At 44.5% G+C, this 120137-nt stretch overlaps 1 protein-coding gene across 1 annotated transcript; it reads right to left on the bottom strand.

Moving 5' to 3' along the window:
• Window positions 1-5342: 5342 nt before the first annotated feature.
• On the bottom strand, window positions 5343-115280 carry LOC110507114 (FRAS1-related extracellular matrix protein 2). The gene is made up of 26 exons (XM_036964988.1): window positions 111038-115280; window positions 110584-110833; window positions 109740-110439; window positions 105653-105742; window positions 64332-64478; window positions 59799-60029; window positions 53755-53880; window positions 53335-53586; window positions 31286-31435; window positions 27752-27961; window positions 27004-27201; window positions 26603-26767; window positions 26165-26347; window positions 25860-25990; window positions 25500-25655; window positions 24913-25116; window positions 22116-22347; window positions 21605-21936; window positions 12824-13016; window positions 12436-12540; window positions 12075-12202; window positions 10091-10225; window positions 9497-9623; window positions 6738-6925; window positions 6425-6571; window positions 5343-5956 (listed from the first exon to the last, which is right to left on the bottom strand). Exons 1-26 carry the CDS (start codon window positions 115117-115119, stop codon window positions 5357-5359), a joined length of 9462 nt encoding a protein of 3153 aa, XP_036820883.1. The 5' UTR covers window positions 115120-115280; the 3' UTR covers window positions 5343-5356.
• Window positions 115281-120137: the final 4857 nt, after the last annotated feature.

Below are 120137 nucleotides of genomic sequence, written 5' to 3'. Positions count from 1 at the left end.
GGACAAACCTACTCATTCAATAGTTTTTCTTTAGTTTTACTATTTTCTACATTGTAGAATAATAGTGAAGACATCAACACTATGAAATAACACATATGGAATCATGTAGTAACCAAAAAAGTGTTAAACAAATCAAAATATATTTTATATTTGAGATTCTTCAAAGTAGCCACCCTTTGCCTTGATGACAGCTTTGCACACTCTTGGCATTCTCTCAACCAGCTTCACCTGGAATGCTTTTCCAACAGTTTTGAAGGAGTTCCCACATATTCTGAGCACTGCTTTTCCTTCACTTTGCGGTCCAACTCATCCCAAACCATCTCAAATGGGTTGAGGTCGGGTGATTGTGGAGGCCAGGTGCTCTGATACAGCACTCCATCACTCTCCTTCTTGGTCAAATAGACAGACCTACAGCCTGTAGGTGTGTTGGGTCATTGTCCTGTTGAAAAACAAATGATAGTCCCACTAAGCCTGATTTATGCAGTCTCCTCTGAACAGTTGGATGTTGAGATGTGTCTGTTACTTGAACTCTGTGAGGCATTTATTTGGGCTGCAATCTCTGAGGGGTAACTCTAATGAACTTATCCTCTGCAGCAGAGGTAACTCCGGGTCTTCCATTCCTGTGGCGGTCCTCATGAGAGCCAGTTTCATCATAGCGCTTGATGGTTTTTGCGACTGAACTTGGAGAAACTTTCAAAGTTGTTGAAATTTTCCATATTTGTTGAACACTTTTTTGGTTACTACATGATTCCATATGTGTTATTTCATAGTCCTGATGTCTTCACTATTATTCTACAATGTAGAAAATAGTAAAAATAAAGAAAAACACAGGAATGAGTAGTTGTCTCCAAACTTTTTACTGGTACAGTACATGTTTCTGTGTATATAGATATGTGTGTGTGTGTGTGTATGTGTGTGTATACACTCACACAGGCATTAAATGCATTCAACAAAATCCTGAAATCATAATGGTGATGGTAGTAACATGATTTAAAATCAAGATATAAAATCAGCAAAACATAAGCATATTAAAATATAAAGAAATATTGGTATTCAATACTACTTTAGCAGTATGATATTGTAAGTTGCATAGCATTTATGTTTTAAAAAATAAAACAGCAAACAATATACACATCTGAAGTTTATAAAGCAGTGGGTATATGTATTCAGCATCTATCGATACAGTATGGAGGTCATTGTATGTTATCTTTGTATTATGACTGGGGCATCCATTGACAAGGGGATGGTCTATACCTTCCCTTTATGCATCATTTCAGTGTAAACGTGGCAACCATGTCTGTAACATATTTTATGGGGTTTGTGGCTAAATAGAACATTATCTATAGAGGGAAACAAATATTAGATCTTCATTATTGGCAATCCCTATGGAATATGTGATCAAATAAATACATATTTCTGTAATGTTGTAACGATAATATCTCTAAAATCCGTGACTTAGATCGTAGTAGCTCATAGTTGGTTTCCCTTTAACTGCATTGTGATAAAACATATTCTGCAGTCCCAAATTCTGCCCAATTCTCAATATCGCACAATACATTTGACGAGGGCCCCGCTGGTCAAGAGTAGTGCACTATAAAAGTAGTGAACAATAAAGGGAACAGGGTGCCATTTGGGACACACTCATCTTCATGGATCATTAAGAATGTTTTTCTCATACGATACAAAATATGATGTAAAACCTTTGGAGGACATTTAGTACAGATCAGTCACCTTGTAGCCCTGTAGAGAAATAGAGTGTGCCCAGAATGGCATGGTGCCTTTTGGGACGCAGACATAGACATAGCTATGAGTTCTTACCACTAAGAATCACCGACCAAAGAAATCCCTGACCATGCTGAACAGATACAGACACAGAACATAGAAGTACAGTACATAGAACAGACTATCTATGCTGTTTGTGCCTAGTGGATCCATCCAGAGCTGCTATAAACTGTACATTGCAGACCAGCTGTCTTTAAAATCAATTCACTAGGGGAGAGTGTGGTAAGTTGAGCCACCCTTGTTTCTAGGAAACCACACACCAAATTAATCATTTGACCAAATATTTGGGAAGAGATCATCATTTCATGAAGTCTGTGAAGGAAGAAACTACATGGAAAAAGTGGTACGCAAGTTAGATCCAAAAAAACAGATTTTCACCAAGTCATATTAATTTATTGTGTTAAGAGTTAAGAGGTTTCATGATAGTTGTAACTAAACCAAAGTCGATCATTTAAAGAATTTTCTATACATCAGTTGGGGTGTCTATAAGCTTCAATATGAGGTCCTAAACCTAGCGTGAAAGTGCATCCTTGTACATAGCTGTGTGGGCTAATAAAGTCTAAATGTTTTCCATGGGGTAAGTTGAGCAAATGGTTGAGCCAATGGCAAGTTGAGCAAATGGTTGAGCCAATGGCAAGTTGAGCAAATGGTTGAGCCAATGGCAAGTTGAGCAAATGGTTGAGCCAATGGCAAGTTGAGCAAATGGTTGAGCCAATGGCAAGTTGAGCAAATGGTTGAGCCAATGGTAAGTTGAGCAAATGGTTGAGCCAATGGTAAGTTGAGCAAATGGTTGAGCCAATGGCAAGTTGAGCAAATGGTTGAGCCAATGGCAAGTTGAGCAAATGGTTGAGCCAATGGCAAGTTGAGCAAATTGAAATGTTTTCTTCCCAGGCCTAATGCAAGGCATTGTCTCTGCGATTTGGGAAATAAAGATAGGCGTGGTTTTAAAAAGGTAGTGGTAATATTTATTTCAGTGCAGAAATTTGTAGGGGTAAGTTGTGCCAAGATACCACGTTTTGTGGACAAGCTATGTTTTTCAAAACTGTAATGTTTACATGAATTCTGATTATTTCCAGGGATACACAACATCCTGAAATATATGTATACTGAACAAAAATATAAACGCAACATGTAAATTGTTGGTCCCGTGAGCTGAAATAAAAGATCATAGAAATGTTCCATACGCACAAAAAGATTATTTCTCTCAAATTTTGTGCACAAATTTGTTTACATCTCTGTTAATGAGCATTTCTCCTTTGCCAAGATAATCCATCCACCTGACAAGTGTGGCATATCAAGAAGCTGATTAAACAGCATGATTATTACACAGGTGCACCTTGTGCTGGGGACAATAAAAGGCCACTCTAAAATGTGCCGTTTGTCTCTGTGGCAGTTTTGATGGAGCGCGCAATTGGCATGCTGACTGCAGGAATGTCCACCAGAGCTGTTGCTAGAGAATTTAATGTTAATTTCTCTACCATAAGCCACCTCCAATGTCGTTTTAGAGAATTTGGCAGGATGTCCAACCAACCTCACAACAGCAGACCATGTGTTACCACGCCAGCCTAGGACCTCCACATCTGGCTTCTTCACCTGCGGGATTGTCTGAGACCAGACACCCGGACAGGTAATGAAAATTAGGAGTATTTTTGTCTGTAATAAAGCCCTTTTGTGGAGAAAAACTCATTCTGATTGGCAGAGCCTGGCTCCCCAGTGGGTGGGCCTGGCTCCCAAATTGGTGGAATTATGCCCTCCCAGGCCCACCCATGGCTGCGCTGCCCTGCCCAGTGTTGAAAATCCATAGATTAGGGCCTAATGAATTCATTTCAATTGATTGATTTCCTTATATGAACTGTAACTCGTTAAAATCGTTGAAATTGTTGCATGTTGTGTTTATATTTTTGTTCAGTATAGATATCTTTGTTAGAAAGAATACTATATTTCCCTTGACGGAGTGATGCTGAATGTAAAAAAATGGGTAAACTTACCCCACTCTTCCCTACAAGGTATACAGTACCTTTTCTCATTAGATCATTAAATTCAGTGCTGTACTGTAGTACTAAGTAGTGCACTAAATAGGGAATAGGATGCCATTTGGGATGGCTCCATAGAAAGTCATTACAACCATGATTTTGAGACTATTGAGAGAACAATTATCCGAAAAACAATGTGTGATAAACTTGGAACTCTGGATAGAAAAAGTCTGAATTACCTACAGTAGATTTGACACATTTTCCCCCACAATTTCACCCAAACCTGCTTTACATAGTATTATACGAGTTTATACAATTATAAAATCAAAGGCAGGCACAAATGATAGATAACCATTAATACATACAAAACAAATAGAAAGTGTTTCTTTAGCACCTACTGTAGGGGTCCTATATATATCACATTGTTTCCATCACATGGTTATTCTACCTAAGCACTTGTCCCAAATTACACCCTATTCCCTAAATAGTGCACTACTAAAATAGGGAATAGGGTACCATTTGGGATGCATATTACAGTATAACATCCAGTGGATTCTTAGGCACCTGTTGAACTTCAACATGAATCAGTCTCCATACTTCAGTACAGAGAGCAGACCTGGGTTCAAATACTATTTGAAATCATGTAAAATACTTAAGCTGTGATCAATTGAGTTTGCCTGTTGTAATGGAACCAATATAAAAGTCCCACTGGGCACTCCAGGCAGGCTAAAGCAAATATATTTGAACGATTTCAAATAGTGTTTGAACCCAGGTCTGACAGAGAGCTACAATAGGACATTACAGTAGGACATAATTCCCAGTGTTAGCAGACTATTGGCAGTGGCTTGACACGGGATAAGAAAACACACGTTAACAACTATGACAGTTCTATGCCAATTTTGCGTTCATACTGAATACTGAATACCAGGAATACCGGTATTCGACTCTGGGCCTGGAAGGTAGAAACACTTCTGGCTTTCATTCTTTCCTTCTAATCAGGAACTGATTACATTGTGGGCCTCTCTAGCCAATCAGTAACGTTAATCAATCAATCAGTTAATCAATGACCTACAAGGTAGAAAAGACAACCATCAGTGTTGCTGCCCTACAGGCATGGAGCTGAATAGCCCTGCTTACATGGTCTTTTACCAACTCACTGGACCACCATCCATCTTACAGAACAGAGGCATCTGCTGCTTTAGCACCTTTGGACAAATCATAAACGTTTTTGGGATCAAGTGTGACATCATAAAACAAAGCAATAATAAACGTGGGCAAGTGCCTTAAACAGAACAGGTTACAGGTACTTCCCTAGTTGGGGCTGTCTCCCCATATAGATAGATTGTTTTACCTCTATGGTCTCCCCTACAGCAGAGCAGAAGAGCTGCAAGATTTCAAGTAGGTTTTTGTACAGAACTAAACTCTCATGGTTGATTGTGTTGTTTCAGTTGTCCCATCCCTCTCTTTTTGTCCCAATGTAAAAAAAAAAAACAAATAGGCACATAAAAAATATATCTGTCAGCGTTTATTTTTATGTGGTGAATGGCTGTCTGTCAGTCAGTCTGTCTGTCTCAGTGGTCGTGTCGAAGGAAGTCTGTCTATCAGACCTCTGAGCTGTCCAAGCCACCGCTAGTGAACCCTGATGTTATCATGGGCTCAGTGGAGCATGACGTTGCCGTGGGAACCTCCATCTTCTTCTTTTCCTGTCTGGACCGTACGGTTAGCACTATGACGATGATGATGAGGATGGTGAGGAGGAGGCCCACCAGGATCCCTATGATCAAGACCAGGCCGTCCTCGCTCTCCACAGGATGGTTCAGCTCCCTGGGCACCACACCCCGAGTGAGGACCTCCCGGTCAGGGCTGGTGCGGCGCTGGAGGCTAAGGTCCAGGGAGATATGGAGAATATTGGTGCCACGGTTGTTGTCCAGGCCGATGTCCTCTGTTAGGTCTGGCACCCCGTTTGCTGACCGCCTGGAGCGAGACTGGGACTGGGACGGTCCTCCTGCAGACATAGTTTGACGCTGGGTTTCTCTGTCCATGCTGCTGTGTTGGGTCAGGGAGTGGCCTCCTGCAGACATACTGCTGTGCTGGCTGAGTGTGTGGTACTCCAGACTTCTCTTCCCGATGCCCCTGTTGGCATTCTCTCTGGAGCGGACAGTGTAGATGGTGTGGATGAACCACTCTCTCCCTGCTGACACCTGGACACCAGAGGAACAGGGTTAGTCATAAGGGCTGGGTAGTTTACTTGACAATGAAAGGAACCATTTCTGGTCCTACTGCTGATCATTAAAACTAGAGTCTTTCATTGAAACAATAACAAAGCGACACCCTGCCTCTGTTTTGGGCCTGGAGAAATGTAATGACTCTAAAATTCATCAACAGTTGAACTAAGCTCATGAGGCATTTACAAGTATAAGTTATATTCGTCAAGAATCAATGGGTGTATATCATTCATTTACAAGTTATATCCGTGGAAGAGAGTGTTAGAAATAGGAATTAGACAGGGATGTTTCTTCTCCACTATTCTTTTCACGCTTGCTATAGAACCACTGGCAGAAAGAATACGTCAAGATTCAAAGATAACAGGAACTGTCATCGATAAATAGTGTGGTGTAAATAAGCAGGATGTGTGTTGTGTTCTGCTGCGTAGGGTCCAGGAGACCTACCTGGAACAGTGCTGTAGAGTCCATGCTGAAGCCGTCAGATCCAGGCTGTCTGACCAGGGCCAGGGCCTGAGGGTCGTCTACAGCCAGCAGAGCCCTGAACCCCACGTTACCAAACGACCTGGCCTGGGTCTCTGGCTGGGCCTTATCCTGGAGGAGGAGAGGGAAACACTAGTAAACACTGTACCAACATTGGACCATGTCAAGGTCTATAGGGTATTTATGTGAATTTACCCTGTACTACTTCCTTGTCTGCATCTCAAATGATCCCCACATAATGCACTACGGGCCCTGTACTGTACAGTACTGTACTTACGATGATCTTGAATCTATAGAGCAGCGAGGGAGCATCAGCCAGACAGCCATACTCATTGTTGTTGGGGTTGTACTTGGGCACGTATCCATCCGCGCCAGTGCACAGGAACACCTTCTCTATGTTACAGATAAAGGAATCTCCCAGGTTCTGGACTGGATCCACCATCACTCTGCCATAGATCATATCCCCTGGGAGGAGATCAGCTGTGAGTTAATACAGTAATGAATGAATCAAACAGATAGCCCCATTGACTATCTCCATCCCAAATAGCACCCTATTCCCTATGTAGTGCACTACTTCTAATCAGGACCCATGAGAAGGTGGTGTGTGAGAAGGCTGTGTTGGTTTGTAGCGTTACAGTACCTTGTGAGAAGGTTGTGTTTGTTTGTAGCGTTGCAGTACCCTGTGAGAAGGCGGTGTTGGTTTGTAGCGTTACAGTACCCTGTGAGAAGGCGGTGTTGGCTTGTAGCATTACAGTACCTTGTGAGAAGGCGGTGTTGGCTTGTAGCGTTACAGTACCCTGTGAGAAGGCGGTGTTGGTTTGTAGCGTTACAGTACCCTGTGAGAAGGCTGTGTTGGTTTGTAACTTTACAGTACCTTGTGAGAAGGCGTTTTGGTTTGTAGCGTTACAGTACCTTGTGAGAAGGTTGTGTTGGTTTGTAGCGTTACAGTACCTTGTGAGAAGGCGTTTTGGTTTGTAACTTTACAGTACCTTGTGAGAAGGCGTTTTGGTTTGTAACTTTACAGTACCTTGTGAGAAGGCGTTTTGGTTTGTAACTTTACAGTACCTTGTGAGAAGGCGTTTTGGTTTGTAACTTTACAGTACCTTGTGAGAAGGTTGTGTTGGTTTGTAGCGTTACAGTACCTTGTGAGAAGGTGGTGTTGGTTTGTAGCATTACAGTACCCTGTGAGAAGGCTGTGTTGGTTTGTAACTTTACAGTACCTTGTGAGAAGGCGTTTTGGTTTGTAGCGTTACAGTACCCTGTGAGAAGGCTGTGTTGGTTTGTAACTTTACAGTACCTTGTGAGAAGGCGTTTTGGTTTGTAGCGTTACAGTACCCTGTGAGAAGGCTGTGTTGGTTTGTAACTTTACAGTACCCTGTGAGAAGGCGTTTTGGTTTGTAGCGTTACAGTACCCTGTGAGAAGGCTGTGTTGGTTTGTAACTTTACAGTACCTTGTGAGAAGGCGTTTTGGTTTGTAGCGTTACAGTACCCTGTGAGAAGGCTGTGTTGGTTTGTAACTTTACAGTACCTTGTGAGAAGGCGTTTTGGTTTGTAGCGTTACAGTACCCTGTGAGAAGGCTGTGTTGGTTTGTAACTTTACAGTACCTTGTGAGAAGGCGTTTTGGTTTGTAACTTTACAGTACCTTGTGAGAAGGCGTTTTGGTTTGTAACTTTACAGTACCTTGTGAGAAGGCGTTTTGGTTTGTAACTTTACAGTACCTTGTGAGAAGGCGTTTTGGTTTGTAACTTTACAGTACCTTGTGAGAAGGTTGTGTTGGTTTGTAGCGTTACAGTACCTTGTGAGAAGGTGGTGTTGGCTTGTAGCGTTACAGTACCTTGTGAGAAGGCTGTGTTGGTTTGTAACTTTACAGTACCTTGTGAGAAGGCGTTTTGGTTTGTAGCGTTACAGTACCTTGTGAGAAGGTGGTGTTGGCTTGTAGCGTTACAGTACCTTGTGAGAAGGCTGTGTTGGTTTGTAACTTTACAGTACCTTGTGAGAAGGCGGTGTTGGTTTGTAGCATTACAGTACCTTGTGAGAAGGCGGTGTTGGTTTGTAGCGTTACAGTACCTTGTGAGAAGGCGGTGTTGGCTTGTAGCGTTACAGTACCTTGTGAGAAGGCGGTGTTGGCTTGTAGCGTTACAGTACCTTGTGAGAAGGCTGTGTTGGTTTGTAACTTTACAGTACCTTGTGAGAAGGCGTTTTGGTTTGTAACGTTACAGTACCTTGTGAGAAGGTGTGTTGTTTGTAGCGTTACAGTACCTTGTGAGAAGGCGGTGTTGGTTTGTAGCGTTACAGTACCTTGTGAGAAGGCGGTGTTGGTTTGTAACGTTACAGTACCTTGTGAGAAGGTGGTGTTGGCTTGTAGCGTTACAGTACCTTGTGAGAAGGCTGTGTTGGTTTGTAACTTTACAGTACCTTGTGAGAAGGCGTTTTGGTTTGTAGCGTTACAGTACCTTGTGAGAAGGTGGTGTTGGCTTGTAGCGTTACAGTACCTTGTGAGAAGGCTGTGTTGGTTTGTAACTTTACAGTACCTTGTGAGAAGGCGGTGTTGGTTTGTAGCATTACAGTACCTTGTGAGAAGGCGGTGTTGGTTTGTAGCGTTACAGTACCTTGTGAGAAGGCGGTGTTGGCTTGTAGCGTTACAGTACCTTGTGAGAAGGCGGTGTTGGCTTGTAGCGTTACAGTACCTTGTGAGAAGGCTGTGTTGGTTTGTAACTTTACAGTACCTTGTGAGAAGGCGTTTTGGTTTGTAACGTTACAGTACCTTGTGAGAAGGTGTGTTGTTTGTAGCGTTACAGTACCTTGTGAGAAGGCGGTGTTGGTTTGTAGCGTTACAGTACCTTGTGAGAAGGCGGTGTTGGTTTGTAACGTTACAGTACCTTGTGAGAAGGCTGTGTTTGTTTGTAGTGTTACAGTACTCTGTGAGTAGGCGGTGTTGGTTTGTAGCGTTACAGTACCTTGTGAGGAGGCGGTGTTGGTTTGTAGTGTTACAGTACCTTGTGAGAAGGCGGTGTTGGTTTGTAGTGTTACAGTACCTTGTGAGAAGGCGGTGTCGCTCTCCTGTCCGAAGCCCATGGATCCATCAGACAGCCACAGAGATCTTTTAGACAGCAGCAACATCTGAGTGTTCAGACTGAACTCAGCCGCAACCGGGTCACTCACCTGGGATAGGACACACACAATACAAAGTTTTACCATCTTAGGATAGGGCAACACATACCATTCAGTTACCATCAGAGAACAGACCAATCACAGTGTTACCATCAGTCTACACCTCCTAAGCTGTTTCCCACTAAAGTACATCTCTGTGTTAACTCAAAGATTGTCATCTCACAGACACCTTTAATGGCATGACATTGATGTACACTCTTAGAAAAAAGGGTTCCAAAAGGGTTCTTCGGATGTCCCCATAGGAGAACCCTTTTTGGTTTCAGGTAGAACCATTTTTGGTTCCAGGTAGAACCCTTTTGATTTCCATGTAGAACACATTCTATAGAGGGTTCTACATGGAACCCAAAATGGTTCTACCTGCATCCAAAAAGGGTTCTCCTATGGGGACAGCCGAAGAACCCTTTAAGGTTCTAGAAGATAGCACGATTGTAGTAACGTTAATCCTAGAGTGATCTGACCTGCTGGAAGCGTATGTCCAGGTCGAAGGTGACAGGTTCTCTGGGGTTACAGACAGGAGGCAGGGAGTACTCCAGACTGGGGGGAGAGGTACAGGGCAGCAGCTTCACTGTGTAAGTACCTGAGTAGTCACGCACCTGGGAGAGAGAGGGGACATAAGACACAGTTATTTACTTCGGGTCGAAGCTTTATTTAATCAGGTCATTTAGAACCAATATTATCTTTTTACTTTTAGTTATTTTACACTAGTGCCGATAACACACTACGACTTAAGAAAGAAATTCTGTAAATGGCATATGCTAGTCCCAAGTCTATACACTAAAGACACAGAGAAACCAGATTTTAAAATACACTGCTCAAAAAAATAAAGGGAACACTAAAATACCACATCCTAGATCTGAATGAATGAAATATTCTTATTGAATACTTTTTTCTTTACATAGTTGAATGTGCTGACAACAAAATCACACAAAAATGATCAATGGAAATCAAATGTATCAACCCATAGAGGTCTGGATTTGGAGTCACACAAAATTATTGTGGAAAACCACACTACAGGCTGATCCAACGTTGATGTAATGTCCTTAAAACAAGTCAAAATGAGGCTCAGTAGTGTGTGTGGCCTCCACGTGCCTGTATGACCTCCCTACAACGCCTGGGCATGCTCCTGATGAGGTGGCGGATGGTCTCCTGAGGGATCTCCTCCCAGACCTGGACTAAAGCATCTGCCAACTCCTGGACAGTCTGTGGTGCAACGTGGCGTTGGTGGATGGAGCGAGACATGATGTCCCAGATGTGCTCAATTGGATTCAGGTCTGGGGAACGGGCGGGCCAGTCCATAGCATCAATGCCTTCCTCTTGCAGGAACTGCTGACACACTCCAGCCACATGAGGTCTAGCATTGTCTTGCATTAGGAGGAACCCAGGGCCAACCGCACCAGCATATGGTCTCACAAGGGGTCTGAGGATCTCATCTCGGTACCTAATGGCAGTCAGGCTACCTCTGGCGAGCACATGGAGGGCTGTGCGGCCCCCCAAAGAAATGCCACCCCACACCATGACTGACCCACCGCCAAACCATGCTGGAGGATGTTGCAGGCAGCAGAACGTTCTCCACGGCGTCTCCAGACTCTGTCACGTCTGTCACATGTGCTCAGTGTGAACCTGCTTTCATCTGTGAAGAGCACAGGGCGCCAGTGGCGAATTTGCCAATCTTGGTGATCTCTGGCAAATGCCAAACGTCCTGCACGGTGTTGGGCTGTAAGCACAACCCCCACCTGTGAACGTCGGGCCCTCATACCCCCCTCATGGAGTCTGTTTCTGACCGTTTGAGCAGACACATGCACATTTGTGGCCTGCTGGAGGTCATTTTGCAGGGCTCTGGCAATGCTCCTCCTGCTCCTCTTTGCACAAAGGCGGAGGTAGCGGTCCTGCTGCTGGGTTGTTGCCCTCCTACGGCCTCCTCCACGTCTCCTGATGTACTGGCCTGTCTCCTGGTAGCGCCTCCATGCTCTGGACACTACGCTGACAGACACAGCAAACCTTCTTGCCACAGCTCGCATTGATGTGCCATCCTGGATGAGCTGCACTACCTGAGCCACTTGTGTGGGTTGTAGACTCCGTCTCATGCTACCACTAGAGTGAAAGCACCGCCAGCATTCAAAAGTGACCAAAGCATCAGCCAGGAAGCATAGGAACTGAGAAGTGGTCTGTGGTCACCACCTGCAGAACCACTCCTTTATTGGGGGTGTCTTGCTAATTGCCTATCATTTCCACCTGTGGTCTATTCCATTTGCACAACAGCATGTGAAATGTATTGTCAATCAGTGTTGCTTCCTAAGTGGACAGTTTGATTTCACAGAAGTGTGATTGACTTGGAGTTACATTGTGTTGTTTAAGTGTTCCCTTTATTTCTTTGAGCAGTGTATATACTCTATATTGATAACCCAGTATTAAAGATAAAAGAAAATAAGATGTTGTCCTCACAGCGAAGTCTGATGTAAAGGTCCACTGCTGCATGGGCTGGTTGTAGGTGGGCTCGCTCCTCACCAGGCTGAGGTTAAAGGTCACCCCAGGGTGGTCCGCACACATCACCATGGACGACAGAGAGGACGCTGGGTACAGACACAGGTAAGGCTAATAGAGAACTGAAGGGGAATATGTACAGATTCAAGCGTGTCAGAGTAGGAGTGCTGACTTAGGATCAGTTTTACATCACAATGTTTAAGATTACATGGACCTGATCCTAGATCAGCACTCCTACTCTGAGACACTTGATACATACGGTGGGTTACTAGTTTAAGCCCATGGATGTACTGTATGAAAAGAGTAGATAATGTGAACATACCAGAGTGTGATATGACAAACAGTCCTCTGAATCGAGCCTCTGTTCTGAAGTTGACCACCAGACGACCCTGTTCGTTGATACGCATACTGGTGGGGTACAGGGCTCCTACAGAATACAGCCGGTCAGTCTCCCTGTCACACCGACCTAACACATCCCTACTAGTATAGCCCACCCATTGAGAAAGGTGCAGTAAAGGCCACCTGCAGATTGCACCCCGTCGGTCTCACTGTCACACCAAACTAACACATCCTCATTCATTGCTGTAACATAAAAATATCATCTGTGCTCGAAGCACACCAGAAAGTGTTGTATTTGTTTGTTTGTTTTTGCCTCATTCTGTAAAGAGTGAAATTACTTTTGAATATATTTAATTTGATGTGAGACTTGCCTTGTAGCTCAGCCTCAGGAGGGCTGCCGATGCCGTCCCGCCACAAGATGGCAGTGTCGTATACGAAGGTGAGTCGTAGCTCAGACTGCAGGTCAAAATGCTGCCAGCCCCCTGCCCCCACCGGGGAGTGGAACACATAGGAGACATGGAGGGGCACCCGGAGGGTCACATAGGACTGGACCAGGTTCAACACCTAGAGATAGACATACATCAAATCAAGCTGTATTTGACATGCATTTAAACATCAATATACTTTACAGTAACACAGAATACTAGCAATAGTAGGTAGGTTCAAACTACAGAGAGACAGGAAAAAGAGGGAGAAATAAAGAGAGAAAAATAGAGAGAGGAAAACAAAATAGTGAGAGAAAGAGAGAAAAATAGAGAGAGCGAGAGAAAGAAAGAGAGAGAGAAAGAAAGAGAGAGAGCACACAAAAAACTATACATACTTCGGCCTAAACATCAGTACCACAGCTAACTTCCACAAAGCTGTGAATGATCTGAGGCAAGTAGGGCATTCTATGCCATCAAAAGGAACATCAAATTCAACATACCAATTAAGACCTGGCTCAAAATACTTGAATCCGTTATAGAACCCATTGCCCTTTATGATTGTGAGGTCTGGGGTCCGCTAACCAACCAAGAATTCACAAAATGGGACAAACACCAAATTGAGACTTTGCATGCAGAATTCTGCAAAAATATCCCCAGTGTACAACGTAGAACACCAAATAATGAATGCAGAGCAGAATTAGGCCGATACCCCCTTATTATCAAAATCCAGAAATGAGCCGTTAAATTTTACAACCACTTAAAAGGAAGCGATTCCCAAACCTTCCATAACAAAGCCTTCACCTACAGAGAGATGAGCCTGGAAAAGAGTCCCCTAAGCAAGCTAGTCCTGGGGCTCTGTTCAAAAACACAAACACACCCACAGAGCCCCAGGACAGCAACACAATTAGACCAAACCAAATCATGAGAAAACAAAAGATAATTACTTGACACATTGGAAAGAATTTACTAAAAAACAGCTGCACTTACTAACCTCCCGCCAAACATATTTCCCTCAGATTACACAGACCCACAAAGAATTCGAAAAGAAATCCAATTTTGATAAACTCCCATATCTATTGGGTGAAAGACAGTACCACAGTGTGCCATCACAGCAGCAAGATTTTTGACCTGTTGCCACAAGAAAAGGGCAATTAGTGAAGAACACCATTGTAAATAGAACCTATATTTATGTTTATTTTTTATTTACTTTAACTATTTGCACATCATTACAACACTGTATATAGACATAATATGGCATTTGTGTCACACCCTGACCGTAGAGATCTTTTTATTCTCTATGTTTGGTTATTCTCTATGTTCTGTGTTTCTATGTTTTGGCCGGGTATGGTTCTCAATCAGGGACAGCTGTCTATCGTTGTCTCTGATTGGGAATCATACTTAGGCAGCCTTTTTTCCTTTTCTATTTGTTAATGGCCTGTATAGCCCTAGTAAGCTTCACGGTTGTTTTTTTTGTTTTGTTAGCGACATTTATAATAAAGAAATGTACGCTGACCACCCTGCACCTTGGTCCAGTCATTTTCACGACGACAGCGATCGTGACAATTTGAAATGTTTTTTTTTTGGGGGGGGGACTTTGTGAGTAATGTTTACTGTTCATTTTTTATTGTTTATTTCACTTTTGTCTATTATCTATTTCACTTGCTTTGTCAATATAAACATATGTTTCCCATGCCAATAAAGTCCGTACATTGAATTGAATGGAAAGAGGGGCAGAAAGAGAGAGAGAGAGAGAGAAATAGAGACTGCTAGAAGTACATACATTACATCAAACTTTGCTAAATGCATTTAAGCATCCACACACTTAAACATCCAACAAGCAGGTTGTTTACAAAAGGTCCCTAGTACTAGTTAATATATAGGCCTATACTAAACATTCACAAGCTGCCTATCTGTATGGAGCTCGCAAATAACTCATGGGAACAGTATTCAGACCCACTCATAACTTAACAAATACCTCATTGTAACAGTATTCAGACCCACTCATAACTTAACAAATACCTCATTGTAACAGTATTCAGACCCACTCATAACTTAACAAATACCTCATGAGAACAGTATGCAGACACACTCATAACTTGATGTATGATTATGGCTTGGTCTTTATCTATATTCTATAGATTCATGTGATTATGTATGTAATACATATAGAGGGTGTTACGGTGGCTGACGTAGTGCTGAAGTATAGCGTGATCAATAAGTGTTCCTATCAGCAGACAGCATCATACCACTTAATATACACTGAGTGTACAAAACATTAAAAACACCTGCTCTTTCCTTGACACAGACTGACCAGGTGATCAGGTGAAAGCTATGATCCCTTATTGATGTCACCTGTTAAATCCTCTTCAATCAGTGTAGATTAAGGGGAGGAGACAGGTTAAAGAAGGATGTTTAAGCCTTGAGACATGGATGGTGTATGTGTGTAAATGGGCAAGACAAAATCTTTAAGTGCATTTGAACAGGGTATGGTAGTGGGTGCCAGGCACACCGGTTTGTGTAAAAAACTGCAACGCTGCTGGGCTTTCAAGCTCAACAGTTTCCCGTGTGTTTCAAAAATGGTTCACCACCCAAAGGACATCCAGCCAACTTGACACAACTGTGGGAGGCATTGGAGTCAACATGGGCCAGCATCCCTTTCAACACCTTGTAGTCCATGCCCTGACGAATTGGGGCTGTTCTGAGGGCAAAAGGGGGTGCAACACAATATTAGGAATGTGTTCCTAATGTTTTGTACACTCAGTGTATATACACAGTGCTGTACTGTATGGGCTGTACTAGTACTACTGGAGCTCTTATGGATTCAAGAGGGTTTACATTGACTCTGAAATTTACACTGGCCACATTTCAGAGAGATGGTATCTTTCCAAAATAGTTGAATCTAGATATATAGCAACAATAGCAAACCATTACATTTACAACTGGTGAATGTTTGGTTGTGTTATTCAATTATTGATTTGTCAACAATGAGGATAAAACCATCCCATTCTGAAGTTAATCATCCTATCAAGACATAACAGCAAGACAAAGAACCAGAGAGAAAGAGAGAGAGAGCGAAAGAGATAGAAATGGAGGGATAAAGAGAGAGAGAGAGAGCGAGAGAGACAGAAAGAGATAGAAAGGGAGGGAGAAAGAGAGAGAGAGAGACAGAAAGATAGAAAGGGAGGGAGAAAGAGAGAGACAGAAAGAGATAGAAAGGGAGGGAGAAAGAGAGATAGAGAGCGAGAGAGACAGAAAGAGATAGAAAGGCAGGGAGAAAGAGAGAGAGAGACAGAAAGAGATAGAAAGGGAGGGAGAAAGAGAGAGAGAGACAGAAAGAGATAGAAAGGGAGGGAGAAAGAAAGAGAGAGAGCGAGAGAGAGAAAGAGATAGAAAGGGAGGGAGGAAGAAAGAGAGAGAGCGAGAGAGAGAAAGAGATAGAAAGGGAGGGAGAAAGAAAGAGAGAGCGAGAGAGAGAAAGAGATAGAAAGGGAGGGAGAGAGAGAGAGAAAGGGAGGGAGAAAGAGAGAGAGAGAGAGAGAGAGAGAGAGAGAGAGAGAGAGAAAGGGAGGGAGAAAGAGAGAGAGAAAGAGATAGAAAGGGAGGGAGAAAGAGAGAGAGAGAGAGAGAGAGAGAGAGAGAAAGGGAGGGAGAAAGAGAGAGAGAGAAAGAGATAGAAAGGGAGGGAGAGAGAAAGAGAGAGAGCGAGAGAGAGAGAAAGGGAGGGAGAAAGAGAGAGAGAGTGAGAGAGAGAGAAAGAGATAGAAATGGAGGGAGAAAGAGAGCGAGAGCGAGAGAGAAAGGAGAGAGAGCGAAAGAGATAGAAAGGGAGAGAGAAAGAGCGAGAGAGCGAGAGAGAGAGATAGAAATGGAGGGAGAAAGATAGAGAGAGAGAGAGCGAGAGAGAAAGGAGAGAGAGAAGGAAGGAGGAGAGAGAGAGTAAAGGGATTTGAATCTGGTGACCTACGAGAGGGGTACCTGTCTGCACTAGCTCTCCCTTCATGCTGGGACCTGCCTATGCCCTGGGCGAGAGAGAAGGGGGGGGGGAGAGAAAGAAGAGGAGAAAAGCGAGCGAGAGAGAGAAAGGAGAGAGAGAAGGAAAGAGGAGAGAGAGATCGATCTCAGAGAACTGGTAGAACCCAGAGAGAGTTGAGGCAGATGATTTGCTGTATGACCCTGGCACTGCCTGCTGAGACCTAATGGATTCCTGTGGTCTGATAAGCTGGGGACAAAGCCTCTCACCATGACACACAGACTCAGTGACAGAGTCAGTCCCAGTGAGAGGCCAGTCTGGGGCCCCAAGCTTAGTCGGACTCAGTCTCTCTGTACTCCTCAACCTCTCCACTCAGCCCCCCAGTCAGTCGATCAGACCCTTAAGGGCCTCTCAGGTCAGAGACAACACAGGGGCACAAATAATGTTCCTCTAGACAAGAGCTATTGAGTCTTTCTGTTTGTTCTTACTGGCCAAACTGATTGAAGCTTACAGTACAACTCATATGGATGTGACACAGGCAGACCCTGCAGTAGGGTCTCTGGGTGAATAGAGACATGTCTGTAGTACCTGGCGGGGTCTCATTCTCTCTCTTAGTTATGGATCTTACGTAAAACAACACAGTGATGCTTAATGCACCTTAGTCTCTGGCTATTTATCAAATGGCAACTTATTCCCTATGGGCCCTGGTCAAAAGTAATGCATTACAAAACAAAGGGAATAGTGTGCCATTTGGGCCAGTGATACTTAAAGCACCTCAGTCTGTTGTCACATGCCTGCCAGGGACTAGCAACAGCACGTCAAATCTGTAGATAGGAGGGACATTGACCAAGTTAAACCAGTGTTGGTACACAGTACTAAGGCAGACCCTGACATTCAGGATTATCAAAGTGCTGATCAACTCCGACCTCTCCCACAAAGCTCTGTCTGGTCAGAATATGAACTTATTTCAGTTTCAGGGTAAACAAATGGGCTAACGCTGGATTACAACCTGTCAGACGGAAAGTCATAAAGTGTGGAGGAAGTTTACTTTAGAAGAGAATGATGATCACCGCCTCCATAAAATATTATCTTATACTTCCTATGTATCTTAACTCATCCATGTTTGCATGCAATATCCATTTACAGTATCATTTATCTTGCAAAATGGAATTTCACTTTATATAGAATGTAATGATATTCCATGGAGTTGGTGACTTTTCAACCATACAATATGCTTAACCTTAAATTGTGTTAGTAGTTAGCCTCTCATAAATTCTACATGCACTGTTGATTTCTTTCCTTTACACACGCACACACCTACACACACACACACACACTGCTAGGGAGCGTCTAGTTGATGATCTACAGCAGGGAGGATCTGTAGCGTGAGGAGACCTTTACCACAACATGTCCTTAGCTCCTGTGTGTGTGTGTGTGTGTGTCTGTGTGTGTGTGTCTAGCGTGAGGAGACCTTAACCATACCAAGACCTTTGCTCTCTCTCTCTCTGCAGGCAGCTCTTCTCTCTGCAGGCATCTCTCCTCTCTGTAGGCATCTCTTTATGACCGCAGCCTGCTTAATTAAGTGCTAGTGAACTAATAGACTGACTGGGGTTTAACTACACTGAAGTGACTGGAGGTTTCCAAGGGAAATCTACATGACAGGAGCACTGAACTATGTGACCAGGGTTTGAGATCTCCACTCAGGGAGGGAGGGAGAGAGGGGGAGAGAGGGAGAGAGAGAGGGGGAGAGAGAGAGAGAGAGAGAAAAGTAGGGAGGGAGTTTAAGACCTGTAAGAGCGGACCCTCCCTCAACACAGCAGCAGCTGTTTAAAGAGCACAGCACATGTGAATGTTGGAGAAGCCATTTTGACAAGATAAATAGCAGGCCTCGTGATGAGTTGTGGGAATCCATAAAGCCCTGTGTTTGGTTAGTTATTAGTGGTGAGGTTAAGATGGGCTTTAGAAGAACAACGTCTGAGAGGGGTAGCTACAGTGGGGCAAAAAAGTATTTAGTCAGCCACCAATTGTGCAAGTTCTTCCACTTAAAAAGATGAGAGAGGCCTGTAATTTTCATCATAGGTACGCTTCAACTATGACAGACAAAATGAGAAAAAAAATCCAGAAAATCACATTGTAGGATTTTTAATTAATTTATTTGCAAATTATGGTGGAAAATAAGTATTTGGTCAATAACAAAAGTTTATCTCAATACTTTGTTATTTACCCTTTGTTGGCAATGACAGAAGTCTTCACAAGGTTTTCACACACTGTTGCTGGTATTTTGGCCCATTCCTCCATGCAGATCTCCTCTAGAGCAGTGATTTTTTGGGGCTGTTGCTGGGCAACACGGACTTTCAACTCCCTCCAAAGATTTTCTATGGGGTTGAGATCTGGAGACTGGCTAGGCCACTCCAGGACCTTGAAATGCTTCTTACGAAGCCACTCCTTCGTTGCCCGGGCGGTGTGTTTGGGATCATTGTCACGCTGAAAGACCCAGCCACGTTTCATCTTCAATGCCCTTGCTGATGGAAGGAGGTTTTCACTCAAAATCTCACGATACATGGTCCCATTCATTCTTTCCTTTACACGGATCAGTCGTCCTGGTCCCTTTGCAGAAGAACAGGCCCAAAGTATGATGTTTCCAACCCCATGCTTCACAGTAGGTATGGTGTACTTTGGATGCAACTCAGCATTCTTTGTCCTCCAAACACGGCGAGTTGTGTTTTTACCAAAAAGTTATATTTTGGTTTCATCTGACCATATGACTTTCTCCCAATCTTCTTCTGGATCATCCAAATGCTCTCTAGCAAACCTCAGACAGGCCTGGACATGTACTGACTTAAGCAGGGGGACACGTCTGGCACTGCAGGATTTGAGTCCCTGGCGGCGTAGTGTGTTACTGATGGTAGGCTTTGTTACTTTGGTCCCAGCTCTCTGCAGGTCATTCACTAGGTCCCCCCGTGTGGTTCTGGGATTTTTGCTCACCGTTCTTGTGATCATTTTGACCCCACGGGGTGAGATCTTGCGTGGAGCCCCAGATCGAGGGAGATTATCAGAGGTCTTGTATGTCTTTCATTTCCTAATAATTGCTCCCACAATTGATTTCTTCAAACCAAGCTGCTTACCTATTGCAGATTCCTAGCCTGGTGCAGGTCTACAATTTTGTTTCTGGTGTCCTTTGACAGCTCTTTGGTCTTGGCCATAGTGGAGTTTGCAGTGTGACGGTTTGAGGTTGTGGACAGGTGTCTTTTATACTGCTAACAAGTTCAAACAGGTGCCATTAATACAGGTAATGAGTGGAGGACAGAGGAGCCTCTTAAAGAAGAAGTTACAGGTCTGTGAGAGCCAGACATCTTGCTTGTTTGTAGGTGACCAAATACTTATTTTCCACCATAATTTGCAAATAAATTCATAAAAAATCCTACAATGTGATTTTCTGGATTTTTTTTCTCATTTTGTCTGTCATAGTTGAAGTGTACATATGATGAAAATTACAGGCCTCTCTCATCTTTTTAAGTGGGAGAACTTGCACAATTTGTGGCTGACTAAATAATTTTTTGCCCCACTGTAACAGAGATGTGGCTGTAAAGGATTCTGTTGGTGAATAGGAAAATTACAAGAACTGTTACAGGAAAGAACTGGAGGTCAAATACTGAGCAAGTAAATCCTGACATCTCTTCCCAAGAAATAATCACAACATCTGTTCCCAAGAAATCATCACAACATCTCTTCCCAAGAAATCATCACAACATCTCTTCCCAAGAAATCATCACAACATCTCTTCCCAAGAAATCATCACATCTCTTCCCAAGAAATCATCACAACATCTCTTCGCAAGAAATCATCACAACATCTCTTCCCAAGAAATCATCACAACATCTCTTCCCAAGAAATCATCACAACATCTCTTCCCAAGAAATCTTCACAACATCTCTTCCCAAGAAATCATCACAACATCTCTTCCCAAGAAATCATCACAACATCTCTTCCCAAGAAATCATCACAACATCTCTTCCCAAGAAATCATCACAACATCTCTTCCCAAGAAATCATCACAACATCTCTTCCCAAGAAATCATCACAACATCTCTTTCCAAGAAATCATCACAACATCTCTTCCCAAGAAATCATCACAACATCTCTTCCCAAGAAATCTTCACAACATCTCTTCCCAAGAAATCATCACAACATCTCTTCCCAAGAAATCATCACAACATCTCTTCCCAAGAAATCATCACAACATCTCTTCCCAAGAAATCTTCACAACATCTCTTCCAAAGAATTCATCATGACACCACTTCCCAAGAAATCCTCATGACACCACTTTCCAAGAAATCATCATAACATCTCTTCCAAAGAATTCATCATGACACCACTTCCAAATGAATCACCATGACACCACTTCCCAAGAAATCATCATGACACCACTTCCCAAGAAATCATCATGACACCACTTCCAAAGAAATCATCATGACACCACTTCCCAAGAAATCATAATGACACCACTTCCCAAGAAATCATCATGACACCACTTCCCAAGAAATCATCATGACACCACTTTCCAAGAAATCATCATGACACCTCTCCCCCTACTTATTTGCAATTGGTCAGGGGTCTGGTGGGATGGGGCAGCTCACCTGTCTGTCTGTTCTGATAGTGCCCCCACAGGCGCTCACACACACACACACACACACACACACACACACACACACACACACACACACACACACACACACACACACACACAGCTCTCTCACCTGTCCGTCTGTACCGATGGTCCCTCCACAGTCTGACAGTAGCTCAGACATGTCATAGTAACTAGTGAACTCCCATAGACAAGCCTCTAGGTTGAGGTTCCTGTAGAAGCGCAGTATGCTGGATCCCCTTAGGGGGGCGCTGTACTGGTAGGGAGAGGTCTCCCCGATCACCTCAGGGTTCTTGGTGGCGTCTGTAATGAAGCCGTGGCGGGTCTTGACCTCGGTGAAGTCCAGCAGGTTAGAACAGCGGTGGTTCCCCACACGAGTACCATCAGGACTCAACGTCAGCTCAAAGTTAGACAGAGGACGGGTGGAGACCACAGGGAGCATGCCTGGGAGAGGAGAGGAGAGAGGAGAGGAGAGACAAGGGGTTAGGAGAGAGAAAGGCAGGGGCGGGAGATAGAGTGAAATAGAGAGTGAGAAAGAATGACAGAGAGAGAGAAAGAGTGTCAGAAATAGAGCAAGAGAGAAAGAGAAATAGAGAGAAACGAGAAGTCTCTGTATTCCTCACCATCTATGTGTGGCATGGTGACAGTGATCTTGATGAGGTTGGGGTGGTCTGGGTCCTCTGCTCCGGTGTAGCGTAGCTTGGCAGAGAAGGGCTCAGCGCCCACTGTACCCACCACACGAGGCTGGCACATACCGTTCTCTATACTGATGGAGACTATGGAGCTGCTGAGTTCCAGGCCCTCGTCTCCGTTAGAGTTCACAGCCCGGCCTGCACACTGCACCCTAGAGCCAGCCTGGAGGGAGAGACACACATAGCTCACATCAATACAGTCAACTGGATCATTCACTTAGTAGTGGTGGGCATCTCACATCAATTCAGTCATCTCAATCACATCAATACAGCCTTCTCAATCACATCAATACAGTCATCTCAATCACATCAATACAGTCATCTCAATCACATCAATACAGCCTTCTCAATCACATCAATACAGTCATCTCAATCACATCAATACAGTCATCTCAATCACATCAATACAGCCTTCTCAATCACATCAATACAGCCTTCTCAATCACATCAATACAGTCATCTCAATCACATCAATACAGTCATCTCAATCACATCAACACAGTCATCTCAATCACATCAACACAGTCAACTGGATCATTCACTTAGTAGTGGTGGGCATCTCACATCAATACAGTCATCTCAATCACATCAATACAGCCTTCTCAATCACATCAATACAGTCATCTCAATCACAACAATACAGTCATCTCAATCACATCAATACAGTCATCTCAATCACATCAATACAGTCATCTCAATCACAACAATACAGTCATCTCAATCACATCAATACAGTCATCTCAATCACATCAATACAGTCATCTCAATCACATCAATACAGTCATCTCAATCACATCAATACAGTCATCTCAATCACATCAATACAGTCATCTCAATCACATCAATACAGTCATCTCAATCACAACAATACAGTCATCTCAATCACATCAATACAGTCATCTCAATCACATCAATACAGTCATCTCAATCACATCAATACAGTCATCTCAATCACATCAATACAGCTGTCTCAATCACATCAATACAGTCATCTCAATCACATCAATACAGTCATCTCAATCACATCAATACAGTCATCTCAATCACAACAATACAGTCATCTCAATCACATCAATACAGTCATCTCAATCACATCAATACAGTCATCTCAATCACATCAATACAGTCATCTCAATCACATCAATACAGTCATCTCAATCACATCAATACAGTCATCTCAATCACATCAATACAGTCATCTCAATCACATCAATACAGTCATCTCAATCACAACAATACAGTCATCTCAATCACATCAATACAGTCATCTCAATCACATCAATACAGTCATCTCAATCACATCAATACAGTCATCTCAATCACATCAATACAGTCATCTCAATCACAACAATACAGTCAACTCAATCACATCAATACAGTCATCTCAATCACATCAATACAGTCATCTCAATCACATCAATACAGTCATCTCAATCACATCAATACAGTCATCTCAATCACAACAATACAGTCATCTCAATCACATCAATACAGTCATCTCAATCACATCAATACAGTCATCTCAATCACATCAATACAGTCATCTCAATCACATCAATACAGTCATCTCAATCACATCAATACAGTCATCTCAATCACATCAATACAGCTGTCTCAATCACATCAATACAGTCATCTCAATCACATCAATACAGTCAACTCAATCACATCAATACAGTCATCTCAATCACATCAATACAGTCAACTCAATCACATCAATACAGTCATCTCAATCACATCAATACAGTCATCTCAATCACATCAATACAGTCATCTCAATCACATCAATACAGCTGTCTCAATCACATCAATACAGTCATCTCAATCACAACAATACAGCTGTCTCAATCACATCAATACAGTCATCTCAATCACATCAATACAGTCATCTCAATCACATCAATACAGTCAACTCAATCACATCAATACAGTCATCTCAATCACATCAATACAGTCAACTCAATCACATCAATACAGTCAACTCAATCACATCAATACAGTCATCTCAATCACATCAATACAGTCAACCCAATCACATCAATACAGTCATCTCAATCACATCAATACAGTCATCTCAATCACATCAATACAGTCAACTCAATCACATCAATACAGTCATCTCAATCACATCAATACAGTCAACTCAATCACATCAATACAGTCATCTCAATCACATCAATACAGTCATCTCAATCACATCAATACAGTCATCTCAATCACATCAATACAGTCATCTCAATCACATCAATACAGTCATCTCAATCACATCAATACAGTCATCTCAATCACATCAATACAGTCATCTCAATCACATCAATACAGCTGTCTCAATCACATCAATACAGCCTTCTCAATCACATCAATACAGTCATCTCAATCACATCAATACAGTCATCTCAATCACATCAATACAGCTGTCTCAATCACATCAATACAGCCTTCTCAATCACATCAATACAGTCATCTCAATCACATCAATACAGTCATCTCAATCACATCAATACAGCTGTCTCAATCACATCAATACAGCCTTCTCAATCACATCAATACAGTCATCTCAATCACATCAATACAGTCATCTCAATCACATCAATACAGTCATCTCAATCACATCAATACAGTCAACTCAATCACATCAATACAGTCATCTCAATCATTCACTTTAGGTCTTTTCTTTGACTGAGCCAGTCCAAATTCACACTCAGTTCACTGATAATGTGTTCTCTACCTGGAAATAGACAGAGTCCAAGGTGATGATCTTGGAGGAGGAGAAGAAGGTATCAAAGTCCACCTCTCTCATGGAGCTGGTGACCCCGTCCAGGCTGGTTGGAGCGCTGACCAACCATCGATAGCGGGTCAGCGTGTCATTGATGTGCTCGCTGGTGCAGATGGAGCCAGTTTTGTCATAGTCAGGGTACTTAGGGTTACAAGCCTGAGGGAGAGAGAGAGGGAGGAGGGAGTGAGGAGGGAATGAGGAGGGAGTGAGAGAGGGAGGGAGGAGAGAGGAGACAGTGTTTGGGAATGAGGCAAAATATACTGTAATATAGTCCAAGGGAAAATGTGCATTGTCCATCAACATCACTCACCTGTGCTTCAATATCCTAATTGAATCCTAATTGACATATTCCTAAACCAAAGAAACAACTTGGCCTTCATGCCTTGGCCTTCATCCTAAAAGGTATCCTATTCCCTATATAGTGCACTTCCCCATGGGACTCTGGCCAAATGTAGTGCACTAAACTGAGAATAGGGTGCCATTTGGGACGAACCTCTGGACTGGGAGGTTAAAAGTCCCTGACAAACCATTCTCCGTACCGTGACACAGACGACGGGGTAGCCTGCCACCAAGGGGGTATTTCTGGCCCTGGAGGTGTCGTCATACTGCAGTAAGGAGAACACCTGGGGGACGGAGGGGAAGGTGACGTCCGCCATGCTGTTGGTCTCCTCTATGTAGATAATGGCCTTATTCATCTGAGGACAGACAGAACAAAAACAGATCAAACATAGAAGTGTTGTTAAAGGTAGTGATGTATCAGGGGCGACTAACGCAACAACTAAACTTCTCTCTTGTTCTTGTCCCTCAGCTATCACGTTGAAGGTAAGTGAAGCGCATCCTGCTACTTGTGTCAACGTCATATTGCTGAGTCTATGTGATGTTATTGTTCCAGTCCTCACCTGCGTCTCAGCCACCATGTTCTCATCAGGTTTCAGGTGGACAGTGAATGCTTCTCTCATCTCTCTGACTCCATCATACAAGATCTCCACCTCGATGTAGTGCTCTGTGTCACCCTCCTTGAACTCAATGTCTGGGGTAAACAACAACAACACGGCTCTAAGTTAGAGATGAAACATCTAAACACTGCAGATACCGAGTTACCTTATCAAGAGGATTATTTCCATAGGGTCAGGATCCCAATCAGATCACCCTGTCTGGAAAAACTCATGGCCGTATTGATGTGAGAGGTTGTGACATTTCTCACCTTCAGATACAGGATGGTAGTCCTCTCCGGAGGTGGCTGATCCATCCTTGGTGTGGACGCGGACCACAGACACCTTGGAGGTGTCTCCTACCCTCAGCACTGGGATCTTCACCATGGACACCTGACCTGCCCCGCTAGGCTCACTCACGCTGAACTTAGTCTCCCCAAACTTGATGATGGCCTCTGGGGATAACATGGATGGGAGTCACAGAGTCAGACATGGAGCAGTGTGAACTCAGCAATGTTACAAACAGACACACAGAGTAGAATGAGTTGAAGACACACACCCCAAAACAAATGAACAAGATGCAGACTAGCAGATTATGAACTTGAGAAAATAAGGGAAGTAATGCAATAAGTATCTGGGACTATTATAGAGTGAGCAACTTTTATTTTCTACAGATGAAATGATTACATCTATGAGTCAGTCAGTCTTACTGTCTGCCTCGTCCTTGATCTTGACCAGAGTCTCATTCTGTTTCCCGATGGATGCTCCGAACGGAGACTCACTGCGGGGCGACCCCAACACCAGCCTCAGCTCCTCCTCCTCCTCATGCTCCGTGTCATCAACCAAGGACAGAACACACGGCTTCTCCACCTCCCCTGGAAAGAGAGGGAAGGGATAGAGAGATGGAGATGGGAGGAAAAAGAGAGAGAGAGAGAGAGAGAGAGAGAGAGAGAGATTGAGAGAGATTAGCAAAAAGGGGTAACCAGTTGTTGAAAAAAACGATACGTTCCTTGTGTCAGTGTGTTACCAGTTTTTTTCCAGTGTTTTACAGAATAGTTTTCAGTGTTACCTGTTTTTTTCCAGTGTTTTACAGAATAGTTTTTAGTTTTACCTGGTAGGAAGGTGATGATGGAAGCGTCTGTGTTGGGTCGTTCGTTGAAGTCCATCATGACCTGAGCGGTGCCCTGTCTGGTGTAACAGCGGACCGTTGACCTGTAACTGATGTCACCACTACGATACACCACGACTGAGATCTGACCGGAGTTCTCATGCCCCATGTACATGGCATCATGGAACTGCACCTTGGGCACTGTTAGAGGACAATCACATCAACAAATCATCTACATTAGATCAAGTGCATAGAGAAACAGTGTTGATCATAACCATGACATAATGCTCATAACTGTCTACTGTCTTATAATGCACTATAAGCCTTTATAAAGGCTTTATAAATGCATTTATATGGACACTTACAGTAATGTAATACCAACGTTTTAATTGGCAGCATTGTTCAATCGTCTTTACTGGTGTTGGTATGTTTCGGAGATGCCCTGTTTTGTCAGAGCAAGGTATGATATGTTTCTCAACTTCTGAATGAAATGCCAGTGCCCGTTTTAATCTATATTTATAGTTCATTGATAATTAGATGCATTCTGACAAATCAGATGCGTGGTGACTAAATCAGCTAGGTTCACTCACAGTCAGATATGTTGTGACTCGAACTGTGTCCCGAATGGCACCCTTTTCCCCATATAGTGCACTCATTTTGACCAGATGCTATGGGCCCTGGTTAAAAGTAGTGCACTGCATAGGGAATAAGGTGGCATTTGGGACACAGTATATCAGCACGATTCACTCACGGTCAGAGACGGAGTCGTTGATGAGGATGGTGGCCTTCCCCGGTTCTCCCAGGATGCCGTTCATGGGCATGCGGAGGATCAGCTCGAATGTCTCGGTCCCCTCCAGCACCGGCTGACCCAGGTCATCCAGGATGGTAACCCTGAATGTCTGCTGGCTGACCCCCGGGGCGAAGTCCAGGTTCCTGCTGATACCGACGTAGTCCACACCGGCTAGAGGAGAGGAGAAACAGTCAATATCCACTAGAGGAGAGAGAGGGACTGAGCACTCCTACTCTGAGACACTTGATACATATGGGCCTAGATCTCCTATGACTCTATAATTCACAGGAGTATCATCAGTAGAGGTGAGTTAGATGAAAGGAAATACCACAACATGTTGATCAAATGTTGCTTCCTCTCAACAGTACATACGGTGAGGGAAAAAAGTATTTGATCCCCTGCTGATTTTGTACGTTTGAAGTTGTCCTATCCCCTTAGCAGAAAAACACCCCCAAAGCATGTTTCCACCTTCACGTTTGACGGTGGGGATGGTATTCTTGGGGTCATAGGCAGCATTCCTCCTCCTCCAAACACGGGGAGTTGAGTTGATGCCAAAGAGCTCCATTTTGGTCTCATCTCAACACTTTCACCTAGTTGTCCTCTGAATCATTCAGATGTTCATTGGCAAACTTCAGACGGGCATATATAAGTGCTTTCTTGAGCAGGGGGACATTGCGGGCACTGCAGGATTTCAGTCCTTCACGGCGTAGCGTGTTACCAATTGTTTTCTTGGTGACTATGGTCCCAGCTGCCTTGAGATCATTGACAAGATCCTCCCGTGTAGTTCTGGGCTGATTCCTCACCGTTCTCATGATCATTGCAACTCCACGAGGTGAGATCTTGCATGGAGCCCCAGGTCGAGGGAGATTGACAGTTCTTTTGTGTTTCTTCCATTTGCGAATACTCGCACCAACTGTTGTCACCTTCTCACCAAGCTGCTTGGCGATGGTCTTGTAGCCCATTCCAGCCTTGTGTAGGTCAACAATATTGTCCCTGACATCCTTGGAGAGCTCCTTGGTCTTGGCCATGGTGGAGAGTTTGGAATCTGATTGATTGATTGCCTCTGTGGACAGGTGTCTTTTATACAGGTAACAAGCTGAGATTAGGAGATATCTCCCTAGGTCACCAGGAGGGTGTAGACATGTTCTTCATCCACTCAGAGCTATGAAGAGGCAGGGTGTTAATGGCATGGCCTTTACCCCCGACTGCTTCCAACCCTACAGTAGCTATGGACGTCTGACCCACAGACCCAACTATGTGTTTCTGAACCAGCTTTGTGTGTCCCTCTGCTTGGAACTGCTTTATAAAGCTACAGTATGTGTGTCTACTTGGGATGGCAGTTTAGATGGAGAAGAGATAATTAAGAAGTGAGAGGGAAAGAGAGACAGTGGGGAGGGAGAGAGAAAGGGAGGAGTGAGGGAGGAGGGGAGGAGAGAGAGAGGAGTGAGGGGTTAGGAGGAGTGAGATAGAGAGAGTGCGAGGAAGATGAGTGTCACGGCAGATTTCCTCCTGTTCCTCTGAAAAGGTGAAACAAGGATCGGACCAATACGCAGCGTGGTAAGTGTCCATGGTTTTTTAATTAGAAAAACTCAACCTGACCACAAATACACTAAACGTGACCTAACCGAAACAGTCCTGTGTGGCACAAACACTGACACAGGAAACAATCACCCACAACATATCCAAAGAATATGGCTGCCTAAATATGGTTCCCAATTAGAGACAACGATAGACAGCTGCCTCTAATTGAGAACCAATCTAGGCAACCAAAGACATACAATTTACCTAGACAGGAAACAGCCCCATAAACATACAAACCCCTAGACTAGTCAAAACACATAAAACCCCCATGTCACACCCTGACCTAACCAAAATAATAAAGAAAACAAAGATAATTAAGGCCAGGGCGTGACAATGAGGAGTGCTCGGGGCAGGAGATAAGAGGAAGGCTGCAGGCAGGGGGAAGGTTTTAGTTTCAGGAGATATATAGATACTCTCTTTATCCAGACTTATACACCAGTGTGTGAGGGATTCAGTCTACATTCCTCTGTCTTTACTCAATCCAGATTTATTCCCAACACTGTCCCTCCCAACCTTGTCCCTCCCAACCTTGTCCCTCCCAACCTTGTCCCTCCCAACTCTGTCCCTCCCAACATTGTCCCTCCCAACTCTGTGCCTCCCAACCTTGTCCCTCCCAACCCTGTCCCTCCCAACCTTGTCCCTCCCAACCTTGTCCCTCCCAACTCTGTCCCTCCCAACCTTGTCCCTCCCCACCTTGTCCCTCCCAACTCTGTCCCTCCCAACCTTGTCCCTCCAAACCTTGTCCCTCCCAACCTTGTCCCTCCCAACTCTGTCCATCCCAACCTTGTCCCTTCCAACCTTGTCCCTCCCAACACTGTCCCTCCCAACCTTGTCCCTCCCAACCTTGTCCCTCCCAACTCTGTCCCTCCCAACTCTGTCCCTCCCAACCTTGTCCCTCCCAACCTTGTCCCTCCCAACTCTGTCCCTCCCAACCTTGTCCCTCCCAACCTTGTCCCTCCCAACTCTGTCCCTCCCAACTCTGTCCCTCCCAACCTTGTCCCTCCCAACTCTGTCCCTCCCAACCTTGTCCCTCCAAACTCTGTCCCTCCCAACCTTGTCCCTCCCAACCTTGTCCCTCCCAACTCTGTCCATCCCAACTCTGTCCCTCCCAACCTTGTCCCTCCCAACCTTGTCCCTCCCAACCTTGTCCCTCCCAAACTCTGTCCCTCCCAACCTTGTCCCTCCCAACTCTGTCCCTCCCAACTCTGTCCCTCCCAACCGTGTCCCTCCCAACCTTGTCCCTCCCAAACTCTGTCCCTCCCAACCTTGTCCCTCCCAACCTTGTCCCTCCCAACCCTGTCCCTTCCTAACCCTGTCTCTCCCAACTTTGTCCCTCCCAACCCTGTCCCTCCCAATCTTGTCCCACCCAACCTTGTCCCACCCAACCCTGTCCCTCCCATCCCTGAAGGCCTACCCTCCTCTGCACCTTCCAACAGCTACCAGACTGGGGTTAAATACCAAATGGCACCCTATCTGCTATGGGTCCTGGTCAATAGCTGGGGCTGAGCAGAGCACTGTTTACATTCCAGAGGTCATATAACATCCCAACACATCCAGCCTGCGTTGCTCTGGGCGTTCTCTCTGCTTCCACACCACCAGAGTGACAGACAGACAAACCCTGAGGAGGACTCTGGGCGTTCTCTCTGCTTCCACACCACCAGAGTGACAGACAGACAAACCCTGAGGATGACTAAAGCATATTGTTCCACCTGGTTAACCTTCCCTAAGCTCAAAATGGCTCTTTATAAATACAGTGTTAAAGCCAGTGTGCTGTAACACAAAGACAGTGTATTGTAGTACAGTCCCCTGTGTGAGAGCAGTGCGTTGTATTGTAGGGACAGGAACACTGACCTTCAGTAGACAGTGTGCTGTCATAGACATACAGTGTGTTGTGTTGTGTTGTATTGTATCTACCTTCAGCAGATACAGGGTCTGTTTTCCTGGAGCGTACAGTGACTGTGGCTGTTTTAGAGAGGTCAGTGCCTGTCCTATACACCTTGACCTCCACATAACCATCACTCTCATCCACACGGTAGTCTGTGCCTCCGAAGTAGAATACTGGAGCTGTGGAGGAGAGGAAACACAGGAAGATGTTAAACATCAGGATCATGTTTCAGTCAGTTTCGCAGCTCAGTCTGATGTAATTATTGAGTTGAATTTGTAATAACCCACTTTCAACTACAATTGCTTCTGAGGACAGAACTAAATGACAACACAACACTAGTAATTTATAGCCCTTAAAGCACCTGAATTACAGCATAGTACATTTGAGTGGATGTTACTCTGTAAGATGTACAGAATGTAAATGCAAAGACTCGAAGCCTGAAGGCATCACTCTATTTCTGTGTCTGGTTGAAAGCTCTATTTCTGTGTCTGGTTGAAAGCTATTTCTGTGTCTGATTGAAAGCTCTAATTCTGTGTCTGGTTGAAAGCTCTATTTCTGTGTCTGATTGAAAGCTCTATTTCTGTGTCTGGTTGAAAGCTCTATTTCTGTGTCTGGTTGAAAGCTCTATTTCTGTGTCTGGTTGAAAGCTCTATTTCTGTGTCTGGTTGAAAGCTCTATTTCTGTGTCTGATTGAAAGCTCTATTTCTGTGTCTGGTTGAAAGCTCTATTTCTGTGTCTGTTTGAAAGCTCTATTTCTGTGTCTGGTTGAAAGCTATTTCTGTGTCTGATTGAAAGCTCTATTTCTGTGTCTGGTTGAAAGCTCTATTTCTGTGTCTGGTTGAAAGCTCTATTTCTATGTCTGGTTGAAAGCTATTTCTGTGTCTGATTGAAAGCTCTAATTCTGTGTCTGGTTGAAAGCTCTATTTCTGTGTCTGGTTGAAAGCTCTATTTCTGTGTCTGGTTGAAAGCTCTATTTCTGTGTCTGGTTGAAAGCTATTTCTGTGTCTGATTGAAAGCGCTAATTCTGTGTCTGGTTGAAAGCTCTATTTCTGTGTCTGGTTGAAAGCTCTATTTCTGTGTCTGGTTGAAAGCTCTAATTCTGTGTCTGATTGAAAGCTCTATTTCTGTGTCTGGTTGAAAGCTCTAATTCTGTGTCTGATTGAAAGCTCTATTTCTGTGTCTGGTTGAAAGCTCTAATTCTGTGTCTGATTGAAAGCTCTATTTCTGTGTCTGATTGAAAGCTCTATTTCTGTGTCTGGTTGAAAGCTCTATTTCTGTGTCTGATTGAAAGCTTTATTTCTGTGTCTGGTTGAAAGCTCTATTTCTGTGTCTGGTTGAAAGCTCTATTTCTGTGTCTGATTGAAAGCTCTATTTCTGTGTCTGGTTGAAAGCTCTATTTCTGTGTCTGATTGAAAGGAGCCGGTGCAGTGTAGTGGACTCTGGTAGAGGAGTGTGTTTGTGTTTGTGTGTGTGAATGTAGAGGAGTTGGAGGAGTTCAGGCCTGCCTGTCTGCAATTAGTATTTTCCTGAGCCCAGATTCCTCTAGAGTCAATCTCCCCCACACTGTTCTGTTCCTCTCACACGCTCTCACTTTCTCTCGCTTTCTCTCTCTCTCTTTATCCCTCTCTCTATCTCTCTTTATCCCTCTCTCTCTCTCTTTATCCCCCTCTCCCTCTCGGTACCTTGCGTGCTGTGAATAGGGCTGGTTCTTGGGAAGTTGCTGTCAACTAACATCACAGCTGACTCAAACAACCAGAAACACAGGAAGGGTGTTGATTGAGCGTAACGGCCCTCACAGTAAGAGCAGGACCCTGGGCTCATTTACTGTACATTCTGGGAAAATAAACAGCTTTGAGGTAAACTGGAGTGGCAGTTGTTGGCTCTGAATTATATGAATTATATGAGCGCTTTACTCATTTTTTTTGTGTGTGAAAATGGACCAAATCAACCCATCTCTCCAGACTACTGAACAGTAGAAGCCTGGTCCTTCACAGAGGAACTAGATATAGGCTCGGTCCCAAATGGAACCATATTCCCTATACAGAACACTACGCAGGGAATAGGATGTCATTTCAGACACAGCCATGGTGAATACATTAATGAATTTAATGGTGGTGATATCGCCACAGGCATAAACCCTGTTTCCATGACGATGATGATCACACCTCTAGGCTGGTCTGGTGTTTCTCATCTCAAAGTGACACAGATAAATGGGAAGATAGGAGAGGAGGAAAGCAGAGAGAAGGAGGAGAAGAGGCTAATACTGGATGAAAAATACCTCTGCATAGAACTAATGTGTCCATCTGATAAAACAGTACTGTAGTAACTCAGCCAAATACTCATTTGATCTGATGCATTCATTTAATCTAAATAAACACTGTAAAAGGAAATTATACATGAACAGCTTTTCAAAGCATGCTAAATAAGAGGTAAATCTGTTACTGTATACTGTGTTCAAGCAAAACACCTGATATCTATGTTTATCAGACAGGCTGATATCTATGTTTAATAGACAGGCTAATATCTATGTTTATCAGACAGGTGTAAAATTATATCCCTTCTAACACCTTACTAAATCACACATAATCCTTGACTCAAAGAATACCATAACACTTTTCAACTATTTAAACAGGGTTGGATATCATCATCTCACAGTATTAGCCAGTCAGACAAGCTGGGAAAACTGTTGCTTTAGACAAAGCCTGAGGATTTGTGGTTGAAGGCATTGTTGTCAGGTACAGTATGAACGTGCCTTGAATTGGTAATAGGCTGACAGGGTGCACAAACAGGACAAATACACCTGTCCTCCTGTATCTAGGTCGAGAACAAACCGAGAGTGTTTGTGGAGAACAAACCAAGAAATGGCACCCTATCCCTTATATAGTGCACTACTTTTAAACAGAGCCCTGTCCAGGAGTGCACTATGTAGGGAATAGGGTCCCATTTGGGATGTAGACAAAGTGTGCGACAAGATCAAACCTAGACAAAGAGTGTGGGGATTCGGGGTTTATGCAGCTGCCATTGTCTTTCCCTACAGACAAATCAAACAGGGCAGGCTTTAGACTGGCTCAGCTCCATCTCTGCGCTAGTGGGGTAATCAGATCTGTGTGTGGAGTCCCAGACCTGCAGTTGTAGTAATCAGATAAGGTTGGTTTGTACAGCAGACAAACACCATCTTCAAAGAGGCACGGCCCATTAGGTGTAAGATAAAACCTGGCTCCAGGCCTGAGGGAGGACCCACCTAGACACAGCACCACCACACCCCAGGGCTTACCTTTCTCCTACCCAGACCCAGGCACACCTCTCTCTGGGTAGAGTTACCTGAGGTCAAGGCAGGTGGAGGTTTAAATAAGTAGCATCCTAAATGGGACACAAACAAGGCTCAAGCTGTAGCCAAAGACAGACTCCAGTGGTAGAAGATTGTTGCAGCCTTATTTCTCACCCAGGACAAAGAGGACTAAGTAAGTCATCTAAAATTACACAGATTTGGAAGAATAGGGTGTCATTTCTGAAGAACTAAATCTGTTCCCACCAGACAGTGAGGTGCCATTTATAATCTTTGGAAAACAAACCATTGTTTAATAGGAAGTATAATAATATCCTTGAATTTTACAGAGTGAACTTTGTAGTGTAAAGTAACCTCTGAACATGAGATCAGAATACAAACGACATGTTACAGTAAAGCAGTGGTGTTAATGACTGTATGTGTGTGATGACAAGTGACACACACACACACACACACACACACACACACACACACACACACAATAGCTGCGACAATAAACCAAAAATTGTCAACATGGACCACACCGATCACTTATTGTAGGCATTTTGCTGATATCGTTCATTATGATAAGTAGCCTATACCAGAGAAATGTGAAGTTTGAAATGAAATAAGTTTGCTAATATGGGTGACTGTTAATGGGACAATTGATGCCTACAACCATCAAACTAAAGGATCATTTTAAAATACTGTGGTGCATATTTTTGTTGTTAATGTTTATCGTTATCGCATCATTTCAGGCAATTTATCGCGTGTATTTTTGTCCATATAGCCCAGCTTTAACAAACACGTGCACACACACACACACGCACACACACACACACACACACACACACACATTCCTCCATCGTCACCTCCTTAAAGGGACTCTTGTACTCCTCCAACTACACAAGCTGCTTGATCAGTGTTGAACTTTGGATGGCAGTCCCACAGCGCTGAATGCCTTATCTAACAGAGGCAGCATGGTTACTGCTACTCTGCCTTCTGTAGAACACTAATCCCAGTTCTCTAATAGCAGCAGCTGCATATCAAACATAAAGTCATCTAAAGTTATACTGGATAATTCAATGACCTACTATAACGACACTGAGCAAAAATATAAACACAACATGCAACAATTTCAAAGATTTTACAGAGTTACAGTTCATATAAGGAAATCAGTCCATTTAAATAAAATATAGGTCCTAATCTATATATTTCACATGACTGGGAATACAGATATACATCTGTTGGTCACAGATACCTGAAAAAAAAGGTAGGGGCGTAGATCAGACAACCTGTCACTATCTGGTGTGACCACCATTTGCCTCATGGAGTGGGACACATCTCCTTTGCATAGAGTTGATCAGGCTGTTGATTGTGGCCCTACTACTTCCGGCGCCGACAGAGATGGCCGCCTCGCTTCGCGTTCCTAGGAAACTATGCAGTTTTTTGTTTTTTTACGTGTTATTTCTTACATTAGTACCCCAGGTCATCTTAGGTTTCATTACATACAGTCGAGAAGAACTACTGAATATAAGATCAGCATCAACTCACCATCAGTACGACCAAGAATATGTTTTTCGCGACGCGGATCCTGTGTTCTGCCTTACAAACAGGACAACGGAGTGGATCCTATGCAGCGACCCAAAAAAAACGACTCCGAAAGAGAGGGAAACGAGGCGGTCTTCTGGTCAGACTCCGGAGACGGGCACAGCGCGCACCACTCCCTAGCATTCTTCTTGCCAATGTCCAGTCTCTTGACAACAAGGTTGATGAAATCCGAGCAAGGGTAGCATTCCAGAGGGACATCAGAGACTGTAACGTTCTTTGCTTCACGGAAACGTGGCTTACTGGAGAGACGCTATCCGAAGCGGTGCAGCCAACAGGTTTCTCCACGCATCGCGCAGACAGGAAAAAACATCTTTCTGGTAAAAAGAGGGGCGGGGGCGTATGCCTTATGACTAACGTGACATGGTGCGATGAAAGAAACATACAGGAACTCAAATCCTTCTGTTCACCTGATTTAGAATTCCTCACAATCAAATGTAGACCGCATTATCTACCAAGAGAATTCTCTTCGATTATAATCACAGCCGTATATATCCCCCCCCAAGCAGACACATCGATGGCTCTGAACGAACTTTATTTAACTCTCTGCAAACTGGAAACAATTTATCCGGAGGCTGCATTCATTGTAGCTGGGGATTTTAACAAGGCTAATCTGAAAACAAGACTCCCCAAATTTTATCAGCATATCGATTGCGCAACCAGGGGAGGAAAGACCTTGGACCATTGTTACTCTAACTTCCGCGACGCATATAAGGCCCTGCCCCGCCCCCCTTTCGGAAAAGCTGACCACGACTCCATTTTGTTGATCCCTGCCTACAGACAGAAACTAAAACAAGAGGCTCCCACGCTGAGGTCTGTCCAACGCTGGTCCGACCAAGCTGACTCCACACTCCAAGACTGCTTCCATCACGTGGACTGGGAGATGTTTCGTATTGCGTCAGATAACAACATTGACGAATACGCTGATTCGGTGTGCGAGTTCATTAGAACGTGCGTTGAAGATGTCGTTCCCATAGCAACGATTAAAACATTCCCTAACCAGAAACCGTGGATTGATGGCAGCATTCGTGTGAAACTGAAAGCGCGAACCACTGCTTTTAATCAGGGCAAGGTGTCTGGTAACATGACCGAATACAAACAGTGCAGCTATTCCCTCCGCAAGGCTATCAAACAAGCTAAGCGCCAGTACAGAGACAAAGTAGAATCTCAATTCAACGGCTCAGACACAAGAGGCATGTGGCAGGGTCTACAGTCAATCACGGACTACAGGAAGAAACCCAGCCCAGTCACGGACCAGGATGTCTTGCTCCCAGGCAGACTAAATAACTTTTTTGCCCGCTTTGAGGACAATACAGTGCCACTGACACGGCCTGCAACGAAAACATGCGGTCTCTCCTTCACTGCAGCCGAGGTGAGTAAGACATTTAAACGTGTTAACCCTCGCAAGGCTGCAGGCCCAGATGGCATCCCCAGCCGCGCCCTCAGAGCATGCGCAGACCAGCTGGCCGGTGTGTTTACGGACATATTCAATCAATCCCTATACCAGTCTGCTGTTCCCACATGCTTCAAGAGGGCCACCATTGTTCCTGTTCCCAAGAAAGCTAAGGTAACTGAGCTAAATGACTACCGCCCCGTAGCACTCACATCCGTCATCATGAAGTGCTTTGAGAGACTAGTCAAGGACCATATCACCTCCACCCTACCTGACACCCTAGACCCACTCCAATTTGCTTACCGCCCAAATAGGTCCACAGACGATGCAATCTCAACCACACTGCACACTGCCCTAACCCATCTGGACAAGAGGAATACCTATGTGAGAATGCTGTTCATCGACTACAGCTCGGCATTCAACACCATAGTACCCTCCAAGCTCGTCATCAAGCTCGAGACCCTGGGTCTCGACCCCGCCCTGTGCAACTGGGTACTGGACTTCCTGACGGGTCGCCCCCAGGTGGTGAGGGTAGGCAACAACATCTCCTCCCCGCTGATCCTCAACACTGGGGCCCCACAAGGTTGCGTTCTGAGCCCTCTCCTGTACTCCCTGTTCACCCACGACTGCGTGGCCACGCACGCCTCCAACTCAATCATCAAGTTTGCGGACGACACAACAGTGGTAGGCTTGATTACCAACAACGATGAGACGGCCTACAGGGAGGAGGTGAGGGCCCTCGGAGTGTGGTGTCAGGAAAACAACCTCACACTCAACGTCAACAAAACTAAGGAGATGATTGTGGACTTCAGGAAACAGCAGAGGGAACACCCCCCTATCCACATCGATGGAACAGTAGTGGAGAGGGTAGCAAGTTTTAAGTTCCTCGGCATACACATCACAGACAAACTGAATTGGTCCACTCACACAGACAGCATCGTGAAGAAGGCGCAGCAGCGCCTCTTCAACCTCAGGAGGCTGAAGAAATTCGGCTTGTCACCAAAAGCACTCACAAACTTCTACAGATGCACAATCGAGAGCATCCTGGCGGGCTGTATCACCGCCTGGTATGGCAACTGCACCGCCCTCAACCGTAAGGTTCTCCAGAGGGTAGTGAGGTCTGCACAACGCATCACCGGGGGCAAACTACCTGCCCTCCAGGACACCTACACCACCCGATGTCACAGGAAGGCCATAAAGATCATCAAGGACATCAACCACCCGAGCCACTGCCTGTTCACCCCGCTATCATCCAGAAGGCGAGGTCAGTACAGGTGCATCAAAGCTGGGACCGAGAGACTGAAAAACAGCTTCTATCTCAAGGCCATCAGACTGTTAAACAGCCACCACTAACACTGAGTGGCTGCTGCCAACACACTGACACTGACTCAACTCCAGCCACTTTAATAATGGGAATTGATGGGAAATTATGTAAATATATCACTAGCCACTTTAAACAATGCTACCTTATATAAATGTTACTTACCCTACATTATTCATCTCATATGCATACGTATATACTGTACTCTATATCATCGACGGTATCCTTATGTAATACATGTATCACTAGCCACTTTATACTATACTATGCCACTTTGTTTACATACTCATCTCATTTGTACATACTGTACCCGATACCATCTACTGTATCTTGCCTATACTGCTCTGTACCATCACTCATTCATATATCCTTATGTACATATTCTTTATCCCCTTACACTGTGTACAAGACAGTAGTTTTGGAATTGTTAGTTAGATTACTTGTTATTACTGCATTGTCGGAACTAGAAGCACAAGCATTTCGCTACACTCGCATTAACATCTGCTAACCATGTGTATGTGACAAATAAAATTTGATTTGATTTGATTTGATTTGGAATGTTGTCCCACTCCTCTTCAATGGCTGTGTGAAGTTGCTGGATATTGGTCGGAACTGGAACCCGCTGTCGTATACGTTGGTCCAGAGCACCCCAAACATGCTCAATGGGTGACATGTCTGCTGAGTATGCAGGCCATGGAAGAAGTGGGACATTTTCAGCTTCCAGGAATTGTGTACAGATCCATGCGACACGGGGACGTGTATTATCATGCTGAAACATGAGGTGATGGTGGCGGATGAATGGCACAACAATGGGCCTCAGAATCTCGTCACATTCAAATTGCCATCGACAAAATGCAATTGTGTTCATTGTCCGTAGCTTATGCCTGCTCATACCAATGTTGACATCAGCAAACCGCTCGCCCACACAATGTCATATGTTTACCAACGTCTACCATCTGCCTGGTACAGTTGAAATCAAGGTTCATCCGTGAAGGGCACACTTCTCCAGCGTGCCAGTGGCCATCGAAGGTGAGCATTTGCCCACTGAAGTCTGGTACGACGCCGAACTGCAGTCAGGTGTCCGGGTGGATGGATTATCTTGGCAAAGGAGAAATGCTCACTTACAGGGATGTAAACTATTTGTGCACAACATTTGAGAGAAATAAGCTTTTTATGAGGTTGGAACATTTCTGGGAGCTTGTATTTCACTTTACATGTTGAGTTTATATTTTTATTCAGTATATATAGCTATATTATACTTGAATGTAGTCAGATTTGTAGGCCCACTCTGTGAGTGCATCCCAAATGGCACCCTATTCCCTATATAGTGCACTACTTTTGACCAGAGACTAATGGGGTGTATATGGAATAGGGTGCCATTTGAGACATACTCTTTCTGCCACGTTGGCAGACCTGCAGGCAGCGCTGGTCTCGTGGAGATAGTAGTGGATGTTCTTAGTACAGACACACACACAGACATGAATGTACAGACACACACACAGACACGAATGTACAGACACACACACAGACATGAACCTACAGACATACACACAGACATGAATGTACAGACACACATACACAGACGTGAATGTACAGATACACACACACAGACATGAATGTACAGACACACACAAAGACGTGAATGTACAGACACACACACAGACTTGAATGCAGGTTTAGAAGCACGGTGCCAAGGAGTTTTTCCTAGCCACCGTGATTCTACACCTGCATTGCTTTCTGTTTGGGGTTTTAGGCTGGGTTTCTGTACAGCACTTTGAGATATCAGCTGATGTAAGAAGGGCTATATAAATACATTTGATTTGATTTGATGAATGTACGGACACATACAGACATGAATGTACAGACACACACACAGACATGAACGTACAGACACACACAGACATGAATGTACAGACACACACATAGACATGAATGTACAGACACACACACAGACATGAACGTACAGACACACACAGACATGAATGTACAGACACACACACAGACATGAATGTACAGACACACACACAGCTCTTCTACATGCACAGACAGCTATCCCCATAACATCCAGGGAAGTACCACGTCCACATGCATGTATTTACAGTATGCAGTACGCCTGCCTGCCTGCCTGCCTGCCTGCCTGCCTGCCTGCCTGCCTGCCTGCCTGCCTGCCTGCCGTAAGTATGACAGGACTTGTCCTTTCACGCACAGGTAATTGCTGTTTGATAGAGACTCAATCGCCCGTGCATGCCACGCATCCAGACGCACCGGAGGGAAGGAGAGGTGTGGTATGGAGCCACCGGGGCGGGGAGTGGGACAGTAAAACATGAGAATGCTTGTAGAGCAGAATTACAGTCTTGTATTTATGCAGTGATGTCACTGGTCTGTAAATCTCAGGAACACTCTAAGGTCTGTAAGGTATGATTATGGTTCTGGTGAGAGTGGGGCATGGGGCGGGTCTGGGTCCTGGACGAGGATGAGAAGTTGGCTGACCCTAAACCCTGTTATTACCTCCCTACCGCCCCATCTGGATTCACCAGGATTCCAGGTCACACAACAGATGTGCTGCAGAATTTTAGGGAGAGATAGTGTAGTGTTAACTGTAGTGTTAACTGTAGTGTTAACTGTAGTGTTAACAGTAGTGTTAACTGTAGTGTTAACTGTGGTGTTAACAGTAGTGTTAACTGTAGTGTTAACTGTAGTGTTAACAGTAGTGTTAACTGTAGTGTTAACTGTAGTGTTAACTGTAGTGTTAAATGTAGTGTTACAATTACACCTACAGGGCTAGGCTGCATGTTCAGCAAGCTCTACCGTAGGTCAGTATCATTTCTGTATTCCAATAAAACCTGTCGCCCGTCTGTTAAACACATGATCCTAGTAAATCATGATTATAATCAGGCAGGCAAAGGCAGCTCCTGTCCTCGTGGGCCTGATTATCTGCAGGACATTTTTGTTCTATTTCAGAGCAGCATTTTAAACCTGGGGCAACTCCATGAGCGATCATATTTCTGGCGATAAAAAGTGAAAAGCAGCAGACTCCAAGTACCAGAGTTGCCCTTCACTGATTGAGATCATAAACAGTCTACAATCGGTACCTATAATACAGTTTTAGTTGGGTTGTGTCTCTGGTTGTGTTTGGATAGAAGGGACACTGGCTACATCTCCTTAATGTCCAGCTCTAATGTACATCCTTTTCTCTCTGGAAGTGGATGGGCTGGGGGGGAAACAGTCACCTCCTAAGACTGTTTAATGGGACTGGGTCAGTCCAGACGGGACAGAGTGTGCGTGCGCGTGTGTGTGTTTGGCGGGACAAGGTCAGTCCATTCGGGACCGGGTGCAGCTGCCAGCTGCTGAAACCTCAGCCCACCCAGAGAGGCACGGCAGGACCATCACAGGGCCATCACATCCATGCACGTACCATCCCAAAAGACCACCACTTCAACAGTACAACACACAGAGGAGAAATACTGATTCCATGCTCTGCCTGTATTGCCTGAGTATCTGTGTCACGTGTGGAGGAAAGGAAGCAGGATTACATGCTTATAATCCCTTGTACTGTACAGTACACTACTTTTGACCAGGGTCCATAGGGAATAGGGTATCATTTGGAATGTACCCATGGTCTGGGAGAACAGTAATATATATTGATTTATTACTTAACTATGATATGACATCTATTCTTTTCATTGTGAATTAACTGTGCATTAATGTTTAGATAGCAGGTCAAGGATGTTTGAGAGGCCGGTACGACGGTAACCAGGGAAGACAGATTCCCTATAAACACCCTGAGATGAGATTAGCTAACTGGGTTTTCTGCCGACGTGAAGTGTTCTCAGAGGAACTGAGTTGAAGGGTCAACAGTTGAAGATGGTTACAGGCACAAGGCATTTCCTACCTGTCACTGTGTACCCACTGAATAGTCTAAATTGTATCTAGCATCATAGAAGGTGTCACGGCACTGATATGCAGCTGTGAACTCCCACTACTAGCCTTGTTCCACATCTACATGTGGTTTAGCTAACTGTACTGACAATCATCACCATGCTATACATACTACATCGCCCTTTGGTCACAGTTTGAGAGAGTGGGCTGTAATCTGTGACTGACAGGCAGTGTCCTGGCCATGCTGGTACAACAACCACTGTGTCAGTTTTATACAATCACACTACAGACTGGAACAGAAACTTGTTCTAGAAAGTAAAAAATATAAAATAGATAATTCCAAATGTCTGTAACTGAAGTTCCTCTTGGCGTGAACTTAAGTTGTGGCATGTTTTGTGTCTTGGTATAGAACACTGTCAATGTTCTAGTTAATTAACAACCTAAACAACAAGAGACAAGCCTTAATACGTCCAATGTCCTGAGATTAGTTTACCTCAGACAAAGAGGCTCCCCATGCTAACAACAGTCACAGTCTCTACTCTAGATTTTCCTTCAGTACTTATCTATTCGACATCATCGTGTTCTCAGAGCCGTGGCCCGGGGCCTCAACAAGGCATCTGACTGACAACCAGGATCCTTTCCCTCCTGCATATCAGTTGGTCGGATGGAGTGGTTAATACGGGTTCATGTATAGAATGACACACACACACACACACACACACACACACACACACACACACACACACCATAGAAGGGGTAGGTAGGGCAGGGGGAAATACATACTTTGTGGAAACTTGCTTTGTGTACAAACGCATTGTTATCTTAGAATGGGATCCTGATTCTGTCTGCATGGCGTCAGAGAAGAAACCATAGCCTGAAGCTACTGTCTGACAAGCGGCCTAACCCCCCCACTAGTGACGTCAGGAGCTGTAACCTGATCAACACAAAGAGGGCATGAGGTAAAACAGTGAGAAACCTCCCAAGAGCATCCTGGATCAGGTGTTGAGGGGGTTTAAGGTGCCAGGATATGATGAGATGGAAGGATGGAGAGACAGAGGGATGGAAAGATAGTCCTGGAGAGACAGGGCTGATGTCAGCCTATAGATAAACTTGTCAAGAAGGAGGTGATAATAGAATGGACTGTGCTCTGTTACATAAACTAAGGAGGAGAGGGAGGAGAGGTAGAAAGGCCTGTCTGTTGAAGGAAAAGAGCAGTACTGTAGATTGATTACCTGTCAGATCGTACCTACAGTAGGGAATAAGGTGTGATTTGGGATGCACCCCAGATCATTGCTAAGGCATGTGTTAGAGTGTATGTTAGAGTGTGAGTGAGAGAGTCTTATGTTCATACTGACCGTGACAATTCTGTGTGTTGTCTAGAAACCAGCTCCCCACTACTACAACACTTCCTACTGAAAGGAACCCTGTTTCATTGGGAGAAACACTGTGAAACTGTGACATTCTGAACATGATTAGAGGTGAGTTACATTCTATGGCTGTTATAAAGGGTACAGACTATTATAGGGTTGTTATATACGGGTACAGACTATTATAGGGTTGCTATATAAGGGTACAGACTTTTATAGGGTTGTTATACAGGGGTACAGACTATTATAGGGTTGTTATACAGGGGTACAGACTATTATAGGGTTGTTATACAGGGTTACAGACTATTATAGGGTTGTTATATACGGGTACAGACTATTATAGGGTTGTTATATACGGGTACAGATTTTTATAGGGTTGTTATACAGGGGTACAGACTATTATAGGGGTGTTAATTCAGAATCGGTGGGTCTCCCACGGGACGGTTGAGCTAAAGCAGGCTAATGCGATTAGCATGAGGATGCAGTAACAAGAACATTTCTCAGGACATAGACATATCTGATATTGGCAGAATTAGAATAGCTATTACAGTGAACGAATGCCATGCTATTGTTTGAGGAGAGTGCACAGTTATGGACTTGAAAAGTTATTAATAAACCAATTAGGTACATTTGGGCAGTCTTGATACAGAATTTTGAACAGAAATGCAATGGTTCATTGGATCTGTCTAAAACGTTGCTGCTGTCATCTAGTGGCCAAAATCTAAATTGCGCTTGGGCTGGAATAATACATTAAGGCCTTTGTATTTTCTTTTACCAGATCTAATGTGTTATATTCTTCCACATTCATTTCACATTTACACAAACTTCAAAGTGTTTCCCTTCAAATGGTATCAAGAATATGCATATCCTTGCTTCAATTCCTGAGCTACAGGCAGTTAGATTTGGGTATGTCATTTTAGGATAAAACATTTTTTTTAAAGGGGCGTATCCATAAGAGAACAGGGGTCCAAACTATTATTGGGTTATTATACAGGGCTGTTATACAGGGGTACAGAATATTATAGGGTTGTTATACAGGGGTATAGACTATTATAGGGTTGTTATACAGGGGTACAGACAATTATAGGGTTATTATACAGGGCTGCTATACAGGGGTACAGACTATTATAGGGTTGTTATACAGGGGTACAGACAATTATAGGGTTATTATACAGGGCTGCTATACAGGGGTACAGACTATTATAGGGTTGTTATACAGGGGTACAGACAATTATAGGGTTATTATACAGGGGTACAGACAAGTATATGGGTGTTATATAGGAGTTGTTATACAGGGGTACAGACTATTACAGGGGTTTTATATAGGAGTTGTTATTCAGGAGTACAGACTATTATATGATTGTTATACAGGAGTACAGACTATGATATGATTGTTATACAGGGGTACAGACTATTACAGGAGTTTTATATAGGAGTTGTTATACAGGGGTACAGACTATTATATGGCTGTTATATAGGAGTTGTTATACAGGGGTACAGACTATTATATGGGTGTTATATAGGAGTTGTTATACAGGGGTACAGACTATTATATGGGTGTTATATAGGAGTTGTTATACAGGGGTACAGACTATTATATGGCTGTTATATAGGAGTTGTTATACAGGGGTACAGACTATTATATGGCTGTTATATAGGAGTTGTTATACAGGGGTACATGCTATTATAGGGTTATTATTCAGGGGTGTTATTTTTTTAATAAATGTTTTATTTAACCTTTATTTAACTAGGCAAGTCGGTTAAGAACAAATTCCTATTTACAATGATGGCCTACTGGGGAACAGTGGGTTAACTGCCTTGTTTAGGGGCAGAACGACAGATTTATACACTGTCAGCTCGGGGATTTGTTACTGGCCCAATGCTCTAAACACTACGCTACCTGCCGCCCCATACAGGGGTATAGTCTATTCAAACCATTGACCCTTTAGTTCAGCGTCCCAACAGCTGCTCTGACACTGAGGGGAATACCAAGGAATAGTAGGGGTTAAAGATCTTATGCACACACTGGTAGAGGTCCCTGTACACCATCTTAGGTTACAGAGGAAGGAGCTACTGTACAGTAGAGAGCCATCTCAAGCGTGCCTCCTGTGGCAGTCAGGTCTCACACATGCACACACACACACGCACACACACACACACACACACACACACACACACACACACACACACACACACACACACACACACACACACACACACACACACACACACACACACAGCCTTTAAGTATTGCGTCTGCCTCTGTTCCCAAGGAGGCTATAAGAGTACCTGTAACCCGGTCTGAGTAATGCAGTGGGACCACTTATCATTCACTAAGCTCTCTTTCCCACAGTTTCAAATAAGTAACATCATTTCCTGCCAGTGTCATTCAGCACAGAGGCACATGATGCTGAATGACAACGTACCCTGGGAATATGTGACTAAGAACATCACTACGGTCTGAGATTCAATGGCTAAGAAACTATTTAGACATTAAACAACGAATGCTAGAATAAATACATGCCCCAAAGTATTCGGGATACTTGAGATCTAAGACTGAAAATAAATCAATTTGTTTCTATTCTACAAAATCAGGTTGTTTAAAATAAGAGGTAACACAAAATCACACTCTCAAACAATGATTAAGTGGAATATCTATCCAATGGGATAATATGTTATTGAATATGTCATACAGTCTATCCTTTAAATAGCGCATTTGATTTTTGACTAGGGAGTGAAGCTCAAATATAATTTACTATCCTGTCGATGGCAGGTTGATGAGCGGGATTGACTGTTAGAGAGACATGTTTGGTAAGGGACATATTTCCTGTCCAGGTGGTCTACCCTGTGAGAGAACATCTGGTGAATCTTCACTCAGTCTGTTGGTAGATCAGACCAGTGCTACGTCTCAAATGGCACGCTATTCCCTACTTAGTGCACTACTTTTGATGAGGGCCCATTGGGCTCTGAGCATATTAAGTGTACTATATAGGGAATAGGGAGCTATTTTGCTATTTGGGACATGGGCAAAAGTAGTGCACAATTTAGGGAATGGGGTGCCATTTGAGATTCCCCCCTGGTGTAGATATAACCATGTTTACTGTATCTTAATGATCTGCATTCAAAAATGTTTTCTTTCCACCTACAGGCCTCCTGCATTAATTTTAGGACTCAATTAAACTCCTGCAGTGAGGTTTTGAAATGCTGAGAGGAGAGTTGCATCACCCCAATTAGTTCTGTTTCAGATGGACTTTTTGATGGTGTGTTTGTGTGCAGCCAGAGAGTTTTGATGAACGTTTGAAAAGGAAGATTCAGTGATTATACCAAGGGATTTTAACATCCACTGTTCCCTGCCTGCCACCCCTTCACAGCGGTGCTTCCGCTTAGATGTCCAGGGTACATACCCACACACACACACACACACACACACACACACACACACACACACACACACACACACTCACACACCCACACACACACACACACACACACACACACACACACACTCCCACACACATACACACACACACACACACACACACACACACACACACACACACTCACACACCCACATACCCACACACACACATACACACACACACACACACACACACACACACACACACCCACATACCCACACACACACACCCACATACCCACACACACACACACACACACACACACACACACACACACACACACACACACACACACACACACACACACACACACACACACACACACACACACACACACACACACACACACACACAGAGCCAGGGTTTATAGGGAGAAGGGAGAGAGGGAACTAGCCAGGCAGATATGGAAAAAAGGAATGCCCAAGAGGTGCTGTTGAACAAAGGCTGTTTGGAAGATATGAGATACAGGAGACTATCAGATGTGGATATGAGCCTTGCGATAAGGCCTTCCCTCTATCAAGAGGACACTCACAGGGGCTGTGTCCCAAATTGCACCCTACTCCTTACATTGTGCGCTACTTTGGACCAAAGCACTATGGGACCTGGTCACTCACATGCACATGCACATACACACACTTACACACAAGCCACTATTCCTCTATTGCAGGTATTCCCAAACTGGTGTATGCGCAATGCCCCCAAAATGTTTTTCTTCGCATTTTCAAACATTTTCAGTTTTTTTCTCGCCTGAGTAGCCTCGTTTCACTGCCAAAAATAAAATGAAAGCATCTAGTGTTCAGCGAAACAACAACACTATGTCAAATACAGGTAGTCACATAATTAATATCCAATCACATTAACCGTTACTCTCTCGCGGGAATTCCACTAACAGTCCGTATGTGGCAACACTCCTTCCGTGCATGCTCTTCAACCGATTTCTGCCCGCACCCTCCCACCCGACTAGCATCACTACCCTAGACAGTTCTGACCTAGAATATGTGGAAAACTACAAATACCTAGGTATCTGTTTAGACTGTAAACTCTCCTTCCAGACTCACATTAAGCCTCTCCAATCCAAAGCCTCCTTCACTCATGCTGCCAAACATACCCTCGTAAAACGGACTATCCTACCAATCCTTGACTTCGGTGATGTCATTTACAAAATAGCCCCCAACAATACTCAGCAGACTGGATGCAGTCTATCACAGTGCCATCCGTTTTATCACCAAAGCCCCATATACTACCCACCACTGCGACCTCTATGCTCCAGTTGGCTGGCCCTCACTACATATCCGTCGCCAAACCCACTGGCTCCAGGTCATTTATAAGTCTTTGTATATTGCACTGGTCACCCCCAAAGCCAATACTTCCTTTGGCCGCCTCTCCTTCCAGTTCTGTGCTGCCAATGACTGGAACGAATTGCAAGCTGGAGCTGGAGTCATATCTCCCTCTCTAGGTTTAAGCATCAGCTGTCAGAGCAGCTTACCGATCACTGTACCTGTATACAGCCCATATGTAAATAGCACACCCAACTACCTCATCCCCATATTATTACTTACCCTCGTGCTCCTTTGCACCCCAGTATCTCTACTTGCACATCATCATCTGCACATCTATCACTCCAGTATTAATGCTAAATTGTAATTATTTCACCTCTATAGCCTATTTATTGCCTTACCTCCCTACTCTTCCACATTTTGCACACACTGTACATAGATCTTTCTATTTCAATTGTATTTACTGTACGTTTGTTTATGTGTAACTCTGTGTTGTTGTTTTTGTCGCACTGCTATGCTTTATCTTGGCCAGGTCGCAGTTGTAAATGAGAACTTGTTCTCAACTGGCCTACTTGGTTGAATCAAGGTAAAAAATAACAAGTATGTAGCCAAACGTAGCTGCTGCTCATTCCGTTTGCTAGAAAATTGATTAATGGTTCAAAAAAGTAGGGCCCGCGTCCATAGAGACAGATACCAGCTCTACTACCAGCGGTACTACACCTGCACATGTCGACGACACAAGTTGTTCTGCTTCCATGAGCACATCCAATGCTAGCATCAGTAATTCTACATTTGTTGTTAGCCCAGCTAGCATGGACACTGACAGTTGTGAATCTGATGCAGCCGAAGAGCTACTGCCCCATTACCCGGAAAACCACCGAACAACAGACAGAGACGTTGGACCATCGAAGAGATGCAAATATGATGAGAACTACATTGATTTGGGGTTTACTTATAATGGGAGTAGTGCCTTTCCTCAGCCGCAGTATGTTATATGTGCGAAAGTACTATCTCACAACTCAATGAAACCATCACTCTTGCGCTTACATTTAGAAAAATAAAACATGCCAATTTGAAAAATAAGCCATGGGAGTTTTTTGAGTGAGAATTATGATGACTTTCGAGTAGTAAGACGTATAAAAGCAACAGATACCATTAATAAGAAGCGTCTTATATGGTGAACTACCGAGTGGCTAGGACAGGCAAGCCCCATACTATTGTGAAGGACTTCATTCTTCCTGCTGCCACAGATATGGCTGGGACAATGCTGGGGGAAAATACCCCCAAAAACTATACAGACAATATCTCCATCAAACAACACTGTTTCACGACGCATCAGTGACATGGCAGGAGATGTTTTGAAACAATTACTGCATCACATACAAGCCAGTGAATTATATGCGTTACAGCTGGATGAGTAAACAGACGTAGCGGGCCTGGCACAGCTCCTGGTATATGTCCGTTACGTTTATGGGAGGTCAATTAAGGAAGACATCCTCTTCTGCAAACCACTGGAAACCAGGACAACAGGAGAGGATATTTTTAACTGGACAGCTTTGTGACATCAAATGGACTTTGGTGGTCAAGATGTGTATCTGTACTAATGGTGCAAAGCCATGACAGGTAGACATAGTGGAGTGGTAACGTGCGTGCAAGCAGTTACTTCCAACGTCACTTGGGGACACTGCAGCATTTACCGAGAGGCTCTTGCTGCCAAGGGAATGCCTGACAGCTTGAAAGACGTTTTGGACACTACAGTGAAAATGGTTAACTTTGTTAAAGCAAGGCCCCTGAACTCTCGTGTATTTTCTGCACTATGCAGCGACCATGTAACGCTTTTACAACATACAGAAGTGTGCTGACTATCAAGGGGCAAAATATTGTCAATATTTTAAAAATTGAGAGACGACCTTAAAGATTTCTTTACTGACCATAATGTTCACTTGTTTGACCGCTTGCATGATGACGAGTTTATCACACGACTTGCCTATCTGGGTGAATGATCTGAATCTAGGATTACAGGGCCTCTCTTCAACTATATTCAATGTGCAGGACAAAATTGAGGCTATGATTAAGAAGTTGGAGCTCTTCTCTGTCTGCATTAACAAGAACAACACACAGGTCTTTCTATCATTGTATGATTTTTTGTGTGCAAATGAACTCAAGCTTACATACAATGTTAAATGTGATATAGCGAAGGACGTGAGTGAGTTGGGTGCGCAATTACGCAGGTACTTTCCCGAAACGGATGACACAAACAACTGGATTCGTTATCCCTTTCATGCCCTGCCTCCAGTCCACTTACCGATAAAGCCTCATCTAAATTACAACAACCGGTTCTGTGAAAATTGAATTTAAATCAGAAGCCACTGCCAGATTTTGCTCAGAGTATCCTGCCTTGGCAAATCGCGTTGTTAAGACACTGATGCCCTTTGCAACCAGGTACCTATGTGAGAGTGGATTCTCGGCCCTCACTAGCATGAAAACTAAATACAGTCACAGACCGTGTGTGGAAAATGATTTAAAACAGATTCTCTCCAATACAACCTAACATTGCAGAGTTATGTGCATCCTTTCAAGCACACCCTTCTCATTAACCTGTGGGGAGTTATTCACAATTTTTTGATGAATAAATAAATACGTTTTATATGTAAGATGGCTAAATGAAGAGCAAAATTATTGATTATTATTATTTGTGCCCTGGTCCTATAAGAGCTCTTTGTCACTTCCCACAAGCCGGGTTGTGACAAAAACTCACACTCATTCTTATGTTTAATAAATGTATGGTATAGTGTGTGTGTGGCAGGCTTACAATGATGGCAAAAAACAACACGTGAGAGTGTGCTGACCCTGGTGCTAGAGGGGGTTGTTGGGGAATAATCAGAATTGGTTGGTAACATAGGTAAGATGTTTTATATTCATCATATGTTTGTAAGTTACTTCTCATCAGAATGTGTTTGTATAATACTGTGGCGGGGTTGCAGTATCTGTTCTATGTCAAGACTAAGTTGCTTGGGCCGGAGAGAGGGGAGAGGTCAAGCGTGTATCTCTTGGCTCCACAATGTCTGTGTGCCAGTCAGTGTGTCTCTGTGATCTTGTCAAGATAGGATGGATTTGATATATGCCTGTTGATATGGAGGATTGGTTTATGGTTCTGAGTTTGAGAAAATAACATAGTTTAGGAGACAAAGCTGAACGATGAATTATGCCGATGCTGTCTTATCCTGTGTGTGTCTTTGCTATAAAGGAACTAAGTTGAAATGTGGAAGGGACTCTCAGAGAATTAATTGATAGACACTGAATTGATCTGAGAGTCACAGGGTTGTGATAGAGCTCATATAATTAAAGATGGACTTTGATAACTAACTCTGACGTGTGTGTGGTTTGCTCTCATGATTTGGTAAATAGAGGAAATTTCCACGACAGGGTACGCAGCTGGAGGTTGAATGTTTGAAGGGGAACGGGACTATAAAAAGTTTGGGAATCACGGCCCTCTTGGTTTCATTCAGCTGGTACTACATAATTTCTGTACTTCAAGTTTACCTGTATCCGTCAGCATAGTACCACATAAATCATTAATTATACCAATGATTTTTTATTTCATACGTTTTTTTAAAGTTTAGAGTTTTCTGTTCATCTAAAGGATACAATGAACCAATACATCAATACAAAACCACATCCAACCGATGGGAGCCTGCTTCTATTGGTCAAGTCATGAATTCCCTTTGCCTGAGGTGTATAGGTGTGTGTGTGTGTGTGAACCTTTCGAAGGTCCCCTGATCTATCTGTTCTAGATGTTTCATGAATTCCCTTTGCCTGAGGTGTATAGGTGTGTGTGTGAACCTTTCGAAGGTCCCCTGATCTATCTGTTCTAGATGTTTCATGAATTCCCTTTGCCTGAGGTGTATAGGTGTGTGTGTGTGTGTGTGTGTGTGTGTGTGTGTGTGTGTGTGTGTGTGTGTGAACCTTTCGAAGGTCCCCTGATATATCTGTTCTAGATATTTCATGAATTCCCTTTGCCTGAGGTGTATAGGTGTGTGTGTGTGAACCTTTCGAAGGTCCCCTGATCTATCTGTTCTAGATGTTTCATGAATTCCCTTTGCCTGAGGTGTGTAGGTGTGTGTGTGTGAACCTTTCGAAGGTCCCCTGATCTGTTCTAGATGTTTCATGAATGCTATTAAAGTGTAAATGTACCTTTTTACACAACATCTCAACTGTCTCCTTTGCGAACAAGCAAAATGAAATAACAACACGTCTGCTAACATTGTTGTCTTAACATAATCTGCCAGAGGTGACAGGACAGGAGCAATCTTTTTTTTCTTACTCTCACGTTGTGAAAAATAAATTACCCAGATGGCATCCTATTTCCTATAAAGTGAACTACTCTGGTCGAAAGTAGTGCCCTACATAGGGAATAGGGTGCCATTTGAGATGCAAGCCTAGTCTATTCAAGAGCGATATTAACACTTTCCTCAGCTGGTAACTATTATCCTGTCCTCCAGGCGAGAGGTTTGAAAGGTCAAAGGTGAAAAGTGAAGGGCCATCTTACCGTCGTCCAGGTCAGGTATGATGGTGACCCTGGCAGTGTGGTACTCCTGTCTCAGACGGCCTCCCATGGGCATACTGAGGGTAACGTTGAAGCTCTCCTCCTCTTCATACAGAGAGTCATCTATGATCACCACACGACAGGAACTCTCTGTCTCGCCCTTATCGAAGCGCAGGACACTGTTGTGTTCCTCAGGTCTGGATATGTAGTCAGAGTAGGACAGGACTGTAGAGGGGATGGTCCCTGTAGCTGTGGCTGTAGGAGAGAGGAAAGGAGAGAGGAATGAGAAGAGAGGGAGGTGTGTGTGTGTGTGTGTGTGTGTGTGTGTGTGTGTGTGTGTGTGTGTGTGTGTGTGTGTGTGTGTGTGTGTGTGTGTGTGTGTGTGCGTGCGTGCGTGCGTGCGTGTGTGTGTGTGGACTGTACCTTGCTGTGTGTAGCAGATGACCATGAGTTCCTGTGTGACGTCACCACTCCTGCGCACTGGGATCAGCAGCTCCCCGATGTCCTCCTCTATAGAGTAGACTGCAGACTGGATAAACACTGTCGACTCTGGGGAGGGGAGAGAGAGAGAGAGAGAGGGGGACAGAGAGAGAGAGAGAGTGAGAGAGAGAGAGAGTGAGCGAGAGAGAGAGAGAGAGAGAGAGAGAGAGGGGGACAGAGAGAGAGAGAGAGTGAGCGAGAGAGAGAGAGAGAGCGAGAGAGAGAGAGAGAGAGAGAGAGAGAGAGAGGGGTGGGGACAGAGCGAGAGAGAGAGAGAGAGAGAGAGAGAAAGAGGGGTGGGGACAGAGCGAGAGAGAGAGAGAGAGAGAGGGGGGGACAGAGAGAGAGAGAGAGATAAACCATCACATCCTTCTCACTGTGTACATACTTATTTCATTAATACAGAAGTTATGCGGATGAGAAGAGGGTACAACAACGTGTTGAATATTTCTGTCCATTACAATATGTTGCTGCTGGTGCTCTGGTCCAGGCTCCTCCCTGAGGACAGAGGTGAACTGAGGCAGAAGACATAGTCTGCGTCGCAAATGGCACCCTATTTCCTATATACAGTAGTCCATCCATCCTTTTGACCAGAGCCCTATGTAGGGCACTATATTGGGAATAGGGCATCATTTGGGATCCATCCAGAGGATATGATGACTAACATCAGTGGTTGACACAGACAACTACCCAGAAGCCTCTCTGATTTGACAGCTGACGCACAGGGACCAATATACATTTAGTGAATTGTTCATAGGAAAATTCCAGCTTCCGTACTGTAGACTTTGAATGTGAAGAAGAACCATTTTGATTTATTTAACTAGGCAAGTCAGTTAAGAACAAATTCTTATTTTCAATGACGGCCTAGGAACAGTGGGTTCAGGGGCAGAACAACAGATTTGTTCCTTGTCAGCTCGGGGATTTGAACTTGCACTAGTAGTCCAACACTCTAACCACTAGGCTACCCTGCCGCCCAGTTAAAGTGGGCCGAGATAATAAACCTGACGTGTCTTGATTCTGTTAGCAAGCAGAGACCTGCTCAAACCATTGGTCTTTTTTAAAAGTTTGTGTTAGTCACTCCCCCTGTCCTGTCCTGTCCTTTCCTCTCCTTATCTCCTCTCCTCCTTTACTCTGCATAGCGAGACTGTGTCTAAGTTACTAGACCTGAGTTACATCCCAGAGACCTACACTAAGAAGTACCTACCCCACATAGACAAGTTTCCAATATTCTCTCTATCACTGTTATGCTTCTTCTTAAAACCTATTCTTTACTCTAATTGTGAATCTGGTCATCTGTGCTAATAAGGTGACAGTGTGCCAGCAGGGCCTGAACTCCCACAACCCCCAACAGTCCCACCTGACCAATTACTGTCTGACCAGGACACTGGACCAATGGCTCCCTGCCCTTCCCAGCCTGGTCTTGACTAAATAAGTAGATGTTCTACCTCCTACTCAGGCTAGCATACAAGCTTATAGCCCTTAATAGCAGCTCCTACCAAGGCTCATACCAAGGCTGACAGGCCTTCATGTGGAGAGCTTCTCCTCTCTCTCTCTCTCTCTCTCTCTCTCTCTCTGACTTAATTTGAACTCTTCTGATAGTTGAAGAGATTCACATTTAAAGGAGCTGCTAGAACCTGGGTCAGTTGTAATGTTGTGGTAATGTAAGTCCCAAAATGGCACCCTATTCCATATGTAGAGCACTCATTTTTACCTGGGCCCGTAGGGCTCTCGTCAAAGTAGTGCACTAAAAAGGGAATAGGGTGCCATTTGAGACACAGATGTATTCTGAGAAGCTGGGAAATCATGGAAATCTAAAATAGCATGTTGATATGTTAATGTGTAAATATACATGTTTGTGGTCATGAAGCAAAACTATATGTTAATGTGTAACGGCCAAATCATAATATTGATATTACAGCTGCACCATCGAGAGCATCCTGACTGGTTGCATCACTGCCTGGTATGGCAACTACTCAGCTTCCGACCGCAAGGCTCTACAGAGTGTAGTGCGTACGGCCCAGTACATCACTGGGACCAAGCTTCCTGCCATCCAGGACCTCTATACCAGGCGGTGTCAGAGGAAGGCCCTAAAAATTGTCAAAGACTCCAGCCACCTTAGTCATATACAGTAGTTCTCTCTGCTACCGCACGGCAAGCGGTACCGGAGCGCCAAGTCTAGGTCCAAGAGGCTTCCAAATAGCTTCTACCCCCAAGTAATACGATTCCTGAACATCTAATCAAATGGCTACCCAGACAATTTGCATTGTCCCCCCACCTCCACTTTTACTCTGCTGCTACTCTCTGTTTATTATCTATGCATAGTCACTTTAATAACTATACCTACATGCACATATTACCTCAATTACCTCGACTAACCTGTGCCCCCGCACATTGACTCTGTACCGGTACCCCTTGTATATTGCCTCGCTGTTATTATTTTACTGCTGCTCTTTAATGATTTGTTACTTTAATTTCTTATTGTCACGACTTTCGCCGAAATTGGTTCCTCTCCTGGTTCGGGCGGCATTTTGGAGGTCAGCGTCGCCGGTCTTCTAGCCATCATTGATTTTTCATTTTCCATTTGTTTTGTCTTGTCTTCCCACACACCTGGTTTCAATTCCATCATTACATGTTGTGTATTTAACCCTCTGCTCCCCCCATGTCCTTGTCTGGAATTGTTTATTGTAAGTGCTTGAGCACGTTATGTCTGGTGTGCGACGGGTTTTGTACCCCTTGTATTGATTGTTCTGTTTACGGTGATTTTAATTATTAAACTGACTGTAACAGAGTTTTTGTTCTCCTGAGCCTGACTTCTCTGCCGCCAGTACGCACTCATTACACTTATATATATAAAAAACATTTTTTACTTTTCTATATTAGTGTATCATTTATTTTATTTGTTATTTTTTCTCCATCTAAAAATAAGTTTTCTTTAAAAAGTATATATATATATATATTTTTTTTTGTTTAGGTATTTTTTTCCTAAAACTGCATTGTTGGTTAAGGGCTTGTAAGTAAGGATTTCACTGCCACGTGTTGTATTTGGCACATGTGACTAATACAATTTGACTTGACTTGATAGCGGCATGTTATCTTAATTTCCCTCAAGGGACTAGTGTTTTGTGAGACAAACAATACCATCCTCCATACATTTTAACCAATGTAAGTTGTTGACAGAATATTCCTCCTCTCACACAGGGGGACCCCAGAGGGGGAAGTAGAGGAGAGGCATCATTTATATGTACATTATGCAAGAGCTCCCTTCCTCAGACTTCCAACTACAGTATCACAGGGGAACGAACGGCTTAGCTGCTGTTTTTAAAAACCTTGTTTGTCTGAACTGTATTTAGATACTTTGACTACTGTACGTCCCTAATATCACCCTATTCCCTATGTTGTGGGAATATGGTGCCATTTGGGACACAACCGATGTGTAAACAACATGAGAAGCCTGGGAAGTCTCCAGTCTAGTGTTCTCCATCCATACCCTGGGTCTGACCCTAACCTTGGGATTCTCCATACCCAATTAACTATATTTATTTATTTAACCATGTTAATTTACCTTTCTGGAGGAAACAACTTCCCATATGGACTATTGTTACAGTGTTACTGATCACTAAATCTAACCTGGGGTTACAGAACTCCGGTAACTGTTCCAAAATTCCCAGGCTCTGGAGCCAGGCCAGGGATTGATAAGGGGCAGAGAGCAGCTTCACTAACAGAGAGCAGCTTCACTAACAGAGAGCAGCTTCACTAACAGAGAGCAGCTTCACTAACAGAGAGCAGCTTAACTAACAGAGAGCAGCTTCACTAACAAAGAGCAGCTTCACTAACAAAGAGCAGCTTCACTAACAGAGAGCAGCTTAACTAACAAAGTGTAGCTTCACTAACAAAGAGCAGCTTCACTAACAAGGAGCAGCTTAACTAACAGAGAGCAGCTTCACTAACAAAGAGCAGCTTCACTAACAGAGAGCAGCTTCACTAACAAGGAGCAGCTTAACTAACAAAGTGTAGCTTAACTAACAAAGAGCAGCTTCACTAACAAGGAGCAGCTTAACTAACAGAGAGCAGCTTCACTAACAAAGAGCAGCTTCACTAACAAGGAGCAGCTTAACTAACAGAGAGCTGCTTCACTAACAGAGAGCAGCTTCACTAACAGAGAGCAGCTTCACTAACAAAGAGCAGCTTAACTAACAGAGAGAAGCTTCACTAACAAAGAGCAGCTTCACTAACAAAGAGCAGCTTCACTAACAAGGAGCAGCTTAACTAACAAAGTGTAGCTTTACTAACAAAGAGCAGCTTCACTAACAGAGAGCAGCTTCACTTACAGAGAGCAGCTTCACATACAGAGAGCAGCTTCACTAACAGAGAGCAGCTTAACTAACAGAGAGCAGCTTCACTAACAGAGAGCAGCTTCGCGTACAGAGAGCAGCTTCATGTACAGAGAGTAGCTTCACGTACAGAGAGCAGCTTCACGTACAGAGAGCAGCTTCACTAACAGAGTGCAGCTTCACTAACAAAGAGCAGCTTCACTAACAGAGAGCAGCTTCACATACAGATAGCAGCTTCACTAACAGAGAGCAGCTTCACTAACAAAGAGCAGCTTAACTAACAGAGAGCAGCTTCACGTACAGAGAGCAGCTTCACTAACAGAGAGCAGCTTCACTAACAAAGAGCAGCTTCACTAACAGAGAGCAGCTTCACTAACAGAGAGCAGCTTCACTAACAGAGAGCAGCTTCACATACAGAGAGCAGCTTCACTAACAGAGAGCAGCTTCACGTACAGAGAGCAGCTTCACTAACAGAGAGCAGCTTCACTAACAAAGAGCAGCTTCACTAACAGAGAGCAGCTTCACTAACATAGAGCAGTTTCACTAACAGAGTGCAGCTTCACTAACAGAGAGCAGCTTCACTAACAGAGAGCAGCTTCACTAACAGAGAGCAGCTTCACTAACAAAGAGCAGCTTCACTAACAGAGAGCAGCTTCACTAACATAGAGCAGTTTCACTAACAGAGTGCAGCTTCACTAACAGAGAGCAGCTTCACTAACAGAGAGCAGCTTCACTAACAGAGAGCAGCTTCACTAACAGAGAGCACCTTCACTAACAGAGAGCAGCTTCACTAACAGAGAGCACCTTCACTAACAGAGTGCAGCTTCACTAACAGAGAGCAGCTTCACTAACAGAGAGCAGCTTCACTAATGAGGCTGACGAAGGTATTAGGTATTTTATTAGGATCCCCATTAGCTGTTGCAAAAGCAGCAGCTACTCTTCCTGGGATCCACACAAAACATGAAACATTACATAATACAGAACATTTATAGACAAGAACAGCTCAAGGACAGAACTACATAAATTTGTTTTTGTAAAGGAACAATACAGTACATTCGCACAAAATATCTAGGTCAAATAGGGGAGAGGCGTTGTGCCATGAGGTGTTGCTTTATCTGTTTTTTGAAACCAGGTTTGCTGTTTATTTGAGCAATATGAGATGGGATGGAGTTCCATGCAATAATGGCTTTATATAATACTGTACACTTTCTTGAATTTGTTCTGGATTTGGGGACTGTGAAAAGACCTCTGGTGGCATGTCTGGTGGGGTAAGTGTGTGTGTCAGAGCTTTGTGTATGTTGACTAGGTAAACAATTTGGGATTTTCAACACATTAATGTTCCTTATAAAAAGAAGAAGTGATGCAGTCAGTCTCTCCTCAACTCCTAGCCGAGAGAGACTGGCATGCATAGTATTTATATCAGTCCTCTGATTACAATGAAGGTCCATGTTTTGTTATACACTGACCTGGATGTTCTCACCCACCTACTATACAACCCTGCCTCTCCCATAGAGATAACCTCAGACCAATCATCTCTGCTAAGACTGATGAATAACCTACCTGTAGTAATGACTTATCAACCATTAGTCATTTGAAAACAACACTGTTAAGACTGTTAAAACAAGCTACTCTGGGTCATGGACCTGTAGTACATACCATCAGCTGGGTCGAGGATCTCCACAGTGGCTGTGTCAGGGAACTCCAGGGCAGCCATGACAGGTTCTGACAGAACAATCTGGAAGGTCTCAGACTGCTCGTACACTCCATCCTGCAGGATCCTCACCCTCCATGTGGCCGTGGTCTGACCTGGGTTAAACTGGACCTGCTTCTGGGCTTTACCACGGAAGTCCTTATCCTTCTCCGCCGTACCATCTCTGGTGCTGATGCCTGGGCAAGGAGGGAGGAGAGGAGAGAGGGGGCATAGAGGAAGAGGAAATGATTACATGTACTGTACACAAAACATTTGTTCTTACAATGTGGCATTCAACAAGATAAGATCAGAAGGCAGCATCCAGATATAAGAACCGGTCAATAACAGAGCCCAGTCAGAGATGGGTCAGAGAAGCAGTCAGTGTTAGATGAAGTTGTGATGTGTCAGCTAGCAGATGGCCCTGACGTGGACCAGGAGGAGGGGGTGGTAATCAAGACGTCACTCTCGATCTGGCCCCTAGTGGTCTGACTGAACACAGAGGACACTGTAATACACATTCCTAGGCCAGCAGCATACCACCCTGCATACCAGTGCTGGGTTGCTTCTGAAGCTAAGCAGCGTTGGTCCTGGTCAGTTCCTGGATGGGAGACCAGATGCTGCTGGAAGTGGTGTTGGAGGGCCAGTAGGAGGCACTCTTTCCACTGGTCTAAAAAATATCCCAATGCCCAGGGCAGTGATTGGGGTGCCCTGTGTAGGGTGCTGTCTTTCGGATGGGATGTTAAACGGGTGTCCTGACTCTCTGAGGTCATTAAAGATCCCGTGGCACTTATCGTAAGAGTAGGGGTGTTAACCCCGGTGTCCTGGCAAAAAATTCCCAATCTGGCCCTCAAACCATCACGGTCACCTAATACTCCCCAGTTTACAATTGGCTCATTCATCCCCTGTAACTATTCCCCAGGTTGTTGCTGTAAATAAGGGTAAAGTGGGTAAAGCAGAATCAACTTAAAACAAGGTTGTCTATGCAGGTAGTGTAGAAGTATTGGTAGATTGACATTGTTGGTCTACTGAGTCTAGCCTGCCCAGCTTGCTGGTGGTAGTTTGTGCCAGTGCTGTTTGATCAGACCTGCTGTCACTGAGGGCTGGTGATGATGGCAGGACTCCTTCTGTTCAGCTAGCTACAGAACCAGCTAGCTACACAACCAGCTAGCTACACAACCAGCTAGCTACACAACCAGCTAGCTACACAACCAGCTAGCTTCACTGGCTGGCTCACTCTGAGATAGACCAACACAAATATGAATTATTTAATTCATTAATAATAATAATAACAACAAACAAACACATAAAGTAAGAAGCTAGATAAAGATAAAAGAGCAAGAGAGAGAGAGAGAAAGAGAGAAGATAACACTAAAGAGCTTCAACGGTGCACAGATGGAGGAGGAAATGTATGAGTTGGGGAATTGGACCAAAATTACCATTTCATTCTTTGAAGTGAGCTTTGATATGCCTACACCAAGAAGGGAAATGAGCCCTGTACGTGTTCATGGGGCTGCTACAGTTCTTGCTGACATGTGTTCATAGATAACATGGATGAGCTCAACAGAGCCGGAATATATATCACCTGTCTTCAAAGAGCAGGCAGAGAAGCAGCTCCCTAACTCTGTCTACATCCCAAATGAGACCCTATCCCCTACATAATGCACTACTTTTTACCAGAGCCCTATTTGGGTTCTGGTTAAAAGTAGTGCACTATATAGGGAATAGGATGCTATCTGGGACGCACACTCTGTCTCTCTCACAGCAGAAGGAGGACTACAGCTCCCTGATCCCAGAAGCAGCTCTGAGGCCTAGCAGCAGGCCTGGGTTTAAATACTATGACATTTTTGCTTTAGCCTATATAGCAGCAGGCTAGCTCTACATAGCTGCTATACTAGCACCTCCCCTGATGCACACAACTTTACCAAATGCCTCACAACGTCCAATAAAGAACCAGGCATCCAGTTGAAAGTAGTGCGCTATATAGGGAATAGGGTGCCATTTCAGATGTATCCTAGGTCTTGTGATCAGGGCTGGCTCTGGCAGGCCAGCAAGCAGGGCTGGGATGGAGCAGATATCCTCTGTCTCCTCACTGTGTGAAGCACTGGCCTGAGATCAGTCAGCATGTCATCTCAGTACCAAGGCAGATGGGTAGTGGGTCTGTCAGACTGATCTGATGCCTGTGAGTCTGGTTCATCTGAAGGCTTGGCTTTCTCTTTCCATCTCCCTTCATCCTTTGAGGTTTGTGATCCATTAAACACATTGAGGAGCAGAAAGGACTGCCAGTGTGCGGTGTGTGCTTCTAGAGGTTTTCTGTGTCCCTAATGACACCATATTCCTTCTATAGTGGCCTACCATAGGTCTCTGGTTAAAAGTAGTGCATTACCTAGGGAAGAGGTGTGCCATTTGGGATGTAGACCCACATTTCTCCTGTTCTGTCCTGTTCTTACCTCCTATAAGCACACAGCTGGAGAGCCAGAACATTTCACTGATGCAATGATGTTCGTTTGAGAAATATATCCATGTACTCTCAAATATTAATATCTTCAATATTTTTTAAAAACAGCTTCAGAAGTTTCCACAGTATGGAATTGAGTTATTTATCGTCGTAATCAGAAATGCTAATCAGTCAACCCATTAGAAGCGGGATAGAACCCTCTTCGTTGTGTTCTTCAAGAACAGTTCCTTAACTTGAATTATCTCTTGAAGAGGGCAGACCATTGAGATAGTCTAATGGTCATATTATCTGCATATTATCTGCATATTATCTGCATACTCCCCTGAGAGAGAGCGAGATAATTAGCTAGCAGAGACACAGGGCTGCTTCCCAATTGATACCCTATTCCCTATGTAGTGCTGTACTTTAGTCCAGAGCCCTGTGGCCAACAATGGGCCCTGGTCAAAAGTAGTGCACTATATAGAGAATATTTCAGGCCATTTGGGATGCACACAGGAACAACGCACAACAGCCTCAACACTAGCAAATACACAGTGAGACACAGCTAGGGACAACTCAATACACCCGACCCATCTGATCTGACCTCAGACTTCAGCTATTCAAACTAGCACAGCTTTATTGACATCCCGAACGTATTAGGATTCTGGACAAAAACAATGAAAACAATACCAGTGGTGCCAGTAGTAGTCAGCCATAAAACCTTTGTTATAAACCCTGTGTATAAAATGAGTGTTATAAAACTAAGGTTTAATGTTGTTATAAACCCTGTGTATAAACTTTGTGTTATAAAACTAAGGTTTACTGTTGTTACAAACCCTGTGTATAAACTTTGTGTTATAAACTAAGGTTTACTGTTGTTTTAAAGTTTACTGTTGTTACAAACCCTGTGTATAAACTTTGTGTTATAAAACTAAGGTTTACTGTTGTTACAAACCCTGTGTATAAACTTTGTGTTATAAACTAAGGTTTACTGTTGTTTTAAAGTTTACTGTTGTTACAAACCCTGTGTATAAACTTTGTGTTATAAACTAAGGTTTACTGTTGTTTTAAAGTTTACTGTTGTTACAAACCCTGTGTATAAACTTTGTGTTATAAAATGAAAGTTTACTGTTGTTTTAAACCCTGTGTATAAACGTTGTGTTATAAAACTAAGGTTTACTGTTGTTTTAAATCCTGTGTATGAACGTTGTGTTATAAAACTAAGGTTTACTGTTGTTTTAAACCCTGTGTATAAACGTTGTGTTATAAACTAAGGTTTACTGTTGTTTTAAGGTTTACTGTTGTTTTAAACCCTGTGTATAAACGTTGTGTTATAAAACTAAGGTTTACTGTTGTTTTAAACCCTGTGTATAAACGTTGTGTTATAAAACTAAGGTTTACTGTTGTTTTAAACCCTGTGTATAAACGTTGTGTTATAAAACTAAGGTTTACTGTCCCATCATTTGTTGCACTGGGTTTACTTCAGTCCAGGACAGTAAAATTTAAGGAATGTTCACAGAGAGAGGCGTCTAACTCGGCGACAGCGGGCGTCTTTCTGATGACCACCAACTCTGCGTAACCTCTCCCATGAGCCCTTGCTGTCCCCAGGAGGGTTGGCTAAAAGGGTAAATCCTGCCCTGAGAAGAGGGGTCAGGGAAGAAAGGTTGTGACCTGTATGACCCTGAGGTTGTCTGTCCCTCCCCTGCTCTGTCTGAGTCAAGAGATTGACCCCCCGCTATTTTTGGTGTGCATCCCAAATGGCACTCTTCTATTTGTTCTCCAAGGCTATGTCCCAAATGGCATATAGAGTGCACTACTTTTGTCAGGACATCCATTAACATCCCTTTCCTTTAGAAAATGTGTGAATTGGACCAGGAGTGACAGTTGGCTAACTCAGCCATCTGCTACATGAACATGAAAGGCTGAAAAGCTGTGGAGCTTCCCTGGAGGGATAGAGCCAAGGATGTCATGATGATGTCTATGGATGTCCTGACTCTAATGGGAATAGAGTGCCATTTGGGATCAATGTGTATAAGGATGTGTATAATAAGGTAGTTTGACTCACTGACGAAGGATGTCTCTCCCAGGTATCCTCGTCGTTTGAGGACCACCTCCAGGTACTTAGCCTCCTCGTCCAACACATAGTACTCTTTCTCCAGGGAGACCCAGGCCCAGTTCAGCCTGAACACCTGGTTCTTCAGCCTGTTGCCTCCTAAACACACACACATAGAGTCAGTAGTCTCAGAGAGGATCACTTAATAATGTGTCTTATGTGCCACTTAGCAGACAAGTGAATGACAGTACAGTGAGTACAGGAACACCCCCCCCCCCCCCCCCCCCCCCCCACACACACACGCACATACACACATTTGGAAAACTTTATTAGAATCCACAGATTACATTATATTAGGTGCTAGTGTTGTTCTGTGCAGATGTTTGTGTTTGTAAACAACAACAAAAATGAAGATCGACATGAGAGAGAATTCATTCAGCAAAGACAACGGTAGCGTATGAGTTTCTGAACTCATTATTTGCACTTCAAAACATTTATAACGGAAAAGCTGTTTGTTTTCAGGACATGTTCCTATCTCAACATCTTGTCATTAGAATAATTACCTGGCGGTTTTATGGGTGCCTGTAGGACAGCTAGGCTGCCTGCCTATATTCGTTGGGAGGCATCAGTATCAGTACAAACACACGCTCATGCATGCACCCACACACAACCTCCCTGCCAGTATATTCAGTGGGAGGTATCAGTGCAGAAGAAGGTCTAATCGGCTTCATTGTAATTAAGAGATAAAGGTTAGTCTGTGTGTGTGTGTGTGTGTGTATGTGTGTGTGTGTGTGTGTGTGTGTGTGTGTGTGTGTGTGTGTGTGTGTGTGTGTGTGTGTGTGTGTGTGTGTGTGTGTGTGTGTGTGTGTGCGTGTGTGTCAGGGTTGTTTTATCAGTCCTGTTTGAAGTGGAATTCAAAGCTCTGTATTCCTGGAGGACAGCACTGCCTGTTACCGTATCAACCACAGAGAGAGCGACACCACACACAGACATCAAACACACACAAAATGACAAGTCATAGCACGTAGGCGCTTACACACACACACACACACACACACACACACACACACACACACACACACACACACACACACACACACAAGCATGAACGTGCATGCATTCAAGCACACACATACACACACACATACTATTGCCATTAACAGCAGGGTTATAACAGTGGCTCCAAGCCCCTCAGCCTAAACAGAAGAGTGTGAAATGAGGGATGATGGGAATGGAGTGAATGAAGGGAGAAAATGGAGAGGAGGGAGATGGAGGATTTCAGGGAGAGGAAGGATGAAGAGAGAAAAGAAAACGGAGGGGTGAAGAGGGAGACAGACCCAGGTGTTTCTACAGTATAGCTGGACAGCTGGCAGATGTGAGGTGGGAGGAATGAAAGAATGAAAGAGAGACCACAAGGAGGGTCTCAACCTGAGTCCCGAATGGCACCCTATCCCCTATATTCCTCAAATTCTCATTTGGACATCGAAGCCAGTTCCACTTCTTTTTTTCTATTCTTCCCCTCTAATCAGGGACTGAATTAGGCCTGGGACACCAGGTGGGTGCAATTCATTATTAGGTCGAACAGAAAACCAGCAGTAGTCCCTATGGGCCCTGATCAAAATAAGTGCACTATATAGGGAATAAGGTGCATTTGGTACACATACTGAGGGTACTGTTCTGGGTTTACAGACAGCTGAGTCTGTTTGGGGTTGGCACCACTACTGAGGCCATAAACTCTCTCTCTCTCTCTCTCTCTCTCTCTCTCTCTCTCTCTCTCTCTCTCGCGCGCTCTCTCTCGCGCGCTCTCTCTCTCGCGCTCTCTCTCTGCCTCCATTCTGCCATCCCCCCACTGAGCCTACCCTCCCTCTCTCTTTCTCTCTCTCCTCTCCTACATTCTGCCCTCCCCCCACTGAGCCTACCCTCCCTCTCTCTTTCTCTCTCTCCTCCATTCTGCCCTCCCCCCACTGAGCCTACCCTCCCTCTCTCTCTCCTCTCCACTCCTCCATTCTGCCCTCCCCCCACTGAGCCTACCCTCCCTCTCTCTTTCTCTCTCTCCTCTCCACTCCTCCATTCTGCCCTCCCCTATCCCCCAATGAGCCTCCCGTCCCTCTCTCTCTCTCTCTCTCTCTCTCTCTCTCTCTCTCCTCTCCTCTCCTCTCCTCCATTCTGCCCTCCCCCTTCCTCCACTGAGCCTACCCTCCCTCTCTCTCTCTCTCCTCTCCTCCATTCTGCCCTTCCCCTCTCCAGTTGTCATGGTCAGGAAATCTGTCATGTCCAGTCGACCTCTCTGCTATGTAGCCTTTTCTTTTTCAAGAGAGTGAAACCTACACATTCACAAGGGTGTTATTGTTTTATTGTGTGTGTACGTGTGTGTGTGTCATACCAGGTCCAACAGAATAAACACGCAGTAGAGGTCAGAATAAGAAGAGAGAAGAAGAAGAAACTGTAGTTCTTCGTTCACAACTAAACTCATTAGACACTTATTAACTCATCCTGATTCTGTCAAGAAGACTCTGCGGAAGAAAACATAACTGTATCATGAACCAACTCAGACGTCACTGCCTAAACCATGGAGTAAACTATACTGAACCACAACATGGCCAAAAGGACAAAGAGAGAGAACTGGAGGAGAGGAGACAAAACTCATCAGATCTGATTCTGTCAAGAAGACTCTGTGGCAGAAGAAAACATCTCACGACTTTATCATGAACCAATGAACCAACTCAGACCTCACTGCTGCCTGAACCTCTACCTGTCTTCTTCTGAACAGAGAGAATAACGTGAAAATGACAAAGATACGGCTAAACTAACAGAGAAGATGAAGGTTAACAAAGTGAAGATGACAAAGGTACAGCTAAATAAAGTGGAGATGATGAGGATACGGCTGAACTAACTCAAGGGCTGACGGTTTTCTGGCTGATCCTCAAAGTCTGATTGTTTCCATGGTAATGGGTTCCGTCTACATGGTTCTAGATGAAAGAGAACAGAGAAAACAGGGGTATCCTAGAATTACAACCCAGTGACAGCTGCTAATGGTTCGGTACTACAGTTGAATTCGGAAGTTTACATACACCTTAGCCAAGTACATGTAAACTCTGTTTTTCACAATTCCTGACATTTAATCCTAGTAAAAATTAACTGTTTTAGGTCAGTTAGGATCACCATTTTATTTTAAGAATGTGAAATGTCAGAATAATAGTAGAGAGAATTATTTATTTCAGCTTTTATTTCTTTCATCACATTCCCAGTGGGTCAGAAGTTTACATACACTCAATTAATATTTGGCAGCATTGCCTTTAAATTGTTTAACTTGGGTCAAACGTTTCGCATAGCCTTCCACAAGCTTCCCACAATAAGTTGGGTGAATTTTGACCCATTCCTCCTGACAGAGCTGGTGTAACTGAGTCAGGTTTGTAGGCCTGCTTGCTCGCAAACACATTTTCAGTTCTGCCCACAAATTTTCTATGGGATTGAGGTCAGGGCTTTGTGATGGCCACTCCAATACCTTGACTGTGTTGTCCTTAAGCCATTTGCAACAACTTTAGAAGTATGCTTGGGGTCATTGTCCATTTGGAAGACCCATTTGCGACCAAGCTCTAACTTCCTGACTGATGTCTTGAGATGTTGCTTCAATATATCCACATCATGTTCCTGCCTCATGATGCCATCTATTTTGTGAAGTGCACCAGTCCCTCCTGCAGCAAAGCACACAACATGATGCTGCCACCCCCGTGCTTCACGGTTGGGATGGTGTTCTTCGGCTTGCAAGCGTCCCTTTTTTTCCTCCAAACATAACATTGGTCATTGTAGCCAAACAGTTATATTTTTGTTTCATCAAACCAGAGGACATTTCTCCAAAAAGTATGATCTTTGTCCCCATATGCAGTTGCAAACCGTAGTCTGTCTTTTTTTAATGCGGTTTTGAAGCGGTGGCTTCTTCCTTGCTGAGCAGCCTTTCAGATTATGTCGATATAGGACTCGTTTTACCTGTTTCCTCCAGCATCTTCACAAGGTCATTTGCTGTTGTTCTGGGATTGATTTGCACTTTTCCCCACAAAGTATGTTCAACTCTAAGAGACAGAAGGCGTCTCCTTCCTGAGCGGTATGGCGGCTACGTGGTCCCATGGTGTTTATACTTGAGTACTATTGTTTGTACAGATGAATGTGGTACCTTCAGGCATTTGGAAATTGCTCCCAAGGATGAACCAGACTTGTGGAAGTCTACAAAAAAAATTCAGAGGTCTAGGCTGATTTCTTTTGATTCTTCCATGATGTCAAGCAAAGAGGCACTGAGTTTGAAGGTAGGCCTTGAAATACATCCACAGGTACACCTCCAATTGACTCAAATGATGTCAATTAGCCCATCAGAAGCTTCTAAAGCCATGACATCATTTTCTGGAATTTTCCAAGCTGTTTAAAGGCACAGTCAACTTAGTGTATGTGAACTTCTGACCCACTGGAATTGTGATACAGTGAATGATAAGTGACATAATCTGTCTGTAAACAATTGCTGGAAAAATTACTTGTGTCATGCACAAAGTAGACGTTCTAACCGACTTGCCAAAACTATAGTTTGTTAACAAGAAATTTGTTTTAATGACTCCAACCTAAGTGTATGTAAACTTTCGACTTCAACTGTATATGAACATAAACCAAGCAACTACATCCCTGCCACCGGACCCATGTTTCCCGAGCCTGTCCATTCTCAGGAGTTAAGGCCATACTGGGAGTTGGGTCTAATCTCTCTCTACTTTAATAACTCCTGCAGGTAGGACGTCTGCTGGAGCGAAAAGAGCTTTTCCCCTGTGTGTGTTCTGCTTGACCCTGCTGGAACAGAGGGGTGTGTGTGTGTGTGTGTGTGTGTGTGTGTGTGTGTGTGTGTGTGTGTGTGTGTGTGTGTGTGTGTGTGTGTGTGTGTGTGTGTGTGTGTGTGTGTGTGTGTGTGTGTGTGTGTGTGTGGTTAGATCTCTCTACCTTGTACTAGGGTTTAGAGGGAGAAGCTAGACCCATGCCACAGGTAAGCACAGTGTGTGTGATCTCTGAGTCGTGAAGTCTACTGGTCTTAATCACCTGGCCCTCTCCCACCACAGATCTCCCACCCATCTCTTTATGGAAAACTTCCACAAGGTCCTCATTTCCTTCCAGAACTCAGGAGAGTTGTGAAGGCTACTGGCCTTATCCCTACCACATGAATCACCCGGCTCTACCCCACCACAGCAGTCATAGACAACCACAGAAACTCTGCTACAAGCTCCTCGTTTCCTTCCAGAACTCCGTCAACAACCCGTAGAGTTACAGAACTACGCTAATAACCACGCACAGCTGTCGTAAGAGACTTCTAACCGACTAAAATGACATTAAGAGAAGACGGATCTTCCTAACTTCCTGGGTATGCTGGATTAAAGTTAGGATCTTGTTGTGGAAAGCTTGGCATCGTCTCTATGTTTACACAACATTGTTAATGTTAGCTTGATACACATCTGAGATGAGAGGAGATGAATAGTAACATTAAAGGCTTTGGGTTCCCTATAGTGTACTAAACTCAGCAAAAAAAGAAACATCCTCTCACTGTCAACTGGGTTTATTTTCAGCAAACTTAACTTGTAAATATTTGTATGAACATAAAAAGATTCAACAACTGAGACATAAACTGAACAAGTTCCACAGACATGTGACTAACATAAATGGAATAATGTGTCCCTGAACAAAGGGGGGGGGGGGGGGGGGGGGGGGGGGGGGGTCAAAATCAAAAGTAACAGTCAGTATCTGAGGTGGCCACCAGCTGCATTAAGTACTGCAGTACATCTCCTACTCATTGACTGCACCAGATTTGATCGTTCTAGCTGTGAGATGTTACCCCACTCTTCCACCAAGGCACCTGCAAGTTCCCGGACATTTCTGGGGGGAATGGCCCTAGCCCTCACCCTCCGATCCAACAGGTCCCAGATGTGCTCAATGGGATTGAGATCTGGGCTTTTCACTGGTCATGGCAGAACACTGACATTCCTGTCTTGCAGGAAATCACGCATAGAATGAGCAGTATTGCTGGTGGCATTGTCATGCTGGAGGGTCAGCAGGAAGGGTACCACATGAGGGAGGAGGATGTCTTCCCTGTAAGGCACAGCATTGAGATTGCCTGCAACGACAACAAGCTCAGTCCGATGATGCTGTGACACACCGCCCCAGACCATGACGGACCCTCCACCTCCAAATCGATCCCGCTCCAGAGTACAGGCGTAACGCTCATTCCTTCGACGATAAACGCAAATCCAACCATCACTCCTGTTGAGACAAAACCGCGACTCGTCAGTGAAGAGCACATTTTGCCAGTCCTATCTGGTTCAGCGACGGTGGGTTTGTGCCCATAGGCAACGTTGTTGCCGGTGATGTCTGGTAAGGACCTGCCTTACAACAGGCCTACAAGCCCTCAGTCCAGACTCTCTCAGGCTATTGCGAACAGTCTGAGCACTGATGGAGGGATTGTGCGTTCCTGGTGTAATTCAGGCAGTTGATGTTGCCATCCTGTACCTGTCCCAGATGTTCAGATGTACCAATCCTGTGCAGGTGTTGTTACACATGGTCTGCCACTGCGAGGACGATCAGCTGTCCGTCATGGTTCCCTGTAGCTCTGTCTTAGGTGTCTCACAGTACGGACATTGCAATTTATTGCCCTGGACACATCTGCAGTCCTCATGCCTCCTTGCAGCATGTCTAAGGCACGTTCACACAGATGAGCAGGGACCCTGGGCATCTTTCTTTTGGTGTTTTTCAGAGTCAGTAGAAAGGCCTCATAGTGTCCTAAGTTTTCATTACAATGTGTCACGCCCTGACCTTAGAGCTTGTTATGTCTCTATTTTGGTTTGGTCAGGGTGTGATTTGGGTGGGCATTCTATGTTCCTTTTTCTATGTTTTTGTATTTCTTTGTTTTGGCCGGGTATGGTTCTCAGTCAGACAGTTGTCTATTGTTGTCTGTGATTGGGAACCATACCTAGGTAGCTTTTCCCCACATGGTTTTTGTGGGTAGTTAATTTCTGTTTAGTGTTTTGCACCTTTCAGGACTGTTTCGGTGATTCCCTTTTGTTATTTTGTTATAGTGTTCAGTTTTAATAATAAAAGTATGAACACTTACCACGCTGCGCTTTGGTCCGATGATTCCTCTTCTTCAGACGACGAATACCGTTAAACTATGATCTTAATTGACTAACGTCTGTAAGCTGTTAGTGTCTTAACGACTGTTCCACAGGTACATGTTCATGATTTATTTATGGTTCATTGAACAATCATGGGAAACCGTGTTTAAACCCTGTACAATGAAGATCTGTGAAGTTATTTGGATTTTATGATTTATCTTTGAAAGACAGGGTCCTGAAAAAGGGCCATTTCTTTTTTTGCTGAGTTTACTTTTGTAGTGCACTATTAAGGGAACAGAGGTACAATTTGGGATGCACAGTTTGACTTCAGTGTCAGTTACCCACAGGGACGTCCTGAGACCATGTATAGGTATAATACCACACCAGTCTGCCTGTGCCCCGGTCATACGTCTCATTGTGAACATTACATGGTGGCATGATGTCTAATCATTTACATTACGCTGGAGACATAAACATTCACATCAAGCTAGGCTTTCTACATTATGCACTTTAAAGAAGACCTGCTTGGGATCAGGAATAGTAGCCAACGTGGAGAGGGCAAAATCCAAATATGTGCAATGCCTTCAGAAACATACTTTTGACATTCATAATTAATGACTCCGTGAATACATTCTTTATCATACGAGAGAGTCATCATCAGGTTTGGGAAGCCAAAATAACCCCACCACTGGTTCTTGTGTCAGGCAGCATAGAGGTGTGTTGGTGCAAGTAGCCAGAGGTCCATTTCCCTCCATAACGTTTTCTTTCTCAGTAATTAAGATAAGCAGGAGTTGAAGTAAGAACGCTTCAAAGAGGCCCTAGAAAAACATCTCAGTTAATCTTTAACCGCTGCCCAGGGTCAATCTGCTGAGCTAGAGGTTGGTTGACTAAATTGGTTTCCCATATTCCTCCTCATTCCCAGCCAACGGATAAGCAGTCACTAGACACTTTTTTTCGAAAGTATACACCAGACTAAAAACCAAACTTAGCTAATGTCCTCTGTTGCCAGTTCCAGAGTAACTTTAGATTAGACTCTTGATCTATGTACAGTGCATTCAGAAAGTATTCAGACCTTCAGTATTCAGACACCTTTTCTACATTTTGTTACGTTACAGCGTTATTCTAAAATGGATTTTTGGTTTTCCTCATCAATCTACACACAATGCCCCATAATGACAAAGCGAAAACAGGTTTTTAGAAATTGTAGCAAATTCATATAAAAAAAAATCGTAAATAAATATTCAGACCCTTTGCTATGAGACTCGAAATTGAGCTCAGGTGCATCCTGTTTCCATTGATCATCTTTGAGATGCTTCTACAACTTAATTGGAGTCCACCTGTGGTAAATTTAATTGACTGGACATGATTTGGAAAGGCACACACCTGTCTATATTAGGTCTCACCGTTGAGAGTACATGTCAGAGGAAAAACCAAGCCATGAGGTCAACGGAATTGTCTGTAGAGCTCCGAGACAGGTTTTTGTTGAGGCACAGATCTGGGGAAGGGTACCAAAAATGTTTTGCAGCATTGAAGGTCCCTAAGAACACAGTGGCCTCCATCATTCTTAAATGGACGAATTTTGGAACCACCAACACTCTTCCTAGAGCAGGCAGCACAGCCAAACTGCTCAATCGTGGGAGAAGGGCCTTGGTCAGGGAGGTGACCAAGAACCTGATGGTCACTCTGACAGAGCTCCAGAGTTCCTCTGTGGAGATAGGAGAACCTTCTAGAAGGACAACCATCTCTGCAGCACTCCACCAATTAGGCCTTTATGGTGGAGAGGCCAGACATTAACCACTCCTCAGTAATTATTATATATATATTTTTTATGTAACTTTTATTTAACTATGCAAGTCAGTTAAGAACAAATTCTTATTTACAATGAGAACGACCCTGGGACAATTGTGTGCCGCCCAATCACAACCGGTTGTGATACAGCTTGTATTTGAACCAGGGTGTCTCTAGTGACACCTCTAGCACTGAGATGCAGTGCCTTAGACCACTGCGCCACTCGGGAGCAGTCTAAAAGGCACATGACAGCCTGCTTGGAGTTTTCCAAAAGGCACCTTAAGGACTCTCCAACCATGAGAAACAAGATTTTCTGGTTTGATGAAACCAAGATTGAACTCTTTGGCCTGAATTCTAACTGTCACGTCTGGAGGAAACCTGGCACCATCCTTACAGTGAAGCATGGTGGTGTCAGCATCATGCTGTGGGGATATGTTTCAGTGGCAGGGACTGGGAGACCAGTCAGGATTGAGGGAAAGATGAACAGAGCAAAGTATAGAGAGATCCTTGATGTTAACCTGCTCCAGACCTCTCAGGACCTCAGACTGGGGAGAAGGTTCACCTTCCAACAGGACAACAACCCTAAGCACATAGCCAAGACAAACACAGGAGTGGCTTCGGGACAAGTCTCTGAATGTCCTTGAGTGGCCAGCCAAGGTTTAAAACCAATCTAACATCTCTGGAGAGACCTGAACATAGCTGTGCAGCCATGCTCCCCATCCAACCTGACAGAGCTTGAGAGGATCTGCAGAGAAGAATGGGAGAACCCCCCCCAAACAAAAAAAATACAGGTGTGCCAAGCTTGCAGTGTTATACCCAAGAACACTTGAGGCTGTAATCGCTGCCAAAGGTGTTTCAACAAAGTACTGAGTAAAGGGTCTGAATACTTAGTTTGCAACAATATCTTAAAACCTGTTTTGCTTTGTCATTATGTGGTATTGTGTGTAGATTGATGAGGAATATATTTTTTTAAATCAATTTTACAATAAGGCTGTAAAGTAACAAAATGTGGAAAAAGTAAAGAGAACTGAAAACGTTTCGATCTGCACTGTAAATGGAGCCACACTGTGATCATTATAGAGGGACGGTCATGTTAATAGAAAATAAATTAGATTAAATGAGTTAATTCACCTATTCTCCCATGTCACTCTAGCTGTATTGTTGATACCAAGGTGTGTCAGCGTGAAGCCGTCATCGTGCTATTGTACTGTTAACAGTAACTGTATTGGGCTGTGTTGTAATGGACAGGAGAACTCTGTGAGGGAGGCCAGTTAATATAGGCGGCTGACCTGAGTTGTGCCACTGCCAACTTTGTGCCCTTGTCTCCCACACAGACTCTCTCTCTCTCGATCTCTCTCTCTGTCCTTGTCTCTTGTCTCCACACACAGCAGACGGTCCTTATTTGGTCACCCTGGGGGAGCTGGGGGCCAGGATGCCCGACGGGTCACTCCACACTCTCTCTCTCTCTCTCTCTCTCTCTCTCTCTCTCTCTCTCTCTCTCTCTCTCTCTCTCTCTCTCTCTCTCTCTCTCTCTCACCAGCCGGCAGGCAGGTCTTCCTTCACTCAGTCATCCTATATACACTAAGATGTTTACCTCGAGTGAGTAATGGACCCTGGTCTAAAGTATTGCACTAACTAAAGGGAATAGGGGGCCATTTGGGCCATCACCAAGCTCTGAGGACATCTCTCTCTGTTACATTCATTATCATGCTCCACTGTTTAAAACTCCCATTACTCTGAGGACATCACTCTCTGTTACATTCATTATCATGCTATACTGTTTAAAACTCCCATTACTCTGAGGACATCACTCTCTGTTACATTCATTATCATGCTCCACTGTTTAAAACTCCCATTACTCTGAGGACATCACTCTCTGTTACATTCATTATCATGCTCTACTGTTTAAAACTCCCATTACTCTGAGGACATCACTCTCTGTTACATTCATTATCATGCTCCACTGTTTAAAACTCCCATTACTCTGAGGATATCACTCTCTGTTACATTCATTATCATGCTCCACTGTTTAAAACTCCCATTACTCTGAGGACATCACTCTCTGTTACATTCATTATCATGCTCCACTGTTTAAAACTCCCATTACTCTGAGGACATCACTCTCTGTTACATTCATTATCATGCTAAAACTCCCATTACAGAGGATCCTACTGCTGAAGGAGAGAGATGCAGAAAGAGTGAGAGATGCAGTCTAATCAGACTAAACTCTATATAAGCAGTAGCGAGAGAGGAGGAGGAGGTAGAAGAGGAGGATAGGGGTTGAATTAGAGAGGAGGTGGGTATGGGCTGAGAGATTTACTGCTAATCTGTTTTCACTGTTCACTAGCACAGCCGTTCCCAACCTTTTCCTATCCAGGTGCCACCGGATCACTGTCAAAAGCTTGAGGACCACCATGCGTTGAATCAGAGATTCTGTTTTACATAAGTCACATGCATCATTGAATGAGGTCAGATTAAAGAGCTATTATGTTTATGGATGTTTATTAGACAATTGTGAACAAAGGCTACATATCCTTATCCGTTGTCCACAGGCAGGACTAAAATACCTTAACCCTTGGCCACTAGCTTTAACTCTTTAACCCTTGGGCTTATAGGCTTTCAGAGCGTAGGGCAGACATAAATCAGACATAAATCTGGATTTGCGTCTGGCCTATTTTGACATTTTAGTCATTCAAGAGGACACTCTGGCCTTTGGTACAGAGGTAACTCTGAGTGACACTTTTTCCATTTGATTTTAAAAAGTTGCAAAAAAAAGGCACGACCTGTTTCTTAAGGTACAAACAAATTCACCATTGGAATCTCATGAGAAACGTAAGAAACAGGAATTTTCATTTACCAGAAAATCTACCTCAGATTTCTTGAAAAACATCTCAATTAAACCTCTCAAACAACAACATCTTGCCTCTGACTGTTGATGTTGTTTGAGAAGCACAAAGCACCCATCTTTTCCTGTCCTCTCACACTCTTCTTTGATTCCAGATTGCACTACAAGGTTGTTGTGGAAACCACTTCTTCCTGGGTCACAAAGGCAGGAGCCCCTCTCTTTAGGGGGAGGCAGCGAGGAGTCAGGGGGAGGCAGGGGAGAGGCAGGAGCCCTTCTCTTTAAAGGAGGAATTGCCAAGCTTTGATTTCAGATGGGGCTCCTTTATTTGAATCCCAGGGAAAAGAGAGGGAAGAGGGGGGAGACTAGAGGGAGAATAGCATGGGGGATTGTGGGGAAATACAGTGTGTCCAACATGGGTTAAAATTATATTTGAAATCTTTCAAATACTTTGAGTGTTTGCTCTAGCCTTCCTGGAGTGTCAAACTGTAAACCTACAAGGAGGTTTACAGTTTTCAGGATTTTATGTTGCTCAATTGTGCCAGGCAAGCTCAATCAAGCACAGATACATTTTTTGAAATAATTTCAAATAGTATTTGAACCCAAGTCTGGTCCTGGGAGTACTCCATGCTCCAGCTACCTCACTGATGACACCATTTACCACACACTGGATAAACTCTCCTACACAATGGGTAGAGAAATACATGCTATGGAGAGTGTTAAGTAAATACTCCACTCTCGAGTTATCCAGAGCAACTTACAGTAATGAGTGCATACATTTTTGTACTGGTCTCCCGTGGGAATGAAACCCACAACCCTGGCGTTGCAAGCCAACTGAGCCACGCGTTAGCCTCGGACGTCCAGGCTTTGCTTAGTTCAGTCAATGTGACTGAAACTGCTCTCTAGTCAGTTTTCCAGGATTGAATGAGATGAGAAATATTATGAAAAGCATATAAAAATAAGTCAAATAGGCTGATTTCATATAAGTATGGATGAGAAACCAGTAGAAAAAGTTTCCCTAAACATGCAGCACAATCTGCTAAAGTATCCTGTATGTTTAACCTTAAGGTACTTTGGTAAAGGTCAATGTGTTCAATGTGACTGGAAATGTGCACATACAGTGGGGCAAAAAAGTCAGCCACCAAATGTGCAAGTTCTCCAACTTAAAAAGATGAGAGAGGCCTGTAATTTTCATCATAGGTAAACTTAAACTATGACAGACAAAATGAGAAAAAAATCCAGAAAATCACATTGTAGGATTTTTTATGAATTTATTTGCAAATTATGGTGGAAAATAAGTATTTGGTCACCTATAAACAAGCAAGATTTCTGGCTCTCACAGACCTGTAACTTCTTCTTTAAGAGGCCCCACTGTCCTCCACTCGCTACCTGTATTAATGGCACCTGTTTGAACTTGTTATCAGTATAAAAGACACCTGTCCACAACCTCAAACAGTCACACTCCAAACTCCACTATGGCCAAGACCAAAGAGCTGTCAAAGGACACCAGAAACAAAGTTGTAGACCTGCACCAGGCTGGGAAGACTGAATCTGCAATAGGTAAGCAGCTTGGTTTGAAGAAATCAACTGTGGGAGCAATTATTAGGAAATGGAAGACATACAAGACCACTGATAATCTTCCTCGATCTGGGACTCCACGCAAGATCTCACCCCGTGGGGTCAAAATGATCACAAGAACGGTGAGCAAAAATCCCAGAACCACACGGGGGGACCTAGTGAATGACCTGCAGAGAGCTGGGACCAAAGTAACAAAGCCTACCATCAGTAACACACTACGCCGCCAGGGACTCAAATCCTGCAGTGCCAGACGTGTCCCCCTGCTTAAGCCAGTACATGTCCAGGCCCGTCTGAAGTTTGCTAGAGAGCATTTGGATGATCCAGAAGAGGATTGGGAGACTGTCATATGGTCAGATGAAACCAAAATATAACTTTTTGGTAAAAACTCAACTCGTCGTGTTAGGAGGACAAAGAATGCCGAGTTGCATCCAAAGAACACCATACCTACTGTGAAGCATGGAGGTGGAAACATCATGCTTTGGGGCTGTTTTTTCTGCAAATGGACCAGGACGACTGATCCGTGTAAAGGAAAGAATGAATGGGGCCATGTATCGTGAGATTTTGAGTGAAAACCTCCTTCCATCAGCAAGGGCATTGAAGATGAAACGTGGCTGGGTCTTTCAGCATGACAATGATCCCAAACACACCGCCCAGGCAACGAAGGAGTGGCTTCGTAAGAAGCATTTCAAGGTCCTGGAGTGGCCTAGCCAGTCTCCAGATCTCAACCCCATAGAAAATCTTTGGAGGGAGTTGAAAGTCTGTGTTGCCCAGCAACAGTCCCAAAACATCACTGCTCTAGAGGAGTTCTGCATGGAGGAATGGGCCAAAATACCAGCAACAGTGTGAAAACCTTGTGAAGACTTACAGAAAACGTTTGACCTCTGTCATTGCCAACAAAGGGTATATAACAAAGTATTGAGATAAACTTTTGTTATTGACCAAATACTTATTTTCCACCATAATTTGCAAATAAATTCATAAAAAATCCTACAATGTGATTTTCAGGATTTCTGTTTCTTTTTTGTCTGTCATAGTTGAAGTGTACCTATGATGAAAATTACAGGCCTCTCTCATCTTTTTAAGTGGGAGAACTTGCACAATTGGTGGCTGACTAAATACTTTTTTGCCCCACTGTATAACCTGAAACCTACAACCTGATTTTGGAGAAATATGATCCCCAATTAGAGTCAACAATTACCAGCTGCCTCTAATTGGGAATGTACAAAATCACCAACATGGAAAAACAAAACTAGAACCCCACATAGAAATAATAAACTAGACTAACCCCCCAGTCCCGCCCTGACCCACTCCACCATAGAAAATAAGGACTCTCTATGGTCAGGACGTGACAAACCTAGAACTGAGTGAGTAATGTTTAGTCTGAAGCTGCTTTTAAAGCCAAGAAGAAAAATTAATTACAATGATATATTTGACTTTATAAGGACTGAATGCTAAGTTAAGGCTACCAAGCTTGCTAGGACAGAACAGATCAGATCAATTAGCACTGAGGTGTGAAGTGAGAGGTGTCAAAGCCCAACAATGGCAGCAGAGTTTCACAGCCTCCCCCACCCATATGCAGAGACCTTTGAAGCCCCCTCCATCTGTCATTAGAATACAGTACCCCTGGATTCATCTCTATTTTGAACTGATATGCAGCCGGACACTTCAACTGTAAATTACCTCAATAAGAAACTTTGCTTTGATCACATCAGAAGATATCCTCCCCACAATCTCCAAAATACAACCGCCACGGGACAACTTTGTTTGGACGTTGTAAAGGACAATTCGCGGAAACTGAAGAAATTACCTCCTTTTCCACGTGAAAAAAAAACGGTGAACAGAGACTTGCTAACTACGTTAGCTAGCTAGCTGGGATTTTCTACAAGGGATCTGCCTCCCGAAAAAAGCTTTTCCAAAGTGGGTGTTACACCTACTCCCGTTGCCTGCTGCACTGCTGCTTGGATTCCACCTGGCGATCTGTTCACCGTCTGCCCTGGCCTGTCTCCCCCTGTCTGGTACAGGTACCCCCGCCACACTCCCCCCTCTCTCCCGAGCTTTCGCTAGCCTCCAGCACATACGCACTGTTGGGGTGAGTGACTCTGAACTTACAATGGCTAGCCCCAAGTAGTTATAATTTTTTTTTATTGTGCTTTATGCTATTTGCCTCATGACTCCTTTGTGCTTTGTTGACTATGAACTTTCTTGTTTACCCATCCGTGCAACAGACTATGTTTGTTCCCACACTCGGGACTCTGACTCTCTATTGGTCACACGGACTCTTGGCCTCCCGTCCTATTCTAATCACCTCTCGCCAGCTTTGTATTTATGTTATCTGATGATATTGCTGTGCCATCTAATGCACATTCAAATGTCATTAATCAAAACTGCAGAGCTCTCACTGCCCTCTGCTGTGCCCTGATTGTAATACTGCTGATTATATCTTGAAATGTGCATGTACACCCTGGCCCATCTACTGTTACTAGCCCCAATCCTGACTTGTGCTGTGATTTCTGCTCTAGTAAAAGCCTGGGTTTTCTGCACGTTAACACTAGAAGTTTATTACCTAAATTTGATCAATAGAAAGTGTGGGTTCACAACTCCAATCCAGATGTGTTGGTCATTACTGAGACGTGATTAAGAAAGAGTGTTTTGAACACTGATGTTAACCTTTCTGGGTATAACCTTTTTTGGCAAGACAGATCTTCCAAAGGTGGTGGAGTAGCAATCTTTACAAAGAAATACCTTCATTGCTCATTTGTCTCCACCAAGTCTATCCCCAAACAATTTGATTTGCTGGTTTTAAGCATTACACTTTCAAATAACCTTTTGTTGACTGTTGCTGGGTGCTATCATCCACCATCAGCACCAGCCTGTACCCTAAATGTCCTAAGCTCTCTCCTGGCCCCTTACACTAAGTATGAATTTGTCCTGCTACGTGACCTAAACTAGGACATGCTAAAACCACCAAGTCCTAAAGCAATGGGAATCCCTAAATCTTTCTAAGATTATTACCAATCCCACAAGGTATGACTCCAAACACCCAGAAAAAGCTACTCTCCTTGATGTTATCCTCACAAATAATCCTGATAAGTATCCGTCTGTTGCTTTTGGTACTGACCTTAGTGATCACTGTTTTACAGTCTGAGTTCGTAATGGCTGCTCAGTGAAACGACCTGTCCTGATTTGTCATAGACGCTTGCTAAAAAACTTGAATGACCAAGCCTTCCTTCATTACCTGGCCTCTGTAAATTGGTATAGAATCAGCTTGATCCCCTATGTTGAAGACACTTGAATCTTCTTTTTTGATATTTTCAGAGGTATTGTTAAGAAACCATAAAGAAAATGAGAATTAAACAGGTCCAGCCCCTGGTCCGACCATGATCTGGCAGAGTTACTCCACCTCAAGAATTCCATTTTGCGAAAGGCTCGGCACACGCATTCAGGCAAATGAGAAATAAGTGCACTCAGGCTATCTGGAAGGCCAAAGTTAGTTACTTTGAGGAGCAGTTCTCTCTCTGTGGGTCTAACCCCAAGAAGTTCTGGAAAACGGTTAAAGATCTGGAGAATAAACCCTCCTCTTCACAGCTGCCCATGTCCCTTAAAGTTGATGATGTGGTTGTTACTGACAAGGAGCACATGGCTCCTTGCTCCATGCCTCCTTGCCCGTCCAACATTTCCTCATCTCCCACTCCTCCTAATGCGACTATCCTCGATGCTCTTCCACCTTTTCCCCCTGCCCTGCTACAAAGTTTCTCCCTGCAGGCGGTCACTGAGTCTGAGGTGCTGAACGAGCTCCTTAAACTTGATGGTTTAGACCCTTTCTTCTTTAAGGTTGCTGCCCCTATCATCGCCAAGCCTATCTCTGACCTTTTTTACCTGTCTCTCCTCTCTGGGGAGGTTCCTTTTGCCTAGAAGGCAGCCACGGTGCATCCTTTATTTAAAGGGGGAGATCAAGCTGATCCTAACTGTTATAGGATAATTTCTATTTTGCCCTGTTTATCAAAAGAAAAACAATAATCAACTGAAAGGCTTTCTTGATGTCTATAGTATTCTATCTCGTATGCAATCTGGTTTCCGCTCAGGTTATGGATGTGTCACTGCAACCTTAAAGGTCTTAAATGATGTCACCATTGCCCTTGATTCTAAACAATGTTGTGCTACTATTTTTATTGACATGGCCAAAGCTTTTGATATGGTAGACCATTCCATTCTTGTGGGCCGGCTAAGGAGTATTGGTGTCTGAGGGGTCTTTGTCCTGGTTTGTAACTACCTCTCTCAAAGAGTGCAGTGTGTAAAGTCAGAAAATCTGCTGTCTCAGCCACTGCCTGTCACCAAGGGAGTACCCAAAGGCTCAACCCTAGGCCCCACTATCTTCTCAATTTACATCAACAACATAGCTCAGACAGTAGGAAGCTCTCTCATCCATTGATATGCAGATGATACAGTCTAATACTCAGTGGCCCCTCCCCAGATGTTGTGTTAAATGCTCTACAACAAAGCTTTCTTAGTGTCCAACAAGCTTTCTCTACCCTTAACCTTGTTCTGAACACCTCCAAAACAAAGGTCATGTGGTTTGGTAAGAAGAATGCCCCTCTTCCCACCGGTGTGATTACTACCTCTGAGGGTTTAGTGCTTGAGTTAGTCACATCATACAAGTACTTGAGAGTATGGCTAGATGGTACACTGTCCTTCTCTCAGCACATATTAAAGCTGCAGGCTAAATGTAATCTAGACTTGGTTTCCTCTATCGTAATCGCTCATCTTTCACCCCAGCTGCCAAACTAACCCTGATTCAGATGACCATTCTACCCATGCTAGATTACAGAGATGTAATTTATAGATCAGCAGGTAAAGGTGCTCTGAAGCGGCTAGATGTTCTTTACCATTCTTCCATCAGATTTGCCACCAATGCTCCTTATAGGACACATCACAGCACTCTATACTCCTCTGTAAACTGGTCATCTCTGTATACCCGTCGCAAGACCCACTGGTTGATGCTTATTTATAAAACCCTCTTAGGCCTCACTCCCCCATATCTGAGATATCTACTGCAGCCCTCATCCTCCACATACAACACCCATTCTGCCAGTCACATTCTGTTAAAGGTCCCCAAAGCATACACATCCCTGGGTCACTCCTCTTTTCAGTTCACTGCAGCAAGCGACTGGAACGAGCTGCAACAAACACTCAAACTGGACAGTTTTATCTCTATCCCTTCATTCAAAGACTCAATCATGGACACTCTTACTGACAGTTGTGGTTGTGTGGTATGATGTATTGTTGTCTCTACTTTCTTGTACTTTGTGATGTTGTCTGTGCCAAATAATGTTTGTACCATGTTTTGTGCTGCTACCATGTTGTGCTGCTACCATGTTGTGCTGCTACCATGTTGTGCTGCTACCATGTTGTGCTGCTACCATGTTGTGCTGTTGCCATGTTGTGATGCTACCATGTTGTTGTAATGTTGTGTTGCTGCCATGCTGTGTTGTTATTTTAGGTCTCTCTTTAGGTAGTGTTGTGGTGTCTCTCTTGACGTGATGTGTGTTTTGTCCTATATTTTAATTGTATTTTTAATCCCAGCCCCCGTCCCCGCAGGAGGCCTTTTGCCTTTTGGTAGACCATCATTGTAAAGAAGAAGTTGTTCTTAACTGACTTGCCTAGTTAAATAAAAGTTAAATAAATAATAAATAAATATAAAAACCCTGCATGGCTTTTACACATAATCCCATTAGTCCTGCTCCTACAGCTGCAGCTGTCTCAAATGAAACACTATTCCCTTTATAGTGAACCTCTTTTGACCATTTCCCATAGGACTCTGGTCATAAGTAGTGCACTATATACGGAATAGGGTACAATTTGGGACACACCCTAGCTCTCATAGCAGGTTATACAGAACACCTTTTGGATAAAACAGCCACTCCACACTGCAGACTGCAGATGATTGGGTCTGTCGAGAGACATCCAGACCAGACTGGTCCAGACCAGACCAGGGGCACAGTGTGTCCTGCCAAGCCCCAAGGTCAAGGCTGATCCCTGGCCAAACCCAACCTATCATTTTGGTCTGTTTTATCCTTTACAGCTGCAGGATTAAATCCTTCAGACTTGGGTGGGCACGAGATATTCAACAAAGTTCTCCTTCTTTCTCTCTCTCCTTCTTTCTTCTTGGGTTTCCTCTTACAAAGCTAATGTTATCTGAACAAAAATATATAAAGTGTTGGTCCCATGTTTCAAGAGCTGAAATAAAATATTCCAGAAATGTTTCATATGCACAAAAAGCGTATTTCTCTCAAATGGTGTACACAAATTTGTTTACATCCTTGTAAGTGAGAATTTCTCCTTTGCCAAGATAATCCATCCACCTGACAGGTGTGGCATATCAAGAAGCTGATTAAACAGCATTATCATTACACAGGTGCACCTTGTGCTGGGGACAATAAAAATACACTCTAAAATGTGAAGTTTTGCCACACAGCACAACGCCACAGATGTCTCAAGTTTTGATAGAGTGTGCAATTGGCATGCTGACTGCAGGAATGTCCACCAGAGCTGTTGCCAGAGAATGTAATGTTTATTTCTCTATCATAAGCCGCCTCCAAAGTCATTTTAGAAAATTTGGCAGTACGTCCAACCGGCTTCACAACCCGCAGACCTTTTACATATTCTTTTTATTTTACCTTTATTTAACTAGGCAAGTCAGTTAAGAACAAATTCTTATTTTCAATGACAGCCTACGAACAGTGGGTTAACAGCCTGTTCAGGGACAGAAAGACAGATTTACACCTTGTGTAACCACGCCGTGCCAACCCAGAACCTCCACATCTGGCTTCTTCACCTGTGGGATTGTCTGAGACCAGCACCCGGACAGCTGATGAAATTGAGGACTATTTATGTCAATGATAAAGCCCTTTTGTGGGGAAAAACTCATTCTGATTGTCTGGGACTGGCTGCCACCCATGGCTGCGTCCAAACCCAATCATGTGAAATCTATAGATAAGAGCCTAATTAACTGATTTCAATTTACTGATTTATATGAACCATAACTCTAACTAAAATCAATGAAATTGTTGCATTTTGTGTTTATATTTTTGTTCAGTATATAAGGGTTTGCTGAGTGACTCAGGATCATGATTATTTTTGTAAATAACTCATCCACAATAACAAAAACAACAGCAGTCTCTCTCCGGGCTCAAATAATAATTCAATTTCCTAGACCTGATTTGAGGAGCTAAACCAATACAAGTGTGCATGTCATAACCTGGGGCAGAGCTGTGTGTGAATGCTGAGGTGAAGTTAGGAATAAAAGCTCTTGAAGGCCGTCCTCATCTATCAGAGTCATTCCCCTGAGTTGGTGCAGACAGTAGAGAGGAGAGGCCTGAATCTTAACGAACGTTGGAAACAACAACCAAGAACTACATGGTTTAGTTCCTCTAGGAATGCATCCCAAATGGCATCCAATTGCAGAATGGCTCCCTAATCGTCCTGGTTAAAAACAGTGTACTATATAAGGAATAGGGTGCCATTTGGGATGCATTCCTAGCTTCCACCCATAAAGGTCACTGCAGGTTAAATATTGAGAGTCTCTCGAGCTGCTCATTACCAGTCAATTATGCATGAGCGCTCTTAGCCTCACAATGACCGCTCCTACTGTCCACAGCCATTGCTCCTGGATGCAAATAAAATTCTCCTCAGAGACCCTATGGACACAATATGCTAAACAACACTCCAGCTAACACACACATGCAGGCCAGAAAAATAGCTTACAATGTCTGTCTATTCACCATCTTAGAAATCCAACCACTACACTCTTAGTAAAAAGGGTTCCAAACAAGTTATTATTTCCTCATAGGAGAACCCTTTTTGGTTCCAGTTAGAGTCCTTTTTGGTATTGGGTATAAAATCCTTCTGGGTTTCTGAATAGCCTCAATTTGTTGGGGGCATGGACTCCACAAGGTGTCAAGAGTGTTCCACAGGGACGCTGGTACATGTGACTCCAATGCTTCCCAGAGTTGTGTCAAGTTGGCTGAATGTCCTTTGGATGGTGGACCATTTTTGATACACAAGGAAAACTGTTGAGCGTGAAAAACCCAGCAGCGTTGTAGTTCTTAACACAAACCAGTGTGCCTGGCACCTACTACATACATACATATTTTGTCTTGCCCATTCACCCTCCGAATGGCACACATACACAATCAATGTCTCAATTGTCTCAAGGCTTGGAAATCTTTCTTTAACCTGTTTCCTCCCCTTCATCTGCACTGATTGAAGTGGTTTGAACAAGTTCATCAATAAGGGATCACCTGTTCAGTCTATGTCATGGAAAGAGCAGGTGTCCTTAATGTTTTGTATACTCAGTGTGCGTGGAACCCAAAATGGTTCTACCTGAAGCCGAAAAGGGTTCTTTAAAGGGTTCTCTTATGGGGACAGATGAATAACACTTTTAGGTTGCACTGTTTTTCTAAGAGTGTACGCACCTTTACACCAAGATGAAATCCACTTCTTTATTAAAAACTACAGATCGTACCGATCTTCCTCTTTCATTAAGAACTACTCTAGATCATTTAAACAGACACCTGATTTGTTGCTCAAAAGCAGAATATGTTACAACCCCTTGGGATGACTGGCTTGCAAAACAAACAACATAGCATCTTTCAAGTTACGTCCAACACATTTGTCATAGTTCCCACTTGTAGAGAAGACAGGAGAGGAGTTTAATGTAGTCAGTAGTCTGTTGGAATAAAGGATGTTTACCATACCAGAGGGTACAAAGCAGCATATTGTTACTAACACAAGTGTGAAAGATGTTTCAACTCATGGAAAAAGAAAGAGAGAGAGAGAGAGAGAGAGAGAGAGAGAGAGAGAGAGAGGGAAGAGAGGGGGAAAGAGAGGCAGAGAGAGAGGGGGAGAAAGAGTGAGGAGAGGGAGGTGGAGGCTGTGATGAGAACAGAAGAGAAGAACCAGAAGGTAGGGGTGTGAAAACAGGGGGAGAGATAAAGCGACAGAATGACAGCGCAGGGAGGATGAAGAGAATAAGTGACAAAGAGAGAAGGATGTGCTTATTGTCTTGACCTCCTTAATGATGCCTGTTTGCTCTCTTGTCAGTGGGAATAATGGTGTGCAGTTTCCTGAGGAGAGGAGAGCTGCTGTGTGAGGGAGCAGAATATAAAAACTCCAGACCCTACAGGCTAAGTGTGCATCCCAAATGGTACCCCTTTTTCCATACGGCTCTGGTTAAAAGTAGTGCACTATATATTATAGGGAATAGAGTGTCATTTGGGACGCAACCCTAGAGACTCTGGTCTCCATACTAATGGAGCAGGCTGTTTGTTGAGCTTGTCTCCTTTCACAGGGCTCAGAGCCGGCCCATAGGGCCCCACAGCTTTCATTTAGTGCAGCATGTCTCTACAGCATTGCACAGTTGTTACAGTTGTCTGCCAGGCTGCTAATCCTCTAGAACAGGAAGTGGAGAACACTCTGGTGAGCTGCATCTGAATGCATCCTAAATGGCACCTTATTCCCTATAGTGCACTACTCAGCGTTTTGGGACGCCACCAGTAGTTCCTAAGGAGCTGATAAATGATCTGAGGTTCTTTGTTTATGACCGTTAGAGAGGGAACTTCTAGTAGAAGCGTGCAAACCTGTCTGTTTGAGATAAGCATGTTAGTGTTTCTGAAGTAAAGAATTAAAGGGGCATCCTGGGATTGATGAATAAATGTTTGGGATTTATTTTAATCTTATTGTTGGGCAGTCCTGCATCCATAGCTCCATCTATGAATTTGAGTGTGGTTCCATTTCTCCAGCGCCACCCTCCCAGATTGCCCCTTTAAGGCAGGTGTGTGCTGTAACTGTCTGATGGGTCAAGGCTCTTACTAACTGAAGTGTTTTCAGTCTTAGTGCAAAGGAATGGAAATACTAACTGCACTGTAAAAACCGTAGTCTTTGTAAATACTGTATGTTGCAGAGAGATTACAGTTAAAGAGACTGTTCTAACTTCTAACAACCGCAGAGCTGTTTTCACGTTCAACCACGGCAAGGATATATCCTTAATGGCACCCTATTTCCCTACAGTGCACTACTTCTGACCAGGGTCCATACGGTGCCATCTGGGACGTAGCCCCTGACAGATTGTTCCATTCAGCTACAGTATGTCAACAAGGTCATCTATAGACATCTCACTATGATCATTCAAAGTTACCAAATATATGTGTAAACATCATCACGGCGGAACCAAATCATCTCACTATAGTTGCACATTGTCCATTGAGCCCTTTGGACAGATGGTGGAGGGAGAGGGAGGGAGAAGAAGGGGTACACTCCCCAGAGTCCTACCATGCTAGCTCTGGGAACACAATGATGGGAGCGCAGGTATCTCTCTCTCTGTGTTATTCTGTGTACTATAGACTGGGTTTTTGAGGTCAGCCAACTATGTACTAGCTCTATGTGCGTAGGCCTCTGTGTATACTAGGACTATGAGGTCCACTGCTCCCTGCACACCCCAAGACATCCCCCCCTCTCCCTCAGCCTCCCTCTACCTTTCACAGTCTCCCTCAGCCTCCCTCTACCTTTCACAGTCTCCCTCAGCCTCCCTCTACATTTCACAGTCTCCCTCAGCCTCCCTCTACATTTCACAGTCTCCCTCAGACTCCCTCTACCTTTCACAGTCCCCTCAGCCTCCCTCTACCTTTCACAGTCCCCTCAGCCTCCCTCTTACCTTTCACAGTCCCCTCAGCCTCCCTCTACCTTTCACAGTCCCCTCAGCCTCCCTCTTACCTTTCACAGTCCCCTCAGCCTCCCTCTACCTTTCACAGTCTCTCTCTCCTAGCCAGCCCTCCTGACTAGAGGCCTAGGCCCTGCAGGAGTGCATCACAAACGACACCCGATTCCCTATATAGTGCACTACTTTTGACCAGGGCCCATGTCCTAAATGACACTCTATTCCCTACATAGTGCACTACTATTGACCAAAGCCATATGGGCCCTGGTCAAAAGTAGTGAACTCAATAGGGAATCGGGTGCCATTTGGGATACAGACCACGGCTCTCCCAATAGCTAGATCTTTCTGTCTGCATGTCTCTATATGCTAGAGGAGCAACAGGTCTGTATAGAGATGTCTGTCTGCACTAGGCCACATTCTTGGGAGTGCTGGTGCCATAATGCAGAGAGGTGAGGGGGAGTACAGGGGGGAGACTCTCTCTCGCTCTCTCTCTCTCACTCCCTCCTCTCTCTTGCACTCTCTGGGGTCTCTCTCTCCTTCCCTCCACCATACTGACCTCACACCCCCATTTATTGAACTAAAACAGAGAACACCCAGAGACTAAGAGAGAGGAGTCAGGGTCAGTCATCCACTACTGATCCCCACCTCCACTCTAGCCAGCTATAGAAATACTTCTCAGGCCGCTATACAGTACATAGTAACTACTAATTACATTGAATGTTATGTTGATTCATGAATAACTATTTTCACTACGATTATACTTCCAGTATGTTTCAATAATGGGAATTCTTCAATAAGTGTAAAAATACATACAGTACTACATTTCAGGTATACAATAATGCAGTATTTTAATCACCTGTAGGAATAGTCTAAAACAAGTCTATGTGTGTCACGCATTCTCTATGTTTGTTTGGTCAGGGTGTGATTCGGCTGGGAAACTCTGTTCTTTGTTTCTATGCTTTGGCCGGGTATGGTTCTCAATCAGGGACATCTGTCTATCGTTGTCTCTGATTGGGAATCATTACTTAGGCAGCCTTTTTTCCTTTTCTATTTGTGGAATGGCCAATCCACTTTATATAGTTACCGCAGAGAAAACCGTTTTAGTAACTCAGCTGGCCCCAAACGGACAATTACACTGTCCAGGAATAGGGCTATATACCCTGTCTATAGTCTGATTCCTCAATCATCCAACACAACATTCTCAATTATTAATAATTACACTGTCCAGGAATAGGGCCAGAACAGCGCTATATACCCTGTCTATAGTCTGATTCCTCAATCATCCAACACAACATTCTCAATTATTAATAATCCACTGGATTAAAGCGCCTTTCAGGGACACTGTATAACAGAGAAAAAGCCAAGGATAAAACTATGAAAGCAGTGTAGCTGAGCTGGGGGCTAACCTGTGCTGAAGGGAAAGCCAGACTGAAGAGGTGGGTTTGGAGTTGGCTTTGTGAATAACATGACTTTATAACCTGGAAGATGAGCCACTAATAAAAAAAGAGGTGTTACAGACCAGCTATCTGCTGATAGGGTCTGAGCTCTAACAGATTACAGGGGGGGATTAGGAAGCAGAAGGATACAGCTGTATTGTTGCTTCGGCGTCAAGTCCTTTCCCCTCATTGTCTCTCTCTCGCTGTCTCTCTGTTTTCTTTTCTGTTCTGTTATTTCCCTCCATTTGCTAATGTAACTCCTCTCCCTCTCCGCAGCCTGTGCTGCTGGGTAACTGCTGTGTAGAGAGATAAACCCAGGCACAGACTGACAGGTTCACTTCAGACATACAGAGAGAGAGAGAGAGATTCCTCCTGAGACACATACCTCTATAGAGGGAGGGTTGAGCCATAGCTCTGGGCCAGGATTAGCCATTTAACTTAAGTATAGCATATAGAATAGCCCTAAGGGGACAAATGATGTTGTTTGAATTACAAGTCCGATGATTCTGCTGTGAGAACACGGCTGTAGAAGTTCTCTGTTGGTGGAGATAAAATGGTATGTCCACACGCTCAGTGTTCAGACGTGAGGCTGTGCTGCCTACAGCCCTATAAAAGGTGTCAGGGTTAGTTGGACTGATTTTCACATAGGTGTCTACATTTACAGGCAGACACAATTGGTTTTCACTCTCCCTCTATCCGGGTCACACAGATGCACACACATGCACGAGCGTATACACAGACGGATCTGTCTGTCTGTCTGTCTGTCGGGGTGAGTCTGTCTGTCTGTCTGTCAGGGTCTGTCTGTCAGGGTCTGTCAGGGTCTGTCTGTCTGTCTGTCTCTCTGTCTGTCTGTCTGTCTGTCAGGGTCTGTCTATCTGTCTGTCAGGGTCTGTCTGTCTGTCTCTCTGTCAGGGTCTGTCTGGGTCTGTCTGTCTGTCAGGGTCTGTCTGTCTGTCTGTCTGTCTGTCTGTCAGGGTCTGTCAAGGTCTGTCTGTCTGTCCGTCTGTCGGTCTGTCTGGCAGGGTCTGTCTGTCTGTCTGTCTGTCAGGGTCTGCCTGTCAGGGTCTGTCTGTCTGTCTGTCAGTCTGTTAGGGTCTGTCTGTCTGTCTGACTGTCGGTCAGTCTGTTTGTCTGGGTCTGTCTGTCTGTCTGTCTGTCTGTCTGTCTGTCTGTCTGTCTGTCTGTCTGTCTGTCTGTCTGTCTGTCTGTCTGTCTGTCTATCTGTCTGTCTGTCTGTCTGTCTGTCTGTCAGGGTCTGTCTGTCTGTCAGGGTCTGTCTGTCTGTCTGTCAGGGTCTGTCTGTCTGTCTGTCTGTCTGTCTGTCTGTCAGGGTCTATCTGTCAGGGTCTGTCTGTCTGTCTTTCTGTCTGTCTGTCTGTCAGGGTCTGTCTGTCTGTCTGTCAGGGTCTGTCTGTCTGTCTGTCTGTCTGTCTGTCTGTCTGTCTGGGTCTGTCAGGGTCTGTCAGTGTCTGTCTGTCTGTCTGTCTGTCTGTCTGGGTCTGGGTCTGTCTGGAGACTCCAGGACAACATCTCTGTTTGGTTGCTTGTAAAAACCTGAAGTCTCCGGTCATTAAGTGAGAGTAATAACTTCAAGAAAATTATCAGCCAGACAGGAGAAAAACATGTTACATGTTCTCTATTCATCTCTTAAAACAGACACAGTATTCTAATCTACGAAGTAGGAAGGGAAACCTAGTCTGGTACACAAGATTTGCTCCCTACAAGCCAGAGAAAACCTTTAAAACCATTGCATATGTTCCCTGGTCAAAAGTGGTGCACTATATATGGAATAGGGTGACCTGTTGGACTCAGCTATGGTCTTCATTTAAGGCCTGTGTTGGTGTGTTTCATTCTGTCTCCATGAGGTCTGTAGGATCCCTTAGAACGTGCCTCTACAAGCCTGTTTAGAAAGTAGAGCTGCACTTCAGCACATTATTAGCATGGCTACAGGCTGCAGAAAACACACGCACACCAGGAAAAACCTCCAGTCCAGTCTGCACCTTTCATCTCCTACAGTCTGCTCCTCCCTTTCACTTCATTTCCCTACCAGATCAATCGCCACCTCCTGCCTACCAATCTCCGCTTGGGGAGGAGAGGAGGAAAGAGAGAGGGCAGGAAGAGGAGGAAGAGGAGGAGTGGAGGAAAGGGAGAGGACAGGAAGAGGAGGATGAGGAGGAGTTGAAGGAGTAAATCCCAGAAGATGATCGACACCACCCCTCCTCCACACAAACCCTTAGGGGGCATGCTGTCTGTCTGACTTCCAGTGTGAGTCTCCTGTGCCTCCCTCCACTCAGCTGGAATAGCCAGGAGTTTAGTATTGCATCACAAATGGCACTCTATTCCCCATGTAGCACACTACATTTGACCAGAGCCCATAGAGAATAGGGTGCCATTTGGGATGGAAGGAGTGAGTTAAAGATGCCATCCTCAAGAGACTACAAAGATTCCCTTCATACCTTTTCATTATCTTGGCCTTCAGCCCATCATATTAAAATCCCTAAATGATGTAGTCTAGTTGGGAACAGCTAAGTAGACAAAATTACAGCACACAGATCAAGCACTGTGACTATTTAATATCAAAGACCTCGCTGTTATTAAACCAAAGTGTAGTTGGTGGACTAATGTGTCATGGCAGTGAGGCCCAGCGGGAGAAGAGAGGGCTGCTGACCGACCAACCCAGCTGTCAACAGTTTCTCAAAGAAGGCTGTCCAGCCCCACCACAGCCCAGTGTGTGTGTGTGTGTGTGTGTGTGTGTGTGTGTGTGTGTGTGTGTGTGTGTGTGTGTGTTAGCAGTGTGCTGCCAGAGAGCCACCAAGCACCACTGCGGGGAGCCAGGGACCTAAACACATTATCCTCGCTGATTTACGGAGCCAAAGCTGCTGTGAAGACAGAAATGTCAGAGAGCACCAACCACACAGGACCCGCTAGAAATTGATCATCGCCCGTTTCAGTCGCAAACCATGATTCGAGGGTGTATGTCTGGGTCCTTCACAGAGGCTTTGAGAAACAGCCTGAGAGGGAGAGAGGTCTGCGTCCCGAATGGCAGCCTGTTCCCTATTTAGTGCACTACTTTTGACAAGTAGTGAACTAAATAGGGAATAGGATGCCATTTGGGATGCACACCTTGCGTTTCTATCAGTGTCTCTCTTTCTGCTGTTTTAATCCAAGGACAAAGGAATGCACAGCCTTCTCTGCTACAGAGCTTAACTGTGCAGTCTGAACAGTCCTGAACAGCCGGTGTTCTGCTAGAGTGACATCCTAAGGCTGGATGACGACACACGTCATCCTCCCCAGAACAGAACAGGCCTGGACTGGACCTTCCATCCACTGGGGAATTTAGGCTCCCTACATGTGAACCCTAGCTGGCTCCAGTCCCTCTCTTCTCTCTCTGGTAGATCTCTCAGTCTATGTGCTCACACACACACACACACATTATGCACTCATCGAGTCACACATACACACACCCCTGACACACACACACACATTCATATAAATACACAATCCTGACACACACATACACACTGATGGGGTTGCACTCCCTAATAGAGGTACAGTGTTAGTACAGCCAGAGGACCTTGACAGGTCTCAGCACCTGTCTCTCTGCTCTCCAGATAACTGGGTCAGATGAACACCATGGCTACATCCCAAATGGCACCCTAGTCCCTATATTGTGCACTACTTTTCATCAAGGCCCATAGGGCTCTGATCAAAGGTAGTGCACCATACAGGGAACAAGGTGCCATTTGGGATGCAGAAACATGCCACCCAGGTTTTAACAGAACATGCCAGTCTCCCTCTCTCACTTTAATCCATATTCACACACTAATATCTCACTCTGCCTCTGTCCCTCGAGGCTCCATGATTGGCACTCTGGCAAGGGAAAGGGGGCAGGAGAAGGGGTGAGGGAAGAAAGGGGAGGGAAGGAGGGGGAGGAGGGGGGAGAGGAGGAAATGAGGAGAAATACAGTGCAGGGAAATAAATGTTTAATCTGATCTAACTCTCTCCAGCTTGGCATGGAGAGCCCTGTCGATGGACAGAGGACAAGAGGAGGAAAGAGGAGAAAAGAGGAGTGTTGACCTGGGGAGGAACGAGAGCAAGAGAGAGAGAGAGAGAGAGAGAGAGAGAGAGAGAGAGAGGGAGAGAGAGAGAGAGAGAGAGAGAACAGACAGCCATGCCCTTGGTGCCAGATCAACTCTTTCTTATTGCCAGACACTACAGGTACAGCCAGCTCTGGAAGCCACCCAGAACGTTTCTCCCTGCTGAACTACTTACTATCATTCATCTGTCCTGGTCATTGACCTGTGTTTATGTTATAGTTGAAGAGAGGGTAGTGTTTAGGAAACAGTTGAAGCAGAGAAGACAAACGGGTTGAGTGTGTCACTGTACAGAACGTATTGAATGTTTAGGAAACAGCAGAAGCAGAGAGAACAGATATTTAACTCTCAGACAGCAACTCACCTCTAACTGAGGAGCTATGCTGAGCTACACATTAAATCAATTAGAGGCCTTTAAACTCTGCTGGGCTGGAGGAGAGTATGATCAGCATTAACTCAGCATGGGGCCGTATCGTAGAGTAGACAGACATGCCAACACATTATGAATCACGTTGTTTCCTGGTGGGCAAGTGACAGACTCTACCACAAACAGACTTCTTTCCAACAGAATATTTATTTATCTGCGTTTTAATCTGTGCCTTTGATAGTGAGAGAAGAGGAGAGAAAGTAAAGGCAGGGTAAACTGTGTGTAGTGGAGCCACTGGTTCAGGAGCAGAGCAGCTGTTACTCTGAGCATCAGTCTGTAATCAACACACACTGTTCCACAACACAGGATCACTAACCAAACGGTTAAAGAGGGACAGACAGACAGATAGACAGCAGCACAGGTGGGGTGTGAGGGGAGACTGACATCTTCCACATCTTAAAACAATATCCTGGCTGGAACGTCGTAAAAGATCTAGAACGATCCTTACCGTGTAATTTACTCCTTACTGTGAAGCCCAATAGTGATATTTTATTTTCTGAGAACACATACACGCTCCATTAGTGTGTGTTTGTTTGTGTGTCAGGGTTGTTTTATCAGTCCTGTTTGAAGTGGAATTGTGTGTGGTGGTTTAATTAATTATGGAATAAAAAACATGAAGGGAATGTTGCAGAGTCATTGTTCTCCTAGGCTGAGGCGAGGGGATTACACACACATACACAAAAACAAACCCCCACACACACACACACACACACACACACACAAACACATTCACATTCCTATTATTCCCCCATCCCACACACACTTCCTGACCTCCTGCTGGAGTGTGAGTGCTTGTTCCCTGTAACCTGCAGCATGGCATGCAACCAGATACAGACAAAATACCCTGAGATTACACAGCCAGAGACAGACAGAGACAGTGATTACCAGTGATCAGACAGTACCAATGTCAGCCTCCAAAATGGTACCCAAATGGCACCCTTGTCACGCCCTGGTCTTAGTATTTTGTGTTTTCTTTATTATTTTTGGTCAGGCCAGGGTGTGACATGGGTTTATTATGTGGTGTGTTTTGTCTTGGGGTTTTTGAAGGTTTTGGGATTGTGGTATAGTGAGGTTGTCTAGAAAAGTCTATGGCTGCCTGGAGTGGTTCTCAATCAGAGGCAGGTGTTTATCGTTGTCTCTGATTGGGAACCATATTTAGGCAGCCATATTCTTTGAGTGTTTCGTGGGTGATTGTTCCTGTCTCTGTGTTTGTTTGCACCAGATAGGCTGTATAGGTTTTCACGGTACGTTTGTTGTTTTGTATTGTTCGTGGTTTCATCTTTATTAAAGATGTATACAAATAACCATGCTGCATTTTGGTCCTCCTCTCCTTCGACGGAAGAAAACCGTAACAGAATCACCTACCACAAAAGGACCAAGCGGTGTGGTGACAGGCAGTGGCAGCAGGAGCAACAAGGTCTGGATTATACGACTTGGGAGGAAATAGACAGGTGGGTGGTCGACCCAGGGAGAGTGCCGGAGCCCGCCTGGGATTCGCTGGAGCAGTACGAGGAAGGTTATAGGAGAATGGAGTTGGAGAGACGAACACGGCGGCGTGGATGGAAGCCCGAGAGTCAGCCCCAAAAATTTATTGGGGGGGGGGGGGGCTCAGAGGGAGTATGGCGATGCCAGGTAGGAGACCTGTGCCAACTTCCTGTGCTTACCGGGGGGCTAGAGAGATCGGGCAGGCACCGTGTTATGCTGTGGTGCGCACGGTGTCTCCAGTGCGGGTGCATAGCCCGGTGCGGTACATACCAGCTCCACGTATCGGCCGGGCTAATGTAAGCATCGAGCCAGGTGTCATGAAGCCGGCTCTACGCAGCTGGTCTCCAGTGTGTCTCCTTGGGCCGGCTTACATGGCACCAGCCTTGCGCTCGGTGTCCCCGGTTCGCCTGCATAGCCCAGTGCGGGCGATTCCACCTCGCCGCACTGGCAGGGCGACCGGGAGCATTCAACCAGGTAAGGTTGGGCAGGCTCGGTGCTCAAGAGCTCCAGTGCGCCTGCACGGTCCGGTCTATCCAGTACCACCTCCACGCACCAGTCCTCCGGGGCAGCTCCCCGCACCAAGCTTCCTGTGCGTGTTCTCGGCCAAGTACAACCAGTGCCAGCACCAGGCTTTCAGTGCGCTTCGCCTGTCCAGCGCTGCCAGAGCCTTCCTCCTCTCCAGCGCTGCCGGAGTTTCCCACCTGTCTAGCGCTGTCAGAGCCTTCCTCCTCTACAGCGCTGCCGGAGTCTCCCGCCTGTCTAGCGCTGCCAGAGCCTTCCTCCTCTACAGCGCTGCCGGAGTCTCCCGCCTGTCTAGCGCTGCCAGAGCCTTCCTCCTCTACAGTGCTGCCGGAGTCTCCCGCCTATTCAGGGCGGCAAGGAGCTGCCAGTCTGCAAGGAGCTGCCAGTCTGCAAGGAGCTGCCAGTCTGCAAGGAGCCGCCAGAGCTGCCAGTCTGCAAGGAGCCGCCAGAGCTGCCAGTCTGCAAGGAGCCGCCAGAGCTGCCAGTCTGCAAGGAGCCGCCAGAGCTGCCAGTCTGCAAGGAGCCGCCAGAGCTGCCAGTCTGCAAAGAGCTGCCAGTCTGCAAGGAGCCGCCAGTGCCGCCAGTCAGCATGGAGCCGCCAATGCCGCCAGTCAGCATGGAGCAGCCAGAGCCGCCAGTCAGCATGGAGCAGCCAGAGCCGCCAGTCAGCATGGAGCAGCCAGTCAGCCAGGATCTTCCAGATCCGCCATTCAGCCAGGATCCGCCAGTCAGCCAGGATCTGCCAGAGCCGCCAGTCAGCCAGGACCTGCCAGTGCCACTAACCTGCCTGAGCTACCCCTCAGTCCCGAGCTACCCCTCAGTCCCGAGCTGCCCCTCAGTCCAGTGGGGCCCTTGGCGAGGGTTACTAGGCCAAGGTCGACGCCGAGGGTCGCCAATCAAAGGACGCGATGCAAGTGGACTAAGACTTTGTTGGAGTGGGGTCCACGTCCCGAGCCGCCACCGTGGACAGACGCCCACCCGGACCCTCCCCTATAGGTTTAGGCGTGCGGCCGGGAGTCCGCACCTTGGGGGGGGGGGGTTCTGTCACGCCCTGGTCTTAGTATTTTGTGTTTTCTTTATTATTTTTGGTCAGGCCAGGGTGTGACATGGGTTTATTATGTGGTGTGTTTTGTCTTGGGGTTTTTGTAGGTTTTGGGATTGTGGTATAGTGGGGTTGTCTAGAAAAGTCTATGGTTACCTGAAGTGGTTCTCAATCAGGGGCAGGTGTTTATCGTTGTCTCTGATTGGGAACCATATTTAGGCAGCCATATTCTTTGTTTTGTATTGTTCGTGTTTTCATCTTTATTAAAGATGTATACAAATAACCACGCTGCATTTTGGTCCTCCTCTCCTTCGACGGAAGAAAACCGTAACAACCCTGGTCAAAAGTAGTGCACTGTGTAGGGAATAGGGTGCCATTTGGGACATAAACAAGGTATTGGCAGACCTTGCAATAGACATCAGCTCCTGAACGGTTCTGAGAACCAGGGGAGGAACATCAAGGTGTTTATGGTGGTGATCTGAACACATCCAGCTTCACTAGGTAGAATTTAGGAAAACCTAAAACTGGCCTGCTGGGACTGTCGTGCAGTGGTAACTGGATAGGAGAGAGACAGATTCCTCTTTTTATCAGGTGCTGTGTGTACATATCAATGGTCTAGTTTGGAATGTACTTTCTGCTTTACCCAGCAGCCCTACTCTATTAGACAACTCAAAAATCCTTAGTTAAAGATTCAACACACTCGCTGTAACACTTGTATTCTCATAGCTCACCTTGAAGACTCTTAGCTGTATTCTCATAGTTCACCTTGAAGACTCTTAGCTGTATTCTCATAGTTCACCTTGAAGACTCTTAGCTGCACCTGGGAGATGATGTGCATACAGTTGACTGTGACTTTTAAGGCAGGTACTGGTTATGAAGTCAGTGAAAAGTCTCAAAGACCTGTCAGCTGAGCCCAGGCTAAGAGGGAGGGAGAAGGAGAGAGTGTATGCTCTGAAGAGAGGGGGGGAAAGTATGCTCTGAAGAGAGGGGGGGGAAAGTATGCTCTGAAGAGGGGGGGGGAAAGTATGCTCTGAAGAGAGGGGGGGAAAGTATGCTCTGAAGAGAGGGGGGGAAAGTATGCTCTGAAGAGAGGGGGGGAAAGTATGCTCTGAAGAGAGGGGAAAAGAGAGAGAAAGAAAAGAATAAAGAAAGAAAAACAGAAGTCAGGGCAGGGTGTGTGTCTGGGACAGACAGGGACAAACAGGGAGCCAGTTCAGCTCAGTTCCACAAACCCTCTCCTGTCTGGGAATGAGAGATGCTGCCAGGGCCTGTGTGTCTGTGTGCTCAGGTAAGCCCACCTGAATGCCCTGACAGATGAATAGGTGAAGGAACTCCAAAACACAACAATTAACCGGCTTAAACATGACAGGTGCTCATCCCCCTCTCTACCACCCTCATGTCCTGGTCTAAAAACAGTTCTGACACTTCACAAGTAATTAAAGCAGTTTCCTTTTGCTGGGCATCATCTCTGTGTGTGTGGGTGTGTGTGTGTGTGTGTGTGTGTGCGCATGCGTGTCTTTGAGAAGTTTCTCCAAACAGAAAAAAAACACGAAGCCACAAACAAATGTGTGTCACTTGAAGCATCAGTGATTATTCATTCAAAACCTTGACAAGCCTGACACCTCGGTGGCTGTGACCTCTGTCACCTCTTTTAGCTCAGGGTTCAGCCACTGCAGAAACAAGACTAAAGACGCTCTGTGCTTCCTTTATTTCATAATACTAAAGGAAAGGTTTCCAGATGGAAAGTTCAGACAATGAATGGTTAAGCTCCACACTTTTCATGAAGGATGTGTTTGTAAACCTCTGAGGTTTGTTCTTGTCAATGGGGTTAAGAACACCAATAGATTATCCACACAGTCTCTCTGACAAACACACACAGATACATACAAACGCACACAGACACACACATGCAGAAGTTTATCAATGTAGGTAAAAGAGGCAATAGTAATGATATATTATTATCTTTATCAAGACCAAGGTTTATACAACCTTATAACGCATTTCAGCTGGGTGATATTTACATTCACCTTTTGGGCATTTAGCAGTGACTTACAGTCAGTGCATTCAACTAAGTTAGGTAAAACAACCACACATATTTAGGTTATCTAAAGCCCCAATCCCCCAAAATCTCCCCTGCAAGTTGGGCAGTGTTCATCCCCTTTCAGGATGACATCAATCACTCAGCAGGGACGGCATATGGCAGCGACCCAATTCTAACCAGTACAAAGGTTATGAGCAGCTTTACAAGTACAACCTTACCTGGATAAACACAGACACACTGCATCTTGCCATCTTTATGTAATACATGCATCACTAGCCACTTTAAACAATGCCACTTTTATATGTTTACATACCCTACATTACTCATCTCATATGTATATACTGTACGCTATACCATCTACTGCATCTTGCCTATGCCGTTCTGTACCATCACTCATTCATTTATCTTTATGTACATATTCTTCATCCCTTTACACTTGTGTGTATAAGGTAGTAGTTTTGGAATTGTTAGGTTAGATTACTCGTTGGTTATTACTGCATTGTCGGAACTAGAAGCACAAGCATTTCGCTACACTCGCATTAACATCTGCTAACCATGTGTATGTGACAAATAAAATGTGATTTGATTTGACATATACTGTACACACAAATAGGCTAGTACACGCACATACATGCACGCACACACACACACACGCATACTCTCCCTACTGGATAGAATTAACTACATAGTGCCAGCATACCTTGGCATGCATCTGACAAGAACTCCCAGTACATTATATATTACACAACTCATCGATAGTCAGCTCATCCCTGCCAGGTAAAATATGAGGTCAACTCCCAGCATAAAGTGGCATCATTTATCAATTTAATGCATTAACTGAAGACTTCAACTTTACCACGATGAATAGCCCTGTGGCTTCATGCAAACAAGAACTAGCATCAGTCTTGTAATACAGCATTATGGAAAGCTCGGAATTTCACAAACATTCTACCACAGAGGGGAGAAAGGAATCGACGTGAAGCAAATGAGAGCACTAATGCCTTGTAATGAGTTCTGTGTGTGAGTGGGCTTCGGCTGCTGCATGCTTTCTGTGGAGGTTTACGTTGGCTGTGAAAGCAGTAACACACAAACACACACACAAACAAACACAAACACACACAAACACACACAGGGGAGGCAGCCTCTAGCACTGCTCAGATCATTACTAAAACCACTCATGAAAGATAAGCAGCAAGTGAACAATTATTGACTGCATTTGACATTCACCTACTCCTTGTTGGTGCCTGTCTGACTGCCAAATGACTGATGAAACAAGCTCAGCTAATGAATGAGACTGAAAGACAAGGAGCTGACAGAGAAACTCTTGCAGTGTTTAGAGGGGAATAGAGAAAATCGTTCATGGTTTATAAGACGAGATAGAGAACGAGAGAGAGAGAGAGAGAGAGAGAGAGAGAGAGAGAGAGAGAGAGAGGGAGAGAGATAGAGAGAGAGAGGGAGAGAGAGTGAGAGAGAGAGAGAGAGAGAGAGAGAGAGAGAGAGAGAGAGAGAGGGAGAGAGAGAGAAGAGAGAGAGAGAGAGAGGGAGAGAGAGAGACAGAGAGAGGGATAGAGAAACACCTTCATGGTTTATAAGACGAGATAGAGAACAATAGATATATTGTTGTGTATATATATATATATATAGAGAGAGAGAGAGGGGGGGGGGGGGGGGGGGGGGGGAGGGAGGAGGGAGAAAATGGGAGCAAGAGAAGGCCCAGATCCACGCCATTTGCATGAAGAAAATACGGAGGAAAATGGGCCGCAGATCGGGCAGCCTTCTGAGAATCCGTAGGAGAGCGAGTAAACTCCCACTGCCATCCATTCCTCTTGCTAACGTGCAATCATTGGAAAATAAAATTGATGACCTATGATTAAGATTACCCTAGCAACAGGACATCAAAAACTGTAACTTCTTATGTTTCCCCGAGATGTGTCTGAACGACGATACGGATAATATAGAGCTAGCGGGATTTTCCATGCACCGGCAGAACAGAGACGTTACCTCTGGTAAGACGAGGGGTGGAGGCGTGTGTCTATATGTCAATAACAGCTGGTGCGTTCTGTGATGTCTAATATTAAAGAAGTCTCGAGGTATTGCTCGCCTGAGGTAGAGTACCTTATGATAAGCTGTAGACCACACTATCTACCAAGAGAGTTCTAATCTATATTATCTATATATCTATATATTTACCACCACCTTTGCTGGCACAAAGACCGCTCTCAACCAACTCTATGAGGCCATAAGCAAAGAAGAAAATTCTCACCCAGAAGCTGCGCTCTTAGTGGCCGGGGACTTTAATGCAGGCAAACTTAAATCAGTTTTACCAAATTTTTACCAGCATGTCACATGTGCAACCAGAGAAAGAAAAATCCTAGACCACCTTTACTCCACACATAGAGATGCATACAAAGCTTTCCCCCACCCTCCATTTGGCAAATCTGACCATAATTATATCCTCTTGATTCCTTCTGCTACCACAGACTGCTACCACAGACTGGAATATGTTCCGGCATTCATCCAATGGCATTGAGGAGTACACCACCTCAGTCATCAGCTTCATCAATAAGTGCATCGACGACATCGTCCCCACAGTGACTGTACGTACATATCCCAACCAGAAGCCATTGATTACAGGAAACATCCGCATCGAGCTAAAGGCTAAAGCTGCCACTTTCAAGGAGCGCTTATAAGAAATAGCGCTATGCCCTCAGATGAACCATCAAACAAGCAAAGTGTCAATACAGGATTAAGATAGAATCCTACCACACCGGCTCTGATGCTCGTCGGATGTGGCAGAGCTTGAAAACTATTACAGGAAACGCAGATGCGAGCTGCCCAGTTACGCGAGCCTACCAGACAAGCTAAATGCCTTTTATGCCCGCTTCGAGGCAAACAACACTGAAGCATGCATGAGAGCACCAGCTGTTCTGGATGACTGTGTGATAACGCTCTCGGTAGCCGATGTGAACAAAACCTTTAAACAGGTCAACATTCACAAAGCCGCTGGGCCAGACGGATTACAAGGACGTGTACTCAAGGCATGCGCAAACCAACTGTCAAGTGTCTTCACTGACAACTTCTCCCTGACTGAGTCTGTAATACCTACATGTTTCAAGCAGACCATCATAGTCTTTGTGTCCAAGGAATGATTACCGCCCCGTGGCACTCACATCGGTAGCCATAAAGTGCTTTGAAAGGCTGGTCATGGCTCACATCAACAGCATCCTTCCGGAGACCCTAGACCCACTCCAATTCACATACCGCCCCAACAGATCCACAGATGACGCAATCTCAATCGCACTCCACACTGCCCTTTCTCACCTGGACAAAAGGAACACCTATGTGAGAATGCTGTTCATTGACTACAGCTCAGCGTTCAACACCATAGTGCACATGAAGCTCATCACTAAGCTAAGGACTCTGGGACTAAACACCTCCCTCTGCAACTGGATCCTGGACTTCCTGACGGGCCGCCCTCAGGTGGTAAGAGTAGGCAACAACACGTCTGCCACTCCGATCCTTAACACTGGGGCCCCTCAGGGGTGTGAACTTAGTCCCCTCCTGTATTCCCTGTTCACCCACGACTGTATGGCCAAACACGACTCCAAAAACATCATTAAGTTTGCTGACGATACAACAGTGGTAGGCCTGATCACCGACAACAATGAAAAGACCTATAGGGAGGAGGTCAGAGAACTGGCAGTGTGGCGTCAGGACAACAACCTCTCCCTCAATGTGAGCGAGACAAAGGAGTTGATCGTGGGACTACAGGAAAAGGCGGTCCGAACAGGCCCCCATTAACATCGACGGGGCTGTAGTGGAGCGGGTCGTGAGTTTCAACTTCCTTGGTGTCCACATCACCAACGAATTATCATGGTCCAAACATACAGACAGTCGGGAAGAGGGCACGACAAAACCTTTTCCCCTTCAGGAGACTGAAAAGATTTAGCATGGGTCCCCAGATCCTCAAAAGGTTCTACAGCTGCACCATCGAGAGCATCCTGACCGTTTGCATCACCGCCTATGGCAACTGCTCGGCATCTGACCATAAGGCGCTACAGAGGGTAGTGCGACCAACCCAGTACATCACTGACGCCAAGCTTCCTGCCATCCAAGACCTATATACTAGGCGGTGTCAGAGGAAAGCCCATAAAATTGTCAGAGACTCCAGTCACCCAAGTTATAGGCGGTTTTCTCTGCCACCGCATGGCAAGCGGTACCGGAGCACCAAGTCTAGGACCAAAAGGCTCCTCAACAGATTCTACTCCCAAGCCATAAGACTGCTGAACAATTCCTAAAATCGACACTGGACAATTTACATTGACCCCCCCCCCCCTTTGTACACTGCTGCTACTCGCTGTTTATTATCTATGCGCAGTCACTTCACCCCTTCCTACATGTACAAGTTACCTCAACTAATCTGTACCCCCGCACACTGACTCGGTACCGGTGCCCCTTGTATATAGCCCCGTTATTGATATTCTTATTGTGTTACTTTGTATTATTACTTTTTATTTTAGTCTATTTGGTAAATATTTTCTTAACTCCCCTTGAACTGCACTGTTGGTTAAGGGCTTGTAAGTAAGCATTTCACAGTAAAGTCTACACTTGTTGTATTCAGCGCATGTGACAAATACAGTTTGATTTGATTTGATACAGAAGAGAAAGAGAGAGGTATATCCATGACATTAAGCCAACTGAGATGATAATACAGGTATTGACTGAACTTGACTCCACAGCGACGGGAAGGACTCTGAATCGACTTGACTATCACCAGCATGAGAAAAAGCCATTCAATCTTCTCTATGATAAAACCTAAAAAGTATTGCACTTTATAGGGAATGGGGTGCCATTTTGGGATGCCTAGCAGGTTTAATCATAGAGAAGATTGAATGGATGACACCAGTTAACACCCCCATAAGCTCCTCATGCTGCCACACACAGAGTAACAGATTGCTGTAATGACCTGTGTATTATCTCACTGAACCCCCTGATGTAATAGCCTGTGTATTACCTCACTGACCCCCCTGATGTAATAACCTGTGTATTACCTCACTGAACCCCCTGCTGTAATAACGTGTGTATTACCTCACTGAACCCCCTGATGTAATAACCTGTGTATTACCTCACTGAACCCCCTGATGTAATAACCTGTGATTTCCTCACTGAACTCCCTGATGTAATAACCTGTGTATTACCTCACTGAGCGCCTCACTGAACCCCCTGATTACTCCCAGGTCGAGGGTAAGGGTGGGTGGGGTTGGTGGGGGGGGGGGGGGGGGGGGGGGGGGTGTACAGGAGGTGTTTAGAGGCCCAGAGAAGAGCCTGTGGGAAAAGAGGCCCTTGTCTGAGGACCTCTTTGTATTCCATCAGACCGTCACGGCCGTGGAAGAGCAGAAGAATGAACACACTGTCAGCCACTCTACTTAAACTAATCACGAAGCACCAGCCGCATCCAACACCATTTACACCGCCTCACACGGCACCCTATTCTCTATATAGTGCACTACTTTTCACCAAAAGTAGTGTCCTATGTGGGGAATAAGGTGAAATTTGGGACGTAACCACTATCTCTCATCGCAGACAATGCCTCTCATCGCAGACCGAGCTCAAGGTGAGAGTATTTTTCGGCTAATTCAAGTGGCCCAATGAATGTTACTTTTATTACATTGCTGAGAGGTGTTCAACAGGAGTCCTGTGAACTGGACTTGTGCTACATAATGATCCAACATACTGTACGTATACAATTCCAGCCTGCTTCCACATCCCCCTTAGAGAAACCTCACAGTGCTGTAGGCCTACATGCTAAACGTGATAAAATCATGCCCCAACAAGCTGCTGGAACAACTGAAGATTCCTTCCTGCCTCAAAGAACAGTTCCTACCTTAAAGAAAATGTTGTCGACATGTTTTAAACAGATTTGTGGCCTCACTCAAGCAGAACTTCAAGCGGGGGGGACGTCAACATTGTTTTATATACTGCTGTTGTAGTTTAAAGGGATTTACCTGCTGCTCGGTTCTATACCACTATGTTATATCTAGAGCCCCATTCATTCCAATGCACTCATCTACTGCAGCTTAGATTTTCTCCTTCACTGAAAAGATTAAGGCTACAACTGGAAAATCCTCCATCCACAATGTTGGCTCACAAAAAGCCTCTCAACAATTAAAATAGTTAGATGTGGTATTATTTGATGTAAACAAGCACCATCAGTAAAACATTTCTAGAATGACTTACCATTGTCCTCAATGGAGAAAAAGAAGATGTCGCTCGTAGCATTGTGGCCATCCCTTAGCACGTAGCAAATCTTCATGTCATCAACTTCAGCTGAAAAACAAAATCAGACTGATGTCATTTACTCTTCTACTCGTTTAGAAACACGCTTGAATGTATAGTTCATGCCTTGCATGTTACCTAATAGACTTAAGAAAGACTGAGAAAAGGAATGACGCTGATAAGGTAGGCAGGGTACATAATACAATACAACATTCCATTTGATATGCATATCTGTGATGAACAGTTGTTCTCTGTTATAGCTTGTCTGATGTGGCTTAAGACTACTTCCACATATCATATCACTGAACTACTACAACCTACCTGCCTGGTGTGGCAACTGCTTGGCCTCAGACCGTAAGGTACTACAGAGGGTAGTGCGTAAGGCCCAGTACATCACTGGAGCCAAGCTTCCTGCCAACCAGGGCCTCTAAACCAGGCGGCGTCAGAAGAAGGCCCTAAAAATGGTCTAAGACTCCAGCCACCCAAGTCATACACTGTTCTCTCTGCTACCGCACGGCAAGCGGTACCAGAGCGCCAAGTCTAGGTCCAAAAGGCTTCTTAATAACAGCTTCTACCCCCAAGTCATAAGACTCCTGAAAAGCTAATCAAAGGGCTCCCCAGACCCCTCGTTTATGGTGCTGCTACTCTCTGTTTATTATCTATGTATAGTGACTTTAACTCTACCTACATGAACATATTACCTCCATTAACTCGGCAACCAGTGCCTCTGCACATTGACTCTGTACCGGTACCCCCTGTATATAGCCTCGCTATTGTTATTTTACTGCTGCTGTTTAATTATTGATTTTTTATTTTTATATTTTACATTTTTTACTTAACACTTATTTTTCTTTAAACTTCTTAAAGCATTGTTGGTTAAGGGCTTGTGAGTAAGCATTTCACCGTAAGGTCTACTGCTGTTGTATTCGGCGCATGTGACAAATAACATTGGATTTGATTTACAGTGCCTTGCGAAAGTATTCGGCCCCCTTGAACTTTGCGACCTTTTGCCACATTTCAGGCTTCAAACATAAAGATATAAAACTGTATTTTTTTGTGAAGAATCAACAACAAGTGGGACACAATCATGAAGTGGAACGACATTTATTGGATATTTCAAACTTTTTTAACAAATCAAAAACTGAAAAATTGGGCGTGCAAAATTATTCAGCCCCCTTAAGTTAATACTTTGTAGCGCCACCTTTTGCTGCGATTACAGCTGCAAGTCGCTTGGGGTATGTCTCTATCAGTTTTGCACATCGAGAGGCTGAAATTTTTTCCCATTCCTCCTTGCAAAACAGCTCGAGCTCATGGAGAGGATTTGTGAACAGCAGTTTTCAGTTCTTTCCACAGATTCTCGATTGGATTCAGGTCTGGACTTTGACTTGGCCATTCTAACACCTGGATATGTTTATTCTTGAACCATTCCATTGTAGATTTTGCTTTATGTTTTGGATCATTGTCTTGTTGGAAGACAAATCTCCGTCCCAGTCTCAGGTCTTTTGCAGACTCCATCAGGTTTTCTTCCAGAATGGTCCTGTATTTGGCTCCATCCATCTTCCCATCAATTTTAACCATCTTCCCTGTCCCTGCTGAAGAAAAGCAGGCCCAAACCATGATGCTGCCACCACCATGTTTGACATGAGCTGTGTTGCTTGTACGCCAAACATAACGCTTTGCATTGTTGCCAAAAAGTTAAATTTTGGTTTCATCTGACCAGAGCACCTTCTTCCACATGTTTGGTGTGTCTCCCAGGTGGCTTGTGGCAAACTTTAAACGACACTTTTTATGGATATCTTTAAGAAATGGCTTTCTTCTTGCCACTCTTCCATAAAGGCATGATTTGTGCAATATACGACTGATTGTTGTCCTATGGACAGAGTCTCCCACCTCAGCTGTAGATCTCTGCAGTTCATCCAGAGTGATCATGGGCCTCTTGGCTGCATCTCTGATCAGTCTTCTCCTTGTATGAGCTGAAAGTTTAGAGGGACGGCCAGGTCTTGGTAGATTTGCAGTGGTCTGATACTCCTTCCATTTCAATATTATCGCTTGCACAGTGCTCCTTGGGATGTTTAAAGCTTGGGAAATATTTTTGTATCCAAATCCGGCTTTAAACTTCTTCACAACAGTATCTCGGACCTGCCTGGTGTGTTCCTTGTTCTTCATGATGCTCTCTGCGCTTTTAACGGACCTCTGAGACTATCACAGTGCAGGTGCATTTATACAGAGACTTGATTACACACAGGTGGATTGTATTTATCATCATTAGTAATTTAGGTCAACATTGGATCATTCAGAGATCCTCACTGAACTTCTGGAGAGAGTTTGCTGCACTGAAAGTAAAGGGGCCGAATACTTTCGCAAGGCACTGTATACACTGTTGGACAACTTATATGGATGAAGCCTCACCGGTAATAAAGAAGAAGAACACAGGAGAGGAGAGATGAATTAACTCAGGCTGTTTAGTGTCTGTCTATCTATTAGTCTGCTGAAAGACAGAGGCGGACTGCAGAAGCTACACCATATCACATCACGTCTGTCTGCCGCATCCGCTAACAACGCTATGCTGGAGTGGGTTCTTAAGACTGATACTATCTAGGAGGAGGGTTGGTTCTGGAGTGGCTTCTTGATAGGTCGGGAGGCTGCTATCAGGGAGGAGGGTGTGAGGTGTATTACTGCGGTCTTCTATATTTCATGTCAAAACATTTCCCTTCAAAGCGGCCGGCTCATAAAAATGGAAAGCCAGTTTTGGGACACTGCCGCCGGCTATGCCGGATAAGCTAGAGTTATTTACTGTCTGTTTACCAGCGATGGATCTGCCTGAAATATTTAACAGGTCTGCAGAAGGAGAAAATAGTGGGAGGAGAATGGGGATGAATGGGGGTCAGTAAATAAAGGAGAGAATGGGTCTACTACGTCCAACCCAAATGGCACCCTATTTCCTATACTGTATAGTGCACTACTTTTTATCAGAGCCCATAGAAGTGCACTATATATGGAATAAGGTGCCATTTGGGATGCAGGCATATAGAGATAGATCTAATTCATACATTCCTTACTGACTGTGTTACTATTTATTTACCCTACCTTTTCATTTGTACTGTAGACTGGGCTGTATGTATGTAGTTGTTCTATACTGTAGCTATTTCTGCGGCTTAAACAAACATTGGCCTGCTGTCCCTGTGAGTGAAGTTAACACATCTCTCTCTCTCTCTCTCTCTCTATCTCTCACACACACCCTCTCTCGCTATCTCTCCCTACCTTTCTCTCTCCCTCTCCTCCACTCTCTCTCTACTGTATCTCTCCCTACCTCTCTGTTTCTCTCTCTCTCTCCCTCTCTCTCTCTCTCTGCCTCTCTCTCTCTGCTTCTCTCTCTCTGCCTCCCTCTCTCTCTCTCTCTCTCTCTCTCTGCCTCCCTCTCTCTCTCTGCCTCCCTCTCTCTCTCTGCCTCCCTCTCTCCCTCTTTGCCTCCCTCTCTCTCTCTCTGCCTCCCTCTCTCTCTCTCTGCCTCCCTCTCTCTCTCTGCCTCCCTCTCTCTCTCTGCCTCCCTCACTCTCAGACAGGGTATTCATGTTCTCACTCTCTATTCTTCATGTCTGTGGCCCCCTACCTTCATGTAAGGTCAAATCTGCTGGTATTTACTCAAGAGCTATAATACCCTGTAGAAGATTACTAGACGAGGTTTGGGGTAGGAGAAACCACTGCCCTGTGAAAACCTATCTTTCTGTTTGAAGAAATTGGTGAACGCCATTCAAAAACACCTCTAGAAAGACAAAAGATTTATCTGGCAAATTAAGCTTAATTTCTGAACACCACTGTGCAGTTGCAGCCAATGACCATACTACAGTAGTTACATAGTACCATTATACAGGTAAGTAAGCTCTTAATCCATTATAAGAGCAACAGCGCTACAGCTCTAAGTGAGAATTACTCAACAGCTTATGAAGAATGAAAAAAAAACACATTGGACAATAAAGTTATATTGTACTTGTAAAAGACTAAAGTGTAGTAGAGTATAACTTTTTATTTAAAGTAACGGTCGTCTTACCTTGAGTGAATGTGGTGACGGTAGCGTTGCCTGTACCCAGATTGATGAGGTATCCATGTTCTGGTCCCACGGTGATCTTAAAGGTGACAGATAGCTGAAGACTATCCCTGTCCTCGGCCTTAAGAGTCTTAGAGGTGATGAGGAACCCCAGGTGACCCGTCTCTAACACCCTCAGGGTGGGCCCCCCTTTATTCACCACGATCTGGGGCACCCCGTTATCCACCGACAGGACCGTGATCTTCATCATCTGGGGGCGCCGCGTCTCGAACACGGTGTCTGGGAACACATAGAAGTCGGTGTGCGTCCCGTCAGTCACGATAAAGGAGAAGGAATCCTTGGAGGACTCAGTACCGTCGTGTTTGTAGCTGATGAGGTTCTCGTTCAGGTCCTGTTTGGTGAAGGAGGAGACAGGGCGGGTGTTGTTGAAGAGGAGGCGACCGTGGACAGGGACCTGGGTGACTGTGAACTTCAGGAGGGGGTCAGCTGTGTCGCGGTCCTCTGCGGTCAGCTCGAAGGGTGTGATGAGTTTGTTCTCTCCCTCGTTAACCACCAGGCTGTGAACCGTTAGAACCGGTTTCTTGTTGTCCACGTCGGTGATGGAGACACGGAACGTGCGGAACACAGGGTTGTAACCGTCGGTGACCTCAAACTCAAAGCTGTCCATCTTCACCTCATCATCGGCCGTGTGTATGTAGTACACCTTAATTATTATGAAAATTGCACACATGAAAAGACAAAACAATAAGCCATTGAAAATCTTTACAGAAAAAAATGATAAAATCATGAGTATTTAAAAAAATTGTTGAGAATAACACAAAGGAAAAAAAACATAAGATCGAAGTACCTTGCTCCCAGCTAGCTGGAGTTGGGTAAAGGAGGAGATGGGCATACCAGGGCCGTCGGTACACTCCAGATGGCCTCTCTGTGGGGCTCTGGTGATGGTGAACACCAGGTGTTCGTCGGGACTGTTGAGGTCGCTGGTGCTGAGCAGGTCTGTGGTCAACGTTACTCTACCGCCTTCTTTCAGAGAGACCCCCTTACTGACCACGTCAGGGAACACCATGTCGATGCCGCCCACTGTCACGTAGAAGTACCTGTCAAAAGACAAAAAGAATATAACCAATAAACAAAACAAATAATTGCAAGATCCATTAAGAGACACCCTGACAAACTGAAATGTCATACCTAGCAAGAATCATCATAATTTTTTTTCAAGTTGTTTATTCTATTGTTGTAGCTGTAGTGAATTGTTTGTATTTTAGAAAACCTCAATAAACACATTTGTAAAAATGAAGTACCTGTCGATCAGAGGGTTGATCCCGTCCGTCACGTCAAACTTGATAAGGTCCCGGATTCCTTCCTGCCCATTGTGGATATAGACGATGAGAGCCTGGTCCACCTGGTACTGGGTGAAGTTCATCCCCACTGTGATGTTCTCTAACGTCCCGTAAGGGGTTCTCCTCTGTAACAACCCCTGGCCCGGCCCGTAGCGAACAACGTACGTCAGAGTACTATCCTCTGAGTCCAGGTCGGTGGCTTTTAAAACATTGTTATCGATCACTTTAACGTCTCCTATCTCTATTTCCAAACCGTCGTTGATGGCCATCCTGGGTGTCTCGTCATCTACAGGGATGATCATAACAATGATGTTCTTCTCCACGGTATATTTACCGTCCGTCAGGATTAAGTCAAAGCTGTCCTCCTTGGTCTCAGAGTCATCGTGTTCATACACTATACTGGAGGCTTCCCTGATCTGGTCCAGGGTGAAGTTGGTGACTGTGACGGTGCCGGTTGTCAGCTGGTTGAGGATGAAGCCGTGCTTTGGTGGTTTGGTGATGATGAAAGTGAGTTCGTCCGAGGGGATGTCCGCGTCGGCTCCGTTCAGGATGGGCGTATCGATGACAATATTCATCCCTTCCATGACGACAAACTCCCTCATATAGATCTCTGGCTTCTCATCGTTGGACGGGATGATAGCGATGGGGAAGAAATGTCTCTCGGAGAAGTTAATGCCGTCAGAGCATCTGAACGTGAACCTGTCCTCTACCGGCTCCACTCTTTTATGGATGCTTTGGACGTAGTAGATGTGGTTTTGTCTGATGTCCTTGGTGGTGAATGCACTGATTGCAGTCCCAGACCTGGACTTCTCTGAACCTGGGGCCGGGGAGATGTTCTCCACGTAGCCTGACGTGGGCTGGACAATGATGGTACAAAGCAGGTCATCATTAGGAGTGTCAATATCATCAGCGCTAATGTGAAAAATCTCTATCACATTCTTCTCTCCCTCTACGACAGTGAACTGTGGGCCTATAAACACCTCTGGAGCCTGGCTGTCCATGGGGAGGATGGTGATCTGAACCCTGACCCCCGTGACCCTGTTGCCCCCTACCGTCCACTCATCAGACATGTCTGTCAGCGTCAGATTAAAGTAGTCGTATTTAGTGGTGAGTCCGATCTCTCCGCTGGTGTGGGCGTACACCACCAGTCCGTTGATGACATCAGCCTGGGTAAAGCTTCCTGATTGGACCCCGTTCACCAGAATCTCCCCGAAAACCGGTGGGTCCTCCAGGATGAAGGTCAAACGGAGGTCGTCTGTGTCCTCGTCCCGCCCCTGGATGACTTTAGTCGTGATCTCAGTGGCTCCGTTCTCCAGGACGTCAATGTAGGAGCCGATGGTTCCGGCCGGCAGGCTGATGGTCGGGGTCTCATCATCAATGGGCTTCACGATAACCCTTATGGTGATGGTCACAACATGGACGCCGTCACTGACATCCAGCTGGAAGAAATCGCTGGTGGACTCGTCTCCATTGTGGATGTAGGAGATCCTGTCGTTAGCGATGTCCAACAGGTTGAACGCGTCTCCTTTGGTCAGGTCGGTGAAGGTGTACTGGACCGTGCCGTGCTGAGGGGGCTGAGTTAGAGTGAAGGAGATCTGGCTACTGTCCGTGTCTAAGTCCACAGTATGCAGCTCAGCTCTGGTGATTTTGTGTGTTCCCCGCTCGAATATAGTGAAGCCAGTGTTGGTTATCTGAGGCGGCTTGTTGTCGACAGGCTGCAGAAATATAGAGAACGTTCCGATGACAGTATTCCCTGACGTATCCTCCACCGTGTACTGGACCTGCAGAACGTGGGCTGTGATCCCCAGCTCCAGGTCAGGTGGGTTGTATGATATCTTATGGTGGTTGACCTGAGCCTGAGTAAACTCAGTCACTACAGTGTCTGGACTCTCTGTTAACACAATAGAGCCCAGTACCACAGGGCTGTTCTCGTCTGTGTCTGTCGGGGGCTGGGTGACGGTGTACTTCAGATCTCTGTCCTCCGAGTCCAGGTCAGTGTAGCGGAGAAACTTCTTCCGGAAGTAGGTGAGCTGGTACTCGTGTACGGTCATCTGGAGGGTGGTACCAGGATACAGCTCAGGGGGGATGTCATCCACAGGCAGAATCTTGATGATGAACGAGCTCTGTTCTGATTGGTTAGGGGGGTCATTATCATCCTGGACCCGGAATACAAACTGGTCCATGACTGTGTCAGTGCTGTGAGGCCCTGTGTGTCTGTAGAACAGTTTTCCATCTGTGATATCCTGCTGCAGCCACTCTGTAACCTCTTTCTCATACAGCTCATCCTCAGCGTTGAATTTCCAGGTGGAGGGGTCCTCTGGGGCCTCTGACTGCCTCAGCAGCACCTCCCCTATAGGCGAGAACGGTGCCTCTATGGTGAACCTGATAGTGGAGTCCTCAGAGTCGATGTCTGCAGCGCTGAGTGTGAGTGGCGAAATGAGCATCATCTGGTTCTTGAAGAGGATTAACCCCGTGTTGGCATTGATAATGGGCGGCTCATCATCCGTGGGAACGATTGTCAGGGGAAACAGGAACTCCACCTCGTGCTTCCCATCCGTCATCCGGAAGATAATGTTGTCGCTGTACGTGTCGCTGCCGTCGTGCTGGTAGATGACCACGCCCCCGTCCAGATCAGCTGGGGCGAAGAACTTCCTGCGTGACCCGAGCACTGTCAGCTGGCCATGCCGCAGCCCGTCGACCACTGTGATCTTGACATCATCCAGGTTGTCCTCGTCACTGACCTCTAGGTTGTGAGAGCTGGACAGTGGTCTGGACTGACCCTCGTAGAGAAGCTGACCCGTATTCCTGGTGACTACTGGAGCAAGCGTGTTCATAGGTTTCACTACAATCATGAAGGCGAATGGATCAGACACAGCCCCCTCAGTGTCCACCACCTCAAACTCTATCTGGAAGATACGTTCTGTCTCAGAGTCCACAGACGGAGGCTTGTAGGCTATCTTTAGTTCTTTGAGGTCTCCCTGGTAGAAAGAGGTGATGGGCAGGTTCCGGTCATCTGTACTGACTATGTACCCCTCCTCGAAGGAGAGGGGGGAGGTGATGTTGAAGATAAGGTTGTCAGGGTTAGACTCAATGTCCTCAGCAGCCAGCATGTCAGGGGTGATGGCTGTCATCACAAACTGATCCACCTCCATCATCATCATGGCCACGAAGCTGGGTTTAGGAGCCGTGTTCTCCTCTCCATCCTTTATACGCACCATCACCTGGAAAAACTCCTGCTTCAGCAGATTACCCTCTTTATCTTGTAATTCCACAATCATTGGGAAATAATCTCTATTGGGTGATTTGTGTGCAAAAGTGTGCTGATAGCGGGTATTCATTTTAATAAATTTGTCACAGTCAACCATTTTTCCAAGTTTTCCCTCATCCACAAGTTTTCCATACCTGGGTAATGCACTGTCACTGGAGAGAGACGTTATTTTACACTGATGTTCACTTCTATCATAGGTGAACTCCAGAATCTTACTGTCAATGGGGTTACTAGTACCAAGCAGTTTGTCAACAGTCAGAGGCATATTTCTGGTTAACACTTCCAACTGTGTAAAAATCACTTCCACTTCCATCATAAACGGGATGATTATGGTGTCGGTTTGAGTGTCATATCTGAGCTGTAGCCTCACCCTATCCAGCGGGGGGCTCCTGGACCCGAAGTGAGAATACTTTACGTCATTGGGACCAAATTCACAGGGAAACTTTTTGGGAGAGAGCTGCCCTGGCCTCTGGGAGAGCGGGTCGTTATCCAGAACCGTTATACTACATCTGTCTCCCGGTTGTACTTGAATTACCAGATCATTGATAGGATCAATGAACACTGCTCTCCCGAAAGGCACGCGTATTCCATTGTTGGCCACCAATATAGCATCCTCTGACAGTTCCGATCTCAACGCGTATGATAATCCATAACTGTCGAAAACCTGAGCAGCGGAGTCCTCTGTCACAATCACCGCGATCAAAGCAGAGAGCAAAACAACAGCGCCAGTACCAGTCCCTTGGCGTTGCAACAGCGGAGGAATAATCCAAGCCATTTGGAGAGAGAAGCCAATGCAAAGATGCGTAGAATTTTGCACATAAAATCCAGAAAGAAATACGAGCAGTTCAGCTAAAGTTACGAGAGTATAAAATGAGTGTTGATAAATATCTCACTCGCATCCGCGCTGAGGTGTACCATTCTCTCTCTCCGCTGCTCTCTTCTGTTCAGGATAAACTTAATGCACTTGGAGACCCAGAGTGAGAGATACGCCCTCCCGTCCGCCGATTGGAGGATATTTAGGCTGGAATGCGTTCATTGATTTTTGAATGGAAGGGAAAGATGTCAATCAAAACCCGAAAACGCTCGTGCATGGGTTGGATTTGAAGAAGCAGGTTGAATAAGGTGCGAAATTCGACCAAAAAATACATTTAAACTTAAATAGGAATGATGTGTGCAGTCAGGTAGGCCTTAATAAACCACTTTACCTTAAATGGGCAATCTGCTGTTAAAACAATGACAAAGCAATCGGGCACCCCCGCCACTGATTTCGTAAATAGCTGCGTGATGGGGATGGAGACATTTAACCACTCAAATTTCATAGACAGCTAGGGGTACAAAGACTGACCATCCATGAGATCAAAATGATCGTTTTAACCATGTTTCGAGGCGATACAGTGTTTGTTTACAATTACTTTGTTTACAAACAAAGGAGTAAAACAAGCTTATATTTGAACACAATTTAACTAAGGTCGAGGCATGTATACATTGTTTTTTTCAAAGGGTCAATGGGTATATAAATAGATAGGCATATGGGTATTTAAAAGTCCACAAATGGATATAGCAATCGTAGATTGCCGCTTGAATCTCTTTCTTTTGCAAGTAGTTGACAGTAGGCCTAAACACAAATGTCCAAAACATATTAGGCTTAATTGGACCTCTTCAACAGCAATGGAAACGCTGTAGGTAAGTCGGTTATTATTGCAATAATAAGCCTATATATAACAAGTCAACACAGTATATCAATAAATATGATTATATATGCTACATTAACAACGAATCTCCACCAACATTCTATATATAACAAGTCAACACAGTATATCAATAAATATGATTATATATGCTACATTAACAACGAATCTCCACCAACATTCTATATATAACAAGTCAACACAGTATATCAATAAATAGGATTTAAATATGCTACATTAACATAACGAATCTCCATCAGCATTTCATGAATATATTTTTACAAAACATTTCGATTTGCATCAAATAGTTTACACATTATATCCTAAAATAGAGGATTATATCTGTATAAAAATCAATATATGGTAGAGTTTAAGGAAACATGTTCGAGCTCCCTCTTGTGGTGTAATATAATTTATTGTTTTGGGTAGCTCTGGTCCATGGCAAAGCCATCTATGGTATACACTACCGTTCACAAGTTTGGGGTCACTTAGACCTGTCTTGGTTTTTGAAAGAAAAGCAAATTTTTTGTCCATTAAAATAACATCAAATTGATCAGAAATACAGTGTAGACATTGTTAATGTTGTAAATTACTATTGTAGATGGAAATGGCTGATTTTTAATGGAATATCTACATAGGTGTACAGAGGCCCATTATCAGCAGCTATCACTCCTGTGTTCCAAAGGCACATTGTGTTACCTAATCCAAGTTGATCATTTTAAAAGGCTAATTGGTCATTAGAAAACCCTTTTGAAATTATGTTAGCACAGCTGAAAACGGTTATTCTGATTAAAGAAGCAATAAAACGGGCCTTCTTTAGACTAGTTGAGTATCTGGAGCATCAGCATTTGTGGGTTCAATTACAGGCTCAAAATGGCTTGAAACAAAGCACTTTCTTCTGAAACTTGTCAGTCTATTCTTGTTCTGAGAAATGAAGGCCATTCCATGCGAGAAATTGCCAAGAAACTGAAGATCTCGTACAATGCTGTGTACTACTCCCTTCACAGAACAGCACAAACTGTCCCTAACCAGAATAGAAAGAGGAGTGGGAGGCCCGGTGCACAACTGAGCAAGAGGACTAGTACATTAGAGTGTCTAGTTTGAGAAACAGACGCCTCACAAGTCCTCAACTGGCAGCTTCATTAAATAGTACCCGTAAAACACCAGTCTCAATGTCAACAGTGAAGAGGTGACTCCGGGATGCTGGCCTTCTAGGCAGAGTTGCAAAGAAAAATACATATCTCAGACTGGAAAATAAAAATAAAAGATTAAGGTAGGCAAAATAACACAGACACTGGAAAGAGGAACTCTGCCTAGAATGCCAGCATCCCGAAGCTGCCAGTTGAGGACTTGTGAGGCGTCGATTTCTCAAACTAGACACTCTAATCTTAATCTGTCAATCACCGTATATATATATACCTTTTAAATGCCTTAATTTTGTAAAATAAGTGTTTAATCAAAATGGAATCACTTGTTTTTTAAGCTAATAGATAAACATAACAGCAGAACATTGTTACCAACTAGCAGTGTTGGGGAAGCTACTCTGAAAATATAGTTTACGCTACAGTACCAATAACTTCTCACTGGAATAAGTGAAGTTACACTAAAGCTACCCTTAAGAAAAAATATAGTTTACTTAACTAAAGTTACTTTGAGAAAGTAGTTCACAAAACTACTTCGTAAAAAATTATCATATCTAAATCTGAAATGTCAGACTACAAATTGCAAGAATAGTTCCCTCTGGGGTCAGATGTTGTCAGAATGTGTGGTTTAGCCTATTAAATACAAAACCATACTGTATGTTTTAAGTGAGAATTAGGCAGGTCTGATGCCGAAAAAGAAAGGAAATCGTTGCCTACATCACCCATATTTTATTTTATTTTTTCAAAAGAAGTAGAGTGTAGTTCCAGTAGTTACCTACACAGCTACATGGCAAAACAATTATTAACTACTGAAACCACTACCTAGATTTCAATTTAGTTTAACTACCACCAAGCTACTGCAAAGTTGAACTACATGTAGTTCACTATTTCCCAACACTGCTAAATAGGCCTACTGTATAAGGACATATTGCACATACAAATTCATAATACTAATAATTCCTTACACCAATACACATATATATTCCTCATTCTACATATTCCACATACTAGGCTGACATTATGACCCAATGGGTCTAACCCAGGACAATCATCTGAAATATGTGATATGGGATATGTGTCGTTGACTGACATGTAATGTATAGCATTGCATAGCTTTGTACAGCAAATCTGAGTGGAGAAGGCAGCTAGCTGCTTATAATGAATGTGAGAGAGAACATGGACAACAGGCTGATGTCAATACCATCAGAAAGGGAAGTATTGAGTGTTCTAGTCTGCTGGCACACAGTTGATTAATGTCTCTATTCATGCATCCCCAAATTGCACCTTATTCCCTACATAGTGCACTACTTTTGACCAAAGCCCAATATCATTAGTTGTTGTTGATTTACTCTATCCTGCAGATTTTAGCAGTGCTAAGAGCCATACAGTGACTTCCTCAATCTGTGTCCTTCCTCCCTACCTCCCTCCATCCGTCTCTCTCATCAACCAGGTCTTCTAGCTATCAGATGTTTCCTAAACAGAGCATTCCGCTCCGACAGCTGTCAGGCACGGTCAGGGTGACTCTACCTCTCTCCACACCCCTGAACTTTCTCTCTTCCCTCTGCTAATCTGATGCTCCACTCATCTCTCCCCATTCTCCCCCAGTCAGAATGTCTCTCTCTCTCTCTACACCCCTCATCTCTCTCTCCACACCCATCGGCTGGTAGCTGAATATTGATTGAGAGGCTATAGTCAGTCAAAGACAATGGTATGATACTGGGATGAAAGTATGATATGATACTGGGATGAAAGTATGATATGATACTGGGATGAAAGCATGATATGATACTGCCAGCTCATTTAAAAGAGCTCATTAGCTCAGTGCATGCAGAGAGGAACCTGGTGGTTATAGATATAGATATTATAGATAGGCCCACAGTTGTTTTGGGTCATATTTACTTTGCAGTTTAGTTTTAGTACGCAGTATAGCACATGGGTATAACATTTATTAGTTCAGCAAGTCAACAGTGAGCAATGCAAACACAAAATACATACAACACTCAAACAAAATGTGCATTCCTCTATGAGCTTAATGTCTTAAAATGACAACATTTTCAGAGCTTAAGTGTACCCTGAGGCTGGAGAAGTGTAGCCAACAGACCAGAGGCTGTTACATGTCCATTGACATGCTGGAGGGAGGCTTTTAGACATAATTGCACGGTTTAACGAAGAAAAGGAGACTGAAGAATATTGATGTATATTGAAGGCTCTATCTGATGCTAAAAGTAATCGAGTTAAACAATGATATAGTGTTCCAGTCAGTTTGAGAGTATACTTACTGTATGAGTGTCAGCCAGGTTGTCATTCACCACCTCATCCACTGTGCTCTACCGTACATGTAGAGAGGGCCCCACCCTGTCTATCTCCTATATAGTGCACTACTTTGACCAGGGCCCATAGGTAGTATACTTTATACAGTAGTGGATAAGGTGCCATTTGGGACACAGACTATCTACTTAGATGAATGGTTCTACCTGTCACCAGAGGGCAGCAGAGACCATCCTAAAGACATTGATAACACTCAGGTGTGTCCTATATACTCATTATGATTTCCCTGTTAAAAGAGATATGTTTTCTGTTGTCCTTTGCTGAAGCTTGAATTATGTGCTGTGTGCGTTTGTTTCCTGCGTGAGTTTTCGAAACTTAGTGTTTGTTGTTTTCCCAGTGTTACTGTGATCCATCCGTTACCATATCTCAGCAAAGTATTATGTTTATCCTCAACCGTTGATTCCTCGTCTGGTCTCTTCTCTGACTTCGCCAGAGAATTACAAATCCCCTGCATGAAATGTCCCATCCCTCTGCAGATTCAAGCCCTCCATGGACGCCCCTTTGGCTCCAGGCCAGGTGGAATATCAGATCAAGCCCATTCTACTGCAAGTTGGGGTGAAATACTCAGAGACTCTTAGTTTTCTTTTGATCACGGCAGGATGGAGGTCTGCGTCCCTGCATCAGCTACAGAGGGC

Source organism: Oncorhynchus mykiss, chromosome 27 (assembly GCF_013265735.2).
Source record: "Oncorhynchus mykiss isolate Arlee chromosome 27, USDA_OmykA_1.1, whole genome shotgun sequence".
Lineage (NCBI taxonomy): Eukaryota > Metazoa > Chordata > Actinopteri > Salmoniformes > Salmonidae > Oncorhynchus > Oncorhynchus mykiss.
The sequence above is the reverse complement of the archived record's forward strand: the minus strand, read 5'-3'. Positions and strand labels throughout refer to the sequence as shown.

What these genes read in the sequence shown, in the direction of transcription:
- LOC110507114 (XM_036964988.1), bottom strand. Translation starts at nt 115,119, where the DNA reads ATGGCTTGGATTATTCCTCCGCTGTTGCAACGCCAAGGGACTGGTACT. An exon ending in TCTATAGATTCAAGATCATC is followed by an intron (nt 6,572 to 6,737) that starts GTAAGTACAGTA and finishes CTCCTCCTCCAG; the next exon opens with GATAAGGCCCAGCCAGAGAC. An exon ending in ACTCTACAGCACTGTTCCAG is followed by an intron (nt 5,957 to 6,424) that starts GTAGGTCTCCTG and finishes TCTGGTGTCCAG; the next exon opens with GTGTCAGCAGGGAGAGAGTG.